The sequence below is a fragment of the Lepidochelys olivacea genome (assembly GCF_965140295.1).
Source record: "Lepidochelys olivacea isolate rLepOli2 genome assembly, chromosome: 11".
Classification (NCBI taxonomy): Eukaryota; Metazoa; Chordata; order Testudines; family Cheloniidae; genus Lepidochelys; species Lepidochelys olivacea.
In genome coordinates, this window is record NC_140421.1 from 63,472,146 (window position 1) to 63,611,628 (window position 139,483).

The following is a 139,483-nucleotide window of genomic DNA, read 5'->3' on the forward strand; positions in this document are numbered from 1 at the left end:
ACCCAGATGTGCCCCTCAGGCCAAAAATTTGCCCACCCTTGCACTAGCATAATGACCCTCCAGCAGTCTGTGTTCATGGAAACTTAACGCTTGGAGGGTGTTTATTACATTGTTACACTACATTACTAGTTTGTATTGCAGTAACACAACGGGGCTCCAACCAGAGATCAGTCCCTCGTTGCGCTAGACATTATTCCTCTGTGTAGTGAAGAAGAGCTCACAGTTTTCACATGGTGGGAGAGACAATAGGAAACCATAACAAACAAATAGGGGGCAATAAACCAAACCGCTGCGGCTATTATAGAATGACTAAAATGTTGTAGGCCTGATTCTGCTCTTGTTTACACCCATTGTAAAGCAGGAGTCAGGCTGCAAATGTCCTTGGAGTTACTGCAGCGTAAAATCAGAATCAGGTCTGAGCGTGTATCTGCCAGCCCCTAAAAACAGAGCCATCCCATTGCAACCATGAAACTGCCTTGTGTTCACAGCAAATTATAGCAAAGCTCTCTTATGGTTTCAGCTTCAGACCTGTCCTATATCCTAGGCCTACAGTAGATTACAGGATCATACCTAACAGTCTTGATCAGCTTATTTGGTTGAGTAAGTATCATGTGGCTTAAGAGGATAGAAAATTCCCTTTCCAATAATGACTCACGCGGGGATTTCCTCTTGTTTCAGTATTAGTCTTGCTGGATTTTTTTTCTTCTTTCCTACCTGCTTTGCTGCTGGGAGATTGCTCATTATAACCCAGAATTTTAAAAAAGACCCAATCCTGTCAGCATGGGTCTGAGTCATGAAGTGCTGAGCACTCTCGTGGGGGAGGTGAGATCACTCAGCATTTCCTACAAGCCAGCCTTTTGGAAAGAACATCCCTTGTTACGGTGCAGAGCTGTGCGAAGAAAGCCATTTGCCGGGCATGTAACAAGTATGTTGGTCTACAAAACCCGGGAACTATGCTACGTAGTCGTTAATGCCATCTATTGGCAGTTTTTGTTAAATATTTGTAGAGATGTACAGCCAGAGCTGTCTTGTAACAGTAGCCACAGATCTGTAGGTAGAGTGACAAATTCAGAGATGACCTGTAAGTTAAACACCCTGACGGTGATGTAGGTGCTCTCATTCACAGTGAAACGCCCTTAGGCCTATTGAGAGCCACCCTACCCCTGTGTAAGGGAGTCTAAGCTGGTATGACATATGCATTGAGGAGCTAGAGGAAGGTGTGAGTTAAGGTGGGATGGAGCTTAGTTTAATTTACAGCTTCTTTTGGCTGCTTGGCTTGTAACAAACATCAGCTTAGCGCTACTTACACCCACTCCTGATGTCAAAAGGTGTGTAAAGAGAGTCTAAGTTACTGTATGGGAGAGAACGGCATGAATCTAACTTACCCATACTCACCATCACCTCTGAATTTGGCACCTGATGTTAACATCAAAGTATAATATAGTAATTAATAAGTAATACCTAACACAGTAGCATTTTTCAACAGTGGATCTAAAAGTGCTTTACAAAGGAGGGCAGTACAATTATCCCCATTTTACAGATGGATAAACTGAGGCAAAGAGGTGCCCTGACTTCCCCAAGCTTACCCAGTAGTCCAGTGCCAGAGCTGGGAATACAGCTTCTGAGTCCCAGTCTGTTGCCCTATCCACTGGACTACACTTCTCTGAAGAGAAACCAAGAGTAAAACCCTGAGGTTGTTGGAAAGACAAAACCAAACATTATGCAGCGTAAAAAATACCCTCCCCGCCCCATCATTTGAAGCTTCCTCCTCTACAGTGATGGTGTTTCTTACTGAGGCCTGATTGTTTCAAAAGGCCCAAATACATTGACTTCAATGGGAGCTCTTGGGTGTTTCGCACGTCTGAAAATCACTTATTAGGCAGCTAGCTAAGGGTTTGGGTGCCTAATTTTAATCCCCCCATTTTTAAATTCTTGGTGTGTTGCTCTTTGTCTCACACTCTTACAATGGCTGGAGTCTTGGGGGCAGCCTGAGAACTAGGGAGGAGGCTTTAAGAACAAGACATGTGGCATTAGGAAGTAGAACTTCTTTAAAAAAATACTGGCCCCCTCAACCAAATAATTCAGTAAGGTGATGTTCGTGGTTTTGCTAATAGCACCAAAGGTCAAAATAAACATGCTCGCTAAATTTCTAGTGAAGAACTATGAAATAATCTACCAGCCACACTTTCTAGACTTTAATAAAGCACTGAAGAAACCAGATAATACACACACATCACAAGTATGCTGTATAGGTATATGTTTTATGGTCTTGATCCTGCCCTCATTATAGGCGGTGACAAAACTCCCATTGACTTTAAGAGAAGCAGGATTGGTCCCAGCATATGTGTCCCTAATTTCCTGCTTTCCCTGCAAATCTCTAGCTACTTTCTTTTGCCACCTGTGATTGTTCTTTTTTTATTTCCTCTCCCCAGGAAGTCTATGTCTGCTTATCTATTTGCTTAAGCCAGCGCAAAAGCCTCTGTGGCTTTTTATCTGTAGTTACCCTTTATAGAACATCTGCTTACAATCCAGTAGTTGTCCGCATTTTTGAAAACAGCCAACACTTTTATTGATTTGTCTGCATTGTGTAAAATAGTTATTATTGTACTTCCAAAAATGCTCCCATTCCATTGATAGAGAGCACACTAAAACAGTAGGTATCCAATAATATGATCAAGCAAAAGCAGAAAGATAGAAAGCACTTTCCAACAGGGCTAAAGCATATAATAGTGTATTGGAAAGACAGCAGTGTGTTACATCATGGGTTGTCAACTTGGGTGTTACACATAAGAGTTGTGACCATCCTGCCATTCTCTTCTTTTTAAATGGAAGGGTGGTGGGTTCTGGGGTGGCTAGAGAGATGTGTGTGTGGATTTATATATTTCTATTGACATAGCTCCTGAGGGCCCTACGCAGAAGTCAGGGCCCCGTTGTACAAGGCATGTATAAACTTATAGCACACAGCCAGACCGTGTCCCAGAGAGCTCCCAGTCTAGGATACAGACAATACGCAGCTGGAGAATAAGCCAACCGGTGGCGGGGGGAGGGATGGGAAGGCAAGGTAATAGCGGAGACGGGTGCACTGAACAGAGTCAAAGTCCTACTGAGCTATGGAGTCAGTCACCAATGGAGGACCACATTTTTTTAATTTTGTGCGCCTATTCTAAGAGCTAATAGGGTTGTGCCTGCTAGTTCTGCTAATGGGAGAAAAGGTACTCCTTTTGGACTCAGTCCTGCTCCCATTGGAGTCTTTGGCATAGAGCAACTTGTGTGAGTTCAAGCCCCTTAGGAGTACTCACTCTTGGGTGATTTACGTTAGGTAGCTTTCTACAGCAATTGGTTACCCATAGAACACCCTCACCTCAGATAATCGTAGTACATACAGCACAGCTGGATTTTCCAAGGTGCCTGACTATCTCTGAAAATCTGCCCCAATGTCTCTAATAGCTCCGACTGAAGAGTTGGGAAGTAGTCCTCCAGTATGAGTCCTTCCACGCCTTTAGTGGCTTTTCAGCATCTCTGCTGGGCAGGCGGGGAGAGGGGAGAGGCACGTGCTTTTGTGGGTTAAACATAAGCATGTGTAAATTTAGTGTTGACAAAAGAGGGAAGCGAATAGTATAGGCTGGAGTTCTTCCGGGGGCAGACACGATTCCAGGTTTTCTCCTTCGTGTTGCTCCTAGACACCCAGAAATTAGAAATGGGTGTGAGAGGCTTGGTTACTTAATGTAGCTAAGGTCATCCAGGAAACCAACGGTAGAGCCAGGTACAACCTGGGCCTCCTGACTCCCAGTCCCATGCTATATCGGCTAAATGGTGCTGCCTCCCTTTACTATACCAACTAGGATCATTTCCTGGGTACTTTGACCTCCCGCCTGTCTGTGTTTTCCTAACATAGTGTGTCTCGTATGGTTAGACTGTTAGCATTTTGGAGCAGGGCCTGTATGTTTTTTAATTTAATGTATTGTGTTTATACAGCCCTGGTTCCTGACTGCAGTACAAACAATAAATTATATTATTATTTTAGACTCACTTCCCCTTCATAGTCTATCTAGATTCTTAAAATTGTTCCTCGCTTCTGTGCTTGAGAAGAGCAGTATGAGCTGGGTCATTTCTGAGCATCCTATTATTTGATTAGGCAGGTTTCAGAAATACATCACCTCCATTTCACATGAAGTTTAAAAGGCATCCTATGAGTTACATGGACGCTTATATACTTGAGGTGGTTGTTTGCTGAGTTAAGCCCAACCTGTTAAAAGTGGGGGAGTAGAACTAGAGGTTGTATTAAAATTGCCTGAGGGTTTTTTGGACTGGTTCATAAAAACAGCTGCATCAAAAATCTAGAAAACCAATTCAGCACCAAATAGTTTCTAGTGCCCCCATCTATTTCAACGAGTGTGGTATTAATAGAACACACAACAGCAGGGAGTGGGAAAATCAATGTATTCTCACTCACATAAGGGACTGACTAAATGACTCTCAAATGCAAAAATAAATAAATGGCTCCCCATGATAATCTGAAATTTTATTACACTGGCTGAAACTACTTGGCTTTTTAACGGTAACCTAACATGTTAAATTCAATCAGTTTTATTTGATGCCGTAGATAGATTAATCTCTATTACCCTGGACGTACTCTTTCTTTCCCCCAACCTCCTCATCTTCGTGTTACCATTTTTCTTCTTACTAGACATCTCAGTTCATTTCCGTGAGCCTTCTTCATCTTAATGGCTGAATTTCAGATTTAAGAATAAACCCCTCAGACATCTAAAGGGAAGTAAGTGTGTGAGAAAGAGCAATGAAAATTTTAAAATAATAGAGGCTCATTTACATTTTGTGCACTGCTGTCGCTGGATAAATAACGTATTTTAGCTTTCACAAATGGGATGTTCAGTGTTGTACTGCTGGCTTCAGATGCCATTAAAAAAAAATCTCCCTCTTCCCCTCCCCCCCACTTGTATAATTGGCAAACAGGTATCTTCCTCCCCGCCCTCCCCCAACCCCCTGAGAAATGGAATGAGGACATAGCAATTAACTCTCCAGTTCCTGCAATCCAAATGCTAATCACATCCTTAGCAACTGCTTGGTCACTACGGGTACCGGCACCATCCCTAGCTCAAATCCTTTCTGAGTCATTCTCCTAGTAACTTTGGTCAGAGCAGAGGTTATGCACACTTGCTGACACGCTGCCAAACGATTCCATCAATCTCCATTCTGCAAAGTCGGGCCCCATTGCAAATGAAAGCAAGCTGGGAGGCTCAAAAGGCAGCCATTAACTGGCCAGAGAACCCAGGCTGTTTGCTTTCCAGACACAGTGTGTAAATGACAGACCGAATGTTTCACTACAGCATCTCTGCTCTAATAGTCTTAAATGTGAGGCTAATGAACTTTATCTTTCAACTCCATTGAATCTCATTATACTGTAAATACCCCTTGTGTAACATCTTCCAGTGCATCAGCTGCCAAAAACAGTAACGATGCTATCAGTAAAGAACTATGGTCTAAAAAACAGCACCGCTAGATTCATTTTTCTCAGTAAATGTTTGCTCTAGGAAGAGTAGAGACAAACTACAGAAGATGCAATAGAAGAATTATAGAAGTCGTGATACCTGAGGATACTGAAAGAATCAATCAGCAATATACAGTCAATAGATCAAAATTCTAGACCTGCTGAAGTCAATTGACTCCTGTGTCACTAAGACTTGACTTGTTAAAAATGGCTCAGTTTCACTTGGCAGTTCTCATTTGGCCAAAGTCTGCTCTCAGATCCACCACTATAAATCCAGAGTAACTACTGTATGCAGGTGAAAAAGAGAGGAATTTGAATCTCATCTAGTCTATAATGAGCAATCTACAGACCAGGTGTGAACTACTGTAACCAGGTTTCATTCATTGGATATTTGGAGTCAAATTTACCAGCTTGCTCTAGCTGCTTTGAGCCACTCCAGCAACACCAACCAGTGATAAACCCAGTTTGCTGGTCCGTTAAAGTGAGCTTGTGTGTGACGACTTTGCATTGCCAGAGCAGTATAAAACAGCCGGCGTGTGTTCGTGAATCTAGCCCTTAACTTTTAAATGGCAAAATTCTTGTCTATGGAATAAGAAAAGCTCACGAAAGCTTATGCTCAAATAAATTTGTTAGTCTCTAAGGTGCCACAAGTCCTCCTTTTCTTTTTGCAGATACAGACTAACACGGCTGCTACTCTGAAACCTGTCTATTGAATGGATCCTTTTACACTATTCAGCAAGTACCCAGAGAGGGAAATCATAGTTGGAAGGAGGAGAATGAATGTGAGAGCCCATTTCATGTGTCAGTCTCTAGCTATTGGGGATACAAGCAAACAACTTCTGGGGGCAGGTGATTCCAGATCTTCCTAATGCAGGATTTCTCTCTTTGGAGAAGCTGGTATTGGCTCTTGTTGGAGGCAGGATACTGAACTAGTGGGTTTGGCCCAGTATGGTACTTTCTATGTTCAGATTTGGAGAACATATTCAGATATAAGGTGTGGGTGTTGAGATGCTGTAGATTAGACAGTCATTGACAGAGAGATCTGTCTAAGCATCAGATAAATGTGTGGCTTCAAAATGAGGTGCAGAGTGGACATTTTCAGTAATGGCAGCATTTACTATATATTTCTAATTGGAGGATATAAATTCTCCATTTTCCTAATTGATTCCTGTAACAAAGATGCACTGAGTGCTGTATACAGCTCCCTGATTGCTGGGCAAACATTATTGCAGTGTCAATATTTGCTCTTTTTTCCTAGAGCTCTCATTGTCTGAGAGGCTATAATTCATTTGGGACAATGTGTAGTAGTTTTGTATTTAATACACATGGAAAGTATCTGGCAAATTAACCTGCTTTTTCTTCTTCTTTTTTTTTTTTTTTTAATACTTTGCCGTGAAAACAGTTGTAACTTCATTGCTAAGACTGAAGGCCTTCAAGATGTTCAAAAGTGACTACTGATTTTGGGTGCCTCTTTTTTTATTCTTACCCTATTGAAGATACCTTTGAAAGGGGCCTGGATTTTCAAAGGTGGGGGCTCAGAATTCATACCCACTTAGAGGCCCTTTTACACTGCCAGAGAGAGGCTGCATAATCATGTTGGTCCTTCATCTTCCTTCCATCTGCTCTGACTGTTCCAGCCACTTGTGGCATTTTTGTCTTGACTCTGGTAAGCTCTTTAGAGTAGGAACTGTCTCTTACTATGTGTTTGCACAGCACCTCACACAACGGGGACCTCCATCCTGATTTGTCTCTCCTGGCACTACTGTAATGTAAACAAATAGACAACAAATGTGCCCCAAACTTTTATGCTGGCTGTGGGGGTTCCATTGCCTGCAAGAGAAAGAATAAGCAATACACACAGATCTGGTCTGATTTTATTGTGGAGGGAATGAAGAGGATAGTGGATGGAGGTTTCCTATCAAACAGGAGGAGGGAGAAGCTATAAGCTCTAGCCAGGGATAAATGAGACTTACCTATTCCTAAAGGGCTTATCTTTTTAATTACTACATGGCTCTGCCATGTAACCCTAGAGCATGAGCAGTAAACCACCTGCTACTGCTGGGTGCATCCTTGGAGACTTCCTATGACTGCAAGTTTGGCCAAGTTGTCTGAATTGACCCTAAACGTCATGCAAACCACAACACGGGATCTCCTTGGTATTTATCCTACTTGCAATAGGGTATTTTTGATATGTTGTCTGGGATGCACCACCATGGAATAGTACTTCAGATTATTCCATTGGTCCCTTGGTCTTTTGCATATACGTAATTGTGTTTCAGATAATGCTGTTCCCAGTTTGACAGATGATCACTGTAATTTATGGTAATGAAATGGCTAGGGAGTCCCTTCCGTGTCTGGAAGGCAGCCAGAACTAAAGAACATTGTGAGAAATCAGTGCTTTGGGTGTTAGACCCCAATATAGGACTAGGTATTGGTGGAACAGTGTTCATCTATTTCAGATGTACAGAGTTAGACATCCACACCAAGGTCTTCCCACAGCCAGATCTGAACGTAGAAGCTGCAATTCTGAAAGGATAGGATTTACTACAGGTTATTCACCATTCCTGCTTTGCTTTGCTTACTGTAATGTTCTGTGTTCCAAAGGGCTGAATTTGGTCTTGTGTGTGTAAAAGGGGGAGGGGGGCATTTTTCCATGGGCAATTAAAATAGGTCCTCTGCAAGCCGATTTGAGAGGAAGCCTTGAGTCCAATATTCATTTCTCCTTACATGCATGGAAATTCAAGTTGCATGAATGGAAACCCCATCCAGAACATTGGAGTTAAAATCCAAAGTGTGGATCTGAGAAGAGTTTTGTCAGATCTGGGCAAAAACTTACATTTTATATGAGACATTACCAAGATCCTGCTGACCAAGAACTCATCTTGTCAATTAAAATGATGATCATTGTGACACACTGGTCAGTGTGGGCTACGGGTCCCTCTCTGTGCCCAAGCCACTGAGGGTATGAGTCTTATAGAGCCCCAATGGGAGAACATTCGTTTTAAGTTGTAGCCGCTCACACTTTTAGCTCTGGAGGTCCCCGGTTTGGTCCCCAATATGTTAGCCAAGATCATAGCTGCACTCGGCAACTTTCCTTTTGTTCTTCATTTCTGCCAAAGCTTCCTCTTACAGTCAAGTTGATGGTCCAGCATTAACCAACAAAATCATCTGAATTTGTACAGCTCCCCAACTGATAAACTATTTTTCTGAGTCATCGCACATTCTCCCTCTCAGCCCTCCTGCCTGTCATGTCTTTTTCTGCCACATGTTCACCTGGACCTTGCTGTAGCTGATAACACTTCCAGTAGCAACCCTTGCAGATTTGTCTCTGGGACAAATTTTGATCTGACCTGAGTTTTACACTAGTGTAACTAGCTGCATGGATTTCAGTGGAGTTATTTTTGGTTTACACCAGGATAAATGAGATCAGAATAAGGTCCAGATTGATTGTCAAAATCAACTGGTTGGTCTTCCTTGTTGACTTTTATCTAGACTCTGACTTGAATAATGAAGACATTTCAGAAAGAATTTCTGGGAGCTACACTAGAATCCTGCGCCACCTTGATTGTTTTAATGTGCTGTTTAACTCTAGCAGCCCTAATATAAGAGATTCATGGCCTGGTTGTCATTGCCACTAAGGTCCCTTTACACCCCTCCATAATTTGATGGAATTGGTAAATTGATGTAATTCGTCACTTAAAGTGGGTATAAGGCCCTTTTTACTGCCAGAACAATGTAAAAAGGCCTTTATGTAAATGAGAATCAGGCCCTTAATGACTATTTTGTAGCACCAAATGCTTGTAAGCAAAAATGACTGCATAAAATGATGGTCTGTTCTTAATCTCTTTCATTGCATTTATAAAATCAGAAACATAAAGACCAGCTCCTGTGCAACAAAGACCCTTCCTGCTGGATTCCTCAGTAATAGGGGAATTGTAGCAAAAAGCTAACCAGTTGCAGGAAAATTTCAGATGTGCTACCAACAGTTGGCTACCAGAGCCTAGATCTGTCCTTTCCTATGGCTATGGGCTTTGTTGTCCAATAGAAAAGACAGAAGGAGGAAATTAACAAGAACTTAACTAGAAGAAACTTCAGAAAATAGAAACAGAATTATCTACTAGGGATGCCATTTCCTTCTAGATCCCATTTAAGGCCCTGAATCTGGGAAGCCCTTAAGCATGTGCTTAATTTTAAGCACGTGTCTTAGTGCCCTTGAAGAATAGGAATGCCTTCCTGAAGTGGAGCCTTAAGTGCTTTTTCCATTCTCTAGCTCTATAGAGCTTCTCCCCCTCTCCCCCATTGTGTACAATGGATCTCTGAAAAGTTTCTCTTTTCACATTGCTAAATGCGGTGGGTGGGTGGGTGGATGACCAATGGAGACAACTGATTCAAAGAGTAAGTTAGGGAATAGGTTATAATAACAAGAGCATGTTCCCAGCTTTTTAAAGAGGAATTTGTGTTTCTAAATCATTTCAAGTTCACTGTAACCTTGAGAACTAAATATGCATACATACTGACCCAGGATCTGAGTTTGGTATGGATGTTCTTTTTCTATAAATTCACCGGCTTAGTATGTTTTGGAAAGCCATAAATTAGCACCAAAGAGACTAACAAATAATATGTTTTTGCATGGCATTTTTTTTTTAAGTTGAATCATCTCTGAGTGGTTTTGGCCATCTTTTGGACACTTACCACAGTACATTTCTTCTGGACATTTTTAAAGTGTGGGAAAATGTTTCCAGTGCTTTTTAATACACTTAATAAAAAGGAAGGTTTTTCTTTAATTGCACATCAAGAGGCTGCTCCTATTGACAATGAGTCACTGTTAGATTTGCCTCTGATTTTCAAAGAAGCATGATCACTCCCTATGATCACTGGAGGAAAATGACCATTTTAGATTCAAATTCTGGGGCCAAGATTTTCAAAAGTGCCTAGTGATTTTGAGTTTCTCAAATTATTTTTTTTTGGGATGCCCAACTTGAGCCACCTTAAAGGAGACTGATTAGGAAAGGGCAGGTGCTCAGCTCTTTGTAAAAGTCACTCTTCAGGGTGTCTCAGGTTGGAGATAATGGTTTACTCACTGGGCACGTGGCTGAGAATCCACATGAATCCAGGAGACTCTCACTCGGAACCAGGGACAATTTGTATAGTGGGGGTGCTGAGAGCCATTGAATCAGACTGTATATGATGGAAACCACTTCAAGCCGGGGTGCAGCCACACCTCCACCCCTGGTTCCAGCACCTATGCTTGGAACCCAAAACGAGACATCCAGAACACTAGTCGCTATTGAAAATATTGCCCCTGCCTGTGTGTCACTTTGATAGAAACTAATAGTGCAACCTCTAGACCGGGGGAAAGTAATTTTACGGGGTTTTTTAATTTAAACTTTTGCTACTTCTATTTCTGTTCTTCCTGTCTTACTTTCTTTTTTTTTTTACAAAAGATATTAAACTTCCTGGAACAGTCTATCCGTAGCACAAGTACTCACTAGTCCCCACTTGGTTTGTGTATATCTCCTGCAATCATGACTCATATTAAACTCCCGTTGGCTACAATGACCTTAACTCTGAAATTTGCTTCCCCATGTGGCCTGATAGAGCCCAAGTCTGCTGGCCACCTGCCGGAGAGTGCCCATGCATCTGTTTACTCAGGGGCTGAGCTGAGAGAAGGCAGTTATAGCTCATGCCGTGGGATTTTACTTGACGTTCTTTTAGTTTAAATTTGAAGATTTGGGACCATATTGCACAGCTGTTAAGCACTGACCTAGGTGACTAATCCCATTGATTATTGTATGTACTCTGTGAGAATGTCTACACTGCACTAATAAAACCTGCTGTACCGAGTCTCGGAGCCCAGGTCAGCAGGCTCGGGCTGGGGCTGGGGGGCTATGAAATTGGTAGTGTTCACTTTCAGGCTCAGGGCAGGAGCCCAGGCTTAGAATCCTAGAATATCAGGGTTGGAAGGGACCTCAGGAGGTCATCTAGTCCAACCCCTTGCTCAAAGCAGGACCAATCTCCAATTTTTGCCCCAGATCCCTAAATGGCCTCCCTCAAGGATTGAACTCACAACCTTGGGTTTAGCAGGCCAATGCTCAAACCACTGAGCTATCCCTCTCTGAGAACCTGCAAGGGGAGGTGGTAGGTCTTAGAGCCTGGGCTCTAGCCTGAGTGTCTACACTGCTATTTTTAGCCCCAGAGCCCAAGCCCTGTGAGCCAAAATCACCTGACCCAGCCTCTGAGGCTTGGCGCCATGTGCGTGGGGAGGGGTGGAATTGTTGCAGTGCGGACTTACCCTTCTAGGCCCTGGTCCTGTAAAGGCTTAACCTGACTCATTGTGAGTAGCCGCACTGACTTCAGTAGGACTCATCGGCTGCAGTAGGATTGCTCAGAGTGAGTTAATCGTGAGTGAGGCTTTGTAGGATGGTGGATGTAGTTTGTATATACCTCCTGATGGCATGGAACTCTTTTATACACTCTCAGCCAGCAACTGGGAGACAGCTGGACTATCACTAACAGGATAGTGTTCTGGCTCAGGGGCCACATAATGGGAACGAGGGTAGGAAGAATCCCTTCTAACAAAATCTCATTTGTAATGCTGGGGTGGGAGCCTAGTGTCTGCTCACTTTAACCCTCTACAGCCCAAGTCAATACAAGATGCAAACAACAGGCTATGTGCTGCCCTTGATGCAGATGTAAGTAATGGCTCCCCATGTCTGGAGGGAATCAGTGGAGATAGAGCCAGAGCTCTGAAAAGACAGGCCTTGCACTCTTGATTTTTTTATTTTTTTTTTCCTGTGGCCTATGACTGTTGGGGGGGGGTACTTAAATAGCCTCCAGCATGAGCCTTCGGAAGTGAACGTTCGCACTTGAAACTGTAAGATCTTTTTGACTAGCATCTACGTTTTTAGATTCCTCTTACCAAAGTTGAGTATCATCATGCTAAATCTTGGCATGACGTTTCCCCAGTGGATGTCAAACAGAGTTACGCTTTTGTTTTATTTAGTGGCTCAGTGAGAGTTAGTACTTTGAACATGATTCAGATACACATTCAACTGTCTAGTCTTACCACTCAGAAATGCTATCTCCTATGGCATCTTTCAGTTCTAGCATTATTCTCCCACCTCTATGACCTAATCTGTCCTTGGTGTCCAGTTTAGACAAGTATTACAATAGCTTATTGATTTTTGTCATTTCACCATTTTTCAGAAAAGCCCGTTATGTCAAATTCCTCTTCCATTGCCAGGCACACTACTTAACCTGTTAACAGTTTTATGTTTCTGATTTATAGACATGTACAATATTTGTTTTTGACTATGTATCTATTTTTAAACAACTATGTTTGTCTGGCTCCTTATTACTTTTCCACAATATGGTCTCAGTCCACCTCTCCCTTTTCAAGGTCAGCTGCCATTCTTGTTCCTATCCCTCATTACTGGGTACCCGGTTGCCTTTATATTACTGACTAAAGCTGTTGAAAAGGGGGACACACAGTAATGCTTTCCCTTTATCATCCATGAATTTTGAAACCATTTTTTTGAGCAGCGATAGCCTAGAGCTGGTCAAAATATAGGACTTTTTAAAATTAAAAATGTTTCAGATGTGAAATGTTTTGACTAATGCTATTATTGACATCTCCATGAAGCTGGTTGGAAAGTGGTAGAGTTTTTGTGGAAACAAATCTGGAAAACATTGAAATTATTTTATTTTATTTTTTTTGCTGCAAAAAGGAATGCTTTTTCAGTGTATTCAACATTTTTCATTAAAAAAGGAATTTTGAAAGTGTGTGTGTGTGGGGGGGTGTCTCTCTTTATTCTCCCGCCCCCCCCCCCCCCCGTTCTCTTTTTTCCACTGTTCCACTCAAAAGGTGGAGGGGGAAATTGAATTATCTTCTCATCCATGCACTTTACCTCTCATTTTCCCGTGTCTAAGCTGACCCTGTGGGTGAAATTGAAAGCATTTCACAGAAGACTAGCCTATCAGCCCTGAGCTGAAGCTGAAATTCAAACATTTTTAAAATAAACTATTTTTTTTTTTTTTTTAACCAGAATGGTTTTTAGAAACTAACATTTTTCAGTTTTGGGTTTTTGTTGTTTGTTTGGTTTTTTTTTAAATTGAAAAACAGATTTTATTTTTTAATTTCACACACAAAATGGCAGTTTCTTTAGTTCCATTAACAACTAATTGAGCAGCCCCATTCGCTCAGTTCTGAATGCCCACGCACTCCGAACTTCCTTGTGGCCACTCTGTCAGTGCCTCACTCTATCCCAGTGGTTCTCAACCTATTTACCATTGTGGGCCGCATCCAATACTGCCTCTGTGGCCCTGAGGATGTCACATGGGCTGCAGCTCTGTGTTGATTGGGCCACAGGTTGAGAACCACTGCTCTGTCCCAAGGCCTCTCTCAGCTTGAGAATCTACATGAATTCCAGGAGAATATCATGGCTTTGGGTTTTGCCCGAAAGATTTCACACAGCTTCACTGGCAGGGGGGATTAGTGACCCACAAGCTGAGAAGAAAACCACTCACAGTAGAGTGAATTAAAAAACATGTCCTAGTCATTCTAATACTTGGAAAAGAAGTCCTTCATTATTGCCACATGGAAATATGTGGAATAAAGTATGTTCAGCACCATTTTGGAGCATTTGCTATAAATACACTTGGAAGGAATCTAACTCTAGCCATAAACCATAATTTTGTAGGCAGTTCAGCACACTGGGTCACCATCACCCAAGGGAGAAGTAGCAAATTAACAACATTCTCCAAGTACATTATTAATGCTGAGCCCTGCGTGGTCCCTGTAGAAAACATTGCTTTCTGTCTCCAGCTGTTCTTATTAAAATCAGAATTGTGCAGAAGAGCAGAGTCTTCACAAGAACTTGCTGCTTGGGGGACCAGGATCATGGGTGCATACAGAGAGAGTTAAGTTAAATTATCTGCTCTTTGTTTTTATTTTATGCCCCCCAAAAAGCTGGAAAAGCATGGTACGAGGAAGGAAAATCTCAGTATTCAGCATCAAGAATTATGGGCCTGATCAAAAATCAATTGAAGTCAGTTGGAGACTTTCCATTGGTTTGTTTTGTTGTCAGTGAGCTTTGGATCAGGTTCCAGGTTAGCAACAATTCTTAGAGATGGGAGCTCTGCCTCTGATTCGCACCTGAAAACTGCACACTGTATTTAGCTGCTCAGAGATGCAATAATTGAGCTTCTCTCTCCCTCTCCTTGGAGATGGTTTCACACTTCCTCCCCCAGCCCCCACCCCCAAAAAACCCAACAGAGTAATAGCTGCCAAAGTCCTCCGCCTTCCTCTTCCTCTCCCATATGCGTGGAATGCCCATGAGCTTTAATACTTGCTACCCAGGATGCTCTAGGAAAGAGAAAGATTGAAGCATACACTGATATGCTCAAGCACTCCTGAGGCAAGTATGTGCTGCACACATGCTGCGGAAAGTGACACACACGTGAGGAGCGATTAATCTTCTTTGTTACCTAGGAGGGACAAGATGCATTAGTTGTTGATCTCCAAGCTTTTCATGGAAGCAGCAGGGTGCATGTTTTGTTTCTGGTGCAGATTGAGATTTGTGGATTCTGCACAGATCTACTTATAGATTACAGCTACAAACAAATAGGCATTGAAGCTAGGCTTAGGAATCATGATTCTACACTTGTAAAGCATCATCTAAGCGTTGTATAGACATTAAAATATACAACAGATAAGCAGATATTCATCCCCATGTTGTAGATGAGGTATAGAGGCCACATAACTGGCCCAAGACCATGCAGCAGATTGGTGGCAGGAGCTGGGATTGAAACTCAAGAGCTCCCAGCCCCAAAATCAATCCACTGCTCCCTGCTATCTGTAGCTGTCATATGAAAGGATAGTGCACAAGTAGGTTTATTATTGTGTACACAGTTTGTGAGAGCGTGCTAAGCACTTCACAGAACACACACGAAGATACTGTCACTGCCCAGCAAAGCTTTTAGATGTGATGCAACAAGTGACAGTAACAAACAATAGAGAGCATGAAATGGGGAAGGAATAGGGTGGTTGAGTTGTCGTATTTGCATATCCTGATGTTTCCATTAACTTTAATCTTATTTTATGGTAAATTAAGTTGTTTCTCTAGTCAACAAAGGAGTAGGTGTTTAGGAGGGATATGAATGAAGCCAGTCTTGGGGGAGGGTGTTGCGGGCATGGAAAAAGTCAGAGGTGGGGTATCATTCTGTCCAGTATATTTATATGGCTCCCCTTACTGTAGCATGTTCACGTTGTAAGGTATTTATCCTCATGACACTCCTGTGAGGTAAGACAGTGGTATTATCCCCATTGTACTGGTGGGAAACTGAGGCAGCTGACTTTCCCAAGGCCATGTGGGAAGTCTCTGGTACAGCAGAAAAGTGAATCCAACTCATAAGTCCTAGACTAATATAACCACTGTACCATCCTTCTTCATTTGCTGCAGGTAGGAGTGGAGGTGGGAGAATGAGACAGGAAACTAGGCTAGAGATGGTGTTGCCATCTCACCTCTCTTGATATCATCCAGGGCAACATTTTGATGCTGTGACGTTGCCCGAGGAGGCCATGATGTTGTATGAGTTCATAATCTTATCTGTACTGTCCTGTAAATGTTAGGACAGATGGCAGCCCTGGAGGAGAGGTAAAAGGGGATAGGGATTTTCACAACCACGTCTCCAGGCTGAATCTAGAGTCGGACGGTTGTGACCATCTGTAAACTATCTGATAGCTGATTGGTGTCCTACACACATGAAATGGATTGGTAACTCCAGACTGTTTCTTAGACCTTGTCTACGCTTGCCTATACTTGTGTCGGCGTGTAGTGTACATTTAGCTACATGCCACAGTGAAAGCCAGGCTGTGTCCATGCTCTCTGCATGGCTACCCTGTGTGTAGCTACAACTGGCAGTGAAAGGCTCTGGCTTGGGGAGGCAGAGTAGAAAAGCGATGGCAGGTTCCTGCTGCTGGAACCTTTCACTGCTGGCAGGGGAGAGGCAGTGGGGAAAGGCTCTGGCCATGAGTCAGCAATGGAACGCTACACTGCTAAGAATTGGGGGGGAGGGATAGCTCAGTGGTTTGAGCATTGGCCTGCTAAACCCAGGGTTGTGAGTTCAATCCTTGAAGGGGCCATTTAGGGATCTGGGGCAAAAATTGGGGATTGGTCCTGCTTTGAGCAGGGGGTTGGACTAGATGACCTCCTTAGGTCCCTTCCAACCCTGATATTCTATGAGTATGGCCATCAGAGCTACTGCCTGAGAATGTAGAGAGCCATGTAGGGCACACACCCTGAGGTTCAGGTGTGTAGGGTACTCTGCCCACCTAAGCAGTGCTACACTGCTGTTTATACCTGAGCTAGCTGGGCCTCTAGTATAAGTACTCTGCACACCACCAGAAGAGTAAACCTACCCTTACTGGACGTGGATCTACCTTCACAATTGGCATTGCTTGGCATAGTTGTAGGCAGTCAAAGCAGCAAAGACAAGGACTGACTAGAAATGGAGATTAAATTATCCTTTCAATCCTAGAGGAGGTGGCTCTGGGTCAAGGCAGATGCACATTGGTGGGGAGGTATTAGGAAGGTTCTTTTCTCTGGACAGGGACTCTTCGCATTTTCACCAGCAATAAATTCACACACACGAAACAAAAACAAAACCTCACAAGAGGGAGGGTGTATGGGCAACAGTCAGCTCTTGTTTTCAATGTCACTTCATCATAAGAGACGTGGCAGTGTAATCAGAGAAAGAAAAAGAGCAGAGGTGCATGAAGGAAAACATCCTTCAATTGGAACAGTGAGTTCTCTGTGATTATTTACAAGATCTCTTTAGAAAAAAACATACAGGAATGACTGAAATTTCTCCTCCAAAATAGTGTCAGAGGCGGCTATGTAAACAATGAATAGCATTCTAATACATGTTTTAAATACATTGAATTGGAGTAGGTAGTGAGAGGTGCCTTTCCCAAGCTGCTGTCAAATACAACTCGCATGCTATGTAGACTCCAAACTTACCCTTCCTGGAATTTTGGATTTGTTAACACGGAAATAAATAAGAACAAATAAGAGCTCAAAACTTCTTTCCAGGCATGGTTCCTCCTAGGGTTCCTCCCTCTCTATTGCTCAGCCCTCACCCTAGATCTTCTTGTTCTAGCAAGTCATTCCACCTTATATTCTGGTGAGGTGACAAGCAACCTACTTTAGTGAGGCAATGGAATCCACTTATCTGCTAGCAGGTGAGGTGTCTCAGGCAAATATTACCAGCTTGTGACTTTGGAGTTGTAAATATGAGGGGAATTATTTCATTTAGCTGAGTTTGAGCACATAAATGGAGGAGGGCATGGGGAACTGAGGCAATGGAAGATTAAGTGACTTGCCAAAGGTCACACAAGGTATCTGTGGCAGAGCTAGGAATTTGAACTCATTTCTCCAGAGTCCTAATCCACTCTTTCACCACAAAATTCTGTAGAGGTCTCATTGTCTCTAAATCTGTGCATGATCTTTTCTCTCTAATTTTCACTTCATCCCTCTCCCTGGCCCAACAGCTGCAAAAAATCCTGAAGCTGTTGGAGTCTGAGTTGTGTCTATTTCTCTTTTAAAATAGAATGCCCAGTGTTGAAAGCATGCTGGACACAAACATATAAGCAATTTACTTGTAGCTTCCTCCTGGTTTCTTTTCCAACTGGAAATTAAGTCTTTTAGAGGGGGTTGGCCAAACCCCTTTTGACATATGGACTTGCTGCCAGCGATTACTGATTAATTAGGGATATGTTCTCCCTTTGGTATGTGCCTGATACAATTCCTACTAACATCAAAGGGAGAACAGCCCCCTTAGGCTGGCTAAGCAGCAACTGCCCAGGGGCTGCTTCTGTCTCTTGATAACACATTGCTCTGCCTCCGGATGTTTTGTTTGCCCTCCCATTGTAGTTGCCCCCACTCTTTCCCACACCTCCTTCTGGATTTCCCTCCTCTTTGCCTCTTAATTCAAAGCACAAGACAAAGAAGGAGACGATCCCAAGCCTGACTGCTGGGGTCTGGCACAGCTAGCTTATAGAGGGCCCCATGCATGGAGGCCAGAGCCGCATTTCTGAGTGTATCGGGGCGCTGACAGGTCACCTTTCAACCCTGGGGCAACAGGTACTAAGGGTAACACCTGCTCTCTGTGGCTGAGCTCCCCATACACCATTAAAAGGCCAACAATTGCTTACAACTGTAAGAATAACGGCAAGTCTGTGGGAGCCGTGCAGTCCGCCAGTGTCTGTATATGCCGGCCTTTCACTAGCAACTGGTGTGCCAGGCTGTGTTGCTGGAGATAGCAGCTGTGTCCATTGTAAAGAGCCGGCATGTCAGCATGACGAAGAGACCTGCAGCTATGGGGTTGAAAACAATCACGGCCGAGAAGAATATTTCCAACTGCAGCATTTTTATAATTTATTTAGTAACCAACCCTGCAAGAGAAACTCGAGACTCGGCAACAAGCGCAGCTGGCTTTGCAGCAGGAAGGGGCTGCAAGAAACTGAAGCGGGGGACGGGGGGGAGGGAAAGGTCAACAAATGGCTGCGCAGGGAGAGAACATCATGCTTTCCACGTTCCGTGAAAAGATTGGCTTCACCTGTGTTTCCTGTTGAGTTTCCCCTTCTCCATCACAGGTCTTGCTTCCTCTGCAGAGATTTCCAGTTAGTTCAAGAAGAGTTGTTCAGGCTTTTCCCCAAATCAGCCAGGATGATCAGGGCCAGCTCCTGCGTTTGAAGTGAGGGAGTGTTGGTTGTACAAGAGAGGCAAGATCAGACCCCCCCCAAGACTCAATGTACCACGTAGTAATTTCTCTCCACCCACAAATTCAATAGCTTTCCTGCTGGAGGAAGAGAGGCCTGGTGGTTAAGGCACTGACCTTGGGTTCAGTCCACCCCAGTTCTGCTACAAACTCCCTGTGTGGTGTTGGGCAGGTCGTTTAATCTCTCGGGCCCAGATCCCCAAAGGTACTGAGGGATTGTTCTGCTCAGCATTGCAACGCTTAACCCAGAGTGGAATCCTCAGCCAGGTGCCCAGGCTCCCTATAGAATGTGTGGGGAGAATTAGGATCCTCAGAAGCCAGCAAGCTGAACGGGGAGTTGCCTGAGGTGGCGAGGAGGGGGATGGGGAGAGGCGCCTCAGCGGCCAACCTCGGGTGCCCGTCTGATGGGACCGAGAGAGGCGCCTCCTTTCACTTGGAATCCTCCGCCACACACACTCTCCTGAAGTTAGGCACCTAAGCCAGGCCAGCTGCTTAGGAAGCCCATGTCCTAGCATCTGAAACAACCTCCGTCTCCTGCTCGATATTTTTCTTACTCTCTCCCTGCATTGTCCAACTATCTCTTTTGTGTCCATGCTGTGTTGCTGCCTCCCCCGGCTACATCTGGCCCTCCTGCTGCTGGGTCTGACAGATATTGGGCCTTACGTATGCTCTGAACGTGCCTCTAGGATTGGGCTCTGCTGGCAAGAAAGGTGTTCCCCCGAGAATCCTGCTTCAGGGCGAGCGAGGGCTTAGAGCTGCTCGTTAGCGCATAGGGGTTTAGCAGCCTTTGCAAAAGATCACCAGCAGAAACTTTCAGGCCTCTGCGGGGTTAGGTAGCGTGCGGGGCGGTTTTGAAAATGTCAGTGGGGCCTAAATGGTGGACTTTGCTTCCTAAAGAGGCAGATACATGCCGAAATAAATTTCAGGATCTTGGTGTCTCAGTTCCCTGTCCGTGAAATGGGGGTGATAATACGTGCCCTCTCCCACCTCTTGCTTTTATATTTTGAGGGGTGCGATTTAGTATTTTGTTTTCTCTGCCTTTGCTCAGGCCCTGCTATGTGAGGGGCTACAAAGTGGTGCCCTTAACTGGGGAAATGCAAAATGCTATCGGGTCAGGAACATACAAAACTCCTTCCAATAGTTGTGGAGGAAGAGAAAGCAAATGAGCCCTCTCTCTTAATCACTGCCTCACTCTGTGCTGAGCTTCCTGACCCCTCTTCCTGCCCGTACTCTCCAAGAATCACAGGAAATTAGGTTTCTAATGTGGAAAAAATAACCCCAGCACTTAGCAAAGAAAATTGTAAACATTTCCACCCAGGAGAGGCAATGCTATTTGGCTTGCCAAGAAAACAATTAACTTTATAGAGAAGGGATCTCTGAGCAACAAAAGAATTTTAACTCGCGACACTGAGCGCTAGTTATGGTGGGAATGAAGGGAAGTGTGCGCCCTTCAGCGTGGAGAGAGGGAGGAATGCTGAGGAGGAGGAGAGAAGATTGACAGCTGTACCACACCTGAGCAAGGCTGGTCCAGTGGATAAAACACTGGACTGATACCAGGGTTCAGTTTCCAGCTCAGCTATGGGTTTCCTATGTGACCTTGAACGGTTCACTTAATCTACACTGTGCCTCGGTTCCCCATCCTATAGAGGGGGATGATACTTCCCTGCCTGAAATAGGTGTTTTGAGGATAACGTCCGTTAGTGACTGTGAGGTAATCAGATACTATGATGAGGATACGGCCATATAAATACATAGATGGATAGTGTCCCCATAGGGAAGTTCCTTCTAGTGATGTCTAATTACCCAGGCACTTAGAAGAACTCACCATTCATTAATGGCCCAATGATACAGTACACGTATTGTGAAAATCTGCCCCTCCTTCATTCTTTATTTTTAGGACAAAGCAGCTAAGTCTTCTGTTTTACCTGACACACATACACACTTTGGCTCTTGTCACACTGACTCACCAATGCATCATTCTCTTTGTTGAGCTGTGGAGACTGTGACCAGGTCATCGTGCTCATTGTTTCTTGGTGGCCCATGTGCTCCCTGTAAGAAGAGCCTCTTAAACTTGAAGGAAACAGCCTATTGAAGAGGTCAGGCAGAAGTACCAACGTATTCTTTCTCCAGGTAATATTAAAAACCTGACATTCTCTCAATGGCAGCAAGGGATGAGCCACGTCCAAGTGAGATTGAGATGAATTCGAGAGACAAGGTGCGTGAGTTAATAACATTTACTGGCCAACTTCTGCTGGTGAAAGTGACAAGCTTTCGAGCTATCCAGAGCTCTGTGGAGTGCAAAAGCTTGTCCTCTCTCATCAATAGTAAGTGGTCCAATAAGAGATATTACCTAACCCACCTTGTCTCTCTCTAATATCCTGAGACCAACACGGCAAACATGAAGCTGAGAAACATTGAGAAGACCAGATGTAGACAAGCAAAGCATTCTAATCTGTTCATCCGAGGATAAAGTGATGACTGAGATGATCTGGGTTTTGTGTGTGTTGATGGAGTTGTCCGGGAGCTACTACCTTGAATTTAGATGGAGAGGTAAAAGGAACCCTTACTCCTCCCCTACAGCGCTCGGAGAGTTCATAAACGTTTCCCACAGTGCTATGCATCATTGCTCCGATTACCAGGGCTGTTTTATCTTCCCCTTTCCAGATTAGCTCAGCTACTGCAGATCTCTTCCTGTGTCCTCCGCTAACCATATCCTTGCAGGGTCTGAGGAAGGCATTGGAGAGAGATTTGCATTTGGCCTTTCAGAGTGATTCTGTTACTCAAGGCCCTTTTTGCTAAGATTTTGACTCCCAACTCTGCCCCAGCTTTCTACTTCCTAAGCTAAGTGGAGTTTTTTGGAGAGTAGGAAGCCGCCTATTTTCAGAAATCCTTCCTGAGCATCCAAAAATTCTTTTCCACCTCAGTTTTGAAAGAGTGCTTCATTTAGCACACTCCATCTGCAGTACTTATGTGGCCCTATTACCATAGTGTCCGAATACCTCACAGTCTTTAGTGAATTTGTCCTCACAGCACCTTGTGAGGTAGGGCAGTGCTATTATCCCCATTGTACAGGAGGGGAAAATGAGGCACAGAGAGGCTTAAGTGACTTTCTAAGTTCCCAGGGGAAGTGTCTGTCGGGGAGGGGGGAGGGAGGGGCAGAGAGCAGGGACCTGAACCTTGGTCTCCTGACTCTCAGGCTTCTATTCTAACCATACTTCCCTTCGAGTACGTACTCTGCACTGGACTATTGTTCAGCCTAGTAAGGGCTGGGCTAAAATCCCCTTAGCAGATTCTTTTCCAGCTCATACCAGTTTTATACCACTTTAACTCCAGTGACTTTAAAGGGGTTACCCCTGATTTACACCAGGATGAGTGATAGGAGAATCATGCCACCAAATGTAGGCCCTGTCATTAAGCAACTTTCCATCAATGTCCTTGTATCGGGGAGAATTTCCTAATGTTTCCTAATTATTTCTCTCTGAACCACTGGATACTAAGGGGCGGATGTATCCTGAATCCTGAGGTACACTGATATTGTTCAGAAACTTCATAATGAGCCCCAGACCAGATGAAATCTGCCTGGTTTGGGCTTTCAGCCTGAAGTCAACACTCTGTGCTGCTTTGGGAACACAGGCTGAGTTTGAGGCTACTCCTCCCCACCCCACAGGGTAGATAGGGATTTATGATATGGGATAGTTTCCAGATGAAATGTAGCAGCTTTTGGTGAGTGTCAAGTTTCTGAGTGCGTTTGGTGGAAGAAAAAACAAACACTGAGGAGCTGTGAATCCATGTGATTAGACCCACTACAACCTGCGCTGGTACTGCTATACGGTAATTTGGACACTAGCCAACCAGTGTAAACAATAAAAGAATTTGAATCTGCTCAGTTGGATGCCAAGGAAGGGTCTTTGAACTCAGGAAACATCCTACGTGATTTGAAGCAAAATGAAGCAAATCGGCAACCCCTTGCGCTCGAGAGCCCCCATGTCTCACAGCTCTGATGACTCTAGTTGCCTCCCTACACTCCGGTGAAGACACACATGCCAATGCTGCGTCAGCAGACAGAGCTGGAGAGAGAACTGACTTAACTCAGCAATGTGGAGGGTCTTTGGAAAGCCGGGGAGGGAGCCTGGTCCAATTTTCATTGAAAAAGGAGGGTTTTTTTATTTTTTTTATCTTTTAAAAAAAAATTCAAAATACTTCAAAATGTTGTTTGTTTGTTTGTTTTTGGTGGGAAAACCTTCGACTGGAAAAAGGTAGAAAAAAGTAACACACTAATTTTTATAGTTTCTTCATTTTCTTTTGCAAAACCATCCCCACATTTTGTTTCAACCAGATCTAATTTCTTTCTAGAAAACAAATGCAAGCTGGCAGCCGTCTATGACACTTTGTACTGTCCACCTGATAGCCTTGGAGTCATGACTGGGAAGAGGCTGAGTTTATTCAGGAGATGATTGGATTCGTTTAGCATGAAGGAACAGCCTTACCAGTTCAGCTCTCACCCCACCCCGTTCCAGCTGATGTACCTTGGAGTATTTGGAGGGAGGGTATCCCTTCTAATCTGGGTGGGAAACAAGGCGGGGACTGACCCTAGCATCAATGGATGCAGATTTTTGTTTTAAATGGGGAGAATGTAGTACTGATTCTTGCCCCTCTGCAGGAAGAGCAATGGCAGTGGAAGCTGTTGAAGGAGCTTGTTCTCTTTCTGTTAGTTGAACAGCTTGAGGGGGAAGATGTTTCTTTATATGATCAGCTTTCCTGGCCTTAAGTCCAGGGAAGTATGTGACTGCTATTCTTGTAGACTAAGTACGTAGCGGCTCCTAAAAGGAAATGAAATATGATAAGGTAAAGGATAGGATTTTCTGAAAGTTCCTAAAGAACAAAATTATTAAAGTGTTTACCTGTAAGTGAGAGTTCTGCATCTGATACACTAGTCAAAGGCTTGGCTCTGTCCTTTATTACAGGCTAGGCAGGCAGAAGTCAGTCAAATTGCACCAAAGGTTTTAGTGATGACGGTTACACTTACTTAACCCAAAACTTCCACAGCACCCAGGGAGAGAGAGAGGTTAAGGATTTGGGCATCAGGGTTGTATGAAAGATGCTATAAAATGTTTATTATATGGTTATAATTCCATACATTGTAGACATTTGGAATAATTATGTACACTGCTATAATTATAGCCACATAATACAAGTATTTCCACCTATAATAAATGGACAAGTTTTTCAGCCCTGTATTTTTGTGGCATGATGTCAAAGTACTCAGACTATTTCACACTTACTATAAGAAAATGTTTCATTTAACATACAATGGCTTTTTTTAAAGCAACATCAGGTTTACTATTTGATCAGCAGAGAGAAACGAACACAACCTCAGCACTTAAACAAGTGTTGCATTCTTTGTTGGCAGAAGTGTAACTAATAATATACTCCCATATAGGACATGAAGTGGTCACCATTAAATATGAAGCATTGACTTGTGCCATCATATTGATTACCAGTCCTTAATTTGTGGTAGGGCTGAGCCCCGGCATCTCTAGGCTTGGCAGTCCATAGCCCTAGCATCTTTTGGCTTGCCGCATCAGCTACGAATGGGAAAAAATTGCTTGAGCCCTGGCACCCATTTCATTACAAAGTAAGCCCTGCTGATTATCCACCCAGCTGGAGTCTTTGTCTCCTAACCTATGGTAGGATTTTCAGAAGTGCTCAGTATTAGCTCTTCTTCCATAAAAGTTGTTGGGAGTTTCACTATTGACCTAAATGGGAAAAAGAATTAAATCAGTGTTGAGTGCTTACAACAGTCCCACCCCCAAATGCCTCTTTTTCACAAGCCCCATAAGTCTATGTGGAACTTTAAAATGATAGCTTTTCTCTGACCAAAAACACACAGCACCCACCATTTTTATGTTTCACCAGAAGCCCTTATTAAAAATGTAGGTTTATAATACAGTGCTCATTCAATAGTTACCACCCATGGGTATTGGAAACACCGTGGTTACCCACTTTAGTCTTCCCCCAGATATGACTGTAGAGGACTTACATCAGTTTTGATCAATATCACTGAAATCAAAACCAAGCCATGGATGTACTACCAACATCTGAAGCCCAATTGGGATCTCATAGAAGTCACTGGGAGTTGTTCACACGCAGCTGACTGGATGATCAGATCCAAAGTGTCTAGCACTAATCGTGCTATTAGCAATTCCCTGGGGTAATGAGCTATGCTGTCCCAGGGAGGAAAAACAGATAGATTGCATCATAGGGGCCCAACCAGCCCATAGGATGAGTGCATGCAATTCCCAATGAGGCAGGTGGGGTTGAATATACACTTCCACCAGCATAAACATAAAGGATTTCAAGACCGATTTTAAGAAGTTAGCCTCTTTATTTTATGCCAATTATTATTTGTGTTGTCCACAATTACTGTCGTTGGCCATCCAAGAACTTGATTTGTTGGTACAGTCAGGGGCTGGGACATCCAAGTGAACTAAACAGTGCCTGCAAAATTGCAGCCACAAAAAAAGGGAGACTAAGTGAGACCAGAGATGTAAATTTTGCTCTATAGCACCTTGAGAGGGAATGTGCTCCATAGACAGGAGCACAGGCTTGGGAGTCGGGAGACCTCAATGCTATCCCTGCCTCCGTCACTGAGCTGTTCAACCTTCAGCAAGTCACTGAATCTCTTTGTGACTCTGACCCCCTGGTAAAAGGGGATCATAATATTTACTTCCCTTTATAAAATGTTTGGACTGCTATAGATGTAAAGTGCTATGCAAGTGCTGTATGTTATAAAAATGCCATGGGACAGATCCTCAGCTGGTGTCAATTGGCATAGCTCCAGCAGAGTGATGCTGACTTATACCAGCTGAGGATCAGGAACATTTTGAATCAAGGGAATACCTTTAGGGTGAGTCTCCCAAACTGGGCACGTATGTAAATGACACTCAGCTGGTCTAAAGTAAAAACAAAGTAGATAATTTAGTTCCTGATCCTGATTTCAGTGGGACCACTCATATACTTTAAGGCTGCCATAAAAAAAGATGGAGAAAAATTGTTCTCTCTTGCCCCAGAGGGCAGGACAAGAGACAATGGGTTCAAACTATAGCATGACTGGTTTAGATTAAATCTCGTGGAAAAACTTCCCAACTGTGAGAACAGTAGGACAATGGAACACACGGCCTAGGGAGGTCGTGGAATCTCCTTCACTGGAGGCTTTCAGAAAAAGGCTGGAGAGCCATCTGTCTTGGATAATTTAGACACAAGAAATCCTGCCTCTTGGCAGGTGGTTAGACGAGATGACCCTTGCAGTCCCAGTTCTGTGATTCTATGTACGTGTTTGCAGTGCTAAGGCCTTATTATCTGGAGAGGTTTTATTCAGAGAAGTTCCAATAACGAAATAACATTCAGGACACACTGACCATTTTCAGGCCAAACACATTCTACTGTTTATTACACATATTACATTCTTAAATAAAAATGCATCACATAACATTTTTGCATAGATATCTTACAATATACCAATTTAAAAAAGAATTATGAAACAGACCAGTAACAAAAATAAATTTTTTCTTCATTAATAATTTTGTAACATTAACATACCACCATCATATAATACAAATAATATTTTTTAAATCTTAAAGACTTTTTGTACAGCAAAAAAACTGACAAAGTAATATATTTATATTTATATATATATATATTTATAAAAAGCTTAAAAAAAATAAAATGTCAAAAAAAGGCAGAACTGAGGGCTACAAGATTGGGTACTTCTGTGATATATTAGAAATACCAGAGTAGGCCTGAGAGAATGTGACCGAGGGCATCTCCAAATGCACTTGTTAGACACATCTGGCAAAAGAAAAATTATAGTGCAAAATGAACATCCTTCAAGCTATGTTGTTTGTGGGGGAGAGGGGTGTTTTTGTTTCAAAGGGGGAGCACTCGTACTGTTTTGTTTGTTTGTTAAAGTGATACAGTAGGGACCAAGAAAGAGCTTAACCAAGGAGTGCGGGGCAGAAAGTGAACATTGCTATAAAAGAAAAATATCTTGGCCATATTATTTTTTACTTTCTGTTTAAATGAGCAGAAATACGAAGGCCTTGTTTTATGGGAGAAAAGTTACAACAGTTCATCGGACTGATTTTTAAAATCAATCTAGTTAAACCAGAGCCAGCCTCTAATATAAATGCACCTAAAATAGCTTAGCTGTTTCTTACATCAGTTAAGATTGATTAATTAAAAGTTACCAATGCAAACTAAACAGACTTGAGCAAAGGTTAAGCGCACCTATGTAGTGGCGTTTTCATTCGTTTAACTAGCTTGATTTTATAAAACTGGTGCAACTTCTCTGGTAGAGACAAGGCCCCAGTAACAAAGTAGTGTTTAAACCAGTGTTTCAAGCTACTCTCAGGGCCTGTAGGGCTCGTGTTCTAAACTACAGGAGAGATGGGTTAAAATATAAGCTAAGGATCAGCCCCCCAGCCAATAGGCCTTTTTGGGACTGTGTGTTGGTTTTTATTTTTCTCTACAGTCCAAAGATAAAGGCTAAAAATGTCATCTCTCTCCATTCCGTTTTACTCTCCGGGTATAGTCTGAGCCCTCCCTTTCCCGCCCCCTAGTTTGCAGCTTACTAGCTCACAATATACAGCAACAAATACGGCTGAAAACTTCCTATGTAAACCCACGCTATTTCTAAAATGCACTGGCAACAGTGAGCACCCTCCCCAAACCAAAGGCAATAGGCACAGTTGGCTACCACATTGAAAATGCCAGTAGCCCAATTTCTCCTTCCATGTAGGTATGTGGTATACATACACACCCAGAGAGAGGGGGTAGAACCTGTTTTCTGGCAGTACACAGAAGTTGGAATCCAAACACTTACAAGTAAATGCTTTCATTATGAAAATTATGAACAGTCCAACTTTAATTTTTACATAAAATATGCTATTCATAAGCTTTAAGGAAAAAAACAAAACCCTGTTTGAAAACACCTGCTTCTGAACGTTTTCGATTAGGTAAGTCCACTTTTGAGGTGGTAAAGAAGGCTGATGGTCACCACATTTCTGAATATACTGACCTCTTTCTCAAAGAAGGGAGAAAAGTTTCACTACATAAGAGAGACCTTAGTGTGTGTGGGGGCCAACTTCTGCAGTTCTTACATGGGCAAAACTTGCCACTGAAGCCACTGAGATGTTGTGGCTGAGGAAGATCGCAGAAGTTATCCCTGTTATTATTAATGCAACACTTGGAAGATTAAACACTTTAGCTTCATTGTGAAATCATCATTCCAAGGGACTAGAAATAATGCTAGTAAGAGAAGGCAAGACTCTTCGATCAATGGGTGTAAAATCTTAGGAAGTAGAGGATTTTCATGTTTTTGTTTTTCAAGCCAATACTGAATAGAGTTATTTTCACGTTCTTTTTAAAATATATGATCTACCAGAAACCAACAAAATGTATTTTAAGGGAGTGTTGGGTTAGAGGTTTTGCCCACAAATATGAAAGCTTAAAAATACAAAATCGCACAACATGGGAATGCCAAGAATCAAGATGTGTTGAGGCATGAATAAAAGTGTGATTTAAAAACCCTGGAGCCACTGGCGGTTGGCCTTGTGAAAGTGAAATTATTTACAAACCTTTTCCCCCTCATATTTTTTTTATACTTTTTGACACATGTAAGGTGGAGGGGAAAAAAGGAAACAAACAAGCTTGATTTGTTTCTTATATTGCAAGCATCTGTTATGATCTCTTCGGTACATAGAGAAGCAAAGATCCCAAGAGCTTAAATAGGAGGGCAATCTTTGTATTGAAAAATGCTAAAAGAAACAAAAATGCCCAAAATTGGGGAACAGTGAGAGAGAGAGAGCCTCTGAGTTTGCAAATAGTGATCAAGTCACAGAGAAGGTGTACTCAGTCACACTAGCCATCATATTCATCCATCGTCTCCGTTTTAGGCAGGACATCAAAGGTTAGTTGCTTTTAGCTTAAATTAAACACAGAATCCTGAAAGCAACGAAGTGTGTCCCACTTTTACATTCCAATTTACCCTCTTCTCCCATATTTGGTCAGTGGTTTCAGGGTACCAAGTAAAATGGTGCTTGCCTTTAAAAAAATAAAATAAAATCAGATTCCAGTGAAGCCTGCTGCCAATGAGAAGAAAGATAGTATTCTAATGTGCATATGCACAGTGATGTAAATTACATTAGATCTAAAGTAATTTAACTCCAATGTGTTGGGTAAGGACCCAAGACATAGGCTGCATGGTACAGTAATGTCTGCTGACAGTCATACTGGGACTTCCATAACTTTTTTCTTTTCTAAGACTTCTCTCCTAATAGAAAGGTCCTGTAGAATTTAATAAGGAGGAAACTAATAGAGGTCTCTAGGCTTGATTCTATATTCTGTTACACCAGTTTAATAGAGCGAAGAATCAACCCCACAAAGTGAAATTCTGGGCACCAGTGAAGTCAATGGGAGTCTTGACATGGGGCTAGGATTTCATTCATGGAATTTAATAGCAAATGATATCCACCTTTTGTTTTCTAACCATTGAGGATGTAATTCTCTAGTTCAACAGACAGAATGCTGGTCACTGGAGTAAAGCACCTCTGGGGTAATGGATTGAAGTATTTGCTAGGCTCTCACTCCAATTGCTGGAATTGTCTGGCATTTTGTATATTATATGTACACTTTTGAGGATTGTTTTTGTTGCTCTGAAAAGTGACTAAAAACATGGCACTGTGGCCCTCCATGCTTGATATGGGAACAGTGAGACACGACAGGAGTGCTGAGGATACAGATCAAAAAGGTGACCCTAAAGAAAGAAGGAAACCCAACTTGCATGTCCGATCCCAAACTGAGTTATGAGACAACCGGCTTTTATACCTACACTAAGAAAATCTGATATGGAATAACTGAAAGAAAAAAATAAAGCCTCATAATGAAACTTTAACTCATTTTTTTGAAGCAGAACCCCATTAAGGTGTACATTCTGCTCAGTTACACCAATGTAAATCCAGAATAACTCAGGTACCCCAGTGTCCTAATATATGAAGTGTGTCCTGCTTGCTCTTCTCCAGACTAATGCTACATCACTATTCAGAGAAACTCATATTCCTCATCTGTGCTCTTTTTCCACCAGTTTGTAGGCATCAGTTTTTTTGTGGGACTTGTGTCTCAATTTGTTCCCATCCCCAATGATCTTGGAAGCCATGTCTGGTCATTTTATGTCTTCTGTTCTGCAAATGGGCATGAATTCAATTTGAAGGGAAACAGGGTAAAGCCCTCTCTTTAAGGCTCTTTTGAAAAGCTGCTAGATAACTTGGTTCCCAAAGCAGCCTTATAGAGAGGATTAGCTCTTTCCCATTTTTCATGGGTCCCAGGTAGATTGTTACTAGTGATTCTTTACAATGTGAATGAAGTGAATGCAACTGTAGCAGAAAAACATGGGCTAAGACCTTCAAAAGTCGCAAGTGATCTTGGGTGCCTCAGGTTTTGAGCTCTCGACTTAAAAGGAGCCTGGTTTTTCTACGGAGTCCTGAGCACCAATGCATGGAAATCAGACCCATTTAAGTTGTCTCAAGTTGGGCACCCAAAATCCCTAGTCACTTTTGAAAAATCGTAACTATGACCAAACTGTTTGCTTTACCCACTGTCCTCTGAGACTAGAACGTGCACTTTCTGCTATTAAATGACTGACAGAGTGCACTGAGCTGAGACACAATATACGCAGATTACAAACGTCTCTGAAAAATATCAGTGATGGTCCTGAAACCCCAAATTTCTCTTTCAAAGTTAGAGGACCATCACAGACAGGGCCCAACTGAGAAATCCAGGTCTTGGTTTGGATTCTGAACCCATTTCCTATGGTTTTGGGGTATTCTGATTCAGGCCTATCTGTAAAAACAAAAGAGTTTCCAAATATTTCAGAAATTTTTGATATTTATCAAAAGGGCCCTTGTTCTGCTATATTTTAAATGAGATGTTAACAAGAGGAAGCAAATATTTTCTCTCCATTTTTTTTCATTTTTAAAATAGAGCCTTGTACTTAAATTGCCCTTAATATTAAGTCTTCTGGACTATTAGTAACATTTCTAGAGGCAGGATTACCTAGAGTTCTGAAGAGAACATTTATACAGGTTCACAGCCTAATGTAGTGGTGAGTATGTGCACATGTACTGTAGGATGCTATAGGAATGAACGTCTTCTAGAGTTTTCTAAATTTTTATCTAATGCACTGAATGGATGCTCTATAGTTTCACGCAGCTGAGGTTCAAGTATCCTCAAGCTCCCATGAGACATCCTGATAAGATGCTCCACATATTCAAACACAAGTTGGGTTGTAGGGCCCTCAGAACCCAACTGAACTCCTGGATTGAATGGCCATAAGAAGTATGCAAACACAGAAGTCGAGAACTACGAGATTGTCAGCAAGCAGTGCTCCAGTAATTTTTTTTAATAGTATAGTTAGTTTTAAATCTTTGGACTAAAACTCAATTTTTTCTTACTTTTTTCACTGTTACATCATTGCCCCCCAAAAAGATGGTTAGATTTTGGTCCATATCTCATGCCATATGGACCAGATATCATATTCCCCACCAAAGTATCCAACTGACAGTCAGTATTTGTAAAAACTGTGAGCAAAATAAACATATTTCAGGTAGATTCAATCTCTGACTGGAACAAAGGTTGCGCAGATGCGGAGAACGCAAGTACCAATTATTCCAGTGACTGCTCTTACGTTTTACAGCTATGCATTTTTTTGTTAAGAGTTCAGTTTTGCATCCCAAAAGGGAAATATTTAACAGTCAATGAGTCAAAACAGTCAAAGGAGGGCAGTTGGCTAGTACAGTATAAAAGAGCAGCAACCATTTGTGGACCATATGCCATTTTGTTTCATTTCTAGACATGTCTTGTAGGGAGGGTCCCAGAATATACAAAATATACAACCTGTCCAATGACCACCCCACCTGCTTGCATAGGCCATTTTATATGGTCCTAAAGGCAGTCTTTGGAGTTAGGGCCAGTGCCAACTTGCTATAAATGCAAGTTATATTTATATATATATATTACTTTTTCTTTTTTTAACAAGAAATTTAGTCCACTTTGAGCCAAGATGGTCAAATTATCTACAGGATTCAAGGGTGAGCGTGAGGCTTCCATTGATCCTGGATGGTACAGACTGAAGGTCGAATAGGACCCATGCTACCAATACCAGACCGATCACTTGGAAAATCCTCAGTGCTGTGCACAAAAGCCAACCCTTCATTCACTCTTTAAATATTCTTACAATTCTTTTTAATATCCGTGGGCTATACCATCACCTTGACGAGTGGGAAAGGAGGACTGTGATCTTTCCTTTAAAAGATTAATGCTGAATGAAGCCACTTTATTTGGAAGAGGTTCTCACCTTCCCACTCTGGGACTAGAGTAGTATTTTTGGGTTTTTTTTTTTTTTTGTAAGATGCTTAACCAAAAGTTAGGCTTAGAAAATAAATGTTTGCAGGTGCTCTTTCAACAAATTAAAAGTCAATGTTTTAAATTGGTCAATAGAATAACAAGAACACGCAACACAATTTGTCAATCACTGTGGATTGTAGCCAACATGCTCACATGGTGCTGAAGGAAATCTGTCGTCATGCCTGATTGTCCAGTCCAAGACAGATAAGCAGGTGAAGAAAAGGAGTTCTGAAGATCACTTGTTCATGGAGAAAAGATAAAATGTCTAAGCTTCCACATGAGCTTTTCAAGTTTTCATTAGACAAACAAGAAGTCCTAGCTATGGCAATAAGGTGATCCCTATGGAGATATAACGTCGTGTTTCAGGGACTCTTCCTTTGGCCGCTTTTCAGTCATGCCAGCAGCTTCCATAATCCCTACCAGTGCATAGGGCATGCAATAGTAAAAAAAAAGTTAACACAAAAATACCCAAACAAAAATATCGTCCTCCATGAAGTCTACATAAACTCAGGCCAAACAGATGATGTATATGTCACAGGTGTCACTCCACAGTCAACTGCCATTAAGGCCATTGGTATTGACTTAAAAGGATCTTAATAGCTCAGTTCTAGGAAGAACCAAAACCAAGACAGATCAAAGTGTCTGTGAGAAGTTTGACGTGTCAAGCATTAGGAATTCTCAGACAAAGAACAAAGGAACCAAGAGGTTAATTTTGGCTACCAAACTGGGATTTGGTTTTCTAGGTCATTATTCCCGCCCCCCCCCCCCATCTATTTAAAAAGAAAAGTTAGTGCTACAAATATGCAACTTCAAGACGACCTATTCTCCTATGGAGTTGCATTGAGAAGCGAGTTAAATAAGCCCCTCCCACTTGCTGTCCACCTGCAGAGAAGCCTCTTCCATTTTACTTTGATTTCTACTGGCAATAGCTGGAAACAAATCCACGGGTGATGAAGTCTGTAAGCAATTATTCTATCTTATTGACTTCACCTCTACCCCGTCTCCTCTCCTGCACCTTCTTCCATCCAGCTGGGGCAAGGCATAAAGAACAGATGTATGTATTTAAGTATAGTTGGGTGCATGACAGTGTGAGTGTGTGGTCTGTGTACAGAGGTTTACATGTGATCAAGTTCTCTTCTTCCGCAAGGCAGCGGGTTATAACTGAGTTCCACCCTTCATGCCATGTCTTTTAGCTCAGCTGACATCTATGCCATGCTGATGGATTTTAGGTAGTTAGATGTGTCTCTTCATGTGGAGGGCAAGATGGTCAGACCTGGAAAAACACCTGCAAAACAAACAAAATAAGGATTTTAAAAACAGGCCTTTCTGCTCCTCTATCATCATGCACAAGAACAATGTTCACCCAGGTTTACAGCAGTTCCCTGGAACCTGCCACATGTGGTCACAAAGTCAAGGTGACCATTCAAGATAAGTAGCTATGTTGGCTCATCCATTAGCAGATTATTCTCCCCTCAGCCCAACCCCACTAGATTCATACTGTCAGAAACTGGGGAATGGGCAAGCTAACTCATTAACTAAGTAGCTGTAGTAATAAAACTAAATAATTTTGCATATTTTATAGGGTCAGATTTTTCAAGGGCTCAGCACCCTTACATGTAGCCATAACTTCAAAAGACCTCAGCACTCACTTGGGCATCAAAATAAGAGGCCAGATTTGAGGGCTGAGCTGCTCATTTTGGTAGCTAAATTGAAGCAGAGCTCTCTTGAAAATCTGGCCCAAAGAGCCTTCTGTCTGAGAATGAGTGCTATACAGATATTGATGAAGGTAGTCTCACAACATCCCTGAGAGGAAGCTAGGCATTATCCCCATTTTATAGATTAGGACACTGAGGCACAGTGAGATAAGGAATTTGCTCGAGTTCCCACAAGAAGTCTGGCAAACCCAGCAACAGAATCCAGGTCTTTCACTTCCCAGTTCTGGGCTTTATCCCCCAAGGCCATCTTCTCTTTAGTCCACATGCAAAACATGCTGGCACTTGTACAAATGTAGATGCATGTTAGTGCTTATGGAAGGCTTTCCGAATGAGAGCCCTAGAGAATGAAAACCTCTGTCCAATCACAACATTAACACAGTGCTTTGCTCCACCAAAGTGTATTCACTGTGACTGAATTTCTGAGGACAATGGGCAACTCTTTCTTCATGGCCATTCGATCCTTGACCCTTCTGCTAACATTTCCAGCAAGGAAGAGAGAACATAAATGCCAAATGTGATATGCTAGGAATTGGACTGAGAGCAGCAACTGCTTTCACACCGACCACCCAAATGCCACTATATACAAAGCAGCCTTCGGCCAAGATTTTCAGAAGTGCCTAGTGACCCCTTTTAAAGAGGACTGCTTCCAGAGGGCAGGTGCTTGGCACTTTCTGAAAAATAAGGCCCCTTTAAGATGCCCCAGACTGGGCCCTCAAAACCTGAGGTGCCCAAAATCGCTTGGAACTTCGGAATATCTTGGCCTTCACTCTTGACACCCAAACCTGTAAGACACTTTCTAAGTTATATTTAGTAATGATAAAAAGAATCCACCACAAATTACATTTGCTGCTTGTTGCCGGAATCTTAGCCCAGTGTACATTGTGGCAGGCCACTTCCAGAATTAACCTGTCTGTGATGCTTTGAAAATTCATCCAGTGCCACACAAAGCTACATTACAAACTAAACACTGACAAACGCTTTTTTTTTTTTTAAAGCTTGTTGCTAGAATTTGTTGTGCACACAAACAGATTTATGCAGAATAAACTATGATAAAAGCAACAGGTCCCTTCGGTGCCTTCAGCATGAGGCTAAGAAAGAATCAGGAAAATCCGAGGGCAAAGGCCTGGTGTAGTGCACTTAGTCTGTCCTTTTGCCATTACTCTCTGATTCTCTGTGCGCCTACTACTACTTGTATGCAGGGGTGAGCAAATATGATAAATATTGTAAGAGCAGAAAATCTGCAAGAAGAATACCTTCACATATATGGCCAGATCCTCAAATGGTGTAAATCAGCATAGCTCCAGTGTAATCAATGATGCTATGTTGATTCATACCAGCTGAGGATCTGGTCCATGCTTCTTTACAAAGCAGAGCAGGAAAAATTTAAAAAGAATAATTTTAGAATGGTATGGAGTTGGAATCCAGCATTCTTTTACGTTCCAGGGTGACATATGTGCATTAAGAATGGAGGGAGAGACAGAGGAAAGACTTACAATGGACAGTGGGCTTCTAATACAGAAGGCTCACCGCAGCTAGTACTGTCCAGCTGAAGGGTACCAAATATGTCCTTGGACAGCTATCTCTCTCATCAGGTTAATGGAGAAAGCAGCAGGCTATGGATATTACGGCTGCCAAAACAAGTATGGGTGCCAGGAAGACAGGCACCAGCTGGCATTTTAAACTATGACCAGCCACAAGACCACCACCTGACCACTGCTTCTTTCAGATGCCTGCTGATAACCAGAAGCAATATTGGGGATTAAAAGTCTGCTGAGTCACTGACATGGCAAGATTTGTTAATGTTAATAACCGAACCAAAAGTTTGTTTCATATTAATAACCTTATGTTCTGCTCCAAAATATTTTTATACTTCATAAAATGATACATGACTAATCCTGCAGGCTCTTTCCCAGCTAGTAATTCAGTTAGCTTCATCTACTCGGGAGGCTCCTAGAGGCGGAGGACAGTTTCAACTGGGGAAAAAAAAAGTCAAAAAAAGAACTAGATAAATTCATGGAGGATAGGTCCATCAATGGCTAATAGCTAGGATGGGCAGGGATGGTGTCCCTAGCCTCTGTTTACCAGAAGCTGGGAATGGGTGACAGGGAATAGATCACTTACGTAAGAACAACCACATTGGGTCAGACCAAAGGTCCATCTAGCCCAGCATCCTGGCAGTGGCCACTGTCAGAAGACAGGAAGCTGGGCTAGATGGATCTTTGGTCTGACCCAGTCGGGTTGTTCTTATGTAAGTCCCCACAAAATATTACAGCTAAATGCTACCATCAAAAAGCCCAAGATGCATCTGCAGCTATTAAGTGGCTGAGGTCCAGCCACATTTTCCCTTCTTGGAACTGGTGCTGGCAATAGGGTTGGCCCGGAATGGACAGTTGTCCTCAATAGGTTCGGAAATAGGGATCCATGAAGGATAAATCCTGTAGATCTCTGGTCTTCCGCAGGACAGGTCTCTGTCTTCACAACTTTTCCAGCTCTATGGCATTGCTGCATGTTGTACCCACGCCCAGCATGTACCATCTCCCAGGATTCAGAAAGGCTGCATGTGTCCCTGCATTGTTCCTAGCACGGACAGCTTGCGATGCATAAAAATATCGGCATTCCTGATGGGCTTGCATGGACATAAACTGCCTGCTTCCAAACAGGCTGGTGGGTTTCATCTCCGCATCTGCAGAGCAACAAGAGGAGGCAGCTGGGATGGGAAGAGAACATAATGTTCAGCCATCTTTTTTCCTCTGCTCAGATCCCTGCCCAGTGAGATTTGGTCCTCTTAGCAATCTACTACCCCTCCAGCTGTGTGGAGAGGAGCACATGGCTCTTAGCTTGCAGTCAAGGAGGATACCCATATATATATATATTAAAATAAAACTGAAGAGTTTTACATCACGTTTCCCTCAGTTGAACACATGTGACAGCTGTGGCCATGGCTCACCCAGGTGTTCTGATAGGGTATGTAAAGTCACCCAGGGTTCTGAAAAGCTTCTCAACTAATTCTTCAGCAACGCTAATAACCAACACGTTCATGGTGCGTCAGCCACTCTGTGGACTCTTTCATCTCCTTCTGGGCTACTTCAGCTCCCTCTGCTTTCTTCCTGGCTGCCTCCAAAGCATACACCACTCGCTGTACATATGCTGCTCCTCCCATCAGTGGTAGTTTGCCGACCAAAATTAACAATACGATCTGTGTCCTGTAAGACGTGGGGGCAAAACTAAACACTTCATTTTAAAGGATCCTGTTTTTCCAGAAGGAACTTCAGCTGTTAATCCCCTTTCATGACAAAGAGAGTTGTGTTTCCACCCAAGGCCAAAGGTCCGCTACAAAACTGATTGAAGTCATTGGTCCTGGAGCGCGCCCTCGGCACCTCCATTTACACCAAAGACTGTGTGCGCCTGAAATTTTGGTGCTTTAGAAAGAAGCCACCAATGTTGTTTGAAAAAGGGAGAAAGTGTGCATGCGTGCGCACTTGGGGAGGGAGAAAAAGTGACAGACTTCTAGCTTCCTGTCTCCCCACCCCCACTTCCTTTTCTCACTAAAAGTATAACACCTGAATCGACCTATATGGGTTGTTTTAAAAATTGTCCTCTAGGCTGATAGCATGAATACAATTCAAAAGGCTCGTGGTGTAAACCCACAGCCCTGAAAGAGGGGTTTTTAATGGACTCGTTGATGGATCACGTACATAAATTCTCCCCCTACCAGTAGTTCAGTTACCATTTTCATGCTCTGATTGCCCAAGTACTCACCTTCACCTCTGAAGAGTGGTGTGCAGTTGGTTTACACTACACCGACACTGCCGAAAGATGTACCTAAGGCTACTTAAAGCTCAGAAAACCAAGATGTTTACTATAGGCAAGGACCCTTCTGTCCTTAGTGGAGGGTGAAAAGGAAGAAGTTAGAAAGAAATCGAAGAGGGAGCAGTTTAGAGGTGGAGAAATGGGATTCTCGCTATCTGGGACCTTAATTCGGGAAGTGCTTAAATGCTTTCCTGAATACGGATGGACTGAAGTATGTGCTTAAGGGCATGCCTGAATACAGGCCTGGAGTAGGGGGCAGTGAGCACACTTGGGAAGAGGGAAAGAGGAAGAGAAAGGAAAGAAAGTGTTAAGTCAAAGCTGGCCCAGCGAAGTAAAGGAGCCATTACTCTGAACCACTTTGAACACAGTGAGTCCCTGAGCTTCCCAAACTAGACCTAGTGAAAGGGCGGTGGGAAATTGATGGACAGATTTCACCACATATGATCAGTTTAAACTGCTGAATACTTTTTACCTAGCCATAGATTTGGTCAAATGGGGGGAAAACTGACAATTTTAAGGGAACAAATTCATTGAATAAAACAGCAAATAGACACTGTGATGGTGGCTGCTATAGAAAAAACACTTAGATAAAAAGAGAGAGGTATTATTCTTCCAATTCGACATGTAACAAACGACTAAAGGAGATCATTGAGTTAATAGTGAGTGGTGAGATCTCTTTGGATCTGAATCATCACAACTGTTGTCTTTTTGCAACAGAAACCAAAAAGGGTGGTTTGTTTACTGGGGGGGTTAAAGGATTGGCGGAAAGGGACTTGGTTGGTTCTTAAAGAGCAAAGACAAGCAGAAAGCAGCCTCTTACAATAAAAATAAAGAACACCAGAGATGCTTATAAAAAGGCAAGACTCCAGAGGGTCTGTGCTTGGTTTATCCTTTATCATTCTGAGCAAACAAAAGATAATCCAGGGATAAAAGACAGAGGAAGCCCTTGGTTGGGGGCAGGGGGGAGGGAGAGAGGAGGACGAGGATCTTGGAAAGACAGGATGTGCAAATGATCAAATTTCCTTCTCATCAAAGGATGTGTCCCTGTTTATGTTCTATGTATCCTTTTTCTATGCTTGCTCTTGGCCAGTCTGGTGTGCCCACAGGCTTTATAAACTCTATTGTATTACAAACCATTTTCTTATCATAACGGAGAACCTTAGTGCTGCATTAAAAAGATGGGTAATTTTCTTAAGCCTCTTAAAAATATATATAAATAGGATTAGCTGGATAACATGTTCAGATGCAAGCACATTATTTGATTATGCCTACACTGGATCCAGCCTTCACCGTGGGCATTGCCAGCCTCCAGTTTTGGGGGGAAGGGTCATTGTCTGATAATGTCAGTACTGTCAGATGTGATTCCTTGTGTAGTCTCTCTCTTGCTCCACCCCAATTATGTGTTTATTTTAAAGAGCCAGATTTTCAAAAATGCTCAGCAACCACAACCGGGACCAGATTCTCAAAAGAGCTCTGCTTCCATTCAGGCACCTAAATTAAGAGGCCAGATTTTCAACAGGAATCAGCAGCCAGCAGCTCCCATTGTTCTGGATGACAGCTGCTGAGCAGACAGCTCTCTAGGCAAACCCAGTCCCGTCTCACTTTTAGCTGCCCAAATGAGAGCTGTTGGACGGGGAGTTCTTTGGAAAATCTGGCTTTGGGTACTTATCCCTGGATCTAGGTGCTTAAAAAGACAGATGATCAAATATTAAATCTACAGTATCACATAAAACGGGGGTCGTCACGTGTGTGATTTAAAGACAAGAGGACTAGATTCTCAGTCAGTGTGAATAGTCAGGGCTCCTTTGATTTCACCCAAAATCCTTGTGGTAAAATTTTCAGATGTGCTTAAATCACATAGGCACTTTTGAAAATGTTGCCCTTTGTTTCCCCAGGAGCTGCCCCCACCCCCCAACAGCCCTTTGTTTGCCTCTCTTCCTATAGGCAAACAAAGGGCTGTGTGCTCAGTTAATTGAACTGGAGGATCAGTGATAGATTTAACATGCAGAAAAGGGAAAATGCTGTCAGCCCCCTTGGGTTGGTTCTAGATCTTGGGTACCTTCGCCATTCATGTGAGACTCTGTGAACATCACACACTCCCCATCTTAGGCTGTGTTGACTCCCTTGACCCACTGGTTTGTGAGGTTTGACTGTCCTCAGGTGACTTCCTTGTCAGGGACCAGGAAGCCACGAGGTGGAGTTCAACCACAATTTTGTAAGCGAGGGAGGGCAGCTGGGAATTCAGGCTTTTGTTGTTGCCCAAGTCACATGGGATCATGCAGAGGGAAAGCCCAAGATGTTGTTGCAGCTAGCAGGCTGGGTAGAGTTTACGCACATTAAAGCAAGATTTTGCTGAACAAAACTGTGCATTGGGCCAAATCCTGCTCCAGTCAGAGTCAATGGCAAAACTCCCACTGACTTCGATGGGACAACAATCTGGCCTCGAGTCCATGCTTCTGCTTTAGGGGGAGCCATAAGGAAAACTGGGTACAGAAATTAGTTGCTGGTCCCAGCCCAAATGCTAGCGGACAAACTTCCTCTTCCCAGAACCCCCCACCACGCCTAACACTCCTGCTGGCCACTAAGGAAGAGAGGGGTTTCAGGGCAAAAAAACATGGGCCATGCACTGTAAGGAAAGAGGCACGGCTGCTGTGTATGCCGTGTGGAAAGCCAGAGGCTTTGGTCCCTGGGGGCTGGCAGTGTGCTCTCTTTCAGCAGCAGTACATTTGCTTGAACACTCGCGTTAGAAGGCTGCATTACCTGTCACAATGGTTGCATTTAAAGGGTTTTGCCCCTGTGTGTTTCCTGTAGTGCCTCGTGAGCTCGTCGCTTCGTGCAAAACGCCACTCGCACCCTTCCCACGAGCACTTGTAAGGCTTCTCACCTGCAGGGGGACGAGAGATCAATCAGCACTGCAATGAAATTACTGCTGCCTAAACCTGCCCACCCTTTGCCCCACACCCAGCCAGCCAGGCCTTTGCCTCCCAATTAGCCACGTAGGGCAGGAGCACCACTGATGTTGCCACACGTTTGCCCCACACCTGGCTGCCTAGCACGCAAGCACCAATGACTTATATTCACTCAGACTCTTCAAATCTATGGCAGACTCCCAAAGGCAATTGCCAATTCCGAACCTGCTTCGAGGCCCGCTGAAGTCAATAGGAAACTTTCCATCAACTTGAATGGTCTTTGCATCAGGCCCCAACTTCATTACATCTTGCATTCTTACACTACCTTGGTGAAAGAAATATTTCAAGCCCATCAATGTTTTTTGGTTTTGTTTTTAAAAAACCCAAACACCCCCACAGCTGTGTTGCCGTAGGCTTGTTTTCAATTCCTTGAGTCAGCGTTGTGTGCACAAATTTGGTTACTGCCCATGCAAGTGGCTAGTCCTGTGCACAGACATCATGATTGCCCATGCATGTCAGGCAAATAGGCGTACAACTGCACATGTAATTAAACCCACAGTGCTTAAAATACCATTTAACAAAAAGTATTGCTGTAGTTCTGGCTTTTAGGAGTTGCCTTTCACTCTCCACCCTGGTAGCACTCGCATTTCCTCCCACTGAGACCCCACGTCTTGTATCCCCACTTAGATGCACCTGCTTAGTTGATTATAAAGTGCAAATGATATTTTCGGTGCTGCTAGAGGAGAACTGTTCTCTTTAAATCTGTTAATCCCACAGGCGATTGTGACTGATTAGCACATTTACGACCATATGTTTATCAGCTGTTATCCCACATGGAACTCTCTCTCTCATACAATTCCCTTGAAGTCAGTGGGGCTGCAGAGAGGTTGGAAGTCAGTGCTGAATTCGCTCCGCTGTGTTCACTTTCCCCATTTGACCACAAACCAGGTTCTGGGGGTCAAATGCAGCTCTGTTGTAGCACCCATGACCTCAAGGACGGTACTCCAAGGCCATTAACATTTTAGAATCATAGAAATCCGGGTTGGAAGGGACCTTAGGAGGTCATCTAGTCCAACCCCCTGCTCAAAGCAGGACCAATCCCCAACTAATGGACGCTGTCAAGGTCCAAAACTCCCCCACCCACACGGACCCTTTCTCTACAGGATTGCAAAGTGTGGGCATGTGCACACGTTTACCACATCTCCTCAGAATAAATGTGTGAATGCTCTTCTCCTACATTGCAGCCATAGCACTATGCCCAGCCCTCCTGAGCAGCCCAGCGATAAAAAGAGGCTGGCGGCACTAGGGGAGGTGGGGATGAGCAAGAACACAGGGAGGAAACAGGTTTCATTGTTAAGCCTCAAAGGGGGAATTATAAGCAGGGAGGGAAAATTGTTTTTGTTTTTTAAATTCTGAAAATTGCTAAGAAGGCGTTTCTTTAAATCTCTCTCAGCAGATTTAAATACCAAATATAGCGTGTCAGGTCTCCCCATGTCATGTACTTACCACAGAGTATATTCAGCAGGTACTAGAGAGAGATCTGAATAGTTTATAGCCCAAAACTAGGAGTGACACAGTACGCAAACCGGACAAGTCAGAGTGTGAGGATCAAATTCATTGCTGGTGTAACTCCACTGACAGCAACAGAGTTACCCCAGGAACTGATTTGGCCCCATATGGGTAGAAAAAGCTTCTCTGTGACTAGTCATTTACCAAACGTTATTGATTACAAGCTAGGCTCTGCTGCTCCAAAGATAAAGTGGAAAGCTGGCACGGAGAGGAGAGGAGAATGGGCTGGGATATCTACCAGAGTTCAGCAATTCAAGCCTTTTATCCTCCACTCAAGTTGGAAAAGCAAAACCCATAAAAGGATGCGTTGCATCGTTCCTATTAAAAGAGGAAACCCTACATGAGGCTGCAGCAGGTGGAGAAATGCCAAGGCACAGATCGATCCATCAGTCAAGCAATCACGGTCTATAGGCCCTAAAGAATAAAAGGTAGTGGATGGGGGAGGGTTTGAGGAAAAAACAAAAAAGAAGAGGCAGCAGGATTTTCATTTCCAGTCACATTCTCCCTGCATCTCAATCTAGGCAGGTGGTGTTGGTTTTTTTCCCCCAGAACACCATATGAGAGTGCATATAACAGAGCCCAGATATCTTAAGCCAATCATGAACATTCACCACACTGTACAGGTAACATTCCTCTGCAGCTCTAGAGCACAAGGCCTTAGAACAGCAGGACCCTCGTGTGCTGCAAGACCTAGGCAAAAGAGGCCAATGAAACATGCCTACAGTTATATGTGCTGTAGTATTTAGGATGCCCTAATTCTCTTCTAAGCAGCGTGTTTGTCCCAGCCATATTTGGTTAGACAGTAAAAATAAAAGAAATCCTAAAGAAACCGCCGGCTGGTAACAATGAGAAAACAGAACAAACATAGCACATGCTGGATTGCAACAAGCTAGCTGCATTGAGGCAAATTTGTTAAAAAGGAATTTTCCGCTCAAAAAGCCATTCAAGGTTTTCATTTCCATCAGGGCCTAGATCACGGGCAAGGTGGTGCTTCCCATGCCCATCTCAGCCGTGGCTCGGGCATTGCCCCCAATGCTGGCTCACCCAAACACTGCCCTCAAGTGTACTACGGCCTACATGCTCTCCCCTAGAGATCCAGGGCAAGATTTGCATGCTGCCCTGGGTCTCCACTGGCATAGAGAGTGGACACCCAGAAATGACACCCCATATTCTGGGCTTGTCCCTGATGGTGGACCATTCAGCTGCTGCTCTACTGGACAACTAACATGTTGTTTTTCAAAGCAATACACACCACAGTAACAAATTTTGTGTGTGTGTGCGAGGGGTAATGTGCATGGTGAAAATCATTTAGCTTGTGTGGCTGCAAGAGAAGAGATGCCTCGCTCGCAATGGAGACGGCAAGGCAGATGTGTTTCTGCGTGGCTGTACATTTGTTGCATATGTTATGGAGAGAGTGAGAGATGCTGACGCTTGTTCAAAACTGGCAGGTACAGACAGCCTAACGTCCAATCGTCTGCAGAACAGAAGGGTTGTTAACAAATACTGTAGTCTTTGCCTGAAATCAGTGGGCATTATGACTGACGCTGGATTTGTCTAATTAACGTTTGCCAAGTGCTTTCAGAATGTAGAGCGCTGTATTTAGCTTATTGGAGGCCAGCAGTACTTCTGTTAGGCCTGTCTAGAATACATGTATGGGTGGCATGCTACATATCTCTGTTGTCCGTGCTCCAGGGGCTCTGTCCCCGATTTGTCTTTGCCTAGCATAGAGTCCGGTTTTGTCTTCAGATTCCCTTCCTCCGTAACATTAGCCATGTTCTGCCGACCGTCAGACAGCGCTCCTTTGTGCTCCCAGGCAGCCTGCTTGCTTACAGTCAGCCGTGTGGCATAACAGAAAGGCAAAAGTGCCTGTGACCTTTAAAGTCATGTCAAAAAGAGATCCTTGCCCCACAGACCTAAAAGAGATTAGCTTCCCCCCCCCCTCCATATAGCAATTTTGAAAATGGGAGGGTGGGGGTGGGGGTAGGGAGAGATTTCCATGAGCATCTCTGTGCACAAAGGATAAGAACTAACTGTATCTTTTCATTGTTGCTTTACTCTCTTACCCATTGTAGATAAAATTAAAAGCCTCTCTTGGCTACTGGTCCCACAAAAGGTGTCTGGGAGTGGGATGTCCCTCTGATCTCATTAGTGGTAACGGTGGAAAAAAATGGTGCGGGATGAATTTCATGTGCTCTTCTGTTTTAATAGAGGAAACGTGTGAATAAGAGAGTACATGGTGAAATCCTGGCTCTACTGGAGTCAATGGCAAAACTCCCAATGACTTCAACGGGGCTAGGATTTCACCGTGTAACTTTATAAAATAATAAATTAATACACCAGGAATGAGTGTGCACCCCCTCCTCCCCTGCCCCAAACACTGCAACTGTCAAAATATTTTGGTTGCAACATCTTTTGTGAAATCATGACATTTATTTGAAGTAGTATTAGACACTGATCTATGCAGGAAGATCCTTGCGTTCATGGGGTCCACACGCACACTGAGCTCTTTGCAACATCCAGGCATAAGTCCCTTATGGTTTCTCTCAGTTCTCCCCTATGAGACAATAAGGAGACTCTCCTCAAGTGTTGCTGAGTCAGCCAAAATATTTTAAGAATGCAGGGAGGGGGAAATAGATCCTTGATGACGTACATTTTGAACTTCATTTAAATTTTAAAAAAATGAAGTCACTTTCATTCTTCAATACTATGTAAAGTCATAAACATAAAACATAAAATTAGAAAACCTTCATAAAGTCAGCATATGCTCTTCCACTGTAACTTATTTTCACACAGTTTCAGGACCCACAATTGTGCATTTTTCTAACCAGTACAAAACTGGAAATTCTGTTTCCCTCCCTTTTTACAAATTGGAGATAAAATGCAGTTACGTGCGGGGGGAAAAAAAACAATTTCAAAAGCCTGAGCTACTAAGAGATTGCGTGGGCTGAGAGTCACTGCTAGAAATTTGTGTTCCAATTGCTTCTTTGTAGAGACAGTCAAAGGTGAACTGCAAAGCAAAACTGAATATGGAGTTAAATGCAGGCTCGTTCTCCTGAATCCTCCCCTAAGCAAACTGGGGGGGGCAAGCAGCAGGAAGCTATGTGAGTAGGATCAGGACCAGAGCAGCCTCACTGACTTTTTAGAGAACTTTTCAATAGTTCTCCTTCCCATCTCTTCTGCAAAATCCTTAGTACTTGCTGTTTCGCAGAGAGTAGCCTAGAATGGGCCATCACACAGCAGAAGTGTCCATGTCAGTGAAACCCAGGCAATCCAAGGCATAGGTCACAGAGTAACGCATTCTGGGATTGCTTTAGTGAAACAGGAAGTAACACGAGAATTCCAGATGGGGGTGGGATGGGGTTGGGATTTCAGTGGTGAATGGTTCCCGACCCACACTGCCTTGAGGAGATGTGGAATACATGAATTTGGTTTTGCTCACAGTTTGTCTTAATAACAAAAGCCTATTGTATCACAATAAGAAGCCTAATACAATAATCACATTACGTGTATCTTACATTTAGCTTTCATCCCAGAGTGCTTTACAAACTACATACACAGCGTACCAGTGAAACAGAGCCTTTGCTGGGGCAAGGGTAGTAATCGGGCAGAATACCCGGCACACTGCACAATAGGAAACATTGTTGGCCAAGGACACTAGGTCAAACCTTTATTTCTATGAAAGATGCCAAGTGATCTTCAGCATCAGCATGTTGCAGAAAGGATGACAGATTTCAAGGACTCCTCCAAAAGACTTATAGCTTAATAATAACCCTCTTAGTGCCCTACGCACCACCACTACCCACCTCTCATTTCACTGTGTGCGCTCTACGCCATGATGGAGCATGGGCTATTGTGAACCCCAGTCTCTCTAGAGACAGATTTGGAGTAGTCCAAGATCCTTTGCCGGCTCCCCAGCCACAGTTTCAGGTGAGGAGTTACAAGTTACAATTGTATGGCTCACACAGCTGGGACAGAAAAGTCTCTTGAAAAGACACAGACACACCCTCTGTGTCCTGCAACTTGTGTGCCTCCCCTCAACTAAGTAAAAGTGAAACTACTTATAAAATCAATTTCAGCTTCTCTTAACATCCTTTCCTTCTCTAATTGATTTTTTTTTTTACTGAGAAATGGAAACTGACTTTTTATTTAAATATACAAAGGACTAGAGGGTACTGGAGAGTATTTAACTGTTTCATCATTCTTTTCTGCCTATATAAGAATTGTTTTATTCATTACCATTTTGGCACCAGCCAGAAAGATAACTACCGCCTCAAAGGTGATGGTACAAAGCAAACGGACATTAGGCAGAATGTGATAGGAGTGTCAAATACACGAGACAAGGTTGTGACTCTTTTTAGGTCAATAGGGATGATTACATGTTAAAATTAATACTGATTTACATGTACATGGTATAGATCTTTTCATCCAAAAAGCTCAAAATTGCCTGTACAAAGGTGGGTATATTCATGCCCATTTTAGAAGTGGGGAAAGAGAAATTAAGGGCCCAATAAGAGTCTTTCACACACAAAGCCCGTAGCAGTTTTCTGCACGTAGTCATTCAGTGCATGAAAATAAATTATTTTGATTCCACCTTATTTCCTATATACATACACATTGCCCTCCCCCCCGCCCCCCCACACACAGGTGTATAACCAACAAGGTTCAAAGCATGTAACTAATTTCAAAGAAAGGAAAAAATTCCATTTTCTACCCTCCTTGCAAAGAAGCATTTAATAAATATCCATTGTCCATCGACATGCACGCTGAACACAAAGTAGCCTAAGGAATACCATGTATATTCTCCCATAAAGATCCATAAAGCCTTCTAACTTCTGATTTTCTTTTAAATATATTTTAATAAGCTTAGCCAAGAAAGATGCTCCAGGTTCTGATGTGTGCTCAGAGCAGAAGGATTTAGTTTAAAGAGCAGGACTGGGGACACAGGTGCCAGACATTGTGTAGAATTTGCACTTATGCTCCATTAATTGCCAACATATCCTCCCCCACCTCAGACCCCTCGGGAGAACAGCAGAGCAGCAGGCCCAGACTGGTACCCAGCAGCAACACCAGCAGCAAAAGTAGCCAATTAGGCTCTAGAATAAGTGGGGGGGGAAGAAGGGGGGAGTGGATGCAGTTGCCTAGCAACCAGAGAGGAGAAACAGCTGTGTAGCAGGCCAAGGTTGGTACCCTGGCAGTGACTGCTAGCCAATTAGCACACTGCATTTAATGCTGATGTGGTTTCCTAGTAACAGGCTGTACAAATCTGTCTGTTGCACTCTTCTCCTGCTTTCCTCATATTTTCCCCCAGTCATGCTAGGCATTGCTGTTTGCCCTAATTACTGATTCTCTGCTGCTTCAAGCTGCCATTATTTTTGTCCCCAGAGAGGTTGGAAGAACTTTAAAAAAAATCTCCTCTAATAAGAGCTTTTAGTTTCAAATTCAGTTGAGCTCTAAAAGCTCAAGAGGAGGCAACCACAGCAAAATAAACAAATGAAGGGGGACAGGGGGCAAAAACTCAAAGATTTCAATTCACTTTGAAAGATTTTTCCAGGACCCCACAATAGACTTTTTTTTTTTTTGTGCAAGTTACACTGAAGAACAAGTAATGAAAAGGGCTATTTATAACACGCACCATAAATTTCCACAATGCACAACTCTGTGGCAAAGATCTATAGTTTGCGGACTTTCGTTTTGTGCATATAGATTCTCTGGGAAATTCCAGGCAACATAGGAAGACTTATCAGTGATTAGAGCTGGTGGAAAAATGGTTAAATATTTTCACAAAAATATGCTAAAATTTTTAATTCTTTTTTGTGCAGCAGGTTTTGAAAAAGGAACTTTTTTTTTGTTTGAAATTTTTTTGTATTCATTTTTACCCCCTTTTTTCCTTTTGCCTCTGAAAAACAGGAAGGAAAAAAGGAGAAGGGGGGAAAAAGGAGACAGGGAAAAATGAAAAACTCCCCAGAATTTCTCATTTTCCAGTTTTGTCCAGAAAAATTCTGATTTTTAAAAAAGTAAAAAGGCCATTTTTGAATGAACAAAAAAAATGTTGAATAGTTCTACTATGATGCTATGCTGTAGTCTTTTGCTACAGTGTATTGTGCAAGCCAGTTTAAGATGGGTTAGTTCAAAATGCACAAACTATTGGCTGGAAAGTTTATATCAGGAATTGCATTATTTCATCTGGATTTTGGAAACAGGCATGGTTAACTCTCTTCAGTTCTAAGGGAGATGAGAACACCAGCTCATAAATCATCTGGAGTAATTAACTCCATCAAGTGTAATTAACTATGTTATGATAAATAGCGACTCAAATACACTAAAAATATGTATCATTTGATGACTTGGAAACTATATCAGGTTGGCAACCTTATGATATGGGCTGGGGGGGAAGAGAGATTTATCTATAGCGATAATACCCACTTGCTGGGCCTGATCCAAAGCCCACAAAGTCAATGAAAAGACTGCTATTCAGTGTACTCTGAACAACACTTAAAAGTGCTAATAAAATTGTACTAATTGTATTGCACATGTGTGAAGAGCAATTTTCAATGAATCATAACTCAGTCAATCCAAACCAGTTTTCACCAAGTATGCTCAAAGGTATGTCTTCTACAGAAGGGCTATTTCCATGACCAATACCAACTTTCCAACCACAGTTCTTACAGTGCTATAATTTTTAAAAATTGTTTTCTAATGGGAAAGTATTTTCCTGCCCTGTCCCTCCCCATTACTCCTGCCTCTTTTACAAAAACAACCAAACTTCAAAACAACCAACCACTCCCACTGGGTAAAGACCAAACACCTGAAAAGGTGAACGTTTTGCAAACTAAAAGGTGACTGAAAGCTTATGCAAGCAGCCATAGTGTCTACTGCTAATTCAACATATAATAAACTAAACAAAAATAGACACATTCTATTAAATACACAAGTATTTATATAAAATCATCCACCTTTAAATAACATTTTGCTTCCAGAAGTCTCTACTGCATTAATAATCATGTATGGACATGGGAATTGGCCTACTAGGACTGCTCAATTGTCCAGCTATCCCAATATCCTGTTTTTGTCAGAGGTAAAGGAGCAGATGCTTCAGGGAAAGGTGTAAAATCCCGTGTTATACTTCTAATTGTGCAATATTATACCATGAGGGGACAGTTCGTTCTGTGCCCAGCTGGTGATCAGCTTTTATCTTGAAACACAAGCCCTTATAAGGGTTATCTTAGCTGGTAGAACTGCAGATGTTTTCCATTGTGGGCCCAATCTTCAAATATGAGTTTAACAGTTAGGTGCCTAACTAAAGGTTTAGCTGTCTAAAGTAGCACTTACATGCCTAAACACAGATTTAGGCATCCAACTTTAAAACTCTAGCCCATAAATATCTAATGTTTTTAATTTGTACTCAGCCATTTGCCTCAAGATCTTGTAGCAATAAGTGGCACAAGTTAATCAGATGTAGCAACAACAACAAAAAAAGTATTCTCATCTGTTTTTAAATTGATTTGCAAAGCAAAACAATTGGATTTATGCCCCTTTGGGCTTCTTTGTAACACATAAAGATGACTCTGAGCAGAGAAAGACTTAAGCCTGCTAGGCTTGATTCCCCAGTCATACAAAGGTTTTTGCATACCCTCTGAGAAATCTGGATAATTTGGGTTGTACTCTATGCTTCTACCTTCTCCATTCCAAACTGACTAGCCTATTATTTAAACTCTCCTTAGATGGAAGCCCCTGTCTCTGAATCATTTTTAATCCATTACAGTACATTATAGCTTATCAAAATTCCTTGCACGTGGATAAGCTTCTTGAAAAGTAAATAAAATGATCCCCCCTGGTTCTAGACCCTGTCCTGATAGGGTGATCAGATAGCAAGTATGAAAAATTGGGACAGAGTGTGGGGAGTAATAGGTGCCTATATAAGAAAAAGCCCCAAATATCAGGATTGTCCCTATAAAATGGGGACATCTGGTCACTCTATGTCCTGATCGCACTCTCCAACAGCTGCAGCAGGTTAGAAAGGCACAATTATAACTTACGAAAACAATGCTTGGTTGTCCCCGTCCTATCCAGGTCCTTTATCTGTCTTTAAATTAATTTTCCCAATGGGTGCTAACATCAGGTGCACAGTTCTCTATTACCTACAGTCATCCTCAGGCTTCTGTTCGGTGTGGACACAATACATGGGGCACATTTTCAAGCACATCGTTTTGTTAGTGGCTCAGATGCTTCAACCTTGGTTTCCTCTGAAATGCTCAGATCAGTCACATCCAGTCAGCGATGTAACTGTGACTGCATTTTAACAACTTCAATTGTTTCCATCTCTGACTGGTCCTCACCTTTGCTAGGTGTGAAAAGCATCGCCAGAGTAGAGATTTCTCCATCATCCTATGTTGAAAAAACAATGCAGAGAAACAGTTTAGGGCCAGATTCAAATATCCTTACTGCTGCTGAATGCTGCCTGACTCTGCAGGAAGTGCCATTGATTTCAGTGGGATGGCTCAAGGAGTAAGGTACCACTCAAAGGGAGTACAGGTATCAGAATCTCCCCCTTAGCTTTGCTGCACAGTGCATTACTTCCCTTTGCTAGGTATTTGATTGTCTAGGCAGAAATTATTTTCCACTGAATGCATCCGATGAAGTGGGCTGTAGCTCACGAAAGCTTATGCTCAAATAAATTGGTTAGTCTCTAAGGTGCCACTAGTACTCCTTTTCTTTTTGCAGAAGTTATTGTATCCCATTACGCTTCTCCTACTAGGTTCGGGAATGTTGTTGCTATCTAGGCCTTCTCTCCTGGCCGGATCACTTGCTCATCTCTTCTGCTTTTAAGCTGCTGGTGTTGGTATCTGTATTTTCCATTTGTGATGATGTACTTGGTTCTGTGACCTTATTTTTGCTGAAGTTTCTTCTTCAAAGGATTGCTCCCCCTTCTCCAGCCCCAGCTCTTCTTTTGCCAAAGCCAAAGTTATCCCCTACTACTGGTCACATACTTTCATTAAATGCTCTTCATCTCCTCAGTAGATATCATGCTCTGTCCCCCAGCTCCTATATTAGAGAATCTTGTGGAACCTTAACAGTACACAACTAGTTCTTGTGTCCGTAGTGTCTTTGCATCCAGTGATCTCACAGGTTAAGCTTCCCATCACCTTCGTAAGGTGGGTATGTGAACACAGAGGCACCACAAACTGAAATGCAGTTACACTGCAGGAGAAGAAACACAACTCTTTAACAATGCATAATCCCACTACACAATGGGAGGTGAATTGAAACTGCAGGGAGAACTTAGGCAAGCAGAAAGCAATTACCTGAACTTCATTATGGCTGGGAACACAGCGTTAGCATCTCTACCTTTACAGAAAGTGCCATGGGACCATAAATTACCACTGGAGGTCATCTATTCCAAGAGTCAGCATCTCCAGCAGCACCATGCCCCCTCAGGTCACAGGGAAGGGCAAAGGAATTATCTTCCTTGTCTAGGTCCTGGTCCCAAGCCGACCTGTGTGACAGCAAACAACGAGCCCCCATGGCATTGCGCTAAGCACAACCTAGGGAGTGACCTCCCTACACCCAGTCGCCAGACTTCTATGGAAAAAAAACTCCTCAGTTCCACACAAGGCTCCTCCCACTGCCCATCTGTATGACGACAGGATTTGGTCCTCTCAGAATGAACGGGTGTTTCAGAGAAGTCACTGGCTCAGGAGAAAGTCTTTCACCCCTCAGCCACCGTTCCTAATCCAGCTCAGGACAGCAGTGACCAAAAACAACTATGAGCCAATGGTCATATAGAGATCCATGTGAAATGAGACGAGGGTCTCATTATAAGGGCTCAGTCCCCTTACTTGAGAATTGTTGTCCACACAATTGACACCGTTGTCTGCTCTGCCTCAGCCGAGACCAAGGACTGAATGATTATGGAGATAGCTACCCAGGGACACTAGAGGTGGCCCCTGAAGCAGACTGGCGTGTCACATGGGGGACCTTGCATGTTGCTGCAGCTGGTCTGTAGATAAAGAAAAAGTTTTAAAATGTAAGTACTATCTATTGGTAATTTACGTCTATGTAGATCTTCTCCTATGATCTAGTACCTTTGAAGGGCCCATTTCCACAGTCACAACTCTCACAGGCGTAAGACTTGGGCACTTTCAAAAGTGAAATGGCAAAGTTTTTCCAAAACTAGCTGAACATTAAACAGACTCAGGAAGGGAAAACCCAGACTAGGCTCATTTTAATCAGTCTAGATGAACTCTAGTTTCACTTCTATTCAAATTACAAAAAAAACCCTTCAAGTTTAGCAATGCAAAAATACACCCAACTACCCCAAAGTAAATCTAACCCAGAAAGGATTTCCTCCTGCTAAGTGCACCTACTGTTTCTGTTGTCACACATAGGAAAGCCTGGAATTATCTGTGACCAAGGACTCCCTTCCTGCCCTTCCATTTGTCATGCTGCTAACCCCTGCAGATTATCTTCTAAACATCACATAAAGCCGTGACTCTTTCTTTTGGCACAGCAGTAATCCTGGGCCAAAGGCAGGCCATCTCCGGTCGTGATTTCTTCCATGCTGTCTGCGCAGCTCTTCCAAATTTCTTTCCCCCAATTTGCTTTGCTTGGCTATTCATATCTTTCTCCTCTTGCTTGGCTGGCTTCCTACCCACTTGCACTATCTCATTAGTACAATGTAGATATTACTTCACACGCTAATGCTATCACTGGTCTTGCTATCAAATCATCTTATTTCCCCAGTTATTCCCTGACTTCCTATTCCTTCCCGTTACCTCTCTCTCTTCGTACCACTATTCCTTCTTCTCTTGCCATTTCAAAATACTATACTTTTCCTCTTTGGAAATATCTTTCCCATTGTTATCTTAAATCCCATCTCGAAGCCTTTATCCCTTCCTATTGTTTAATGCTGCTTCTAATGACCTGATGTCTCCCTTTTCTTTTTCTTGTAACTCTAATAATTTGTTCTCCTGCAGGACCACCAAGTGGTTGGTTTGTTTGGGTTTGGTTATTCTTACCCAGCACTTTGGATAAAAGACACTATATAGTAAAATGGGAAGACAATGTGAGACAGGCTACTGCTTAAAGCCCTTAAGATACCTGGGGAAATGAAAGCACTGGGAAGTTAGATTTCACCAGATCCCAATTTTAAAAAGAAAAAAAAAATCCTGAAGTCCCCAGAACATCCCAAAAGACACTCAAAGGAGTCCCAAGCAGGACCTATCAGAAGGTCATCTTGAATAAAATCCCCAACTTAAGGATATTCCTTGCAAGTCCATCAGTGGTGTTTATTTTTGGCCAGAAAGACTCCATCCCATCATTATACTCCCCCCTCCACCCCATATTAGTACAAGGAAGTCCAATACGACAAGCTTTATAGGCCCTCTATTCCACTGGCCTCTGAGCTTAGGGACAAAATGAATCGTGGTGACTAACCCTTCTTTAGGTCATGTGCCAGCTCAATTCTAGATGTGTTTGCATCCAGACCCTCGCCAGCAATATCCTGCCTTCTAATTTAGGAGGCGGCTGATGACTTTTTTTTTTTTTTGACCATTCCAATTAGCTCCCCCTCTGCTCCCCGCTACATTGGTAATTCAGCTCCATGCATTTAAGACTGGGCTAAAATCCCTGTTTCCCAAAGAAACAAACTGTCGTTGCGCTGATGTCTGCTATGTGATTAAGTGCAATTGAATGTGTTACGGTTGGATTACATCTGCAGCCAGCCCGACTCCATTTATTCCATTTAGATTCCACACCTCACTCCCACATTAGCTGCACGACTTTCCCCGACACCCAGCTCACCTTTTCCTTCCATATAAAGTTCATTGTCACACACGTATGCCTACCCACTGCTTGGCTTCCCCCATTTCAGTCTGTACAACCTCCATTTTAATTTCTCCATTTACTCCGTATTTCCCATTCCCTTCTGTTTTGTTCAGATTATACTGTCCCTTCCAAATTAAGTTCTCTTCTATACAGATAGTTGTTCATCCCTTTCCAAAGGCTGATGATTTCATAGTGAAAATCTTGCATCAAGCGTGCCATATAATAATCTCCTGAATCTTACATATGGTGCAGCAGAATAATAGGAGTTTGTATAGCACCTAGCATGTTGCGATCCTGATCCTGACAGGAAACCTCTAAATGTTACTGCTTATATAAACACACTATATAAGAAAAAGTCAGATCTAGTGAGTTGCTATCATTTTGTAGCATGCCTGGCTCCGTTTGGATCATCACACACTAAATAAAGCCAGCCAAGTGTCCGGTCAGCGTTACATACAAACGAAAAGGAATAAAAGTCTTCCCCCAACAGACATGGTTTTAATTTTCATGGAAAGGAGTGAATCCTTTTGATCCGGCATGTTGTCTTTATACACGAGTTGAGTGATCTTCCTTCTGCTTGGTCTGAACCCCATACTGAGAACTCTTTGTCTGTAAGCGCCATCCTGCCCTTTCTGCACAGAGCAGTAACTGGCAAATGGCTCTTGTATTACTCACAAGCGAGCTACCAGCCAAAGTAAAATATCTTGCAATCATTTCAGATCCCCTAGTTCAGCTACTGACTGAGCCAAGTGGCTAGTGGCCATTGGCACTGTCGGCCAAATTCACAATCAACAACAACATTATACCGACGACAGATCCAAGCAGGCTGCATGCGAAAACAAAGAACCAAGCGAGATGACTGCTTCTTGTCTATAATTTTGGGTGTTGGGGCTGGGAGGAGACAGCTTGAGCCGTGTACAATATATAGCCCAGAATTTCCCAAGCCACTCCCCTCTAACATTTACTGTCTCTGTGTTGGAGGCAGTTTGACTCTCTCCTTGTGTTAGCTTTGTTGTTTGGAGTGATCAGATTTAAGCTCCTGATCATACTACATATGCAGTCGTGGAAGGAGATCCTGTTACAATGCAGTGATCCTCAAACCATGCCCATGGCTTTCACACTGCTCTTAAAATGAAGTGAGGTGTCCCACCGCGACGGCACAACAGAACTGTGCTTTACAACTGTTCCTGGGGACAGCTGTGATGTAACTGAGTCCACCACTAGGGCTGTATCTGTAGCATAGGCAGGACATTCGTGGAGAAAGTTCCGCAGTTGGGTATTCTTCATGCTTTCAGAACCACCTCTGTCACTGGCCTTTCTCTGTGAAAGCCAAGTAGGACCTCTTCCGAAAGCCAAGAAATAATCTGTGATCTTATTCTGATATCTTTGTTTACACCTATTGGCACTTCAGTCCACAAGTAAACACACTGAAGCCAGTGGGATGATTTGTGGGCTAGGACCTCTATTCAGCACAGGTAAGGCTCTCCAGATTCAAGGCCATAGTGAGAAACACTTCTCCCCACCTATAAACTATAAAACATTTGAAATACAGATGGGCTGAGGCAATGATCTTGGTTGGCTACAGGTTTGGAGTTCAGGCTTAATGTTGAACCAGGTCGACGGCTTGTAGTTCAAAAGCATCAAAAACACGGTGGGCTGTTCTTGCAAGATTTTGATTCCAAACAGTGGAAATTTCACAAGATCAGTAACTTTTGCAAGTCCCCCAATCTTAGATATTGAAAATTTCATGAGGTCAGCCCTTTCTTGTGAAATGTGTCTCATTCTCTGCCAACCTGTGTGACATCTGAAGTGGATCCAGAAGATAGCTCACTTCTGGTTTTAGAGCAGAAGCTACAGTGGCTTTGGCTCTGGAGAGATCAGGGTTTCAAATCTGAAACACACATTAACATTGATGGTTCTGGTGGGGGCACTCTCTCCAGTGTAAACGTTTTGACTGATATATGTAGTCTGACAGTGGTGACAGGTGTCTGTCTTACTGCAAAGTATTCTCAAAATGGAGCCTAATGCCAGAGGTGGTAAAACATTTACCCCCCTGCTCAAGCGCACATTGATGGGGCTACTCCTTCATTGGCTGAATCACAAGTGAGGTTACTTGTGGCAACATGGCTCCCACCACTGGGAGCATTCAGAATGCCCATATTAATGATTAAAAAAAATCCATTTTTACATTACGATTTATGTTTTACACCATGTAACTTCTTAAATGCTACTGAGAGCAAGATGGATGCAGCTCTCAACAATCCACAGATATGTTTGATTTACTGCACTGGTCCAACGTGCTTCTTTTCACGTTGCAGGACCAACCTAGCGTCTAGGAATCCGCTTGTACAATACAATCGTGAATTAAATGTGCAGTTATCGTTAAGAGGCCACACATTTTCATGTAAAATTGAAGAAACTGATTACAGCAATCCCTCTGGAAACGAGAATAATCACATGATAAGATAGTGCTAATGGGAATTTATTGTCGCCTATCACATGTGAAGCTTAGAACAAAGCAGTGATACTAGTCGATTTCACAGTTATTATTGTCAATGAATATTGCAACCAAAAAGCTTCTAGGGACTATAAATAGATGACAGGGGATTGTGGGTTCTCAATCGCCAAATCTAAGCCAATTTGGTATGCTGCAAATAGCTTAGACCGTGAAACTCACACACCCCATTATTAAATATTCCCCAAAACAACCACCTAATCTCCCTCTTTACAGCCTAATCTCTTGTTCCCTTTTCCCCATACCCACACACAGCGCTCAGATTCACCAGTACATTCTGGCTCCTTTGCATCACTAGAGCAGCCAAACAGAGCCAGAATTTATGAGTGTATCCAGCCAGCTCTCTCTCTCTCTCTCTCTCTCTCTCTCTCTATATATATATATATATATATATTTCAGATTTAGAATACAATCTTTGGATTTTTTTTTGAAAGTTACCTACAATATTTTCCATTTCAACCAAATAAGACTTGACTGAAATTAAAATTTTACAAGGCACCTGTGGGAACGAGGCATCCAAATCCCATATTTCAGTAACAACCATTTGAATGGGAATTGGGCATCCCATTCCCTTAGGCAACCTGCACCGATTTTGCACCAGAACCCGGTAAGCAGATCTCAGCGACACATAAGACAACAACAGGTAAAGCATGAATTCCCCCTTCTCTTCAGACACAGATGCAGGCCTACAACATTTTTCCACCGCGGCCCCCATTTCATAGCTAGAGGCTTTGACTTTTGGGAAGAGAGGAAGGCTTTTAAAAAAGAGAAATAAAAGGAGACCGTAATGGCTAGGTGGCTAGGAGAACAAGGAGAGAGAGAGGCATCCTACACCAGTACCTGTGTGAGTCCTCTGATGAGCCTTTAAGTGGGAGCTCTTTGTATAAACCTTCCGGCACCCGTTAAACTGACAGCGATGAACCCTCTTCTTGTTTTCCGGGGATGCCTCGGCCCCTGCCCCTCCTTGCTCACCGTCATTCTGCCCACTCTTTATCGTGCCTGCTGTTGCCACCGCCGCCACTCCCACCTTGACTGAGCTGAGCGATGCCTTCTTGGCCACCAGTTTCAATGTCACCGTGCCGTCCACTGCGGAGAGAGTTTGTGGGGTTTTTACCAGATGGCGGCTGAGCTCAGGAGAGGAAGGGGGCGTTAATGAGGTCACTGCGTTGAGTTGGGCCTGGTTGACAGCAGCGTAACCCTCTATGGAAGAGCCGGTGGGCTGCAAGCTGAGGCACGTCGCAGACAGCAGTTTGTCTCGTGACAGGATAAGGTCCATGTTGGTGCTTTTGTCGCATGTACTCGTCTCCACTGGAAACAGGATGGGGTCCAGCCGTCGGATACTGTCCTCTGAGCCTGGAGGAGAGGAGGTGTGAAGGAAACAGTCCAAATCCTCGCCAAAGTTCTCTGAGATCTTCCTTGGCTCCGTCTGAAGATAACGTTCCAACTCAAGGCATGTCTGCAGGGGGGACGGGGAGGGAGGGAAAGAAACCATCATTAGAAACCCATCTCAGCATTAACCCTCAGCTGCGGCAGGAGGCTAGGCATGGTAATCTCTCTGTGTCCAGAACAGTTCGGAGATAACATTTATACACACCAAAGTGGTCATGCACAAAGACACGAGATAAACCTACTCCTGCGGTACAGACCAGCTTTGGAACTACGTTGTGATGCAATGCATGTAATAAACTGCAGAGCCATAGGAAGAGTGTCCAGTGCACTTTCTGATTGCCTCACCTGCACTCTGCCCACTAATCTGTCTCCACATGGAATTATTCTAACAAGCCAAACCTCTGAGCAGCTTCAGGTAGCCATCAGTTTTTAAAAAAGTAACATTTCCAGAGAATTGTTTAACCTTTCTTCACACAAATGTGGGATTTCACCCCCAAAATTACCCCAATCCAAAGCACTGCTCTAGCTACTTTAGGTCATTTTTAGAGGTTTTTCTGGCTCCCTGTACAGTGGAGCACACCTGGCTTTTACTTAAACAAGCACACACATCATTTACAAAAAGCTTGATTATGGTGGAGTTAAGGTGGCCACTGCACAAAACTTGCCATCACCTCTCTTTTACAAACTATGAGCATGGACATAATGCTGTGGTGCAAAGGCTTTCTCACCCTGAGGTCAGGAGGACCACCTGACTTAAAAGTGGCCAAATGAGGGCCAATAAAGCCTTTCAGCACATCATACCCTCAGGTATTCTTATTTTTACAGAAAATAGTTAGAAATAGTTTGGGAAGTTTTACAGAGTTTAATTAGTGCTATTTTTCACACTCCTCTACCTGAAAAGCCTGGCCCTGTTCGCATCTTGATTCTAAATCTACAAGAGTTGGCATGAGACAAATCATCTACCTAATTCATTTTTGAAACCTCTACAAATTATCCCTGAAAGAGCATGTTCATATCATAGAATCATAGAAGATTAGGATTGGAAGAGACCTCAGGAGGTCATCTAGTCCAACCCCCTGCTCAAAGCAGGACCAACACCAACTAAATCATCCCAGCCAGGGCTTTGTCAAGCCGGGCTTTAAAAACCTCTAAGGATGGAGATTCCACCACCTCCCTAGGTAACCCGTTCCAGTGCTTCACCACCCACCCAGTGAAACAGTGTTTCCTAATATCCAACCTAGACCTCTCACACTGCAACTTGAGACCATTGCTCCTTATTCTGTCATCTGCCACCAGCTGAGCTCCATTCTCTTTGGAACCCCCCTTCAGGTAGTTGAAGGCTGCTATCAAATCCCCCCTCACTCTTCTCTTCTGCAGACTAAACAAGCCCAGTTCCTCTCCTCTCCTCATAAATCATGTGCCCCAACCTCTTGATAATTTTTGTTGCCCTCTGCTGGACTCTCTCCAGTTTGTCCACATCCTTTCTTACCATAGATGGTAAGGTTGGGTTATTAGTGTGAGATTTTTCAAAGGAGTCTATGGGAGTTGGATGCCCAATTAAATCTAAGCCTGTAAATCCAATACCTTTCAACACCTGGGCCAGAAACAAAAGCCTCAAACCATCCGAAACAGGAAGAGAGGTGAGAGACTCTTGGCTTCACGGTATAAAGGTCTCATCAGCAGGGTTATAAAGAGCTCCCACTGATAGTTCTGGGAAGTGTCTGAGTTACTTTTAACCCATCATGGATCTAGGAATGGGTATTGCCTATTTCACATGTAATTTTGTGGGAGAAATGTCATGGCTAGGGAAAGGAGGAAATATTTTGCAGGCCATTCATTTTTTATTTGTTTTTAAATGGTAGCTGTTTGAAGCAGCTTAGAGGCCTGAAGCAGAAAGATGGAGCCATGGGCACAGTGCAGGTAAGGCATTCAAACTGCATAACAAATAGTAACGTGGCGCTGCAGTGTATCACATGGATATCATTTACATAACTGTGTGTTTTGTGTTACCTCTCTGTGCACAGGGCTGGAGCCAGGAGCTCGGCAGATCAAATCTTAGTTGGTTCTGACCTCTATCCCCCTAGTCTTTAACAGATCATTTCTTTCTCTGCCTCAGGTTTGCAGCCTATAAAATGGAGGTGTTACTTCCTTATCCACCACTTGGGGTGTTCTGAGCTACAGGGTTTGTAAAAGCACTTTGAAGAATGAAGTGCTAAGCACTAATTCTCCTGGGTTTGAACATGGTGTGGTCCACCACTAATAACAGAGGGCCAGGGTTTTCAGAAGTAACTAATGGGTGCCCAACTTGAGACACGGCAGAGAGGCCGAGCGCTCGGTCCTTTCTGCAAATTGGGACCCTTGTGTGAAGCTGGGCACCCAAAACCTGAGATACCCCAAAATCACTAGTTGCTTTGGAAAGTCTTGGCCTTACTCTGTATTTTGTACTGGCCGTGTACAGTAGGATAGGGGAAGGTTTGAGCCAGTACCTAACACTTTCCCTGCAGCCCCATCAGGGGCTTTGGCACAAGGCAGAACTTCCATTTTTTAAAATATGGGTTTGTAGCTCTCTTATTATTATTATTATTTATTTGTATTCTCATAGTGCCTATGAGCCTGGTCATGAACAAGAACCCCCTGGTGCTGGGCGCTGGTCCAAACAGTTTAGAGTCTAATGGTTCAAAATAACATCTTCCAAAGGAAATCTAATCCAATGCTGTCTTTACAGCCCTGTCTATATTGGGCAAGGTTTACAACAAAATATTCCAACTGGTTTTGGCACCAACAGGACCCTGGCATAATGAGGCTCTTGCAGCTGGATACATTTCTAGTCAACATCCCCATTTAGCTGAACCTGCCTTGAAGAAAGTCTAACAAAAAATGATTATAAAAAGGAGGCTGCCCTCCAGAGCCTTGCCCACGGTCAGGCTCCCACCAGTAGCCCTGATAGGAACTGCTTTGTAATTATGCTTAGTGTACACACAATCACTGAATCTGCAAATAAACAGAAATGCTGAGCCAGACACTCGGCTGACCCCAATCAGTGTAATTCCACTGCAGTCAATGGATGTGTACTAATCTACATGAGCCCAAGGATCTGGCCCCAATGCTGTCCTCTCATTGGGATGCTGACTCTAGTGACTGTTCAGATAGCAATCTTGTCAATTGTTTCATTGCTGACTGCAGAGGGGCCTGGCTAATCGTATGTGGAGCTTGAGTCACGCGCACACCATTTCTCTGAGCCGAGTCCTGGACCCTGAGTAAACATCTGATCCCATAGGTTTGCTCCAAAAAGAGCACATGCCCTTTTCACAGAGATGATTGTACTTCTATTGACTTTGGTTGCCACCCGGTATGATGGTAAGGGGGAAAGGTCAAAAGAAGAGGATAAAGCACAGTTATTCATAAAGCTCTCTCAGGCCTGGTCTATAGGAATTAGCACCAATCTAAGCAACTATTGCAGTTGGACCCATATAAATCATTTCATGCACCCATGCAAATCATTGCACCCATACAAAGGCTTTCCTTGTCTACACTGGTACAGATACCTTGGCTGCTGAAACTGGGGCGAATTCCCTGTGTAGACACAGGCTATTTCTACGTGTCTATTTATCTGCTTACGTGGCCTGCATTACACTAGTATGTGAGTGCCTCACAATCTTTAATGTATTTATCCTCACAACTATCCTCTTCTTTAGGGAAGCACTATTATCCCTATTTATCACATGGGTATCTGAGACACCGAGACCCCAAATGACTTGTTCAAAGTCACACCTGGGGGTCTGTGGTGCAGCAGGAGATTGAATCCAAATCTCCCAGGTCCCAGGCTACTGCTCTCACCTCAGAGCACCTCTCTCTGGAGATATTGGAAGGGTAACTCCTGGGATGCACTGGGGGTCTCGGTTTATATTGCCACTGGGGATGCTACATTCCACAAGGAACTGAAGAGACTGCAACCAGCAGCTGATCCCTTTATTTTTCAGTTAGCATTTGAAGTACAGTGGCCAGGAAGCACTGAAACCAGGCCCTCAGGTTTGATAATTTGCAAAATCCAAGAATAATGTTATGAAAGTTAATCTGGTACAAGACAGGTGCTAAGAACCTGAGACTTCTGTCATCTCTCTGTGATGTGTGGCTCCGCTGACAATCCTGTTTCAGGAGTCGAGAAATTGCTTATTTGTCTTCCCCTCCCCCCCTTCAGTTAGTTTCTTTGGAAGGGTTCCCATTTCCTGCTGCACAATGCAAATCAGCCCCTGGAACATCCGCCCATTTCATCCTCTGAGGTTTCTCTGCTTGTGGAGGAGAAGAGGAAGCTTGAAACTCCTGGAGTCAGCATTAAACACTTGGGCAAGTTGTAAGAGCGTCACATGTTGCTGTTGCCTAACTTCCCTGGCTACATGTGATTGTCGGAGATGCTTTTTGCTGCAGCCTTCCCCCTTTAAATGAATGCTGAGGATTTCTTTTGCGGGAAAGGCCCCAGTCTGTGGACATTCACTTACTCTTCCCCTCCCACTCACTGACAAATCATACAAGCCACAGCAGAAATGTGCACTACTAATGAGAGAGCATTGATCAGCTGCAAGATGAACAACTGTTTCTTGAACCAGTTACAGATCCCATGGATATTGCTGTTGTGGGCACCAGTAACAATTTTATAAGCCTGTCATTCACAGTCCTACTCTGCCACTTCTCTCAGCAAACTGAAACCCGAGGCAGCAAGAATCACAATTAGAATCTGCGGCACCGGACCACAAAAGCTACTGTCCCTGGGCTATTCGTGCATTTGCTAGACAAGAAGAAGGCAGGGCACCTTCAGAAAAGAGGAGGCCTGTTTTCTATTTAAACTAGGATCCTGGAACTGCAGGCAGTGGATCCAATATGGGATCCCAAATCTCTCCAGATGCATGATAACAGGTAGTGGGGGCAGATTTTCAAAAGGCACACATTGGAGTCAGGCACCCGGCTCCCATTGACTTTGAATGAGGTGGGCTCCTTTGAAAATCTCCCCCCTTAGGGAAAAAAGAAACAAGTTTGTCAGCAGCCCTGCTGCTTGTTTCATTTTGTCTTTCTCTTCCAGCTACCCACTGTCTCTTGGGAGAGACACAGAGATTCAGGGGTTAATAAATAAAAAGCTCTGGAGAGAGAGACAGAGCATAATCTTAGGTTCCAGCAAAGAGACACCGACAGAGACACAAGGCCATTAAATCCAATGACAAGTCACATGAAATTTCAATTGCGCTGACATTGGAAAGGCTGTGTCCTCTCTTCTCATTTCCCACAGAGGGAACAGAGAGGCACTGTCCCTTTAAGGCAGGATTACCCCCACCATGACAACAATAGTGGTCCTGACAGTTTTTCAGCTTCACCACCAATTTTCCATAAAGAGCAATTTCTCGGCGAGCCCTTTTCAGGCAAGGCCTGACGCTTCAGAAACCTGTAATTATTCTTGGCTCCCCACCCCCCGCCGTCTTTGCACCTGTGTCAGTTCAAGACACCAGCTGGTCATGTCTTGCCTTCTGCCTCTGAAATCCAAAACCAGCCAAAGGAGCCCATCTCCCCACAGAGGGAAAGAAAACAACCACAAGAAAAAGAAACAATATAATGGGCAGGAAAAGGGGGAACCCAACTCCTACCCTCATCCCTCCACCAAGGCAATAGGAAAAAAAACATTGAGCCAAGAAAGGCCTCCATCTAATCAGCATTAGAAACAAAGCCGTTAACAAAAAGGAAGGGGTATGACAAGAGAGAACTCCAGCACCCTCCTTCCTGTACCCCCAACCACAGTCCCATTTGCTGTTGCCTTTGCTAAGAGCTGGTACTTTGGTGCAGGAACAAAGTTTCTTTACCCCGCACGCCCTTTTCTGCTCAGGCTGAATACCTTACCTGACTTTCCTCTCTACCCCAAGTCACTAGAGGAGGCATGGCTCTGGCTGCTGCCCTCGCTTGTCGAATTGTTAAACAACAAGCCACTTTCCTTCACCCCCGCCCCCACAATGCATTGTTATTGTTCTTAATTGCTAGGTTCATGAAGTCCGGCCTCTGCCTTCAGCCTTGACCTGGAGGAACATAGTGGGATCGTCCAAGGGACTGAAGGGAGTCAGATGCCGAGCTCTGATCCTATCGACCAGTTTTCGAGGTAAGAGGGTACCTCTGTCTCCATGCCCACTGAGTCCTTGGCTGCCCTGCCGGCAAGTGCACCCGTTACTGTCATTTTTGTGGTGGTGGCTGGTGTGATGTTGACCCGTCCATTGAGAATTGGACTGACTACCAGACTCCTCTTCTGAAGAGCCATCAGAGGGCAGCTTTCATTCACTTCTGAGCTGGGCTGATTTTGAACCTTGGTTGGAGAGGATATAGGTCAGAGGTGGGCAAACTATGGCCCGTGGCCACGTCCAGCCCGCGGGACCCTCCTGCCCAGCCCCTGAGCTCCTGGCCCAGGAGGCTGCCCCCCGGCCCCTGCCCCGCAGCCTCAGCTCACTGCGCCACTGATGCAATGCTCTGGGCAACAGGGCTGCGAGCTCCTGGGGCAGCTGCAGAGCTGGGCCTGACCCGGTGCTCTGTGCTGCGCGGTGTGTGGCTGCCTCCAGCCGGGCGGCACGGCTGTAGCGTTACCAGTGCACCAGGCAGCGCGATGGGAGCAGGGGGGTTGGATAGAGGGCAGAGGAGTTCGGAGGTGGGCGGCGGGGGCGTGGATAGGGGTCGGGGCAGTCAGAGGGTGGGGAACGGGGGGGCTGAATGGGGCAGGGGTCCCCAGGGGGCAGTCAGGAAGGAGGGCGGGTTGGATGGGGCGGCGGGGGGCAGGCAGGGGTTCCAGGGGCGGTCAGGGAGAAGGGGTGGTTGGATGGGGAAGAGGTCCCGGAGGAGCAGACAGGAATGAGAGGAGGGGTTGGATGGGGCAGCGGTGGGGGAGGGGGTTCCAGGGGCGGTCAGGGGACAGGGAGCGGGACAGGGGGGTGGATGGGGCAGGAGTCCTGGGGGAGCCATCAGGGAACAGGGGGGTTGGATGGGAGATGAGAGGCGGGGGTGTGGGAGATAGGAGGCGGGGGCCAGGCGACGCCTGGCTGTTTGGGGAGGCACAGCCTCCCCTAACTGGCCCTCCATACAATTTCCGAAACCCGATGCGGCCCTCAGGCCAAAAAGTTTGCCCGCCCCTAATATAGGTGAAGTGTCCTCTCTTTGATGGTCAATCCCTTAGGATAAGCAGACTGTCTCTAAATGGCAAGAGTATGCTTTTATGGGGCAGAGGGGAATTCAGGTCCTGAATGAATAACTCAGTCCATAATCAAGGCCCATTGAGAGGTCTGTCTGGTGTACTTCAGGTTTCTGAAGTGCAGGAAGTCTACTGGACCTCAGCAGCCAACATCAGCAAGCATCTATATGATTTACAGCAATAAAGACTCTGAAGATTCCCGCTCAAAGAAGAAAATAGCTCACATCAGGTATGCAATAAGAACAGAGACCAGTGGTTGCCATCAGGGTGATTTTTCAGGCTAGGGATAAAAAGTGACCGAAGGCTTCAATCCACCTGCCCCAATGAACAAGGGATCGTTTTCTTTGCACCTTGCTTCACAGTTCAGCCAGCTCAAAGTAAGGATGATTTACGAGTGACAGACAGGATGTGATTGTACTAGGCTCCATACTCACGCAAGGAGCTGGCTAACAGAGGATGGCAATCTCGCGTGTGGCCATTTCCTAAAATACCTCAGCCCGATTTCTCCATTGAAATACAATTGCAAGGGAAGTACTTTCTGAACATCACATGCTAGGAACCCTCACGTTCCAGACAGAACCCTGCCTGCCCTCACACAGATGCCTACCAGTGCCAATTGGTTCCTTAAAATGTATCCTAAAATACTGTGTGGTCTATATAGCACCCAAGTTAATGCAGGTGTTGCATACTTTGGTATTCCATTTAAACGTGTAGGGCTAGATCCTCAGATGGTGTAAACCTATGCAGCTCCAGTTACTTCACTATACCATTTTACACCAGCAGAGGATCTGGTCTGTATTTTATGATTCTACCTAAAGCTGTATTAGCACTGATCCAATATCAATCCAGAAACATATGCTGCCTAGTTTATGTAGTGCCTTACCTCTGGCTCTCATTCAATACGGAACAATTATTATTTATTGAAACACATCAGTATACTCTGGCCTGTACAGCACAAAGCCAGAAAAGCCCTGGTGCTTGTCTCTGAGTTGGAACTTACATGAGATATTATGGGTGCCATTTTCACGAGTGCTCCATGCTGGCCTAACTCTGCTCCTGTTGAAGTTAAAGGGACTTTTACCCCTGACATCAATGAGAGCAGAGTAAGGTAAACTCAGAACACTGTCAAATCCCACCCTATTGCCCCAATAGCACTCTACGGGCTTGTCTACATGGGCAATTATCCAGAAGAGCTATTCTTGAAAAAATCCAGAAGAGCTATTCTTGATTGTGGACATCTTTATTCCACAATAAGAGCAACCACACCTGGAGTTAAATTATGAATAGTTAGACCACTTTAAGTTCACACCCTATCTTACTCCGGATTAACTTTCCATGCGTAGACACGACCTCCGTGACAACAGCGTATATCTCAGATAACACCAGTGAAGGCAATGGAGTTTCTCCACATTTACAGCTGGGTAACATATTAGAATTTGGCCCATATGTCTGAGCCCTCTAAGAAAGCAAGTTCAGTTCAGAAGCATCTAGCTTCTCTGTGGAATCTTCATAATACTTAAAAATGTCTGAGTTGTTTTGGGAGTGAGGGAGCCACAAGGGAGATGGGGTGGGTAAAGGTCAGTACTGGATTAACAAAAGCCCAAATACCTAGAAGGAATTTAGGACAGAAACTCAATAAGGGACCTACTCGCTCTGTTCAGCTGATTCTTCTGTTTTATTGACACTATATTTTATTACATCTTGATTTTGAATTTTTCTAGCAGACCATAGGCAGTTCTCTTATCTGGAATGTGCTAGTTACTTTTAAGTGCCATTTTACTGCACATATAATGGGACATCAAGCACTGAACCTGGAAGTTATCCAAAACCTAATTAATAAATTTGGTACTTGGATTAGGCTGTGACAGAAAATGAAAATGTTGAATGTGCTGTATCTGCAGGTCTGAACTTCAGACTCAGTTTACACTATTTACAAGGATTCTTCCTGTAGGGGAGTTTATTAGAGCACCTGCTCTAGTTAAGGTCAATTTCCAACTCCCCTTCTAATTCCTGTTTTTCAGTTGCATGTAAAAAAGGTGTCATCTATAAACTACTGCACAAGTCTCATGATTGCAAAGAAAGCCTGCAGAACGTGAAAACCGAGACATCTGCCTGAATCTGAAGACAGCCTGAAACAATCATTCGGAAACCTGTAAAATCCCCTGCAGTCTGATCACAACAGTGTAAAGTGCCCACATACACTAGTTCACTGCTGATCAGATTGGCAGTAGCATCGAGTTAATGTAGCTCTCTCATTTTGGGCCACAACGGTGGATATTGGAATGGAGTACAGTGGGGCAACCCGTGGGTGGAGTGGGGGATGAGGAATTCTAGGCAAAGCCCCCATCCCCAAAATGCAAAATCTCCCTCTGCTGCTGTCCAAAAGAGGGAGTTAAAAAGATGCCTCTCCTCCCTATTACCAAAAGGCATAACCACCTCCTGAATAATATAAGCCAACACCGGCGATCATGACTTCCTGGGTTCCAAAAGCCATCATCTGTCCCTCACCCAGCTGCCAAAACCTCAAGCTTTTCTTTTTGGCAGCTCCTATAGTGCAGTTCTTAATTATCAATGCAAAAATCTGCAGCCCATTGAAAGCGTAACATTTGAGAGGGCATAAAATAAATTTAATTTAATATTTTTAAGGTCAGGCTTGACAAAGCCCTGGCTGGGATGATTTAGTTGGGGACTGGTCCTGCTTTGAGCAGGAGGTTGGACTAGATGACTTCCTGAGGTCCCTTCCAACCCTAATATTCTAGGATTCTGTGATCAAAATAAGCTACCCACAGTGAATGACACTGATTCGATTGGACTGGGCTAGATGGCAACTAAGTCGGGGGGGAAAGGCAGTGCTGGATAATTCTGTGATCTCTGCTGCATCATTTAGATCTAATGTGTCACTCAGGATACAGGGTTTATTGCTCACAATAAATTCCTTTTGTGCTGAAAATTTTCCCTGCATGGTCTCCACCCCAAAGGTGAACTTTCAAGGAAATATGTTTGGCAAAAATAGCCACTGTGTAACTCAACTGCAAAAAACACATTTTTTTACTGATCTGTTCCCATCACAATTAAAATGCTATACTTTCCCCAGATGTTGCAAACAGAATTTTTGGCATCTATGAGAACATAAAGATGCTGAAACCAGAAACTTCAAACTTGGCTTGTTTTGAAGATCTCCTTGATACTTAAGGCAGTCAAGATAAATTTTAATAAAACCAGTTCTGCAGCTTTAATTAATGCACAGAGAGTCATCATTTTACACACTGACAATACAGTTTTTCTGTCTTCTGTGGCGACATAATTTCAGGATGTAGCCAAGGATATCCCAGATTCCAAGGATCCTAATAAACTCAAAGGACCAGATATTCTGCTGCCATAAGTTGGCAAAGTTCCACTGATTTCAATGGAGCTACACCAATTTGTACCAGGGGAGAATCTGGCCAATGAGTCCTAAACCCAGGATGCTCCAAGTGTCTCAATTAGAAACCAGTCAGAACCTAGATCCTACCAAATGCAGGCCATCCCAAATCAAGCCATATCAAAACCTGGTCATTGAGTTAACAATCTAACAAACCTTGTTCCAAATGGCTACACCAGTTTTGCTCATTAAAATATATATAACTTTGGGGCGTGACCAAGCTTAGAAGATGCTTTGGTTAAGGATGGCTGAATTCCAAAGGTATCTGGATAAACATCTTTGGATTAAAGAAATGGACAGACTCTACACAGAATAGAAAAGGAGTACTTGTGGCACCTTAGAGACTAACAAATTTATTTGAGCATAAGCTTTCGTGATGCAAGTGAGCTGTAGCTCACGAAAGCTCATGCTCAAATAAATTGGTTAGTCTCTAAGGTGCCACAAGTACTCCTTTTCTTTTTGCGGATACACACTAACACGGCTGCTACTCTGTAAACAGAATAGCCAAGGGTATTTTTGTTGATTTTTTTTTTTAAAGAAACCAAGAAAAATTCCATGCAAAACCAACCACGCAAAAAACAAACAAACAAAAAAAATACCAGTAATGTCAGTATAGCAAGCATTCAGAAGTAAAGAACTTCCAAAAGTTACACCTGAGCATTCAACCTTAATGCTATCCTTCTGCATAAGCCAGGAAAACCATCAAATAGCAGCATAGAAATATACAATACAAACAAGAGTTTCCTACACAAAGTTACATACCAGCACAACTGGGTAATATAGATTGCAGGTAGCTAGATAAGGATAATATAAGAGAGAGGAAATACAGTGTTAGACTTTTGATGAAGAATCCTCTTATTTGTGTAACAAACCAGAATGGTTCGGTGTCAGTGGAAGACATGGCCTTAAGCTGCAAAATTAGGCCTAGCTGCAAACTTCACCTACATTTGTTAATATTTAGATTTCAGTGTTGTTTCCTGTTTGGGCCCATCTCTCGTTTAGAGTTATAAATAGTCAGAAGAGACAGTTAGCTTCTAACAATTGCTCAATCCAGCTCCCACTGTACTCAATGGATCAGGTCCCAGGGAGCACAGTAAAAATGCCATAAGAAGTGGATTAAATAAAAACGGTGCTGATGGCTGAGAACTTTAAAAAGTAGAGCCATATTCCAGGTCCTGATTCCACAATAGGGTCTACCCACATGGTGCAAGTGGGGCAAGAACCCATGCTGGTGGATAGCTCTGGACTGGCTCACAGACTCAGAATGTACTATTTAGAGTTGGTTAATTAAAATCCATGAGTAGCTTAAATTTCCTCCCCATCAACTAACATACATATGCGAATTAAGATTTCACTCTGCACTGTATTCAAAATTGCGAACAGTCACACTCAAACCATAAACTAAAAACTCAAGAAGATGTTTGATGAATAAACTCAAAATATGAGGCGTAACTAAAGTTATTAATATGAATTATTTCCTCTGCTCTAGTTTTAAGGTGTATCAACAAGGAGCAGCATTAAGTTGAAATTCCTAACCCAAAGGCTTGATTTCTCAATCTTAACTTTGGGTTAACAGGAGCCGGAGCCCAATTAGGCCACTGGGTGGCACCTGGAGGGGTGTGGGGCACAATTGGTGATCAAACCCTGCTGGGGCTTCAGGAAGGCAGGAGCAGAGGGCAGTGGAAAGAAAGGCAAGGGAGGAGGCCCAGGGGAAAGGTAACTAAAGGCTGATAGAAGTCTGAAACTAGGAGCAGTGAAGCCTGGGACTAGAGGTGGATTGTCCTGAGCCACTGGACTGGAGTTTGAGGGGCTGTAGAGGGAGAGGGAAGAACTTTACAGTCCCTCTCTGGGCACGAGAAAATGGAGCTGTCTGGAAGACACAGACTGGAGTAAGCGCCTCTGGCTGATCCTGCTGCAAGGGTAGGAACTGGACCCCTGAGGAGTATCCTAGAAGATGCTGCTTCTTACCAAGCACCCAGGAAGGGACTGAGGGGAAAGGCCTAAGGAAAGACGCACGGTAGGAAGGAGTCCAGGGAGGCAGCGGCAAGGTGTCTAACGGTGTGGAACTTGGCTGCTTTCTTAGCATCCCTGGACTGGAACCAAGAAGGTGGGCCTGGGTTCCCTCACCAGCCACAGGGAAGGCAGTATGAAGCCCCCTGATGTAAGGGGGACAATTCAGAGCCTGGAGAGAGAGGGGTGTAAGGACTGCTGCACCCAGAGTCAGGGGCCGGAGACCTGACACGAGGTCTTGTGGAGTTGTTTGGACTTTCTGTTACCATGAAAGAGTGTGGAACTAAAATGTGACCCGACTGGAGGGCTGAGTCGCAAGATGAGGCAACCTACCGCAGGATGGCATTACTGTCAGCAGGGGACTGTACAGCAGACAGAGCTGCTACATCAACTTAGCCACTAGGTGAGTCCTCTCTTCCTACAATGCCCATTCACTGTTAAATCTTTCGGCTCAAAAAATTGTTCACTTCTATATTATTTTTGGCTGCTGAGAGGAAGAGGTGGTGGGACCTGCCTGGGAAACAGGAAGCAGGGGTAAGGAGAGGAATGTGTTGTGGAACACAGTCAGGACAAATAGAATGAAGAGCATTTATACCATTTCTAAATCATAACAAACACATGGGAGCCAAACTATGACCCCAGTTACACTAAGATCAATGGTCTGAATTCAGCTTAGAGATTCAAACAGCCCAACAACTCTTAGATCAAAATCAATAAAAAAGCTAATGATTTGCCTTTTTTTGGTTTTATCTATTGGGTAATTTGTGGTGGTAATTTTTTTTAAAGCCATTAGCTATCTCACAAATGCAAGACAATGTGTATTCCATGGGGATAAAACACAAATCTCAGTGCAGAAAAAGCAGATTACAGTTTCAAGCTTCCAACTTGTTTACACTGAGCAAAAAAATCAGATTTTGTTTTTTTAAAGGATGGAAAAGGTAGCCAGATCCTTAGCTGGTGTAACTGGGCAACACCCCACTGCCTCCAGTTGCTCCCACCTACACCAGCTAAGCATGATGGCCTCTAGTCATTCCAAACCAGATCCTGCCTTTGGTTAGACACATAAAGAGTCACTGTGGTTGGGTGGATCTAAGTGAAGGCAGAACTTGGCATGTCCTGTAAAAGAACAAATTATTCTATTTGATGATGAATCTCCCATATTTTACTAATGCCAGTGTTACCAAAAAGGGAAAACAGGAAATACATAAAAGCAGCCACACACTGGTTTTGAATGTTATGGCTCCCTTCTACCCCCCAACCTCCCTCCCTCCCCTGCAACAACTACAGACACAGGGACCAGATTTCACGAGGTGACCTGCACATCCACGTCATCCACTGTCACTTGCCAGTCATAGATTTCATCACCTGTGCGTGGCCACCGTCTAACTGATTCTTCCTTCTCTCTTTGTATGGCAATTGATGCTAGTTGTTGTACGGGTTTGTTTTTCAAGTAGTTCTCTTTTAAAACTGCTTTATAAAGAATTTGCTCCCGAGTTCCAGCCCTCTGTGAATTGAGCCCAATTATTAAATCCTGGCGGTAGTGCACCCACAATGCAGGACTGGCCTGCCAAGCATTTAACTAGGGATTGCTTAATTCTCAGTTGTGCCTCATCGCTATTCTGTTAATGTACTGTCTAGCAGACACTGCAGCCAGTGGCTAAAGCATGGGACTTGGAGTCAGGAGACCCATGTTCCATTTGCCAGCTCCGCCACTCGTTTTCTGGATGACTTTGAACAAGCCACTTCAGCAACCTGGGCCATATCATCAGCGGATGTAAATTACTGCAGCTCCATATGCTATTGGTGAAATGGGCCTGTGGGGCCTTACCCACGTTTATAAAGCATTTTGAGATCTACCAATGAGCGAGTGCTGTTTAAGTGAAACATGAATAGCGACAGTCAGTAAAAACAGAACCTAGAAGGGATGCAACGTCTTGTTGCTGGAAGCCAGCACTTCCTGGTGCCCATGTTGCATACCCTCCTGTAGTTAAGTCAAGACATCTTGATGTGCTGGGGCTTTGTTAGGTCATGTCATTGTGATAAGCCTATTATTACGTGCCTGCCCCAGGAACGCTCCCCGCTTTCTCTGCCCCTATAAGAAATACAGTAAGAGAGGCAGCAGACTAGCGCACGGAGTCCTTGGGTTTATTGGAAGCAGGATACCTAGGAGAGAGACCAGGGAAAGGAAGGCCGGGTGGTGGCGTATCCAGGATGAAAGGAGCTCTGACACTAAGATTTTAGAGATTTCTCTCCTAATGAGCACAGCCAAGTCAATGGGGGGGACGGGGACTGTCTGTCTGTCTGTCTCCAAGTCAGAAGCTTTTTTTCCCCCGCGTTTTCATGACACCCCCCCCCCCGCCCCAAAGTCAGGCTCTGTTCTATCTCTCTGATCTTATTTGCCACCTCCTCCCCCTCCCCACTGGCCGCTCCCATCATGAATCTTCCCTTGTAGGAATGACCATTTCTCAAATGCTGCCCTACTGGAAGAAGTACGTCTAGGTGAGGGTCACTGCATCTCTTAAACCCTGCCACCTTTGCTTGTTCTTATGCTTATTGCGGAATATCCCTGCAAAATATATTACAAAACGACACAGCCACGCACAATAGTGCCTTTCATCCCAAAGGATCCCAGAATACGTCACAAAACACCACCCTCTGAAAACAGAAATGCAGCCGCAGCCCCTGGATAGCACGGAGACAGTGTGGGGAGGAGGGTCTGGCCAAAGGCAAATCTCAACTCTTACATCAGTATCACAGGCTCTTTAATGTCCATGCAGAGCACAAAGATTCTCTGTCACTCAGGTCCCTGAGAAACCTGCTCCCAGCGAACGGCCTGGAACTCAGTGTCTCTCTTTCGGAGACAAAAGGCTGAGCTGATGCTGCTGGAATTTGAACATGTTGCTCTTGGGAATCCAAAATCTTGCAGCCTGCTGCTTAGGCAATTAAATCTTCCCCTCTGACACTGAATTCATTTTTTATATGCAGGAGCATCGTTGCTAACCGTTGACCCTGTGCAGATGGGGATGGCTGCCTTGTTCTACCGTCCACGGGTGCTCCCTCACCACCCCCCAGAAAGCAAGCAAAGGCAACCCACTTCCCTTACTTATGATCAAGGGAAAGAGGGAGAGTGTGTTGTATATGTGATATTAACATATACATACATCATACTCTGTATAGTTCTAGTCCTTCCAATTGTTGTAAACTTCCTATCTAAATTCTGCATTTCCCCTAGTTTTCCATGTACCTCTGTTTATTTCTCCGCTACACAAAGCTGGCTTTTCCCTCTTTTAGTTTTGCTTACCCCTCCCCTCTTTATCTTTCTGAGACAGGGCCGAAGCCCCTGATGTAATTGTGAGAAGGAATATCTGCAAATTGTGTTTTCTTATTACAAGGGGAAGAGTGGAAGTGTATTCTCTCTCTCTCTCTCTCTCTCTCTAAGCAGATCTAGTCTATAGTTTGGGGTAGGGGGACCTCTTTGGCAAGGTATATTTCTCTGACACTCTGTTTATCACCAGTACTGCCCAGTTAAAGCCATTTTTAATAGCCCCCAAAGTGGACTCTGTTGTCATCACAAACATTTTCAGACTCCTGGTAGCACGCTCTTGTACAGCCCCGCTAAACACAAACATCATTTTCCCCAAGTACAAATTACAGCTTTCAAGAGCTGCAATTTTATTTTGGATATAAACATACGAAAGTTACCTTGACTCCAGCAGACGCATAGCACAGAGACCACAGGACAAGCACCTATCCTTGGCATGTAAAATTTCTGGAAGCCCTTAATACTTTAATATTACCTGGGCCCAGCTTCCAAAAACACTATGACAATGTCAGAGTACTATGGAAGAATTAAAGTTCTTAAATATTCCCCTACCCAAATAGGAATGAAGTAACCAAATTAGGCACAGGAGGTGTGGGAAGCCCCAGAATTGCAAATAAAATAAATGCATTTTAAAATGAAAGGCCCAAGATCAGAGTTCACAGGTTCCTCTAGCTATCATTGTCCTATGTGCTCGAGCCAAGATTTTCAAGAGAGATGAGTGACTCTGGGTGCCCAACCTGAGACCCCTTCGAAGGGCAGTTTCTTTAAGGTGTCTCCAGTTGAGCATCCAAATACAGAGCCTCCCACTGTCCCCTGTCACTGTTGAAAATCTTGGCTTCCTGCTGATCCATCTATTTCATCCATGTAGGGCGTCCATCATAATTATTTATTTGTATTGCCGTTCCCAGTCAGTGACCAGGACCCCATTGTGCTAGGTGCTGTACAAACACAGAACAAAACGAGAGCTTACGATCTGAGCACCAGGACTGATAGGTACAGATCCACGTAAGAGGCAGTGCAGAAACTCGAGGCCTGGTCTACACTAGGGGCAGGGATCGATCTAAGTTACGCAACTTCAGCTACGTGAATAACGTAGCTGAAGTCAACGTACTGAGATCTACTTACCGCGGTGTCGTCACTGCAGTAGGTCGACCACTGACGCTCCCCCGTCGACTCCGCCTACACTTCTCGCTCAGTGGAGTACCAGAGTCGACGGGAGAGCACTCGGTGGTCGATTTATCGCGTCTAGACTAGACGTGATCAATCGATTCCCCACTGGATCGATCGCTGCCCGTCCATCCAGCGCATATTGTAGACATACCCTCAGAGGGTGCTATGAGGACCGCAGCTCCTACACTCAGGAGAACACAGGGGCTGTAATTGTGCCCAGCCCCGTCAACGGAGGCATCCAAAGGAGGTGAGATTTCCTTGCGTCTTCCTCATGTCGCCCCCTGGTCAGTGTGTGTTACATGTCCCCTTTGTGCCTGATCCACAGAGGATGAGAGTCTGGCTCTCTAGCTCAATCTGTAGCGGCTCGTACTTCCTGCTCTCGAGGTACCAGTTCAAGCCATGGTAGCTGTCACGCACAAGAGCCAGGCACAAGCAATCCCTAACTCATGGCAGGGAACAGCAATGAATTTAGCCTGAATCCGCACAGAATCCAGTAGGAGTCGGAGCACGAAATCCTGGACCCACTGAGTCCATAGGAGTTTTGCCAGTGATAGTAGTGGGCCAGGATTTCACCCAGAGAGTGTCAACATGAATGTCCCTGTACATAGGGGAAATCGCTTAGTTGCAGCTTCTGCAAGCTGTTAGATTGGCTATGGCACAGCTGAAAGCTCATATTAAGGGCAGGAGGCACAAACCAGACCATAGGCCTAGTTAGGCCTGCAACTAGCTTGCCTTGCTCCATTTATCTCTGCTCTTCTAAGGTAAGAGATGCCACAGTTGCCACTAGACTCATAACCTTGCCTACTTCATATAACGGGGGCCAGAAATAAATATCTGTCACTATCCAGCCCTCCCGTGTGTCACAAGAGACTTCACATCTGTTCTCAGGCTCCCTGAGGCAGCACGTTAAAAGTGGCAGCAATAATTTACAACACTGTCTCTCTGTAGACATCAAGGACCTTCCAAGGTGGAACAATTGTAATTATCCCTATTTTACAGATGGGTAAAGTGAGACATGGATGGTTTGGAATGAGTCTAATTTTGGGTGCCTCTAGTTTTAGATGGCTAACTTGGGGCACCCAGAAGAGCTTGATTTTTCACAAGTAAGGAGCACCTGCACCTTAACTCCAACTGGAATGGTGGATGCTCAGCACCTACGAAAGTCAGGGTCCAAGTCCCTCAAGTTGGGTGCCCATCTTAAACATTGCCTTAAGTGACTTTCCTAAGACCAAATGGGGATACCAGAGAACAGAACCCAGGTCTCCCACCTCCTTATCCACTGTTCTACTCACGGGACTTTCCCACTAGGGGGTGGTTGGGTCTGGAAACTACCACACAAAGGTCAGATTTTCTTATAAAATATTTCCATGAACCCTGCTTCACTGATATATTTAGCAGAGAATGTGGGAGCCACAGAAAGCCTTGGAGTTGCACTGTGAGGCAAACAGCATCATGATGTACTTAGCTAAGGCAAACCCCAGAAATATATAATCATTAATAATGAGCAGGGGACAAATACATTCCCTGGCTAGGAAGTTATGTATCTTTTTCGGGAAGGAAACAGGTAGCCTGGGGGAGGATTTTGGCCAAAGAGTAGGAGAGAAAACATCTGCTCGTATGAGAAGAGCTGTGGAATCCGCAATGTGCATGTGGAGTGCATCACCTTCATTTTTAATGTCTCAGCCATACTTTCCCGTCCCTTCCACCCCCGCCCCTCACTTCATCTGCCAAAGCAGCATCAAGAGTTGTCTCGTGCCAGCCTCCCCTTACAAAATCATCCATTCCTGGAAGCAAGATCCTGGCTGGAGACGAAAATCTGCGATAAAGCTATTTTTATGTGAGTGTTAAGAACTTTAATTCTCATGTCATTTTTCCTCATAAATACCCCCTCAAGGTGACTGCGTTCTCCAGAGACCACTCAAAATGTACTGCAAGTAAAACCGGCGATTGGCAATTTGTCATATGGAAAAATAAAAGCCACATTTGGTTTCTCCATACACTTAAAATTACCGCTTACGCTGTCTGAGGCAGACCAAGCTGCTTAACAAGGTCATGAATAGCAGCCTGGGGAGAGGAGGGAAAACCCCACCCTGGATATGTTTTTCTTGCACTCTGCTTTTCTGACTGCTTAGAAAGGGAGCAAAACAACAAAGAGGAAACCTCTCCTGTTCCCGTAACTCGGTGTTTATCCACATTCCAGCAGCCGACAGTGCTCACTAACAGGCTCCTTGAGGAGCTTCTCAAGGGCACAGAATCAGAGCTGGTTTTAAAGCGGTCCTCAAGTTGAGACCTGGCCAATTCAAGTGGGAGCAGCCTCAGGAGTTACCTGAAAGTGTGGATGAGACGGCCGACGGACAATGGGGCACCCCCACCCTATTAAAAAATAAAAGCTCAAAATGCCCTTTTGCCAAGAAAAGGCTAAAAAATGCATTTGAGGAAGCACAGGGCTAAGACTAAAAACAATTCCTCCCCCCCTCCCCCCCCGGCCACAGTCCCCAGTGGCAGTGGAGCCTGACTCAATCAATACAGCAGCAACATTAACACTGCAATACTAGGAGAGAGGACAGGAGTGCTTGCTGGTGCTGAACCTGGGAAGAGGGGAAGAAAATTACTATGGCTGTTCTCCAAGGAAAAAGCATTTTTAAATTGTTAGGTTTTTCATAATGACAACATTTCCCTCCCCTCCTCCATACACAAGCTCCTTTTTGAGAGAGCCCAATTTGGCAATACTGCTAAGCTCCAAGGGTTCAGAAATCTTGAGTCAGGTCCACCAAATATCACAACACGGGCTTAAAAATCACCAGAGCTTTAAAAATTATATTGTTGTCAGAGAGACAAGCTGGGAGAGGTAACATCTTGTATTGGACCAACTTCTGTTGGGGGAAGAGACAAGCTTTTGAGCTACACAGAACTCTTCAGGTCTGGGAAATGTAGTCATGTCAGGGATGGTCTAGATAATACTTAGTTCTGCCATGAGTGCAGGGGACTGGACTAGACAACCTCTCAAGGTCCCTTCCAGTCCTATGATTCTACAATTTTAATCAGTGTCTCACAGCTAAATACAAGGTGGAACAGACTATTTAGCAAAAGACCATTCAAGGAGGAATGGGCAGTTAACACTTCTGCAGCTGTAGGACAAAAAAAGTGGGGGTGGGGGGGAGATTAGTGGGATACATATTGGTGTAATAAGCCATAAATCCAGTGTCTTTGAGTCCCTGGTTTTGAATGTCAAGCAAAATTATGAATTTAAGTGCCCAGGCTCATACCTGAAGGTGGTTTGCAGGTTTCCTTTGAGGACAAGGGCTGAGAGGTCAGATATAGAGTGACCGCTTTGTGAAAAGTGTTTACCCATGGGTGACGTGGTGTTCTTGTCTTTTTATTATTCTGTGTGGAGTGATTGTCTGTCACTCGCATAGCTGTTGTTTGGGCATTTAGAGCATTGGATGAGGTATACCATATATGACAGGCAGGTTTAGGACCCAGGGATATTGAAAGGTGTGCTGGGGAGAGGGTATTGATCATTGTAATGGTGAAGATATGTCTGCAGGTTTTGCATGTTATGGCACAGGCTGGTGCTGCTTTGACTTGGTGTGTCTTGGTCAGTGGGGAGCTTGCATCTGAGCATGAATGGGTGGGGGGGGTTGTTTTAAAGCCGGAGAGGGAAAGATATCTTTCAGGATGTGGCCCCCATTGAATATTGGTTGTAAATGTTTAACGATACCCTGTATGCGTTCCAGAGTGGGGGGGAGGTGGCAACTAGAGGTGTGCAGTCTGAGGTTTTTTTCCTGTATTGAGGCAGGTTCTCTCGGTGTATGTGGGAACGAACACAGCTATCACAACACTGTAAATAATAACATTGTGGGTTTTTTTAATTTGCCTTCTGAGGCTTGGGGGACCATGTTTTTAAGTGGTGCGTTTGTTTTTTTTTTGCAACCATGACAGCCAAGAACTTACACATTTCCTCCACACCTACAAAAAGTAAGACTGAGAGTCTTGAGGAATCACATGATTCCAGGAGCTGAGGCTTTACGACATACCAAATATCACTAGACTCACAATAAGATCATGACAGTTGGCAACAACTCCCATTATTCTGGAGGGCTTGGGTCAAATGCAACGGGGATTATTATCAGCAGTAAACATATTACGGTAGCGCTCAAATAGTGCCAATCTGGATTGTAGTGGGCACTGCACAAAGATAAACGACAAGCCCTGTCCGAGAGGGTTTACAGCCTAAAAGACACAAAACAGCTGATGGTGACATCATACAAGCAAATGAATATGTTGGAAAAACGGCACAGCTTTGTATGTTACATGTCTTGTTGTTGTTTTTACACTTCATAACTGCAGGTAGGGAGAGGAATGGAGAAATTAGTAAGAGTATGGCAAGGGAAGAGAGACAATCCCTCATAATCAGCAGTAGACATAAAGGTTTTGTAGGCTTTAGGGCCCTGGCAAGTCTCTAAAGGAGGATAAGGAAGTGGCTGTACAGATTATACCAGGGAATTGCCCTCCTCTTGTGCCTCCCCTAGACACAAGGGTCAGTGTAGGAGGAAGCTGACTGGTGGGTGGTGAGTAGTGGGACCGCTGGTGGAGTGAAGGTAGGGGTCAGGGTCATGGTGAATTATCAGATCAGCAAGGTGTGAAGAGGCTTAAAGACAAAACCAGGGAAGTATTTCATCTGCTGCTGGAAGGAGGCCTCACGCCAGATGTCAGAAATCGCTAGCTATGCACCAGCCCTCCTTGCTTCAGACTCACTTGGATAAAAACTACAAGGGGGCTGTGATATTCATTTGCCTCCTATAGGGAACTGGTTCTTACCGGAGACCCCTCCCCAGAGAAGACTTTCAAAACCCAAACGAGAAAGTAAAAAGTCTAGCTACTGTGTGCACACATACATGCCTAGTCCTGCCTCTATGCAACACGTTCATTAAGCACCTTTTACCAGACCCACATGGTACTCTCATGCAGCTGCTGGGACATGGTTACTCCAGCGATGGGGGCTTCAGAAGTGTCTAGACAGACAAAAATTAAACCAGTTATACGAAGCTGCCCACAGTTTATAAATTAGGGCCGGATCCTTAGCTGGTGTGAATCAGCAGAGCTCCACTGAAGTCAATGAAGCTATGTTGATTTCTGCTGCCTGGGGATCTGGCCCATAACCTACTGCCAAAACTGCAGCCACAATTTCAGCCGCTAGCCCACGCTTCAGGAACTAAATTGCCAAGAATGACCATTACAAAAATAATTTAATTACAACTGGGAGTCAGGAGACTGTGATCTATTCCCAGCTGTATCACTGACTCACTGTGTGACAACAGGACATAGAGGTTCATGACTTGCCCCAGTGTCCCCACCTGTAAAATGGGCATAATGAAGCTTTCCCAGTGCTTTGAGAACAGTGAATGAAAAACATGATGCGAATGCTAAGCATGATCTCTAGATTAGACAAGAATGCCTGGCATCTGAATGCGATCAAACCTGGGCACTAGAGGAGCCATTTCCAAAAGCACGTTCAGTGGGGGAAGGGAATCTCTACTGAGACAGCTGTCACTGGTCCTGGAAAATTTGATTCCAGAACTGACAGCAAGAGCATTCCAGCCAAGCTTGATTTGCAAGATTACAGGGTAAAAGGCATAGGTGCTGGAACTACGGGTGCTGTCGCATCCCCTGGCTTGAAGTGGTTTCCGTTTTAGACAGGGTTTCCACTTTGGTTCAATGGCTCTTAGCACCCTGCCTATAAAAACTGTTCCAGCACCCCGTGTGCTCTCTGTGGTAAGCGGGTACCAGATTGTCACGAGGCGATCACATGATTTCATTGCTTTGCATTCTTGAACCAAACCATAAATTTAATGGAACAGCGATGATGAAATTCTGCTTTGCTACAGGTCTTTAACTGCTGTAAACTGAGCTATGTATCCAGGCCAGCGTGCATCTTAACTTTCAACCACAATTATGTTCTTTGCATTTTACCTTTGGATCTGGCCTTTCTTAGTACAGTAGTTACTGACTGGCTGGATTATTGGACCTATAGCATCTCCTTGGGTCTTCATCTCTCCCAGTCAGTAGTTAAATAGTAAGAAATACCCAATATGCGGACCAGGGCAGTCATGCCAATCAGTTATGAGGATGACACACGCTCCCTCTGTGTTTAAGCCACTTGTTTGGCATCCTTAGTGCTAACAAAATCATTTTGCATTATTGTTTGCACGATGGTCCTGGTCTATAGGAACGGTAGCTTTGACTGTTAGGTAATTCCTACACATGGCATGTCTTTCACGAATTGTATTCACAGAATCCCTGTGCCTGGCACAGATAAAAATCCAGTGTAGATGCTCTGCATGATTACAAGATCATTCCCTGAAAGAGCTTTCTGTTAAATTAACATCTCAAGTATAAGTATTTCACATTAGACCTGCATTAATTTTCCCTCATCACCAGGAGACCCACTGAAGTTTGCAGGTTAGTAGGGGAATGCAAACAAAACAAACCCAAAAGGATAATCCGTCACAGGATGTACTTTGCCAGCTGTACTTTAGCTTTGATTCTGATAATACTTCCCAATATACCAGTATCCTTGAGATCTCCCTAGAATAGAGGGCTTGCTCTCCAAGCTTTGCTGAGAAGAGGGGACACACCACAGTTTGTGTGTCCAAATTAGATATGGCCAGATCCTTAGCTAATGTAAATCTGCATCGCTCCACTGATCTAGCCAAAGGTGTGCACTAATTATTCAGTGAGGTCCTGCTGCTTTGTCACAAGCCTAAGATGCCAACCCCTGTGTTATTTGGTTGCACCTCACACAGGATAGACTGGTACTACGTCTTCCTAAAAACAGGGAAGATCTTTTGCAAGCCTCCATAGCAACCAGCCCAAATTCCTCGAGAGAAACAGACAGACTAGTGTGGCAGGAGGTTCTACTGCCTGCAGTTAGTAGCCAGCCTCAACAAAGAGTGGCTCAAAGCTCAAAACATCTGGCACTTTATGCTGTTGGCAAACTCAGATGTTTCCTTAGGGCCGCTGGATCAGGATTAGTCCCATCTCTGTCAGGCCTGATCCAAACCCCATGATTTCCACTGACTTCAGCAGCCTCTGGATCAGGTCCATAGTGCCTGCCCAGCAATGACATCCAAAGCGCTAGCTTGAAACAGAGTCTTTATTGTATTCTGTTTGCATCTTACCGTATTTTAGGCTTAGCAGTGCCATGCAGGGAGCCTTTAGTAGTCCATGCAGGAGCAGCACTCTCGGGAACAACAGTTGCCCAATGCTTTCTCGGGGCCTTAGTGGTCTAGGACTCTGGAGGTTTAATATTCAGGCAAAGGTCATACAACATCCTCAACTCCAGGGTCTGGATTTTCTGTCAATCCCAGCCATCAGCTACCACCTTTTTACTGGCATCTCTCCTCTGCCCTCTGGTCAGTTAGGAGGGCACTTTAGCAGAATTAAAAACTGCACCCCACCTCCACCCTCTAGATAAAGTAAGAAGGCAGATCCGCTCAATCCTGGCAAGGAGATTCAGGTATCCTACTCAATGGTCTAGTTATATATATACACACACACACACATTATTGCACCTGACAAAAAGGCCAAGCAGAAACATGCAAAGCAGTGGGGTACATCCAGTGTCAACTTGCTGATGTTGGTATGGGAGGAACAAAAATTCTAGCACCAGGAACCCTGCTCCTCTACTCAATGTGACTGTCAACCAGACACAAGTCACATTTTTAGGCCCTGAGATTGTCCACTATCTGCTATCAGAGGTCAGCATTCAGAACTGGCTACTTGCAAGGACGTTACAAGTGATATCATCTGTACTAGATGTGACTTTGCCCTCCTCATGATCATTTCTGTCTTAAAGGGGGGGGGGGGCGAAAGCAATTGACATTTAAAAAAAAAGATCAGTTACTTTAGTCCACACCCCTAAATTTAAAACAAACAACAAACAAACGGAGAACACATGAGCGTCTAATGCTCCACGGAAATTAAAAACCAAAGGAAGCTAATATAAAGCTCTCTTTGAAAACAAAGAAAGCAGAGAAAAATCTTAAAAGCAAGCGTTGTCTTTAAATGATGCCTGTGAAGGGATTATAGAAAGGGATCCACGGAGTGAGCAGAGATATGAGCAGAAAATAAGTAGGTGAGATTTAGTTATGAAAAATGCAGACTAATACATCTAGGAGACTCGGCGAATCTGAGCCACGCATATTCAAGGGGAAGGAGAGAGCCAGTCAGTAGTAATGCTGAAAGAGACCTAAAACCCGAAAAGATGTGAGATTACAGTGGGAGATGGCAATAAAAAGGTCCGTTTAATTTTTGGGATGCATTCTCATACACACGTTATGGAGCAGGAGGCATCTCTAGTACAACGTCACCTGGAAATATTACATTCACTTCTGTGACCCTCAATACAAGCCAGGTTTATAGGCAAATTGCAGGGTGTCCAAAGAAGTGCAACAGGAATTATTAGGAAGCTGGGGGGACACTTTATTCTTTGTATTGCAATAGCTACTAGAGTCACCAGTCAGGGATCACGGTCCCAATGGTGCTAAGAACTGCACACTCCTTTAACAAGAAGATGGCCTCTGAGAGAACTAATTTATGTATAGCAACAGCTAATAGAATGGAGACATAAGTCTATAAAGATCTGAACGGTCTGAACTGCAAGGAGGCAGTGGAATTCTTTAGAGAAGTAAAAGGAAATATAAATAGGAGAAATTTGATTCAATTTAGGAAAGGGAAGTAGTCTTTTCTGATATTCAGCCTGTAACAATGAAGTCTATTAGATCGGATGAAGTATTGTCTGTGTACAGCAAGGAATGGCACATTGGCAGGAAGAATAGATGACTGTAACAGGGATTTTCCAGCTCAATTTCTGTGATCTGAATAAAAAAATTATACATGTGCACCACTGTTTATGGGCCCAATCCTGCAGCCCTGACACACATGACCAACGGGTGGGTACGCTGTTCACTAGTTTTGGCTAAAGGCAGTGGACAATATGGCCTTCACATTGCATGCTCCCAGCTCATTTGCCTTCAGAATCAGCCAGGCTGAACCCTCGCCTATTCCAGATACTTATTCATCATATGGGCCAAACTCTAACCATCGGCAGAAGAGGCCCTCAGGCCTGAACCAAAGCCCACTGTGATCAATGGCAAGACTCCCTATTGACTTTAAAGAATTAGGATTTAATCCGAAACCCATTGGATATAAACATGGGCTTTCCTTAAAAGGTTTTCTTCTAGATCCACTTCAGATGCTTTATACAATGTACTCTCTTGACACTGATTTTATAAATGAAACATTGGGTGTGGACACGCACGTGCGCACTCCCACCATCCCCTACATCTTCTGAGAATAAATCAGGGTGGATTTGATTTAAATCATGATTTAAATCACTAGTCAGGAAGACTCGATTTAATCATGGATTTCTATGTAAAAGTGCATTCTTGTTGGTTGTTATAACCTTAATACAGATTCTTCACAACTCGGAGATAGATGTAGGTTTCATTTTTAGAAGATACACACTATACATTTTTAAAGTGATTTATTTTGAAAACTTTTCAGATTAGTTTTACAGCTATATCAGAAAATGAATGATTGTTTGGTTAATTCATTTACCAAAGGTAATTGAAGCAGATATTTATGAAGTCATTGGGAGGTGAACTATCTCCAATTCAACAGGTTAATCATTAATATTTGGAGGATTTTTTTTGCCATGCTGTATTAGGAGGAGAACATCACCAGACAGGCATTTAAATTGTTTTATTTAACTAAAACAACAGCATTGTATTCTGGATTTTTCTCTACAACAGCAAACATATCATATTTTAACAAAACAAGCATTTTTTTAAAATCAGGTTTGGTTTTGTTAAAATTGTTTTTAACTAAAATAGTTAAATGTTTCCCATGGAAATATTTAAAAAAAAAAATTAAATCAACTGTCAGCCAGGTCAACATGAGAAACTTAAAATACTGCCCTCTGCAGCTAACTCAGTCATCTTCATCTTCTTTTTCCTGTTTGTTCATAATCTGGAAAAGAAAAACAAGCTTTCCTGCTTTTTCAGGTCCCAGACGATTTCTCAATTTGGAATGAATTAGTCCAAAGTAAGAAAATATTCTTTTTACACAGGCACAAGAAGCTTCTGCTGTTAAAAGTGAGATTACCACTTCAACAGTCTCTGAATCCAAGTGCCTAAGTGACTTCCACCAGTTCACTGGTGTGACTTTCTTTAAAATATCAGCAGCAAATGTATATTTCTTGAATGGTTCACCCTTAGCTCTGAAGTTGGTTATAGTTGGCATTATGGAGGAATGACTGCTGATGCATTTTATCAAAATCAAAAAAATCCCGATTTAAATTTAGAAAAATCTGATTTTTGATTTTTTTTTAAAAAAATCATTGATTTTTATCTACCCCGGAATAAATCCAAATCCTGATTCTCATTTACACCAAGGCCCCTTTGCACCACACTCGCAGTGCAGAGGTGCCTCCAAGTGGGCCTGACTCACCTACTGTCCTGCACATCCTGTCAGAGAATTGCAGTAAGGCCCATGATGAGGTGTGTACCCCACACAGGCAAGGAAATGGTTAAGGTGGGCCTTGTTATGCTACCTGGCTGTATCTGGACAGTGGGCCAGGTTTAAATAAATTTGAAACCCAGCTGGGGAAGGAGCTGGGTGATGACTGTAGAGAAAGGAAGCACCAATTAGAAGGGCACAGGGAGAGAGAAGAAACAAATTCTGCACTTTGGGGTTTGGTTTTGATTGCACAAAAATGTATCCCTTTCAAAACTGACACAATGTACACCTCAGATAACTCCCCACCCTTCCAACGTGGGAGAAGGACATGGTTATGCTGTGTGTATGTGACCCCTTTCCCCCCATATTTTCGTCACAGGAAGAAAAACATACTACACTATTTGGTTTACAGAGGGAAGTTCACGAGCTACCACTTTTTCCTGGAAAGAAAATTCCTTGCTTGTATATATTTCTTCCCATTATTTGTTTCCTAAAAGGGTGCGGATGATGATTGTAGAATTCCTAAGGCCATACTCACTAGAAATAAGCCAAAACAGTCAGATGTGACTTAAAGGTCAATGGACAACATTAAGTTATTCTCTCATTCTCTATTTCCTTCCAAAATGCCACTGGAAATAATACTTATGGAAGACCAGGAACTTCTATATTCTTTATAAACAATCATTAAAATGGGCATATTATTTTTGCCCCATTTTTATTTACTCAGGGTCTTGTATAGTGTGTAGAATGAATGCACCTAGTTGCTGTGCTGTGATTATTTATACTTTGCTTTTCTATAGAACCTTCTATAGAGAGGTCTCAAATGACTTGACAGACATTAGGTGAGGATCTGGCCTAATGTAAATCAGCTTAGGTCCATGGAAATTGATGTAGAGCCACAGAAATCGATCAGGGCTTGTCTATGTGGGGCAGCAATGACCACTAGCAATGGGCCAGCTAGCATGACCACTAGCTATGGGCCAGCTAGCATGTTGGTGCACTTTAGAAGTCACACCCATCTAGTCCATGTAGACAAGCTCTTAGTTGAGGATCTGACTAAGTCATACAGACAAAACCCCAATGCAGAGTAGGTATTAATATTCTCATTTTATGTAGGGAGGGGGGGAGGAATGATACATAACTGATCAGTCCAAGGTCTCTTGACTGCGTGAGACTACTTCCCCTCAAATATACAGAAGGGGAAAAGAGATGAAAATGTGCCACCCTTTATTAAAGTTTCTTCTGGCCTAAAATGTTGAACAAACTGTAACAACTATGTAGTGGCAAAAACCTGAACGAACGAAAGAGGATGTGCAACTGGGGCAGAGCTCACCATTGAAGATGGAGAGTCAGCAAGAGAGAGTGTCCCAAAGTTGAGGGTCTCTAAATGACAACGTCCTATTCACTCTTGAAAGCAGTGTTCAAGACACTAAGATGAAATGTCCCAATGGTGGCAGTGGACATTAAAGAAGGATATGGTCTCAAAACTAAGCATATACTTTTAAGAATAGCAAAAAATGGAGTTTTATTACAAGATGTACTCTCCTGCTAAACCACAGTAGAATAGTTTACACGATTACAGTAGGGAGGTGAAGTAACCCAATGGATAATTTAGCTTCATGGCATTCGGCCTGCACCTTGGGCCGCTGCAGTCAAAAGCCAAGTGTAAAGACGAATATGCATTCAGTTTAATGGTCCCACCTGTGTAACTAGCCAGATTTACACTCTAAATTTGATTCAAGAGAAGATACAGATTAGCTGAAAAGGTAAATGGAATTTGAGTTGAGGATCCCTGCAAATCAAGGCTGAAGCTGACTGGACAAAAAGCTCAGGTAGCAACATTTTGCAATGAAGTTCTTGATAATTTCTGTGTCTAATGCTGCAGTGGGCTTTCCACATTCAGTCAGCTCCTAAATATTATGGCTGTGGTTTTCCAAAGACATTAGTGATTTTTGTCAATACCCAACTGGAGACCACTTAAAAATGGCTCCCACTTTCAGAAAGTGGGTGGGTGGTTCAGCCCTTTATAAAAACAACGGACCTTTGAGGTGTTTCAAGATGAAAACCTCAGCCCGTCTTCCCATCATCCTCCCCCTCCAAATTCTTTTCTTTAAAAAGAAAAAGGCATTTGTAATACCCTTCTTCATTGGCCAGTATTAGGAAAAAAATATTTCAAATACCACTTTATGTAGATCAGTAAGTACCCTTTGCCTTACCTTCAGTAACCTAGAGACTATATATTTGGAGTGGTGAACTCCTCACATCAGAATTCAACTTGGCATTTTGATTTCTCTGCTCTTTCTCAAAACACTTGTGGCTTATATCAGATATAAAAACAAAACAGAAACACCTACTGCAAGCCAGCACATCTAACACAGAATATTTAATCAGGGTACCCTAAAACCTATCTGCTATCATTCAAGAAAGATCAATACAGGAGTCACTCTTTGAGACCATAAAGCCGTCTCGTTAAAGTGGAAAACCAGGGCTGACTGAACACAGAGAATGTCATCCTAGCCAAAGAAGGACCAGAAAGCATTGCTGTAGAATAGCCCAAACTGAATTTGAGGCAATTAGCATAGCCTCCTCACATGGCTCTGTGTGGATAGAATTCTTTCACCTGGAAGTATCATAATTCCTAGAGCTCCAATTCAGGGAAACATCTCTATTCATGAAAGCACTGAGGCACATGCTTTAACTCCCACTGAAGTCAGCGGAGTTAAGCAAATGTTTAAGTGTTTTACTGACCTGGGACCTAAAGGGCTGATCATACATTCACTGAAGCCAATGGCAAAGCTCCCATTAACTTTAACCGTGTGGGATCAGAACCTAGGCTAAGAGACTGACTCTGAATGGAGAGATCCTGTAGAACATCACAGAGGTGAAACCTGAAGGGTTCTCTAGATATGACTCAAAAAGCCTACGGAGTAATCACCTTTTTAAAAAAAAACTTCTAGAGAAAGAATATGGCACTTAAATTCAACAGCGTGGTTTAAAGAGAACCTATAGAAAGCTTATCACTTCCTATTCTATAGGACTTTCCCATATGCCATATTTTTTCATAGGAAACTAGGTAGATTCCTCTTTAGATTTAGTTTGTACAGAACCATGTGACATCCACTTATCCCAAAGCTCCCAGCCACAGAAGCCATTAAAAGGACTTTTATAAGCTATTTCAGTCGGCACCTAAATCACTGTCACACTGACCCCATACCCATCCACCTCTCACCCCACCCCCGCAACCCGAGACACAGGCAACCTCTAAGTTGCGTCGCAGCTTCATTGCTCTCATACTGCGCAGACATGCAGGATTGCCAACTCTGGCAATTTTATTGCCCATCTCACAATATATGATATTTCTCTTGAAGTACCAGCTCTTAGAGGTATGTGGTTATGTGAGAATATCAGCTTTCATGTTTCTAAGAAACGAATACAATTCTAGCTTTCATGGCTGTGCAGAAAAGCCTGCAAACATGACCTAGTTACACACAAAGGGCTCCGAAGCAGAAGAACCTCCCATTTTTAATCTCATGACTTTGGGGGGCCCTGACACATGATACAGTATTGGAGTGGGAGGTAAGTTTCTGGTAAGAGTAGCAAGTATAGAGTTCTCTAAACTGGTATTAATCTTCTCTAAGCCCTAGGCAGGGAGAGTGGTGTAACCAGTCTTGCTCAGTTTTTGTACACCCTGAAGCAATCTTATTCACTCTGACCATTGCACTTTGCTTCCCCAATTACTTGTTTTCAAATGCACAAAAAAAAAGAGAATAAAAGCCATTCACAGCACACCTTTCTACCCATCCAATCCACACAATGCAAAAGGTTTCGCCAAACAAGCACTACATAGGAATTCCATTAGACAGTGAAGGCAGCCTCTCCACTGGTAACGTGTCAGAGACAAAGCAGTTTCTGATTTGATGCTTTCCATATCTTCCTTCCCTCACCCCCAACCACCCTTTTTCATACTCACATGGCTGCTCTTAGTAGCTGTAGTTGAGGGGGATGGTTTTGCAGAGCAGTGTGTGTTTTCCAGCCTGACATGGAAGGCAATATATCATTACAAACAAGTTTTAACCAGTTCATTGGCTGAATTAAAGCCTTGTAGGGCCAGCTGTGCTTTGGCCAATGCATTGGTAAAACAACTGTGCAGTTGCAGGAGAAGAACGAAAACCGGGAGCTTTTCATCGCCCGCTGCACGGTTGAAAGAGAACCAGCATGAAGGTTCTAAGTAACCTCAAACCATTCAGGGACAGCAGGTTCCTAAATTAGGGACAAGAAGGAACTGGCAAGAAAGTGGAAGCCTCACACAGAGCCAAGCCTTACACTTTGCAGGGCAACAGACAACTGGGCCCAAGCCTCCAGGAAAAGGGGTAGGGAGTCAAGTGAGACAATCAGCAGCCTCCCTCTTCGTTCCTACCAGCAGCAGAAAATCGGATGGCGAGTTGATTCCTGGCAATCTAGCGTGGGGGTGAGGAACAGCCAGTGGACTGCAGAACCTGGAAAGGACAGGGAGCCCAAAAGAGCAGGGCTCCAAGTGGTTGCTTGCACATGGAAAGGGGCATTGTCCATTTAAATGTCACATTATTAAAACCAAACTACGAACAGCGCATTAGCTTATTAGAAGCGGAAGCATTTTTGAAAATCTAATTTACTTGTCATCCTCGGTACATTTCTCCCAGCAGGGCAATCAAAAACCAGCAAAGGCACTTTCACTTTCATCAGTAGTCACTTTCACTTTCAGTTAACATGGCTGGAACACTGCCACATTGGCCCTGCAAAAACAGCAGCTGGGCTGGGTTCTTTGTTTTGTTTTTCTTTAAAATGCTGCTTCCCATGGGAATATTTCTATTGATAGTAGGCTTTGTAAGAGCTATACTTATTTGCTAAGTCTAAATTCGTGGCCAAACAGACTTGATGGCATTGCCCCTTTAACGCTGACCTTGGGATACTTGTACATAAGAGAAGAATTTATAAATCCGGATAGTTATTGGAACATCTTGGAACAATTTTCTGTGTGCCAATATCCTTTTCCTTCACATCCCTCCTGAAAATCCATTTTGTCCACAAGGCCCTTCTATGCTCTGCCGCTACTCTTCAATTCGGGTTTCTGTCAGAACTGTTCCCCTGTGTATCCTTTTCTTATGGCCCCTGTTCTGCAGTTGGATCCAAGGCTGCCCAGAGCTTTGGCGATTCAGCTGCGGGTCCGGAGCTTTAAACTCTTCAAGGCATGGAATTTCTAAATCAGGATTGGATGTTTTTCTAAGAGAGAAGCTCTGGTTCAAACAGGAATTATTTCAGGGAAGTTCTGTGACCTGTGTTAGACAGGAGGGCAGAGTAGGTGATGACAGTGGTCCCTTCTGGCCTTGGAATCTGTGACTTGGGTGATTTAAGTATTTACCCAAAGTCCTAATTTTTAAAGGTGCTTAATTACTGTTGACTTTCAATGAGACTTAGGAGCCTCAGTGACTTAAGCGCTTTTGAAAATTATATCCTTTATCTTTTTGCATGTTTTAGAAAATGCCATATGTGCCCTTATGGCTCTCTCTAAGCAATATATGCAGTGCACAGACAATTACATACAAGAGTGTCAAGGTGTGGAACCGTTCTGGATTAGAAGGGGGTACCTTCAATTTACAGAAAGGGGGAAAGTAAGTACCCATCCCAATCAAAAACTTTAAATACCACAGCATGTTGAAAGATCAATAGATTGGGTTTTTTCGGGGTCTGACATAAGTTTCCTACTCACCACCTTCCTTTATAGCTCAACCTCTCTGCAAAATTTATGTCAAGTTATTCTACCCGCTAATGATGTCATAGACTAATTACATAAATTCTGGGAGGTGGGGCAGTGGAGGTGGGGTATTAAGCTTACATGTAAGAACAATTTTTTAACCAGAGGCAAGATTGTGAGCACTGCTGAGAGCTATTAGAGATGGGGAGCTGTCCCACAGTTTCAGCAGATATCAGTCCAACGAACATAGGAAATTAAACACCGGAAATATAGTGTAGTACGTCTCAGAAGGAGCTAGCTATGTCAGGTCTGCATCACTGCAGTGTCTGTGCACCTCCCAGTCTTTATCCTCACAACTCCCCTGGGCGCTAGGGCAGTGCTGTTATCCCCACTGTACAGATGGGGAACTGAGGCACAGAGAGATTAAGTGACTTGCCGAAGGTCACACAGAAAGCCTGTGGTGGAGCAGAAATTGAACACAGGCCTCACACAGGCTCTCACACTCACCACTGGACCATCCTTCCTTACAAGCTAATGTTGGGCATATAATGGCTGATAGTCTACATAGGGCCTGATCTGCTGCCACTCCCTCTTCCGTAGGTTGTAGGCACTGCCCCAAGGGCTTGCAACCTGTCTCTTGCCGTGTTGCCACCTTGGGTAACTTCACTGAGTCTCAGAACATGTGGTGTGTTTTCTTAAAGCTCCAGCTCGTGGAATCATGTAATTATCTGAGAATCTCAGTGTGCAAAGAATATATAAAAAATTAAGCCCACGACAGAAAGGCAGTTAACTTCAACACTGTAGGGTCAAGGGCATAGCGCGCCTTTACAAAACATTTGGGTTAAACACACGCATTCTCCAACTAAGTCAAAATCAGGGGAGGGTGGGGGAGAGAAGGAGCTCTTTCCTCAACAGATTTTAGTTACTGGGCCAACTGAACTCCTTAGTCCTGACCCCAAACACACATTCATTCTAACCAAGATGACGGCTGATATCATTAGCAGACACTAATGGAGACTTAGGAAATGGACACTTTCTGGGAGAACTTTAAGGTTCAAGGCAGGGGGTAGAAATCGCAGAAATGACGCTCGTTGTTCCCGGGCCGTGCCTGCCCACTCCTACTAGAAAGGATGGAGTGGGTACGTTTTGCAGGTTTATAGAAGAAGCTGTAGCATAGGATGATAGTCATAAGGCACCTGTAAGTACCGGGGGGTGTTAAGGAGAGAGAGAGAGTGAGAGCACCACCATTCTTACAAAGCTCCATTATCACCTGTTTGGTTTGGCTTTATGGTCCTGATCCAGTGTCCATTGCAGTCCATGGAAAAACTCTCATGGACTCCAGTTGGCTTTGAATTACCCCCTTTGTGGATGAGGGCCAACTGTCCAAGTGCGACAGGCTTAACCTGGAATAAAATCTGTATCTTCTACTCTGTCACTTAATTTACTGAACCCTAATGCCGTACTCTCCTGAGAAGATGAACAAGCTGCCTTCTTCTCTATAACAAAGAATTAAAAATAACTTTATATTGTTACAGATTTAAATGGAAGCTGCTTCCTCCCCATGTCCCTGTGAAATATGTGCTAATAGAGAATAGGGTTCCCCTCAATGGAGAACCATGTAATAAGGCCTCAAAGGATTCAACAATATACAGAAAAATATTAAAGACAATTCACCTCCAGCCTGAAAAGCCAAAATGTGAAGCTATAACTGCATGGAACTGATAATCTGCTGCCATTTCAAAATGATAGTACCTCTTTGTAGTCTGTGTTTATTGTGTATGTGCGCGTGTGTGTATTGAGAGTGAGAGAAAGAGACGGTTAAGTATATATACACAATCTCATATTACAATAGGTTACATATATATGTGTGTTTCAGAGTAGCAGCCGTGTTAGTCTGTATCCGCAAAAAGAAAAGGAGGACTTCTGGCACCTTAGAGACTAATAAATTTATTTGAGCATAAGCTTTCGTGAGCTACAGCTCACTTCATCGGATGCATGCAGTGGAAAATACAGTGGGGAGATTTTATATATACACAGAACATGAAACAATGGGTGTTACCATACACACTGTAACGAGAGTGATCAGGTAAGGTGAGCTATTACCAGCAGGAGAGAAAAAGAGCCTTTTGTAGTGATAATCAAGGTGGGCCATTTCCAGCAGTTGACAAGAACGTGTGAGGAACAGTAGGGAGGGGAAACAAACATGGGGAAATAGTTTTACTTTGTGTAATGACACATCCACTCCCAGTCTTTATTCAAGCCTAATGTAATGGTGTCCAGTTTGCAAATTAATTCCAATCCAGCAGTCTCTCGTTGGAGTTTTTTTTCTCTCTTGCTGGTAATAGCTCACCTTACCTGATCACTCTTGTTAAAAGAAAAGGAGGACTTGTGGCACCTTAGAGACTAACCAATTTATTAGAGCATAAGCTTTCGTGAGCTACAGCTCACTTCCTCAGATGCATATCGTGGAATATTGAGTTTCCACGATATGCATCTGAGGAAGTGAGCTGTAGCTCACGAAAGCTTATGCTCTAATAAATTGGTTAGTCTCTAAGGTGCCACAAGTCCTCCTTTTCTTTTTGCGAATACAGACTAACACGGCTGCTACTCTGACTCTTGTTAAAGTGTCTATGGTAACACCCACTGTTTCATGTTCTCTGCATATATAAAATCTCCCCACTGTAGTTTCCACGGTATGCATCCGATGAAGTGAGCTGTAGCTCACGAAAGCTTATGCTCAAATAAATTTGTTAGTCTCTACGGTGCCACAAGTACTCCTTATATATATATATATATATATATATATATATGTATGTGTATGTGTGTACGTGTGTATATATATATATATAGTTTCCATATTATTTTTTTTAAAAGCACAAATACTCATTTGATTTTATGACCATGAGCTTCCACTTTAAAAAAAATATGCATTTTGTAATTGTATCTTTTTAACTATACTAAATAATAGAAAATATTTTCTTATTTAGTACTTACACTATTAAAAGAAATACATTTACCCAATCTGAAGATCAGACCCAAGTCACACATTAAATCAGCTATTTTACCCTTTTTATGGGGTTTGCAGGTCTCCTTTGTGTCTCTACACATTTATACCAGCAATACTAAATGCCAAGAAGTAATAACATAAAGCAATGTTTTCTGTAACTAAGGAATGCAGAAAATGATATGAACAGTGGCTCCAGTTTGCTGATTTGATTTTTTGTAATTTTGGGGGGGGGGGGGTTTACAGGAGCCTGTTTTCAGTTCATTTAGCAGACAGTGAGCCTGTATACCGGTATTGAACATGGCTCACAGTCCAAATACATTGCATCACACATGTGGCTGTTCTTGGAAGTCAACCATTTCTGCAAGTTATCCTCAGGAGGCCTGATGTACTATAAGCACTTAGAAATGTGTTTCACTGTGACTGGAACCAAGATGAAATAGCAATATTAGAAGAGATGGTTTAGTTTATGTAGTGGCCATTAAACTAGAACAATGAGGACAGTGGGGAGGTAGGAACATTCTACAATGTAATTTATTCCTTTCCAGTAGCAGTGGAAGTTTTTCCTTCAGGCCTGAAACTGACCCCATCTGCCAAATATAAATCAGAATCAACAACTAACAGAGTTCTGCTAGATTAGTCACATCATAATAAAATACTGCACTTACACAGCACAAGGATCTCAAAGCACTTTCCTGGTATTAAACTATTTAGCCTCACAATGCCCCAGTGAGTATTATTAAGTATTATCATCACTCATTTAACAGAGAGGAAAACATTGGCACAAAGATTTGCTCAAGGTCACACTGGGGGACAGAGGAAGGGTGTCTACAGCAGAGCCAACCCTCCCCCCAGATCTCTTGAGTCCTAGTCCTATGTCTCAACTCATCCTTTCTTCCTGTTCTAGTGTAAGAGGAACCAAAGCTTAGTTCATCTAAGAACTAATGAATCATCCCAGAGAGAAGGAATTCAAATCAGAGTATAAGCATCAGCCCCTATGTTTGGAACCATAGTTCTTTTTATCAGAAGAAGAGATCCTGTTTCCAGTCCTCCTGGCCAACAGGATCTATGACCCCACCCCTGACAAAACCTGGGAGAATGGGAAGGGCTTGACACCCAAACTCTGCTAATTGCAGAATTCCCCTGGAAGCGTGAGGCCATAAGCATGGAGACCCTGTGCCTCAGCCCATCCTCCAGGCTCCCCATCTCTGACAGCAGGGGTCCACTTTAGTCACATTTCCAAAGTCTTCCATTCCAGAGGCTATCCCTTGGGGTCTTCCTTTAAGGGGATGAGGGGCCTTGTAGAAAAAGGAATGCAGCCCCAGGCTGTTCCCTGACTCTTTCCCCACTAGTGGATCCTGCACCCTGGGAAGTTCTTCCTAAGGCCCAAAGAAGGAAGGGGTGGTTGTCATGGGGCAGCGGATGCCTCCTTCCAATGGAGGTGCACATCTGCTAGTGGATGATCCCCTCTGCACACAGCTCACCTAGTCCTTTGTCTTCACAGGATCAGGCAGATCCTTCCGAACCCCTTCCCTCCACTGGGGGTAACATGCTGTGGATCAAAGGCACCTCCTGGCCTTTTATTGTTTGAAACACACTTTTCACAGCCTCTACAGCTCTCATTCGATATTCCAAGAGTGCCAGAGCTGGTGAATACCTCACCATAACAGTGCACGTGAACCCAGCGTTCTTTACAGCATAGGACAGGCAGGGAGGATTCATGCCGGCTCAGGCTTCCCCCTCTGAACAGGCTCCTAAGTCATAGGAATGGATACCAAGGAAGGGGGTTCAAATGAGAGCCACAGCGACACACTAGCGGGCCATTTACAGAATCTGTCTGAGCTACCAGGCAGTTGAAAGACACCCTGGGCCTGATTTTTAAACATTCTGAGCCCCTACCACATCTATTGTCGGTGCAATAACAATATCATGGTAACTGGTGGTCCAGATCCTGCATTCCTTGCTCAGGCAAAATTCCCATTGATCTGAGGGGAGTTTTGCCTGACCAAAAGATCAGGCCTGAAGGAACTGCAACATTAGTTAACAAGAATTAGGGACCAAAGATTACACCCCCACATAAAAATGTACATGAAAATAACCTGAACACACAGTACCTTCAGATTCCATCTTAAATTTCAAACACACAAGCCTTCCCATGTTTACAGTTCAAGCTATGTTCTCCCCCCCTTGAAATCCACACATATAAATACATTTTTAATCGCCTCCTACCAAAAATCTGTTCATTTTGCACTTACAGGTTGGGCTGTCTAATGACTGTCCTATTTTAACTTCCAACGGTAATTAAGAGAAGCACAGATACGAAACTTCCTCTCACTTCTGTTGTGGGGGAGGAGGAGGGGAGATCAGTTGAGTGCATGCAAGTGTTTAGCAACCAGCCTGAGCCGTCACTGCAATTAGTGATGCACATTTCATAATCGGAAACACTAGCAGTTGCATGCAACTGTCCCTACTATACACTTCATCAAGCAGTCACAAAACACTAGGCCAAACTAGGGACAAAAGGAAGAAGGTTGTGTCAACAATTTCAGGTAGCTTTAGGGTAACACTATCAACAGCCCAGATGTGTCTTTATAGTATAGAAGGAGATATCACTCACAAGGAGTTTTTAAACTGGCACCCACTAACTTCTCTACCACCAGTGTTATAAGAATGTTAAACAAGAAACAACTTTTGCTGACAATGTGATAAAGAATCTTGCTCTTCACCCTCACAACCATACTGTTGCCCTCTTAAATGATACTAGAATAATCTTCCAAAACACAGCTGCACTGCTGGTGGAAGAGGTAATATTCTGGATCGTTACTGTAGTATTTATATCGCACCGGGTTTTCATTTGAAGATGTTAGAATGATCAATTCAAGAGCTTTCATTTAAAATTAAGGCTGCTACTTTACATTCTTGGGGGGCTCCATGAAATGGATTACTGCCCAGGAAGAGGAGAGGAAAAGACAGACTTTACTAGTTAGCTGTCTCCCAAAAGCAAGGTCTCCAGATTACCACTTTTAAAGGGAAACAAATGGAAAACACACACACACACACACACACAAGCTTTTTAACCTAAGATTATGACTGAAAGAGATTAGGAAGAAAAAACACCTCCCTTTTTCAGTTGGTTTACTTTGTACATTTTTACACCTTGTGCATCACTCAGTTTCACTGTTCCCTGTGTCAGCCAGGTTTCCCCCAGTTGCTTGCATGGAGACTTCACACAGCAACAGGGGAGGAAAAACATTATAAAAATAGGATGTACTATAAAACAACAAGAATTGGCCAGGGGACTGAGGGGAGGAGGTAGCACGTGAAAAAGGTTTTAGCTCCTTTCCTAAAAATTGGCTAGATTTTTTAAGTGATTGTGTTCCTTTAAAATGTAGCTCTCACAAGAGGATTGCTTTGATACACTATTGCAGAAAGTGAAATGCTTCCCTTCCTTGTATGAAGTCAGGCAGCAGTAGACAAAGTATCACATACAGTATCTGCCTTAGGCATGCTGGCTATGTCAACAGATTATCTCACATTGAACTGTCTAGACTGTTATTAATATGCAACTGATTCAACAGCAAGGACAATGCAGAATTAAATGGGGATTCTAAAATGAAATCATATTAACCTCTTCAGTTTAATTTAGCATGTTAAAAGTCTAAAGGAAACCAGATGTGACCATCACCGAGGTGCAGACTGAATATTAACAACAAAAAAGTGTTTCCCCCTTTGGAGTATTAAGCAAAGTTGGACTGTCCAGTTGCGAATGAAGTCTGAAAATGTTTGCCCTGTGGCTGCCAGTAAGCCTTTCATAAAAGAAAGCTGAAGCCAAAATAATTTTACTAGGTAAATCTCCCAAGTATCCAAGCACAGCCAAGTAGGTAGCAGTGCCACAGATTGTCCTGGAGTCCTATCATCCACCCAGAAACAAAAACAAAAAATCCTACTGCCCACTTACTAGAGAACTAACACACACTAGCCTTGTGCTGGCAAATACTGCACTGGATCAGTGCAAAATGAAATCCAGCCCTCATTAGTCTTAACCTGCTTCTGTCCTGGGGTATAAGTTACATTAGCACCACATGCCATTCTGCCCACACCTGACCATTCATATAGACTTGTCGATTTTTTTAAGAGACACTAATTTACAGAATGTTGACAATCTGACTAACCTGTAATCATATCAAGCAATACAGTAGCTTAGCTCTTCTCCTGCTATAAGGAGGAGTCCCCTGTTTTTTCCTCCAGTAGATAGTTATTTAGGGTCAGTTTGCATTTGGGCTGGTCATGACTTTTACACATCTTGCCCATTTCTCTACAAACTACTCTTCCCCTTGATATTATTTAGGCATGTCACCCATCACTTTTAATGTATCCATAATACCAGATTGCCACCTTCAGAAGTACTCCAGTTCCTTCTGCATATTAACCCTATAGTGTCTCAATGCACCCTGGTGGCTGAAACCAGCCTGAAGTGTTATTGTCTTAAGCCAGTTTAAGATACAAAAACAAGTTTCATCTGTCCAGAACAATTGAAAAAGAAGTCATCTTTCTTACTCCAGATTTCACTGACTGTATTTTGCTATTGATACCATTTCCACCCCCAGCGCATCTCTAAATTAAGGTAGGATTTTTATTGACACATACTAATTACCTGAAAAAAAGAATGATCTATTCAGCTTCCACCAGCTGCCAGTTGTCAACACTGGCTGGAACAAGTGAGCAAAGAACAAAAAAAAAATCACTAAGCTTTACAAATAATCATAAAAAACAAAACCCAAAGAATTTCACCGGATCTGAGATACTGCCTGGTGTGTTTATATGACTGAATGCAGACAGCTTTGAATGGACGGCTCTGTCTCTTATTGCAAAAAAAAAAAAAAAAAAAAAAAATTAAGGTGTTAGCCCCGCACAGAAAAAAACCTCCAAATTAAGTATTAAAGAAAAATAAAATAAAATCAGAAATGCAGCCTCGACGCACCGACTGTCTGCACTTAAAAGATTTACAGGAGTAATTTAAATGGTTCACCTGCTGCCAGTTTTCCTCCAAGGATGGCAAAGCTGAGAAGTAGCCGGTGTCGTGGACAAGCTGTAGTTCCTGGAATATACTATAACTAGCCAACACATCCATGCTGCTGCTGAGCAAAACCCTTTTGTTTTGTTTTGTGTTTGTTTGTTTGTGGTGGGGTTTTGTTTGTGATCATAAAAAACAACAATAGATCCAATGTCCCTTTTTTTGTTTTGTTTTGTTTCTGTCACACTGTAAAAAAAAATCAATTCAGGAAAGAGAGGGGAGGAAAAAAAAAACCCCAGTGAGAATGGCTAGATGCACCCAATATGTACAGTGCAAACAGCAGCCAGCAAAAGCGGGGGGACTCTTCCACTTGTAGTAAATGCAAGTCCCTTCCAGGGGTCTAATCACTCCACTTCTTGGACCAGGAAGGGGGAATGCAAACTCCCTGACACGAAACTGCCATCTATTTCTGCATTGCTGCTCGCTGCTCAATGCAATCTTTGCTCTTTATTTTTGGGAGGTTGCATTTTTTTTCTCGCGATCGCTTTTTTTCTCAGCCCCCATTGCCCCCCCCTTTCAAAGCCAATCCCCCCCCCTCAATCCTGCAAGCTCAGAGCCCCCCCCCCCTTCTCTTCGTCCCCCTCCCCTCCCATCTTTCCTCCGCGCAGCCGTCAGCTCTTGAAGGAAGCTGTCCATTAAGACAACGCGTGACCATGTAAGGCGAAGAGGGGGTGGTGGGGGGAGCCCATGAAGTCACTGAAGCCCAATGAAGGCCAAAGAGAAGGGGCCGGAGGCGGAGCCTGGCACGGAAGGGCCCTGCGGATTGGATGGGGGTTGATCTCCCCGCTGCCTTACAAGGCAGTGTAAGGCGAGCTATTTTTAGAGGGCTATATAAGGGGCGCACGGCTGCGCGCGCCTGCCCGGGGACCGGAGAGGGGGTGGCGCAGGGCCGCGCGCCCTGGCTCTGGGAGGTTTGCAAAGCGAGCCCCGCACGCACGCTGCGGGCAGTCCGTAAAGCGACGCGGCGGGTCGGAGCTCTCCCGGGGCCCGGCTCCCCAGCGAGCGGGGCAAGCAGCGTGGACACACAAGGACCCACAACAGAGGCGTGACCCCCCCCCCACCCCCTCGCTCCCCGTCCCACAAAGGGGCTGTGCAATCCGCAGCCTAGCGTGGCATCTTAATGGCAAACCCACAAAGGTTTCGGGGAGAAGGGCTTGCTCGTTAGTGACCATTGTAAGCAGAAAAACGCTGCCCTTTAGGGCACAAGGCGCAGCCGGGAGGCGAGGGCAAAACTCCCTGCGCCGAGGGAAATAGGAGCTGGTTTCTTTTAGTCAGATGTCTTGTTCCGCCCCCGGGGGGGGGCTATCAGCACTTCTCTGGATCGTGCCACCGGGGGGCTTTTCCCGGGGCAAGGGGAGAACATGGTGCAGAGAGGGAAAGAGAGACATTCAGTGTAATCAGAGAAGAAAAGCAGGCGGTTAAATGCAGGCTCTCCGATTAAGCCTGTTCTGTAGATCTAGGCTGCAGTTTCCACAGTATGCATCCCATGAAGTGAGCTGTAGCTCACGAAAGCTTATGCTCAAATAAATTGGTTAGTCTCTAAGGTGCCACTAGTACTCCTTTTCTTTTTGCGAATACAGACTAACACGGCTGTTACTCTGAAACCTGCAGATCTAGCTACATCTGCGGTGCTGCTCACCAGCTGGCTAACTCCGCGCTGCCTGGGGGAGCCGGGGAGCGCCCCTGCGCGTCTCCTTCCCCTGTTGATCGCTGAAGGGGGAGGATCTGTCAAAAAATTCCCAGTCAACCGTTGATTGAGCGAGGGCGCATCAAACCGATGTGTAAATTGTAAGGGGTGAGAGGGGAAGACTAAACAGCGTTACAGCCGGTGTGTGAAATCTGTTGGAATACGAAGGACTTGGGAGTGAGTTTTTGACACGTGCCCAGGGCCTGTGTATGTTGTGAGTATCTAGCCCAGACAAGGATAAGGCAGCCTCTTGAGAAGGAAGGAGTGCTGAATGTTAATAAGGCTGGAATCCCTCCATAAATGTACATGTATTTATTAGAGATTCATCAAAGCATTTAACCAGGCTTAGCTGTTACCTGATCTCACTTGCATACTAGTTTGGGTTAGCCAGTGAGCTATTTGACCGTAAATGGTTAGTGTGATGGCAGCTTCCCCAAATTGCTCTTGGAGCTGGGCAGAGTTGCATTTCTGCTTTTGGAATGATTGCAGAAGTGTGACTGTGCTAATTTAAAGATGATGGTTTTTTTCCAGTAATAGAAGAAATATGTTCTCTTTGTCTCTCTCAAATTTCAAAGGGCCCGTGAGTCCTATCAGATGCACAGCCAGGGCCATATCCCACCATCAGTCAGCAGGCAGAGCTCCCTCCAGTGCTCTTTTGTGAGGGACCCTTGAGTTGGGAGTTGGAATGGTTCTCAACATAAACAGATTTTGCCACAGATGCTGCCCTGTGCTCTCAGGCCATCTGGTTTTGCAACAGTTGCATCACCACTTTTCTGCCCCTACATGAATAAGATGAACACATTTAGCCACCATCTAGCTCTGCAACCCAACACCAGTTCCTGGGCCAGATTATCAGGTGATGTAAATTAGAATAGCTGCATGGACTTTAGTGGAGCTGTGCTGATTTACACCAACTGAGGATCTGGCCCCTTAAGTGTAACTCACAGTAATGTTCAGGTATAAAGTAAGCTGTCTGGCAGTAATTAATTTTGCATGTGTTTTGTCTCCATCAGGGCCAAATTATGGGGAATGCTGTTTTCTAGCATTGACTTCACATGAAATGCAATAATTCTGTAGCTGAAATTTATGTTTGGAGGAGATGTAACTGTGGGTTCTATAAATAATAACCAGGAGCAATGGCGGGCTTGGGGGACTGTATACAAATAAATGTCTTTGGCACTGCAAAAGTACACATTGCTTTTAGATTGTGGGTTCGTTTTGAAAAATAGTTGGATGGTTTGTGGAGTTGATCAAAGCGTGCTCAGTCTTTCACCTCTGCAGCCTGCACAGTTCATTGGTGATGGTGAGTTACTGTTTGATGATAGTTTGATAGTTCAAAGGCCTGTGTGGGAAAAGAAGCATTGCCTTTCTCTCTCCATTCACTAGCCCATTGTAAAAGAACCACCCCAGTTGGCAGAGGAGAGGAAAAGCTTTGCACTGGCTGTATCTGTGCTGGAGGTGTTCTGAGGATAGAAGTCATCAGTTTCTAGGGTTTCTTTGGTCTCCCAGAGTAGTGACAGATTTTCTGAGCACATAGAATGACATGTCAGGTAAAGATCCTAATGAAAGGACAAGAAAAGAAAGAATCCCAAACCAAGAGGGTCAAATATGATAGGAAACAAGACAAGGCAATTGTTCCACAGCTACTGTACCAAGAAAAACCTGTTTTAGAAAAAGCTTTCAGTGAGCATTCGTCCTTCGTGGATCATCTTTGGAAAACAATTTCAGAGCAAGAAACTTGTAATGAAGCTGTACGTGGCCTGTTTAAGGGTACAGATGATGAAGATTACTGAATTTGCAGAATTTGGACTATTCAAGTCTCCATTTCTATCTACTGGTTTAAGAGTTTCCAGGGCTGAAAAAGCACTTTACACTCTAGCCTTCAATCAGGTGTGGCTTTTTAATAATTGTGCGTATCTACAGTTTTAATAAAAAGCAAGGTGCTCAGCAGTTGGACCCCCCAGAGCTAAGGACTTCCTCTTTCACAATGACTAACCTGTGGTTTTGTTTCAGCACTTTCCATTTCTAAAAGGAAGGGAGGATCTTTTCTGTATTCCAGGCCTCCATTTAGACCAGTTTCAGTTCTCACCTACACCCATGCCCATCTGGAGTAATACCATTGATTTCAGAAAGGGACGATTTCCATTCTGACTTAACTCCATTGCAAATTTGCACTGGGGTACTCCAGATTTATACTGGTGTAAGTGAGAGCAGAATTTGGCCTTTACGGCTTGGGGATAAATTGCTCTAAGCTCCAGGCTGTCAATCCCTACTGACAGATGACCTTATAGGAGTCTTCTGTGATATGGTAATGATCAATTTCACTTTCTTGCCCTACCTTTCGTCAGGGATTTCTGCTTTGGATCGTCATTATTTGTTTTGATTTTATTTCTTTCAAACTTCTCTGGCTAACGCCGTGCATGGAGAAATGACTGTATCTCCATTCTCCTGGAAAAGGCTGCTCTCAAGTAGGGCACTACACTGCTGGACACCAGCTGAGAATCTAGCATGCAGTCTTTTGTCAGGCTGTATGGTTACTAAAGGCCAGACTTTGCCATCAGATACAGGTATGCAGCTTCTGTTAGTTTCAGAAGGACTGCATGCTTGTCACTGAAGGCAGAATTTGGCCTTAAGCCTTGATGTGAAGATCTGCGCTAAGATTCTGGCCACCTGCCTGGAAATGATTCAAAGGGCATCACTCCACGGTTTCCAGGAAGGTGTTTAATTTTTATTGTCTGCAGCATTGTGGATATTCTGTTTAGACGTTGGTTCAGAAAGCTTTCTCTTAAAGCTGGATGGGGGTTATCCTTTGACAGTGTTGGAAATGTCTGAACCAGGAACTAACGCTACTCCATTTAGCCTGCACAACCTTCCCTGTGTAAAATGCACCAGCAAAGGACTGACTCGGGAGCAGTGAAGGAAGGAGTCATTTCCTGCTCCACCCTAGCTTCAGGGGTGGTAATCTGCTACTGGCCACTACCATTAAGAAAGTGCAGCTGCTCCTCCCATGATCCAGCCATACTTCCCAGCACTCTGAGTGACACCTAACTCTAACAGACTAGTTTTCATCAGTAGATCACAAAGTGCTCAACAAAGGAGGCAGTATTCAGATGGAGAAACTGAGGCACAGAGAGGGGAACATGACTTGCCCAAGGTCATCCAGCTGTCTAGTAGCAGAGCTGGGAAAGATCCCAGGTCTCCTGAGTCTTAGCCCAGTGTTTTATGCACTAGGCTTCACTGCCTCCACCAAGCCTTGCTTGTGGGTGTGGAATTAGTGGGCTCACAGGCCCAGAGCCCCAAAGGTATTTAGGTGCCTAACTCCCATAGGAGTAAGGCACCTAAATACCTTTGGGGCTCTGGGCCACAGTGCCTCCATACCCTTATGGAGACCCAAGGTCCAGGGGGCTGCTCAAGAGTTTAGGGCACATCCCGTGACCCCTTGCGCCCCTGCCCAGCTGCGTTGTCTGATCCTCAGCAAACCGGATGACCGCTTTGGCAATGGGAGTGGTTTGCGCCGTTGATTTTGATGGGAAAGTCATTGTAGTTTATGCTGCCCGTACATTTTCAATATCCCACAGACTTCTATATTGAAAACTGTGTCAGGGGGAAAACAGAAGGTAGGGACAGCTGGGCATGCAACAGCCAAGGGTTTGCATTTTTGGCACCCAAAAGCAATGGTGGCTTTTAGTCCTGGGGGGGGCGTGTGTTTCCTTGGTGCCTCTGGTTTTTTGGGTAAGGACAGAGGGCGACTTGAAGGCCTCATCTCCCATTCCGGCACCTCAGGCAGCAAGTACTGGCCCCACCCCAGCCTCTGACACTATAACAAGAATGGGCTGCCTCTTACTATTTGTACCATAATAAGAATCCCGCGCTCTTACAGAGCACTTTTCGTCAGTCTAGCTTGAAGCGCTTTACAAAGAAGGCCAGTATCATTATTCCCATTTTACACATGGGGAAACTGAGCCACAGTGAGGGGATGTGACTAGCCTAAGATCGCCCAGGAAACCAGTGGTAGATTTGGACATTGAATCCAGCCCCTGAGTCCCTGCCCAGTGCCCTATTCACTGGTCCTCAGAGGTATTTAGGTGCCTTACTTCCATTGATTTCAGTGGGAGTTGGGCACCTCAATACTTGTGAGGATCTGGGTCTAAGCCATGGTGCCTCCTCAACAGTGCCCTGAGCTTGGCAAGCTTGGCTTGCTCCTGTAACACAAATAATAATAATTCTTATTTCTGTAGCTCTGTTCAGACTCCTGGTGTTTTATTCAGGCTGATCTTTCATGCACATTGGAGCCTGGCATTGCTGAGCCCTGGAGCAGCGCTGGGGTATGTTTCAGTTGGATGTTATGAAATTCCAGTTTCTGAGGCTCGTTGACATTTGCACCTATGTTGTATTACTCTGGATGAGCAAGGATGCAGTGTGATTTGGTTCATGAAGATAAAGAACCGGGATGTTATGTTGAGGACTGTGGTGTAAGCTCCTGGATGGGTATATTGGTTTTGTTACCAGTTTAGGTTTCAATTCAGGGTTTCTTAGAGATCTAATCATTACATTGGGATGGCCCTTTTGAATCCTGGCTGCTCTCACTTAGCTGTGCATCATTCCTAAGAAATAAACTGAATTCTGTGCATTTACACTGTGTGAGTTTTCATGATGAGATTTTAAAGCCTGAGATCTTGTCTGCTCTACGTGGCCAGAAATGATCCCATGGCACTTTTCACACAAGTAAGAGTTTGCCCAGGTGTCTTGGCCAAAATTTGCCCTTCCTCCACATATGCAGGGCTGCTGTCTGCATCATTAATCTTCTCCAATGCCCCCCTCCATCCCAGAAGTGGCTGCAATTCAGAGATGCTCTATGTATATTGGCCCTGATACTGCGAAGGGACCCACAAGTGCTTATTGCCTGAAGTCAGTGAGTCTTCGCATGGGTCTGCATGTGTGGACGCCTTTCCAGGACTGAGGGCCATTGGGGGCCCATTAGGATAAAAAGCACTCTGCATACACTATGAGCTTGATTCTCCGCTGGTGCAGTCATTTCTTGTTGTGCAAAGCGGGTGTAAAATGCTGTCATCAGTCAGTGCGAGTGGAGAATTCTGATCTGGCAGCTGTTTACAGGATCTTTGCACAGTAAAGTGTCTGCCCAAGGTGCAGGGGAGAGGATCAGACCCTGGGAAGGCATTGCTGTTTTGATTAAGTGCTATCTGATTCCAGCGCGGGTGTGTTCCACGTCTCTAAATCTCATCTGAACAGCTGCAGTTTTTACCAAAATCCTAATAAACAGTAAAGAGCCATAAAAGAGACAATTTCCTTTCCCAGAACCAAGCAGTTTTCTTCAGGCCCTTGAAGTCCCTAATTTCCTCTAAGTTTTGATAGCTTTCCCCTTCTTGTCAGAAGGCCTTTATTGATGGACTTTATAGTTCCCACCCCCACCCCTTAGCATTTCGGTGAATGGGAGGGTAGTTTGGTATGTCAAGTTTCCTAACACGTTCTCTTAAAATGCGTGGTGATTTGAATGACTGCACAGCTGAGCTAGACCAGACCAAGAGGGAGTTAGCAATGTTGAGTGCTGGGATAGAATTCACGCTCTTCTTTTCTGACCCTTGTCTTTGGGGCAGATGGTAGGGTGGAGGCAGAGGGGGCACTGCAAGAAATCTGGTTTTCTACGGCAGGGAAATCCTTGTTGGCCCATAATTTTTAACCTTCTGCTTTTTAATTGAAGGTATTTCTCCAGGATAGCTCTTTAAATACCATTGTGCCCTCTTCAGATGGCCCTGTTCCCATTCAGATTGGTGGAAGGTGAGATTGTATGACAGAGGAATCTGATTGGGCCCTCGTTCTGTGTCCGAAAGGGCCCCTGAACTTTCCAACGTCCACAGGGAATGTGGGGCTTCCTTTGGACAGTTCCTCTGAAGAACAAAGCGTGCAGGCTGGACGTATGTCTCTGAGTGCGTGTGTCGTCTCGCTTGTTTGTAACCCAGAAGGGCCAGTCTCGCAGTCCTGACTGGGGAGCATCTCAAATGAACATCAGTGGGAATTTTGCCTAATCAGAGGAAAATTAGGAAACAGTTGGGCCCACTGGATGGAGCCGTGGCGTAGGAATCAGGAGACCTGGGTTCTATCCCTAGTGCTGACCTGCTGTGTGAGCTTGGGCAGGTCTCTGTTTTCCTTCCTGCCCTTTGTCTTGTCTTTGTAGGTTGAAATCTCTTTGGAGCAGAGACTGTCTCTTACTATGTGTTTGTACTGTGCCTAGCACCAGGTGTTTGGGTGTTACTATTAATAATAATAATAATAATTAATAGTATAGACTGCTGGATTGGGCTCATCATGGGGCACGCACACATGAATTCATCCAGAATATGTCGTATCTGGGCAGTTCCAAGGGGTGCAGTTAGCATTGTTCTCTATGCACAACTTTGTAGGGAGTCGCACTGTAGAACGGCTACCCTTTTCTAGGATTTTCCAGGCTGGTGGTTCTTGAGGGTGCCTCACTGCTGCTTCACAGGTGGGCAGCCGTGGTGGCTGATAGTGTCTTCATCTCGTGTGCAGCTTGCCAGCAGACTGTGATCTTTTGCAGCATGACTTTGCCACTTTCAGATTGGGGAACTGGAACATGCTTTCCTTGGGGTGGCCCTCACGGAACCTCTAACAGCTGAACGCAGTGAGTTGGGTTGCTGTGAGCACACACAACACCTGTGTTCTTTGTTCTTCGCTGGCTACCGGTTCTGTTCCTGATGCAATTAAAGGTGCAGGTGACAATCCTTAAAACCCTCTTGTCTGGGATCTGGTTACTAAAAGGATTGTTCCTCCATGATCCGCCGTCACAGTGGAAGTCCAGAGAGATACACGTGATACTAGAATTTCGAGGATGGTAGAAGCAGGATATTCGCAGCTGAAAGATCCCACCTTTGGAGCTCACGTCCCCTGGTAGAGCCCCAGGCTGTTAGTTTAATCAGGCTTTTGACTAACTGTGCTTTTGTTATCAATTCGGGGTGGGAGGATTGCTTTGCTTGCTTTAGTGGAAAAATTTCAGACAGTTTTAACTATGAGCAGGACACTTTGTAAATGAATTGTCCTCTCCCATGGGATTTAGGACTGCATTCCTATTGGCCACTCGCTTTCCTCACTTTCACTGCCTCTCTACCAGCTTTACCCCCTGCCATCCACTGCCACTGGGCTTTTGCATGAGATCCCTTTCATGTCTGAGCTAGTTGCTATGGCTACTGGCAGCCTGCTACCTTCTGGGTCTCTGGGAGCCATAAGTGAAGGTGTTTTTGCAGCATGGAGGTGAACTGTTGCCTCTTCTTTGTATGGCGCATCCAGCCTCACTCAATCAACACACACCGCCGTTGTTTCACCTTGCAAAGGGGCCTGGATTTGATGGGATGAGAGGCTGCAGTTTCTTCTTTCCTCTTTGAAAACAGCTTTTTCCTTTGTATAGCTTTTTACTACAGAGGGGAGGCTTTGGTTCTAGGAGTTTGCTTGCTTTGCATGTATTTGTGTGCGTGCGTGTGTTCTCCATATACCTTTCGTTGCCCCTTCTGTTTAATCTCTGGAATTGTTCTGCGGATATGGAGACTTTCATCTCCTATTCTCCGGGGTTCTTTTCTTGAGGGTATGTTTTGTATCCTTGCTTCAGTCTTTGCTAAATTGCCGGAGCGATACCTCTTTAAAAGGATTAGTGCGCACCCTGGGGCACAACCTTTCGGTGGAAAACAAACGGGTTCCACTTTGCATAAGCTCCTCTTTGCCAGCCCCTGATTTCCCTAACCGAATGTACATGTTCTGACCCAGTGCCTAGGTAGCTGTTTTGCCTTTGCTCTCCCAGGGAGAAAAGGGCCTGCTCGGCTGTGCTGAACAAAGGCGGAGATAGGAGAGGGAGAGAGACAGTGAGGTTGAAATCTTGGTGTGTTGACCCTCTGTTCTACTTTGCTGAGAGATCGGGTCCCAACTGGAGACTTGTCAACAAACAAAGGCTGAGAGTCTGTCCTCCCCTTCCAGCAGGTGCTGCCCAGAGGGCACAGCCCAAGGCAAAGAAGGTGAAAGGTAGCTTTCAGTCACCTTTGTGCCCTGGGATGCTTGGCTGCTCTAGTACTTGGTGTGACCTTCAGTATAAATTGGAGCAATCAGGAGCTGCCCCCGCTCCCACCAGAATCCACTTTCTTCTGCCCCAGCTCCACCTATGGTATTTCCTCTGAGCTGGGCCTTGCTTCCCAACCCCTTGTGACCAGTCTGTCACCCCTACATGCTGCCACATGATGTGTAGGGACCAAAATGGTTGGCAGAATCCTTCCCAGACTGCAGGTCACTTCCATTCTGTGGCATAATGAGGTTCCCCTGTTTTCCCTAATTCCTAAAATGGGCATAATTGGTTTTCTGTACCTTTCAGATCATTGAACCATGGAAAATGAAATGGCAAAATAACATTAAGGCTCTAATTGCTATGCAGGAAATGAGCACCCTTCAGAGGTAAGACTGAACGCACTTAACCCCGTAATCTTAGCTCAGTTCATCCAAAGAGCTTAACAGACTTTGCAAACTAATCATAAATCATTGAGTGTGCCCCTAGGAGGTATAGCCCAGACCAGAGCAGGGGTCCATCTAGCTCAGTGCCCTCTGTCTCTGACAGAGGACTGGCACAGATGATTCAATGTAAGGTTAAAACCCACCATACAGTGTGGGCTTGATCCTGGAAGGTGATGAGTTCCTTTGACTCCCACTGTCATCAATGGGAGTGGAGGGTGCAGAGCTCCTCATAGGGTTGAGCTCTGACAGAATAACTTTGCCATCTATTAATGGTTGGATTATATGCCCTAAAGTGTTTATATGCCTTATAATTGCTTTTTAGCTCATCTAATTGTAACTGTTCTCCTTACTCATATTAAGATCAGCCTGCGTCTCTGTGGCTGCATTTGTATCAGGGACATCAGAACATGGCGCAAAGTCGATGTGACTCAGATGCTCTTACCACTGTGTTAGGTGACATGGCGGTAGCAATAAAACTGATCCCTGGCTAGGCTACATCCTTTACTCTGGGGGCCGACAGGAGTTGCACCTCTGGGGAATTATGGGTTCTAATTTCTTAGTCTAGGCAGGAGCTAAAATACAGCCACTTTTGGAGAACTGCTTTCACTACCCCAGCGTCTTGGCCAAATTCCAGCTCAGCTAATGATGTTCCTACACCCTAAGGTTCCCCCCTTCCACTGCAGTTGAATTCAGTAGTCTTCATTTTGCATCTGCTCTGTAGTATGGCTTTTCGCTATTTTGGTAAGACATGTTTAAGAGATATTTGACTTGTCCACCCTGACCGGGCAAGCATCTTAGGCCTGTGTTACTAAATAACAGATTCAGCTAAAGCACCTTGGGCCAGATCCTTAGCTGATATAGATAGAGGTGCAGCTGCTTTGACTGCAATGGATTGACACCAGTTGGAAATCTGGCCTGATATTTTATGTGAGCTAGACAGGGCGATGGAGGCTATCACAAGGGTTTGAAACTCTCTCTGGTGGGGTGGATGAAAAAAGGGATTTCTGCCCCTTTTAAAACTTTTAGCCAGGCTGGAGCTGGTTTCCTACTTAGTTTGCTCTTGGGTTTTTAGATCACTTGCAGTGACATTGACTCCTAAGTAAAATGTGTGAACCAAGTGGCATCCTGGAAGGAAGGAAGGATTGACTTCAGGATTGGCCTGATCCTGATTGCATCAAAGTCAATACCAAAACACCTGTTGAGTTTAACAAATTCTTAGTTGGAATTTTGCTGATTTGGGCCAGATTTGATGCTGATTTATAAGCCCACTGACCTCAGTGGAGGTTGCAATGTTGTTGTAGCCATGTTAGTCTCAGGATATTAGAGAGACAAGGTGGGTGAGGTTCATTGGACTAATTTCTGTCGGTGAAAGAGACAAGCTTTCTTTTTTTACTTATGACTGCAGACGTTAATGGGCCACTTCACTTTGAAATGTCACTTAGAATATGCATTGACTACTTATGCTAAACAATCGGTTCCATTTTGTATTTAGCTGTGACGCTCTGTATATGTCTACACTGCAATTAAAAACACACAGCTGGCCCATGCCAGCTGGCCCATGCCAGCTGACTCCAGCTCGCAGGGCTCGGGCTAAGAGGCTGTTTAAATTGCAGTGTAGACATTCAGACTCAGCCTGGGACTTAGGACCCTGTGAGGTGGGAGGACCCCAGAGCTCAGGTTGCATCCAAGCCTGGACGTCTATACCACAATTAAACAGCCCTTTGCTTGAGCCCCAGGAGCCAAGGGTCAGCTGCAGGTGTCTAATTGCAGTGTAGATGTACCCTCTGACTGCTTTTCCCAGAGGTGAAGAAGAGCTCTGTGGAGCTCAAAAGCTTGTCTCTTCTACCAGCAGAAGTTGGTCCAATAAAAGATACTACCTTGCCCATTTTGTCTCAGTGGAGGTGTAAGTTAGCAATGAATCTGGTCCATTATGTTAAATTATAAACTCCTTAATACGGGTTAATTCCAATGCCCATGGAATTCAGTGAGGGTCTTTCCATTAACTGCAGTGGGCTTTGGCACAGTCATTCTGTGGTTTTGGTTTTAGAAATGAATACAGGCAACCAACGGATGAGATTCAAAAAATGGGTTAGAATAATAATATAATAAAACTTTGCACATAAACAGCATCCTCCATCCAGTCTTCTCAGAGCACTTTACTCAGAGCACTTTACAAACAACACTGATTTGTGATGGATTGAATCTGTTCATCAGTAACATGGAGTTATTCTATTTTGCAACTGGGGAAACTGAAGCACAGAGAGCTTATATGGCTTACTTGAGGGCCTCAGTCCTGAGCTTTTAACCACTGATCCATTCTTCCCCACCAAAAGGTTCACTCACTTATCTGAACCTTTCTTACTATCCAGACCACTTGGGTCTGTAGACCAGTCTGTAAACCAGGTAAGGGCAGGCTTTCTCCAGAGATATCAAGTACTTCCTGATTCCCGCCAGACCAGAAATACTGCAAGAATACTGCAAGGCATCCTTCCTTGCCATATGTCTACCTCCAGCCCAGTGCAACACTAGGAAGTACAAGGGTGAGCAAAAAAGTCAGAACTAAAACTAAAGGAGTACTTGTGGCACCTTAGAGACTAACAAATTTATTTGAGCATAAGCTTTCGTGAGCTACAGCCCACTTCATCGGATGCATGCAGAGGCTTGTTCACCTGCACATCTACCAATGTGATATATGCCATCATGTGCCAGCAATGCCCCTCTGCCATGTACATTCGCCAAACTAGACAGTCTCTACATAAAGAATAAATGGACACAAATCAGACGTCAAGAATTATAACATTCAAAAACCAGTCAGAGAACACTTCAGTCTCTCTGGTCACTCGATTACAGACCTAAAAGTGGCAATTCTTCAACAAAAAAACTTCAGAAACAGACTCCAACGAGAGATTGCTGGATTGGAATTAATTTGCAAACTGGACACCATTAATTTAGGCTTGAATAAAGACTGGGAGTGGATGTGTCATTACACACAGTAAAACTATTTCCCCATGTTTATTTCCCCCTTCTCCCCCCCACCCCACTGTTCCTCACATGTTCTTGTCAACTGCTAGAAATGGCCCACCTTCACCATCACTACAAAAGGTTGCGTTTTTTTTGTTTTGGGGTTTTTCTCTCCTGCTGGTAATAGACCACCTTACCTGATCACTCTCGTTGCAGTGTGTACGGTAACACCCATTGTTTCATGTTCTCTGTGTATATAAAATCTCCCCACTGTATTTTCCACTGTATGCATCCGGTGAAGTGAGCTGTAGCTCACGAAAGCTTATGCTCAAATACATTTGTTAGTCTCTAAGGTGCCACAAGTCCTCCTCTTCTTTTTGCGGATACAGACTAACACGGCTGCTACTCTGAAACCAGAACTAAAACTGTTTATCCAAGTTATCTGAATGTTTCTGGCTCTCCCTGGGAGAGGTAGCAGCGGTCTTTGTTCTACACGTGTCCAGTGCCAAGCTCAGTGGGGCTTGGAGCACTTCCTTAGGCCCTGTAGGTGCTACTGCCATACGAACAATAAATAATAACCCGCAAAAACAGTTGTTTGAGTTTTGGGGGATGGTTCTGATTGGCTCTTATTTCAGCTGCTTGGTTCAGCCATCCCCGCTGCAGAGTCACTGTGATCATTGGTATTGTAGCTGTGCCTGGAAGCCCCCATCAGCAATTAGGGCCCCATCGTGCTAGGCATATAATGAAAAGATGGTCCTTGCCCCAAAAGAGCTTACAATCTAGGTAACATATGGTGTCTGATATGGCAATGCTGTGATAGGCTCATAAACAGTAATTGTCTTACTGCTGGGCTGATCCTGCTCTTGCTGTTTGGGTCACTATTGAATTCAGTGGGAGCCAGATCAAGTCCCCTGGCAACTTTCCTGGCCCCTCATTCCCATGTTGCAAAGGTGGTGGGAAATAATGCATTAGGAGGTACTGTAAGGTTGTTATCAAAGAGGAAGTAGAATTGTTTACATGGTGCATGCCTGTGATTCATACGTTTAACAACCAAGCCAGCTGACTCGCAGATAACTTATAGGAAATATTACAGTAAAATCAAGGAACATTGGCAGGTCCCAGTGGATGGTGTCACGGGACAGCGCCTCTGGTGGGTCACACTTTTTTGATCACCAGCCCAGGCCTTATGTAAAGTGATGGCATTACTCCACAGATAGGATACATACCGACCAATGTTTGATGTGTGCTGCTCTCACCACGGCGAGACAGTAAGCATCAGTATGCCGCTTGCTGCCTGCTGAAAGGCTGGAATTCTCAAGGAAGCAGAGGTTAAAACAACGCTGCTGTTTTTTTCTTAACAACTCTGAGATGAAGGATATGCAAAGTGTTCAGTCTAAAACCTGCCTTCCAGTCCGGAGCTGCCAGAGTCTATTACTGAGCTGTTTCCACATCCTCTGGGGGGGGGGGGGGTTCTCTCCTCTGCTGTCCCTTATAACAAGCTGCTGAAGACATGGCTCTTCACGGTGCGGCATGGATGTGAGAATTAATGAGGAGATTTTCGAGTGCGACAAAGAAAGTAGAGGCTCCGGGCTTGTCTGTCAGAGGAAGTCACGCTGGATGCACACAGGTTTAATAGACGTGGCACTAGCCTATAAAGTCTTCCTTCAGACTTCCTGACAGAGAGGTACAGCAAATAAAATACCCAACCTGGCCAAAAATGCACACTTGATGAGGGTGCCCGGCCCAGTATCAAGATCAAGGGGAAGATGTGTAGGGAGGAAAGGAGAAATCCACATCCGTTTATTCACACCACAGGCCAAATCCTCAGCTGGTGTAAAGCAGCGTAGCTCCACTGGGTGCTCTGAGGATCTGGAGGCTCTGTGCTGTGGGGTAACAGGGTGGCATTTCTCAAAGTGCCAGCTTGCCATTAATGTCAATATTTCGGAAGTGTCATTCCAAGTGTAAGGAGCAAGCTGCATTCTGCCCCTTGTACCTAGCAGGCCATACTGAGGTGGCTAATTACCAGCACTGAAAAGAGGATGGATCTATGTGTCTGTCTGCCTGGAGCGCCCCAGGCTGGAACATGTGTTTATATGGTTTGTTTTGCTCTGATTTTGTCCTGTATGTAAGGTCAGAACATGAGAACGGCTATACTGGGTCAGACCAAAGGTCCATCTAGCCAGCCCAGTATCCTGTCTTCTGACAGTGGCCAATGCCTGGTGCCCCAGAGGGAATGAACAGAACAGGTAACCATCCAGTGATCCATCCCCTGTCGCCCATTCCCAGCTTCTGGCAATCAGAGGCTAGGGAAACCCAGATCATGGAGTTGCATCCCTGACAATCTGGGCTAATAGCCATTGATGGACCAGTCCTCACCTATCCTCTGCCCACTACATACAGAGCCCAGCACTCAGCTCAAATGTAGCGTTCTTCGATGGTATGTAGCGGGCAGGGCGGCGGAGAGAGAGAGCATCTCCCTTTCAAGCTACAGAGCAGTGGCAGAGCTCCCCCACACCCCCCAGTGCAACCTCCGGCAGCCTCGTTTGCAAACTCCCGTATTCAGTGCCTTATTTTACACTCCCTTGCACCTGTGGGTGGAAGCTCTGCCTTGAGCGTAAAGCACTCTCAGGAGAGTGTATTGCCCCTGTTTAAGCCTTAAAGTGGAGGGGACGGGCCTGAGTAGGCTGATGGATACATCAGGAGTAGTGGAACTATAGTAGTACCTGGACACTTCTGCTAGGATTGGGGCCTCATTGTGCTGGGCACTGTCGAAACACAGAATAAGAGACAGGCCTGGCCACAAAGAGCATAAGCCCTGGTATTTAGGCACCTAGTTGCCATGGGAATCAATGGCAGTTCGATGCCCACATTCCTTTGAGGACCGGGGCTTTGCCTTCTAAATGGACAAACGCTGGGAGAAGAAATGGAGCCTTACCCAAGGTCGCCAGTAGAGCCAGGAATAATACCCAGCTTGACCAAGTCCTAACCAGTGCCCCAGCCATTGGACTACACCTGTTTTGCATCTCCTTCACCTGGAGCCTCAGGCTCCCATTCACTCTTTGATGGGGGTAGACTCTTGACTTCTAGTGTCAATTTGCCAGTTGGTGGAACTTGGCTGAGCTGTCATTTCCTCCGGCGCGATGCTCAGAAGGGTAGCTTGCAGTTTGTCATCCCTGCCCTTTCTACCAGTAGCAATTGCTGCCATCAGTGAGTAATTGGTTATTACTATTAAAGCCACAGGGAATGTTATGAGATTATTTTACAAGGGGGGGGGGCAGGAAATCATTTTATAAAATGCAGGTCACCAGCTTCCCTCCTGCTCTTTAGCAGGAGGTAAATATGTTAGCCTGACGATTGTTCTTTCAGAGGAAAAGAGGCAATGCAAGAGATATGTGGTAGCCAGGAGCCCATTCCTGCTCTGCACTTCCCTGGCTTGAGAGTGAGTTTACAGAAGTGAGGCTAGACCTGTTGTGTAATCATTCCCACTGGAACTCTATAAAGCACAAGAGAGATCTCTGTGTGCGCAGTGGATTCATATTGATTTTTGAAATCCGAGATAAAGTGAGGCAGAGTCCAGGAGAGAACAGAGAGAGACGTGTTACCTCATGTATATTCTCCTAGATTCGTGGAAACAGGTGACCTTGTGGTTGCTTTTATCTCTGACATCATTTTACTCTCCAGGGCAACACATCATGATATCACACTCAGGTGGGCTGGAGGTAAAAGCAACCTGTAAAAACAAACCTTTCTGGCTGGGAGGAGAAATATATTGATTCTCTTTGATTTGCACTCAATGCAACACCATAGAAAGTCTGATCTGGCTCCTGTGCAAGTCAAGGGGAAGACACCCATTGACTTCAATGGGAGTTGGATCGGGCCCTGACCCTAACCCCCCCGCAACTCTGTAAAACAAGGTGAACTATCAAAAGCCCCAGGAAATGGAACGTTGGGATTCAGAATCTGATAGGGAGCCAATTTCATTCTCCTGAGAAAAACAATTGCTTTAAGAGCCACCTCTCGTTCTAGACCGTGGGAGTTTCACCATTGACTTAAATAGGATAGGAGCAAGAGAGGGGACAGCTTTCTGATTCAGACAGTTGAGGAAACAACTAGGGTGTCTTCCATTTTGGATCTGGTTTTGACCAGTGGGGATGAATTAGTTGCAAACGTGAAGGTGATTGGGAACTTGGGAGGAAGTGATCATGATCTGATAGAATTCAAGAAAGGAGGACATGAGAACAGCAAAACAAGGACACTGGATTTCAGAAAGGCAGATTTCAACCGACTCAGAGAAATAGTAGGCAAGGTCCTATGGCAAGACCAATTAGGAAGAAAAGGAGTCGAAGGGGGCTGGCAGTTCTTAAAAGATGCAATACTGGAGACTCAACATCATGCTGTTCCAACGCAGAGGAAAGATAAGAAGATCTGCAGGAGGCCAATGTGGCTGCACAAGGAGCTTTTTAGCAATCTAAAAACCAAATGGGATACATACAGGAAATGGAAGGAGAGGCATGTTGCCAAGGAAGTATACATGGGAATAGCATGAGCATGTAGGGACAAAATCAGAAAAGCCAAGGCAAAGAATACTGGAGACAACATGAAGGGGTTCTTCAAATATGGCAGACAAAAAAGAAAGATCAAGGATGGTGTGGGTCCGCTGCTTAGCGGAGAGAGTGAGCTGGTAACATGATAGGAAGGCAGAGCTGCTCCATGCCTACTTTACTTAAGTCTTCTCATGAAAAATAACGTGATCGGATTACTAGAGACGTTACCATAGACAGTAAAGGGTCATTCTGACCAATTTGAATGAATTCAAATCAGTGGGATTGTATGCTGTTCACCTGAGAGTACTGAAGGAATTAGCTGAAGAACTCTGGGAGCCACTGGTAATAACATTTACAAACTCATGGATGACAGGAGAGGTCCCAGAAGACTGGAGAAGGGCTAACATGATGCTCATCTTTAAAGGAGGGCGGAAAAGGAGGAGCTGGGGAGCTACAGATCAGTCAGCCTGACTTCGATACATGGGAAGCTACTAGAGAAATGTATAAAACATTCAGTTTGCTGGAGGATGAAGGGGTGATCACGAGCAGGCAGCATGGATTTACCAAGAACAAATTGTGCCAAACCCGCTTGATTTCCTTCTTTGGCAGGGTAACTGAGCTGGTGGATGGAGGAACACGGTGGACATAATATACCAGACCTTCAGCAAGGCTTTTGACATAGTCCCACGTGACATTCTGATCAGTAAGCTGGAGAAATGCAGACTCAACAGAACTACTATTAAGTGGATAAATAATTGGTTAAACAGCCTCAAACAAAGTCTCTAAGGTGCCACTAGTACTCCTTTTCTTTTTTCTCAAACAAAGAATAACTATTAATGGAATGTCAGATTGGAGGGAGGTCTCAAGTGGGGTTCCACATGGATCTGTTCTGGGTCCAGTTGTTTAACATCTTTATTAATGACCTGGATGTCGATATAGAGAGCATACTGATCAAGTTTGCAGATGATAAAAAGGTGTAGGGTGGGAAGAGTGGGGGTTGCCAATACTTTGGAGGATAGAGCTAAAACTTAGAGGGACCTTGATAATTTGGAGAACTGGGCTAGAGACGACAAAATGAAATTCAGCAAAGACATGTAAATGCTACACTTAGGGAAGAAAAGCCAAATGCAGAATGGGGGAAAACTCTGAGAAGGATCTGGGAGTTGTGGTGGATCACAGCCTCAACGTAAGTCAGCAATGCAATGCTGTTGTAAAAAAGGCAAATGCAGTTTTAGGTTGCATTAATAGAGGCATAGCGTGCAAGTCACAGGAGGTGATAGTACTGATCTACTGGGTTAGGCCTCAGCTGGAGTACTGTGTCCCGTTTTTATCACCCATGTATAGAAAGGATGTAGAGAAACTGGAAAAGATCCAGAGCTGAGCAACAAAGACGATCAAAGGGATGGAATGCGAGCCATATGAGCAAAGGCTGAAGGAACTGTATGTTTAAGCTTGACAAAGAGGAGATTAAGGGGAGAGATGATAGCGGTCTTCAAATATTTGAAAGGCTGCCATTAAAAAGATGGAGAAAAGTTGTTCCCCTTTGCCACAGAGGGCAGGACCAGAGGCAATGGGTTCAAACTACATTATAGCAGATCGAGATTAAATCTGAGAAAAAAGTTGCTAACTGTAAGAACGGTAGGACAATGGAACAGACTGCCTAGGGAGCTTGTGTGGAAGCTTCTTCACCGGAGGTTTTCAAAAGGAGGCTGGATAGCCATCTCTCTTGGGATGGTTTAGACACAACAAATCCTGCCTCTTGGCAGAGGGTTAGATTAGGTGACCATTGCGGTCCCTTCTAACCCTACTGTTCTATGATCTGGCCATAAACCAATCATATTTAAAATTGAGAGGCAGCGTTGCCTAGTGGATAGCACACTGGAGTGGGACTCAGGTTCTATTCCCAGCTCTGCCACTGGCGTGCTGGGTGACTTTGGCAAGTCACCTCCCTGTGTCTCAGTTTCCCTGTCTGTAAAATGTAGATAATTATGCTGACCTCTTTTGAAAAGGGCTAGGAATTATCATTATCGAAGAACTGCTGTTTTTAGTAGTAGTTGCTGTAGGTCTTCTTAATTAGATTACAAAAGCAATCCCTATATCAGTTATTTTCAAGTTATTGGTGTTGGAGAGGGCGTATGTCAGGGCAGGTTTGTCCCTTCATGTTTTGTGCAGTCTTTGTTTTTGTTTTGGAGAAGCTATTTGTGAGGGCAGTGTTTTCCTGGCCCTAGTGGTATGGCTCCTGCTGAGAGAGGGAGTGGTGCTCATTCTTGGAACCGTTTTCCTTCAACTTGCCAGTTGCAAGCCAATGTTGTCAATCATAGTTGGAACTGGACAAGGTGATTTTGTTTCAGGGACCTTCCATCCATCAACAGTGAGTCAAGGACACATACCCTGTGTCGCAAAGGAAATCCATGAATGTAACACAGTATTTCCAATAATCAAACCCAGAGTCCTGCTGCAATCCTCAGCAACAGTCACACAAATGTTAATATCACCCTCTTTAAAACAGGCAGCAACAAAACGCTTTCCCCACACTTCCATTGTCATTGTTACTACATGGAAAAGAACAATTCCAGGATTTCTTTTCCCTTCCACACTATGAGTTCACTATAAAATTTTCTAGGAATGTAAAATGAGGCAGCCCACAGAAAGAAAATGCACAAACACAGCCTTCCTGAAGAAGCCATTATGTAGCATTCAGAAATGAGGAGACAGCTAATAAAATTACATTGACATTATTCCAGTAGCTTGGCGCTTAGTGAATGACTCCCTAGAAGTACCTAAGACAGATAAGACAGGAAGATAGATTAGAATTTACTGGATGCTTTTGCCTCCACTTGAACACAACAAGCTAACTAAAGTACAAAAAAATGCCCTATTCAGCATATGAGACTTTTTAGCATCTCACCCAAGCCTGAAAATTACAAACTATACTGTAGGATTTTCAATCAATGTTGGTTTATCCCCATTTGTCTGTAAGTGATTAACATAGATCTCAGTCACACATTCACTGGGGAGTGTCTGAGTTCAGGGGTACTTAAACAGTGGATTGGGAAAGACTCCCAGATGTACAGAAAGTCTTTGCTTTTATGTCTCAGAGCATAAAGTGCTTTCTGTCGGGGTATAATATAGGTTATCTTGATTTGCCAGGAGGCAGTTCAGGTTTCTAGCTCAGTCTGATTCCTCTGAGTATTTGTTTTAATAAAAAGGAATGGTTGTGATGTCCGGGTTTCTATAAACGGCTGCTATCAAACATACAGACTACTTTCCATATAGCGTTTTAGTCCACAGGGTTACTGCATAGTAAGGATAGCACATTATTTGCATGTAATAATTATACCTACCTCTCATAACATTTTTCATCAATAGATCTCAAAGCACTATATGAGGGTCAGTATCATTATCTCTGTATTAAAGATGGGGAAAGTGAGGCATGGAGGGGGGAAATGACTTGCCCAAAGTCACACAGCAGGCCAGAGCAGAACTCAGGAATAGATTTCTGAGTCCCAGTCTAGTATTCTATCCAGTAAGTCACGTTGCCTCTCAATTTTTAAGGTTAAAATGCCCCATCTTGGCAGTAAGACCAAGGAGCAGCTAGTACAGTGGATCCTTAGCGGCATGCACTGATGAATTAGACCATGGAAGTCAAAGGATCTGTCCTTCTTGTTGTATTAATTTGGCCTCCCTGGAAGATGAAGAATTCGTGGACTGTAATATTAACATATATGTACATATATTTACGTGTTCAGACCTTCTGATTGGGAAGAAAATCTACTGGATGTGGCACAGTACAGTGCTGTAGGCTGCCCGAAGAGAGACATGAGTTGCCCCTTTCGTCTCAATGGGATATTGATGCTAAGTCACTTTAAATTGCAATATTGGTAGCTGTCAAAGGCCTTGTGTGTACTAGGAGGGTTGCTGAGATTCCAGCCAGAAACCAGTGTATCTGCACCAGTGCAAATCGCTAGTGTGGGCAGGCAAAGCTGCCCTTTGCCTTGGTAGAACTTCTGTTCGCACTGGTGGAGCGACTTTGCCTGTCTTCATTCAGTTGGGGTTTGCCTGGGTGCAGCTACACCAGTTGCAGGTGGCAGGAATCAAGGTAAATCCCCAGTGTGGGCATGCGCTGGCTGCTGATCACATCCAGCTAATGTGCTGATCCCAGGAGATGGGAGGCAGGAGTGTGGCTATCAGGAGCGGCCACTTGGCATCCCAATGAGATAAAAGGAGTTCACTTCTCCAAAGCCTGCCCTGCTACTTTGTCTGCCCCGTCCTCTGCCTGAGAGCAGGAGCCAAGGAAGGAGAAATGAGCCACTGCTGGGTTTCCTCCACTGCTGTGCTCAGGACAGGTGGTCAGGAGGGAATGAAAGAGCTGATTTTGCTGCGCTTTTTACCTAGGACTGCTAAATGCCTCCTCTCCTTCTTCACCCTCTTGCTCTTTCCCCACTCAGTGTAGCCAGCCAGCACGGGGAACTGGGTGGGAGGCACAGCGAACCCACAGGCAGTGGTATACATTAGTGCTCCAAAGAGTAGGGACAAGAGACTCTACCACCTGATGTCCCCAAGGAGGGTTGGTCTTGGGCACCAGCACAGAGGGAAGAATGAGTTGGGGGAGAGTGTGGTAGTGAAGTTGAGAGCGGGAGAAAGAATTCGAGGCCCACAATGATATGAAGTCAGCACTGCCTGTGGAAAGAACAGATAGACAAGAACAATGGAGGAAAGGGAGCCCAGAGACGAGAAATGTAGGGAGAAGAAAGGATCAGAGACGTACAGAAAGAGGGGACTGACTAGAAAACAAAACTGGGGTGGGGAGTGGGAAGAGATAGGGAAGGAAGAAAATCAAAGGACAGACACAACAGGCCCAAATGGGCCCTGGCAGCACTTTTGTTCATCACTGATGCCTAATGTTCACCAAGGGCCCATTCGTACTCCACAATAAGACTCCCATTGACTTCACTGGGAGTTGGAACAGGCCCTAAAGATGTAGCGGCTACCTAAGGGTCATGTTCTACCCTTTATCTTTACGGCAAATCTCTAGTTGAATTCCACTGTGGAAGGAGGTTACTCTGTGGCCCTACAGACCTAGGCTATGAACCCTAGCAAAACAGGCCCTTCATCTCCCCTCATAGGATAATTTTGACACCCTACCCATGGTTAGACTGCAGTAACTCCAAAGGAGCATTGTCCGTTTTCCTGCCAGTGACAGCAGGATGAAGGACTCCCTAAATGCACATTAACCCAATAGACTTTAATGGTTCAGAAGAGGCCTTTATGGTCTGCTGTGTCAGTGATCTACAGATAATGGCTCACTGAGAGGTTGTCAAGCAGTGGATTCGGTAAAAACTGATCAGCTGGAAAAGCTATTTTAAAAAATGGGTTTGTGCCCTTGTTTTATTTTGCTGCTTTGTGATTAAAAGGTGGCATGGAAGGATTTTTTAAAGGGCGTAAGACTCACGCAGCCTCATGCATGTCTTTAATTACATGATCACATACTGGTTTTTTCCCCCATTTCCTAACTTTTGAGTACTTGACTTGGCAACTTTAAGTGTAATTTTTAATATAAATCTGTAAGGTTTTTTTATAACCTTAAATATTTGAAAAAAAAATTCATCATGTAGAACCTTGTTGTTCCCTCCTCCCCCATTGGTCATCAGCAGAATTGGAATCTTTGGCTTCACAGAATAGTCCTCTACCACTTGAGCTAACAGAGTAACTGGTAGCCGTAGAAGGTTATTATCTTCTACATAGATCTGGGTAGAGGGACATGTGGGTTTCACAGGTATTTGCTGTACAGCGAAAGATTTGTTGTAACTTGGGACTAATGGGTTTTAAAATCCAAGGTCTAGAGAAGAATATTACAGATCCTTCTGTTCCATTCACCTCGGCCTCTCTGTTCTCTTCTGCTTCTAGTTCCCACTCCCTATTCCTGCCCTGTCCCCTATCTTTCCTGGTTCCTCTCTCTGTCACTAACTCCTGCCCAGTATTCTACACCCCTGCTCCTATTGTTTTCCATTCCTGGCTCCTACTCCTGTCCCTTTCCACTTGTTCCTATCCTCTCTCTTTATCCCTCTCCCCCCCACTCCACCCACTCTGCTCCTGCCCCTGCCCTTCTCCTAGCTTCTGCTCCTACGATAAAAATCCTATAGGTTTTTAGAGTATGAGCTACGGAACCTCTCTACATTTCTATGGAACCCTGTGTGACGGTTCAGGCACAGAGAGACCCCCTTGGGACTGTTACCTGATGTGCTGAGATTATCTCTGAGCCCGTTTTCCCTGCCAGCTTGGGACTCCAGAACCCTGCCTTGTTGAGCCAGACACACTAGCCTGCTGCAACCCCGACCCAGGTCTGGTCCATGCCCCCAAAGCTGCAGACTTTAACCAAAAACTGCTCTGCAGGTCACCTGACTCCAGCACCCAGAAACCCTGTTCCCAATGGGATCCAAACCCCAAATAAATCCGTTTTACTCTGTATAAAGCTTATACAGGGTAAACTCATAAATTATCCACCGTCTATGACACTGATAGAGAGATATTCATAGCTGTTTGCTCCCCCAGGTATTTATCACTTACTCTGGGTTTACTAATAAAAGTGATTTTATTAAGTATAAAAAGTGGGATTTAAGTGGTTCCAAGTAATAACAGACAGAACAAATGGTTCACTACAAAAGGTTTTTTTCTCCTGATGATAATAGCTCACCTTAATTGATCACTCTCGTTATAGTGTGTATGGCAACACCCATTTTTTCATGTTCTCTGTGTATATTTATCTCTTCCTACTGTATTTTCCACTGCATGCATCTGATGAAGTGGGTTTTAGCCCACGAAAGCTTATGCTCAAATAAATTTGTTAGTCTCTACGGTGCCACAAGTACTCCTCATTCTTTTAGACAGAACAAAGTATGTCATCAAGTAAAATAAAGCAAAAACATGCAAGTCTAAGCCTAATACATTAAGAAACTGATTACAGGTAATATCTCACCCTAAGAGATGTTCCAATAAGTTTCTTTCACGGACTAGTCTCTTTCCTAGTCTGGGCCCAGTCCTTTCTCCTGGTACAGACCTTGTTAGTTCCAGCAGACATCTTAGGTGGAAACTAAGGGTTTTCTCATGACTGGCATCCCCCTCTGTCCTCCTCCACCCCCTTTTTATAGCTCTGGCACAAGGCGGGAATCTTTTGTCTCTCTGGGTACCCACTCCTCCTTCTAAATGGAAAAGTACCAGATTTAAGATCGATTTCATTATCAGGTGACATGGTCACATGTCCCGTGAGATCCCAGCCTCCATTCTTCCTGGGCTGGTCCACACATACACAGGAAGGTTTGCAGGTAAATAACCCATTTACTATCAATTGTCCTAGTCAATGGGAGCCATCAAGATTCTAAACCACCATTAATGGCCCACACTTTGCATAATTACAATAGGACCTCGGAGTTATACTTCATATTTCTAGCTTCAGATACGAGAATGATACAAAAAGAAAAAGAGTACTAGTGGCACCTTAGAGACTAACCAATTTATCTGAGACCTGAGAATGATACAGTCATACAAATAGGATGAACACAGTCAGTAGCTTATAAGCTTTGTAATGATACTCTACAAAAGACCTTTTGCATAAAGCATATTCTAGTTACATCATATTCACATTCATGAGCCTATTTTTATAAAGCATATGGAGTGCAAAGTCACACCCTCTGTTTAGTCAATAGAACTAAGGGCCGTTTTGGTCATTCCTAGCTTCTGGCTGTGCCACTGGGTTGTTCTGGACTGAAGCTGAAAAATATTAGATGAAGTTAAGAAATGTTACCTCTCTATATCTCTCAGTGAGGCCACATCCGTGAGTCCAATAAAACTTCAGTCAAAAATTACTGGGCAAAAAGGAAGACGGGAGGAAAGGCTTTTGTGTGACCTGTAGTGTGGATATTGTCATCCATGTTGCTCAGGAGGAGACTGAAGGAGTCTGATACCTGTTGATGCTCACAGGAATCACCTGGATAACCTATAATGCTTATAAGTCGTGCATGTAAATACTGCTCAGAAGCAACAGTGCCCCAGTTTTTGTAACAACATTGATAATTCATTGGATGATACCATCAAATTATGCTATGTTAATGGCTCTTATACATCACACTTTTGAAGATGCTTTTTATTGACTTAATGTGAATATTATTGCCATTGTTTATTACTGAGAAGTATCTTGTAGTAATTGAAATACAATATGGTGCCATTAATCACTCTGAATGCAAAATGTTAATTTAAAACTGTTCGTCGTGTATTAAATGCTCTTCTAACCATAATACAATTTGATTTGCAACAAGATATTTTATAAATGGCTGGTGTTTAGGATTTAATAGGTCTGGCATTTGTGTTGCAGTGTTTGGTGTTTCTGTGCATATGGGTAACAATTTCCTTTCGAATTTCTATAAAAGATGTGGTAGTAATGTTTTTATTGGTGTATAGGTATAAGTAAATGTAAACAGCTGAAAGCATGGGAATTTGCTGTTTTAAGAGCATCTCAGATGATGTGGTCATAGTATCAGCGAAATTCTAAATTGTACAGTAAACTGTATGCAGTACGCTTACCTCCTAAAACATTACAAGTATTTTATTTCCAAGACTCCTTATAAAAGACTGAAGTAATAAAGCAGCCGTAGAAAAGGTAAGTAGAAGGGAAGAGAAATACTCAAATTGAGAGATCATATGTAGAGCTGTTAGTTTTCACAGGAAATTTTTAAACAATTCAATTTTTTCCTAAATTTCCTGCAGAAAAATAAAATTTAAGATAAAAAACCAAAAGGGATTTTTGCCATTTTTTTGGAAACCGTCCTCAGTAAAATAAACAAAAATAACAAAAACAAAAACACTGAAAAATTAAAATTTTAACTGAAATTTTCTACTGAATCTGATTCCTCCCCCCCCCTCCCATTTTTCATCAACAAACAAGAAAATTGTGGACAACGTGAAAATTTTCCTTTTTTTTTTTGCAAAGCCATTCTCGGTTGGGGGAAAAAATGTTTTTATGTTCAGCCAGCTCTAATGATAGGCCTATAGGACTGTCCAAACATAAGCAAAATTCCCATTGAATCAGGCAGTATAGCCTTCATGGCGAATACAGAATCAGTGCATATTGACATGCACGCACTTGAGTTCTGTTATGAATGGTTCTTACCAGGTCCTTTTTTCGTTCTGTTTGCTGTCAGCAGCCATACAGGGCATGCTCTTACAAGGCGCAGAGCACTCTTGCAATCTGCTTTTGCTTGCAATAGCAGCTGAGGGAGCTCAGCGCTGCATAGCAGGTGCTAAACACCTTGCAGGATCAAGCCCATAGAGACTGAGATTTATGATTCAAATTATTCCTGTGCCTTGCATTTCATCCTACCTACGGTCTGATCCTGCTCTCATTGAAATCAGAGTAAAAATTGCCACATAACTTCAGTGTTCAGGATTAGGGCTTTGTCAGCCTGGTATGGTATCTAATGGCAAGAGTCACTTAAAACGTGTATGGAATTTGAGCCCAAACCCCTTATTTAACCTAATGCTTCTAGAGAAGTTAATGAGAATCTTTCCAAGTATAGACTGCAAGATCAGGCTCTCAAACTATTTATAAAAAAAACTATTTGTATACCCTGAGAGTAGCTGAGCACCTGGCCTTCCACTCCCACAGATGTCATTGGGAGCAGTGGGTAATCCACATCAGGCCATGGCTTTTCATTTATTTATGTCTGTGTGTGATGAGTACATTCACAATATAGTCATGCCTGTTGTAGGACTGACCTTGAAGTGCACAACCATTCAGTTGTATGCAAGTGTATTATATATGCTACACAAACAAAATATATGGCCTGATACGAATCACTGATGTCAGTGGAAAGATTTCCCTCCTTCCCCCTGCCCAATTGATTTCAATAATCTTTGGATCAGTCCTGTGGTGTTTTTCCATAATAAAATACTCCAGAATGCTAAAAATGTACATCATGCAGTGGATTTAATAAACACTGATATTAAATATTTACAAAGATCCTCACTTTTTACTATCTTACTTAAAAAGCAAATTTAAATTACATTTACATGATGTAAAAATACATATAACTTCATTTTCTAGACAGATCTTTAAAAGATTTGCCAGAAATACAGGATGAGGTTGGTTTTTGTTTGGGGGTTTTTTTGAGTTGGAGTATTTATTTGTGAGATGTATTTTTCATAAAAGGTAAATAATAGAAGCAATAGCATCTGACTTAGCACTCCACTGCTCAGCTGGTGACATTTATAAGGCAATGCCACATCTTCTCAAAACAGTCTCTTCTTCGGAGTTACTGTATCGATGTACACGTTTATTTTAGCACTGGCAGCAATGAGACGAAAATGATAATGTATGAAAAATCCCACAAGGCATAGATCCATGGATTTGAAATGCAGCTCACTTGCCTTTGGCATAATTTGGGAGCTAAGGGTCATAGATGAGTCATTATGAAACAGCACGGCACTTCTTTCATACATACTCAATACTCTCTCATTTTTCTCAGTTTCTGTTGACACCAGCTGTGTATATCTTAATCATCTCGGCGAGTTTACATTTCTTTCTCAATTATCTATAAACAAACCATAACAATTACATGGCAGGTGATGGCTAGCGAGAATTGGTCAAGTGTGAGATTGTGTAATGTGAACAGGGACAGGAGAAAAGAAAAATAAATAGGCATGGGGCTATACAAAGCTCCTTTAAAAATATATCTATATAGCTGCCCTAACTAGCGTCGTATTGGAACACAATGCATTTACTGCATACAATCAATAGAAACCATGGGCCAAATTAATCCCTGGTGCAATTCGATTGACTTTGGCACCATGTGTTTCTAGTCCAGTCCCTTTCAGACCACAATTCAGAAAAGCATCTAAGCATGATGGGACTTATGCACATGCTTAAAATTAAGCATATGCTTAAGTGCTTTCCTGAATTGGGGTCTAAATGAACGCCATGTAGACATAGGAAGTATTTTCACTGCTTAAAGGTCCAACCCTGCAAATCCTTGCTCAAATGGGTAGATTTTGCTTATGCCGGTAGTTCCTCTGACATCAGTAAGTCTAACTATGTGATTAAGGACTGCTCCAATGAGAAGATTTTCAGGACCAATGAAATCAATACAGCAACATTACAAACATGCTTTTAGTTCCAGATGAGAAAATAATCATAAGGAATATTTATTTCTGTAGATATTATTTTAATATGCAATTGTATATCTTTAGTGTGTCTGGGCTTTATGTCTGCCTCCTTGTCCATCAGCTTACCAGATGGGATGGGATTTGTTTTTAAACCTGGGGGCAAATTCTGCCCTTTGGGTTTAAAATAGGATTTCACTGAATTATTGAATATATCAATAAATAAAGCCACGGAGGCAGGCAGAAGAAAACCTAGAGGACCTTTGAGGATGTAAACTCTGGCAATGGGATGTTACAGCAGTAAAAAAATAAGGAAAACAAAGGATCTAAACTACACTGCTGTGTTGTTCTGGTTTTTATTGAGTTTGATGGTAATTGCTGGTCAGGTTTTTGGGTTGTTTTTTTCCTTCTGTGGGTTCCATCTGCTCTCATGACGAAGGAGACACTACGAATGGTTAGATAAATAGCCCAGGCAAACGGAGTGAGGAAAACAAAAATCACATGGGACATTTTCCATGGCTCTGCCCTCTTTGCAAAGCTGGGGTGTTGGGCTGTGGTGCAGATTCTGGGAGCCTGCATTCAGGTGTAGGTACCGCAGGTGATGGTGACATTTCAGGTGAACATTAGGACAGGACAGATGCGAGGATACCATAGGAAGCCTGCTAACGCATTTAAGAGTAGTGTTGCATTTTCTTTCTCTTTCTTCTCTCAACATAAATTCTCTTTAACACACAATACACAAACAGAAAGGAAAAAAACAAGGGAAGGAAAGGAAGGGGAAGGAAAGGTCATCCCTCCAGAGAGACACTAACTCAGTAGAGGATGTGACGTTTCAAGCCATCGTTGCCATGTGCCTTGCAGTAACCCATAGCAACAGTCATTTTCATAGCAGCTGTAAGGTATTGATTCAAACAGATAATCTAGGTGCTGGCCTTTAAAAATAACCCCACAGATATTTGCATGCTATGCTAATTTTGTGTGCGAGGTGTGAGATTTCCAGTGCACAAAGCAGAACAGCTTTGATGTCAACAAATAATTAAGTAAATAGAGAGGCAATTTCAGTGTGACACTGTAATAATTTTTGAATTGAAGAGAATGTTCTGTATAGGTTAAATATGTTTTCATTTAAGCAAGTAAAGTGTTCTTGGCTTATTGAGAATCATAAATAAAACAGAAAGGTGTTTCCTTAACTTTGCGTAGGACAGAGGGGAGGGAAATTGTGTTCCAGGCTTGTAAAAGCTTGCCAGATTGACAGCCACAAAAAATAAACTGCCCTATTTATCCCTAGAATAGGTACAGCAAAGCTGCTCAATCCTGACATAAACTCTGTACTTAACCCTAATCTACCAGGACCCTGTCTAAGGAGTGACACCTGTCGTATATTGAAACAGCATCTGATTGTGAATGTCATTTTTGGACCGTACTGCTTTTGGAAATATCACAGATGCAGAATAGCTGACAAACAGTCAGATTCATCGGGGAGGTGATTAATAATACATTGCGTCTTACAGCACATGTGCCATCCTGTCCCCAAAATTAAGACGCCCCTTACACCAGCTCTCAAGAGAGATTGTATGAGAAACAATTTAAATGAGTGTTACATTATTTACAAGTTTCATTATTATTAAATCACTGTTGCTTTTTTTTTTTTGAGACGGAGCTATAATTTGAACAACATACTAATCAAGTCTGAAATTGTGGCTCCAATTATTTTACCATTAATTTGCCCATTCAGCCTCCACTACATCTGTTGATTTCTTCCATACTGTCTAGAATCTTGAAATGTGTTCCATGAAAGCAAGTACACAGAGATTGTGTGCTGTTAAGAGGCAAAATCACCATGAGGGAAACAATAGGAGATGTTTAAGCCAGACACAGCTGAGGCCACCAAAAAACACTGCTGCAAAGAGGCGGTTAGATGTCGGTTTCAAAGGAAGCACAGAATTTATCTGAATATCCCTTATTTGCTAGCAAATCTGTGGTTTCTTGTGATCCATGCAGCTTGTGAATGTAACTCAAACTTTTCTAGTCCAGGCACAATATTGAAAGAAGTCGCACAGCTGTGGGAAATTCTCTCTGCAGATCTTAGGAGTGAACCTGTGTGTACAATACAAGTTAAGCCAAAAGTTAAGCATGAGAATACACTTTGCATAGGAAGATAATCTATCTGAATCTAAGACAGTTAAAAGGAAGGTAATGATGACAATATTAGCAACCCTAACAACGTTTCAGCAGTGTTGAAAATAAGCCAGAGTCGCTAAAAACGTTTCATTATTTAATGCTGAAAGAGCAAGCTTTCCTGACATGATCTCAAAGTCCTATAATTTATTAATGCTGTTAGCTTGGAGAATGGCACCTAGTATCTTTCTTGTGTCTCTGCCATTTCTGGTCCACGTTTGCAAAATGTCCTCATTCTGGCCTCTTAAGCCGGGATCCTGCAAACATGTATGTCATTGTGTGCATGCAATACGACCAATGCCAAATGTTCAAAAATCATGAGTTAGATTTTAAAAAATTGTTATTGGCTTAAAAATCATGAGATTTAAAAAAAAAAAAACAATGAGTGAGGTTCCTCTTCTTTGTCTTCTGGTTTCAGAGCCTGTGGCGTGCACTCAAGCTTCCCTCTGCAACCAGGAGAACTAGAAATGTACTTTAAAAAATGAAAGCTGAGATACTCATATAATCACTGGCCTCCAGGAGACAAGGGGCTAAGAAAAACACCAAATTGCATGAGATAAAATCCCAAGAGCTGGCCACACTGAATCGTCCTGTTGAATTCACCAGGACTGGCCACACATGTGTGTTTGCAGGAGTGAAGCCTAAGACTCTTCGCACAGTTTTGCTCTTGCAAGTTTTGTGTGTGTGTGTGTGTGTGTGTGTGCAATTTTCAGCCGTTTTCACACATACAAAAAATTCAGATGTGTGTGTGATCAATATTTGAATATGCAAATCAGGTCATTAAAAGCAAAAAACACCTCTCCTGCCATCTCTTTTCCCTTATTTCACAAGTATGAATTTTCAGCTAAAAGTGGCTTTTCAAGCTTCACAAATATCCAGAGAGTGAAAAAAAAAGCTATTAAAAATGACATCACATGGCTCCAATTCTGGGAGTTTTGCAAACTCAATTCCCCCTCCCCCATGTTTCAGCAAAGATTTTGCTGAATTCTTATATTCAGCTAAATTATTAATAAAATGAAGAGTAAAAAGCATCTTGCTCCCTGATCCTGCAGTCAGATCTGTTAGTACAGCTCCCGGTACCCATGTGAATCCCTGTTGTGAAATCAATGGGAAATCTGTGCTAACAGATCTGATTGCATGACCTGGGTTTGATTTGTCAGGTGTCCTCAAGGATTCTGGGAAACTGATGCCTTTTACAAGGGCCTGATTTAACACCCATTAACAATAATGGGAATTTTCCCATTAGTGCATGGGTCCTGCTGTTGATATTTCACAGGGCACAGCTAAGATCATAATAAAATGCATATAACAGCATGCACGGGGAACAGCGGTGCTTATGAAGATAATGAAATGTGGGTATGAAAAACCCTCAGCGAAGCCTCTTTAGATGTGCCTAAGCTCTGTTCATTAATCTGTGATAATTAGACATATTTGCAGAGGTTAACAGCAGTGGCACATGGTAATTAACCACTCATTCCCTGCCTAAGGAATCATAAATTTTCTCATATGACACATATCCAGCTGCAGATTTTATTGACAGGGCTCAGCTAGTTGCATACCTGCCTGCAGAATAAAGGTTCCTTTAACAACAAGTGAGGTGGTTGATTTATCCCTATATGGCTGGGTGACTGAAAGATCTAAATTGCGGCCAATCCTCTGCTACTGGCTGGTTGCTAATAAAGGCTGCGTAGTGGTATGTAATCCATTGGCAATGATGGGGATTGAGCATAGACACATTGCGCTAGTAGGAGCTTTCAGACAGTGCGGCTTATGCACCCCTTCTCGAGTTCCAACTTCTCTGTCCTGTCTGTGCAAATCAGACCAACTCCCAGCCTCGTCCATCCCTGCCAGTATGGAACAACTAGCCTCAAATGGTCTTGACACTCCTGGGGTGCAAGGAATAGGGTTGTGACTGGCCCGTGGTGCAGAGGGGCAAGGGGAACGGATGGCTTGTAGACGCTTGTCCAGCACTAAATGTATCACACTGCTCCACAAAGAATGTGTCCCGAGGCATTTTGTTTTGAATCAAAATAAAGAGACTAGGGAAAAGCAGCATGGTCCAGTGGGCTGGGGGCTATGGCTCATAATCAGCAGACCTGCGTGCTAGTCCCTTCCACTTTGAGTGACTCAGTTTCCCTGTTTGTAAAATAGGGTTAATAAGTTCTTGCCTCTCTGTGCAAAACATGTTGAGATCTATGGATGAAAAGTAGTACTGTGGATCATATTATCATTATTAAAAGGGCTAATTAGATCTGCCAATCCAAGGGTTTGCTGTGAGGGAGATTTATTATTGTTAAAAACCTAGAAACGCCCAGGAGTTCGATGTGGTAGTAAGGCAACCTGTTCCCTGCCCCAAAGAAATTACCATCTGAAGGTACATAGGTTAGTGCTGGGGACAGAGTAAAAGCAGGTGGTTGAGCTGTGATATCGAGCACTTGCCTTACTAGTTCCATGGGGTTTTTTTGTTTCTTCCACTGCAGTTTATCATTCAGTAAACACTGTGGGTGAAATCCTGGCCCCATTGAAGTCCGCAGGCAAGATTCTCTCTGACTTCAATGGAGTCAGGATTTCACCTTCTGCGTCTTGCCAGGCTGGCTGTTGAGAGCGTGACCCTGGGGCTGGCCAGCTAGAGAGAGCCCGCCCCCGTCTGAGCTCAAATGAATCAGCCTTGTTGCCGCTTCATGCTGGTTTTGAGGCACTATCAGATGATGCTCTCAGGCAGCCTGGGCTAAGGATCCAAGTGGCAAAAGGAGAGCCCAGAGGGCTGGTTGTGGCCAATTTTCGATACACAGCTGGCGTATTCATTAGCAGCTCTCCTCTCTCTCTTACCTCTTCATCTGCTGTAAGGGTGTGAAATGGGGCTCCACAACACTTGTTTTCACAATCCTCTTCTCTCGCCTCTGCCCCCCATCCCCCTTTGCTTTTGAAAGACAAGTGTTGACACTTCCTGAGGAAAAATAAAATTCCTTGCAGTGCTGAAGAGAGAACTGTAATAACACAGCAGGGTCTGAAACACACACACACACACGGCTTCTCATCTCTCTCACCACCGCATTCAAACATGGACCAAGTTTCCTCCCTAGATTTCTGCTTGTCCATATTTAACTACCTCTTACTACGCTGCAGCGTCCACACGGCTATTTTCAGCATGCTTGCTCAAGCAGAGCTGGCGAGATTCTGTCTGCCCCGGGCTGGGAGCCTCACTCCCAGCTGCAGTGTAGACACACCCTTTAACACCCACTGCCACTGTGCTGCTTAGAGTTATTTCAGCTGACTTGTCGACAGAATTCCCTATTGTTAGTTCCTCCTCCCCTAAACTCAGCCTACCTGGGGCTGGCTGACTGCCCTAAGCTCCTCAGGGCCCAAGCCATCCCCTCTGGAAAGCACCTAGCACATCTCAGGCACCGTTGCCAACAAACAATAACTAATCCTCCTACTTTCAGAGCCAGTGCCGTGTATCAGGGCACCGTCAGTACGGACTGTGGATTTGGATTTGGTCAAGGATTTGAGGGACACGGAGTCTAGCACAAACCTAGGGCCAGATCTTCGTTGGTGTGAAGCCGGGTGGCACCGAAAACAATGGAGCTTCACTGGTTAACCCCCAGCTGAGAATCTGGCGCCTAAACTTTATTTTGGACCCCCAATTTGAGCAAAGCCTTTGTTCAGAGATTGGCCTCTCTGCCTTCGTTGGTTGTCTCCAGGGAGAGGTCTGATTTCCATTCTGGTTTCATTCACAATGATCGTAAAAATTCAAGAGCTAATGGAACCCGTCAGTCACTTAATCTCCCTTCCACCCGCACACTTTTTGCCTTGCTAGAGCTGAGAAGTTTATTACAGAGCGAAGCGTAAGAACCTTTCTCACAGCATAGAGGGGCTGATCCAAAGCCCATTGAAGTCAGTGGCGGTGTTGCCATTCATTTCAATGGGCGTCGAATCCGGCCCTGTGATAGACTGATAGTAGCATATCTGTTGTGGGTATAAATTGGTCTAGGTCCATTGACTTCTGTGGTGCTGTGTTGATTTACACCAGCTGCCGATCCGGTCCTGTGTGTCCAGGGCTCCAAATGCCAGGGGCGGAGGGTGGATTTTGGATCCCTTGTGAAAACAAGCTAATTAGCTGACTGTATGAGACGAGGACAGACGGGAAGAAGCCCCGTTGTGTGTCCTATATTAGTAACTCATGTGGGAGTAACCAGATTGGAATGAGATTGAAAGGGAAAATTGCAGGTGTACATCTAATGATAAGTGGGCTAAGTCCCTCCCTCCCCCCACCGTTCCCCTGCGTGCCTCAGTCCTGACATGAAAATGATGTCATCTTTCTCGGTGGCTGGCTAGCCACACTGCATCAGTCCCCTGCAGCGTGATGGCCAGTGGGAGACTGCTTCAGGGACTTCAGCCCTGTGAATAAATGATGACCCACTGGTTAGAGGGAGACAGGAGAGAGAGAGAGAGAGAAAGAGAGAGAGAGAGAGAGAGAGAGAGATTGCACCATTTTCAGTCTCAGAGTCCATTGGAATAGGAACATCCCAGAAATAACAAAGGCAAGATCAAGTGAACGCAAAATAACCAATGCAGGCGTGTGGCATGGAAAGCAATACCCCACGGGGCGACCCTCGCTATGGAAAGTTTGAAAATGCACCAGCTGTGCTTGCCCGAGCTGCAGGGTTGCAAGAAAACCAGGTGGTACCGGTAGCGTTTTTGTTGTGCTTGTAAATAGGCGCTGGACTCCAGCCACGTTTTTCTCCTTGCTCGTCACAAGCTTTGGCTACGTTTTCCCCCTATGCAGGATGATGCACTTCCATCCCGATTTCATCCAGAAAGTCACAGGTGCCAAAAATAGAGAAACCCTCTCTCTGCACCTCTCTCTGTCTGTCGGTTGCTGTTCATGGTTACAAGGCCTGATTTACACTGTGGGTAAGTCAGGGCAACATTCCGTTGACGCCAGAGGAGGAGTTCCCCTGGGGTAAAACTGGTGCAAGGGAGAAGCGAATCAGGGTACCTGCCAGATGCACAGCTTACATAAATCATCAGTTTACACTGTCTGATCCCATGAATACGTCTCTCTCTGAGGACCTGATTCACCCTTACTCGTTACCGTTACACCAGGGCAAAGTTGGTGTAAAATGCTACCATTCAACTGAAGGATCCTCCGCTGGGCTCAGTTGGTGTCACGCATTTGAATCCAATAGACAATTGACAACACCTGAGGAGCTGTCTCTGATTTTTGTAGCGCTTTGTACCCACATTGCCGTAATGATACAAGGTGCAGGGCAACAGAGGAAATAGGCCAGGCCCCCAGTCTTGATCTGCCTCCCAGTATGGAACTAGAATCATTTCAGCTGTAGCCAGCTGTGCAATAATAGGACAACCATTTTCAGGAAGGAAGCAATGGCTGATGTTTTACAACAAAGAAAAGTTCAATCCTGTGAGGTGCTGAGTTCGCTCAACAAACACTGAAGTCAGTGGGAGCTGAAGGTGCTCAATACCTTGCAGAATCAAGCTTCAAACAGGGAGGAGAGAGAGGCTGTGTTGCTACACCAAGGCAATACAACAGATATTTGTAGTGTAAGAAGCTAAAAATTGTTTTATTAACTCCCCTGTATCTTCATTATAGCAGCTGGGACATGCATTGAATGCAGCTCGTCCAAGGTTATGTGTTTTCAAGGGGCTGCTTATGGATAGACTACCGAGCCAAACCACCCCCCCCCCCCACTGAAGGATGCTTATAACAGGCTACTGCTGAGGGTAGAGGAGTAGTAAGTAAGTAATTCAGTAGCTGAGATGAGTTTAAATTAACCTTGACTTTGCCAAGGAAGACTTGTCAGCTTGGAGATTTGGTGCGTCCTTTCTCCTTCCAAGGAGAGTTACTCCACTGGGGAAGGGGGAGTGGAGGAGATGGCTGTGGGCTGAATTCCCTGGTGGTGCCTCCATCACTGAGTGCAGGTGGGATCCAATCAGTTGGGAAATTCCTCTCAGGGAGCCTTTCCCTGTGCCTTCAGCCTGATAACCAATGACAAGTGAGAGTTGTTCTGAGTGAGATGCTACCCCCTCGGTTTCCCCCAGGGTAGCCGCAAGCCTTGTATCTCCAGGAAAGGATTCTGTCTAAGGCATACAGGAGCTTGTGAGCTAGGAGGCCAGAGTTGGGCTATGTTTCCTGGTGAGGGGTTTTGTGTCCTCCAATACAGCAGCTGAGTAATGCACTCCAGGTGAGTTGTGGAATAGCTCCTCAGTCCTGATTTAGACTCAGAACCATATGCTGCAGCAATGTCCTTTCCAAGCTCAGCTGGTAGAGTGGAGGATTGTAGTGGGCTTAAAAGATGTCCTTAGGCTGCTGGCTTGGAAGAGTGTTCACTTTTAGGCACTCGGATGCCATGGTGATCGGCCGGGCGTACGAACCTGGAGAGAGCGGAGAATTAATAGAATCAATGACTAGCTCATATAAAAGGTCAGTTTTCATTAAAATATACTGTCAATGTACACTGACTAGTTACACTGTCTGTTTCCTTTCCCCACTCTTATCTTCCTGCCTTCTGCCACACTGCCTCCTATCCCTGGAATATCAGCCCTATTCAGTTTGCAAGGCATCCACCCTTTCTTTATTCAAGTCCCTCCTGAAAACCCACTGGGGTAGAGCTGCAGCGGGTATAAATTGTCCTTGCTTCAGAGACTCCAGAGGCTTAGTCCAAGTTGTAGAAGTTCCAAACTTGCTGTCCAACAAATGGTCCTATTTACAGAGACTTAGGAGTACTTCACCTGTAAGATCATGGGCCAGATTCAACTCTGGTATAAGCAGGGAAAACCCCAGGGACTTTGATGTTTTATATCTACTTATGCCGGGTCTCCTCAGACCCCATAATGGTGATATTAATGATTATTATGGGAGTGCCTATCCAATCAGGATCCAGACACCATTGTATTGCCAGCTGAATATTGAATTGAGATCTTGGGCCCAAAGAGAAGACCCGATTCTGATACACTTAAGAATGCTGAGTAGTACCTTACTCCAGGAACAATCCCATTGGTATTGATGAGCCCGCTTATGGAGTAAGGTGCTCATCAATATGGATAGGGGTATCAGCATCTGGCCCTAATCCCCAGCTCCAGACACCTTCAGATGGTGTGGGAAGTTCAGCTCTGGATCAACACTTTGCAACTCAAGTCTGTTTTGTGTTCAGAAGTCTTACCACAAGGGCGTGGAGTTTGACCATTTTCAGTGATGAGGCAGGGTCTGCCCAGATAAAAGTATTTCATAATGGATCGGGGCAGAGTTTTTTTCCCCCCAACACACTTCTACCCCTGTTGCCATGAAGAGAGGCAGGCAATTGGCTAGCAAACATCTTGCTTTCTGTTGGGCTGCTCTTGGGAACCAACTGTTTTGTATGTTACAGGGAAGCACGAGCTGTAACAGTAGAGAATGGACTCCACTGAAGCTGAAGTATGGGAGCTTTATACAGAAGAGCTTTAAAAAGAAGCACCATGCATAAGATCCTGGGTGCTTGATCCAAAACATTGTGGGTAGCTGGCCGACTAGGTAACCCAGGCAAAGTTAGCATTTTGGGTACCTGTGTTAGGAAGCAAGTGTTTTTACTACCCACCCATTTGTAGCCACAAATATGGTAATGAAGCCTTTTGATGAGGAGGAATTTTTCATTCTGGCGGCCTGACTGCTATCCAGCAGCTTCCTAGAATGCAGTGTTTATTTGTAATTAGTGCCTTTGCTCTGGGTTTGGGATCCTGCTTCAATTATCAGTCAGGCAAGTGCAGCTGGTGGTTTGGAAACTGCAGAACCCGAAGCATCTCCTGGGAGATCTTCAGCCACTGTCGCCGACTGGTATAATCACGGGACTGCATACTATACTGGTGGCTTTACGGGGGAGCATAAAGGTTTGCCCTGCCTCCTGACTGCTCCTTTAATGCAGGACGCCCCGTTCTGCTCGCTAGTTGATGCTGGCAGTTTTCAATTTCTACACCAATGGAATCTGAGGTGACAAGTTCAACTCTCTGTTCTGTCAAACCTACTTTCATGACCTACTTTTTCACTCTGCAGTGCTGGAACAGCGCCTTGCTGAGTTCCCTGTTCAAATGTATTTTTTACTTGTGCACAGAAGCCCAGTTGTTTGCTCGAGCTGGCCTGTAGTTTTCCCATCCTGGCTGAAGGCTCTTGGTAAGGCTTGATAATGAAAATCTCTTGAAAAACCTGAATCAACTTCTCCCCTCTAACAGTGCGAGTCTCCGCAAATTGAAATACACATCAGCCCTAATGAAACCATGTAAATATCTGCAAGAATTCCAGACACACTTCCCCTTGCCCAGCTTTTCTATTTACTATTGAATATGAGCCATTGCTTTCAGTGGGAGTTCTGCCTACTTGCACAAGGGCTGGATTTGGGCCAAGATTTCCACTGAAATGAATAGGAATGTCAGAAACACAGAGGGACATTCCAGTTTTAGAGAAGGTTCCTAGTTCACATCCTGTCATAGCAAAAAGCTTCTCATTCTTTTGAGT

At 43.9% G+C, this 139,483-nt stretch overlaps 1 protein-coding gene and 1 long non-coding RNA gene across 3 annotated transcripts; one reads left to right on the forward strand and one right to left on the reverse strand.

Moving 5' to 3' along the window:
* Positions 1 to 33,539: 33,539 nt before the first annotated feature.
* KLF7 (KLF transcription factor 7) lies at positions 33,540 to 100,416 on the reverse strand. 2 transcript variants are annotated; one of them, XM_084643810.1, is made up of 4 exons: positions 99,889 to 100,416; positions 58,112 to 58,540; positions 41,029 to 41,152; positions 33,540 to 34,028 (listed from the first exon to the last, which is right to left on the reverse strand). In XM_084643810.1, the coding sequence occupies exons 1-4, from the start codon at positions 99,988 to 99,990 to the stop codon at positions 33,991 to 33,993; spliced, it is 693 nt and encodes a 230-aa protein (XP_084499936.1). In that variant the 5' UTR covers positions 99,991 to 100,416; the 3' UTR covers positions 33,540 to 33,990. The 2 variants fall into 2 exon arrangements, with proteins under 2 accessions (XP_084499936.1, XP_084499935.1); XM_084643809.1 differs by having other exon boundaries at positions 57,925 to 58,540.
* LOC311528071 lies at positions 64,498 to 68,244 on the forward strand. Its single transcript, XR_014713505.1, has 3 exons — positions 64,498 to 64,606; positions 65,790 to 65,909; positions 67,702 to 68,244. It is a non-coding gene; the product is annotated as an uncharacterized lncRNA (long non-coding RNA).
* Positions 100,417 to 139,483: the final 39,067 nt, after the last annotated feature.

Coding starts and splice junctions, on each gene's coding strand:
- KLF7 (XM_084643809.1), bottom strand. CDS start 99,990: ATGGATGTGTTGGCTAGTTATAGTATATTCCAGGAACTACAGCTTGTC. Junction 58,541..99,888: donor TGGAGGAAAACTGGCAGCAG/GTGAACCATTTA, acceptor TCCCCCCTGCAG/ACATGCCTTGAGTTGGAACG. Junction 34,029..41,028: donor AAATGCAACCATTGTGACAG/GTAATGCAGCCT, acceptor TTTGTTTTGCAG/GTGTTTTTCCAGGTCTGACC.